This window comes from Bos mutus, chromosome 25 (genome assembly GCF_027580195.1).
Source record: "Bos mutus isolate GX-2022 chromosome 25, NWIPB_WYAK_1.1, whole genome shotgun sequence".
Taxonomy (NCBI): domain Eukaryota; kingdom Metazoa; phylum Chordata; class Mammalia; order Artiodactyla; family Bovidae; genus Bos; species Bos mutus.
The window spans coordinates 6,243,390-6,383,462 of NC_091641.1; the positions used below are offsets into that span (position 1 = coordinate 6,243,390).

Below are 140,073 nucleotides of genomic sequence, written 5' to 3' on the forward strand. Positions count from 1 at the left end.
GCCCTGGCGTGGGGGCTCTGCAGACTGACACCTCGCTCCCAGGGCTCTGTCACCATCCGACGCGGGCCCACAGCCCTGCGCCACTGTCTGCCCGCCATGTGGGCATCCCAGCAAATGTGCCTGTCCTGGATGGGTGCGTCCAGAGGGCAGGACAAGGGTCTGTCTGGGCTCTGGGCTGGCGCTGGCGTCACCAGAGAGGGACCCCGTGGAGCCTTGGTCTGGTCTGGGACGGGCCGGCCAGGAACGACTAGCTCCCGCCCCGCGCCCTTTGCTCCCGGGGTTGGGGGCGGACTGGGGGGGCACAGTCTCTCCCACTCACAGCCCCTCTGCACCTGTCTTATCTCTCAGGCCTCTGGTTTCAGTCTGTTTGTCCTGACATTAGGTGTGTTTATCTCCTGCTCTTCTTGCGTCAATAAAGCTGGGACGCTGCGGGGACGCCTCCCTGAGGTCTGGCCTCTGGGGCATGGCTCAGGGGGTCACGGCGCCCTGCACGGAGCGGAGGACCCTCTTTCTTCAGAGCCCCCAGCGGGTCTGAGGAGCCTGTGGGGCTGCTGCTCTGTGTAAGTGCTCAGGTGTCTGACGCGGAGCGGGAGCCTCCTCCTCAGGGCTTCTGCAGCAGCAGCAGGATGAAGTCCCTGCTCGCCCCGGTGACATGGCCAGCCCTGGGGGTCAGGGCCCTCCAGGAGAGCTGGGACTCGTCCACAGGCCTGGTTTATATGGTACTTGCTGCCTGGGCGTTGGACTGCAAAGTTGTTTTTTTCCCCCCAAAAAAGAATGTTCTGGAAAGAGCTTCTGCACTTTTCCTCCTGGGTGAGCCCCTGAATGAGTGCAGTGAGGCTGGGGAGAGCGGACGAGTCCACAGTGCAGACCGAGGGGATACCCACCCTCATCCCCGCCAGTCTGGGGCCTGCACCGACCTCCACCCCAGGCCCACTTGGGGGCCCTGTCTCCAAAACTGGCGCTGCCGCATATGGGGGCCTGGAGCCCCGCCTGTCAGCTGCCCAGGCCACGAGGAGGGTGCACTCCCAGACCAGTGAGGCGGGGGCCGCCACCCACGGCCAGGAGCGCAGAGGGCCAGAAACCGGCAGGTGTCGTCGGAAGTCTGATTAGACTCTGTGTGGAGCTGGAAACGCAAACACTGATAGAGCCAGCGGACTTAGGTGCCCTCTGCCCTGAGGCGTGATGTCACCTCCAGCACCTGTTTCTGGACGGAGCTCCGTGGACATGGGTGTGTCCACACTGGCATTGCGGAGAGACGCAGGTGTGCTCACAGGGCCTGGGGGCGGGGACGAGCACAGAGCCCGGCCCGGGGGTGTGCAGGGCTGGGTCCCGGCTGCAGGGACTTGCCAAGCCCAGCTGGCCCGGCCGGCGGACACAGGGCCAAACAAGGCAGCTCTGGGCCTCCCGGAACTTATCTTGAGTCAATAGGAGGCCGGGTAGTTCTGGAGGCTATTGACGAGTCTGGAGACAAGGGCGGCATTCAGGCCACAGGCTGTTTCCAATGAGCTCAGCTGCTCCACAGCTGGGGCCAGGGACGGGCTCGCCCCCGACTGCCAGGCCTGTTTCTCCCACTGGTCAAGGCTGGCTGGGCCAGGGAGCCAGGTGCCAGGGGCGCCCTTAGCGAGAAGCACCGAGAGCAAGTGCTGGGGGGAGCAGGCCGGAGAGCTGCCCGTCATGGCTGCAGGTGACCCAGGCTTCCCCGTCGGCAACAGGTTTCTAGGATGAAACTCTTACTGATCAGGGAGGGTGAGTGTGAGCAGTGGGGAGCCAGACAGCAGCCCTCGGTGTCCCTGGAGCCTGAGGGCCGGTGCACTGTGGCCTCACTCCCGCAGGGATCCATGGGAGGAAGCAGAGTGGTCCTGACAGTTTTCACGGCCTCGCTCTGCCGCTGTGGGCTGCTCGGGAGCACTGAGACATGCAGGACAGGCTGTCCTCTGGCCTGGCCACCGGGCCAGCACCGCGCAGACTTCGACGTGCCTGGGGTCTATGCCGTAAACGCAGCCTCCCTCTGCTTAGGGAGGTGGGTGGACCGGGGATCCTTTCTCCCTATGAGCTTCTGGATGCAGAGTAGGCAGGCTGATGAAGACCAAGGTGAGGATCACTTCCAGAGACATGGGCTCTATGTTAGGGGTGTTTGCTCACCTGCGAGGCGGCCAGGATGCTGGGAGACACCACTGTGAGGGGCTGAGGCAGGAGGAATGGCTGGGAAGGGGCTGGGCAGGCAGCGAGCAGCAGCCCCGAGGCTGGAGGGTGTGGTGCCCTGGGCTGCCCGCGGGCAGCAGGTGTCCTAGACCTCAGGGCCCTGTTCTCTTCGCTGTGGCCTGTGAGGCCTCTTAGTGTGATGCAGCGATGCCCCCAGCACTGCCACTTGAGACCCTGCCTGGACTGGACAGCGTCTGCCTGGACTGGACAGCGTCCGCCTGGCACTCAGGGTACGACTGTCTCGGTCCGCCTATGACGGGACACTGCCGGCTGGGCTGTTACCAACAGGACGCGTGTTTCTCATTCTGGAAGCTGGACCTCCCGCAAGGTGCCAGCAGTGTCCACCCTGCTGAGGTCCTGCATCCTGGGTCGTGGATGGCGTCTCCTTGCCATATCCTCACATGGAGGAAGGCCAGAGGGGCTCTCTGGGGCCTCCTCGTATGAGGGCACTAATCTCATCCTGAGGGCCCCGCACTCATGACCTCATCGCAGCAGAGCAGCTCCCCAGCACTGTCACAGTGGGTGTCTGGAGTTAACACGTGAATGGCGGGGACACAAACATTCAGTCTACAGCCGTGACCTTCAGAAACGGGGTCTTTGCACATGGATGTGGCTGTGGACCTCAGGGCGAAGTCCTCCTGGGTGCGGAGTTGGCCCTGCATCACATGCCGGGTGTCCTTCTCGGAAGAGGGACTTGGGCAGGAGCTACACGATGAAGGAGCAGAGATCCCCGTAATGTGCGTGCCGGGGAGCCGGGGGCCCTGAGATGCCACAGTCGCCAGGACAGGAGCCAGGCCTGGACCAGAGGCTGCCTGCAGCCTCGTGGGAGCCGGCCCCGCCTGCACCGTGGCCTCCAGCTTCTGAGTGAACATCTGCTGCTTAGGGCGCCCACTGTGCCGCCAGCCCGGGAGCCTGTGGCCTCCAGAGAACCCCTAACCTGGGGTCTCTTGGGGCGCACCTGGTCCTCAGGCCTGGAGCAGGCTGCTTTATTGCCTTCATTTAGCTCACTTGCCAGGTACAGGGGTGTAGACAGGAAGGCAGTGCAGACAAGTATGCGGTGCAGACAGATATGAGGAAGAGATAGGTATGGGGGCACAGGCAGGTATGGGGGTACAGACAGGTATGGGGGTGCAGGAAGGTATAGGGATGCAGGAAGGTATGGGGGTACAGACAGGTATGGGGTGCAGCCAGTATAGGGGTGCCAGCAGGTATCGGGGTTCAGGCAGGTATGGGGTACAGACAGGTATAGGGGTGCAGGCAGTTATCGGGAGCTGGGAAGAAGGTGCCCTTTGTCAACGGTGGTTTGTTGCTTTAACAAATGTTGCTGAGGTCATACCACACAGCCCCATGTCTCACCTTTAAGGTTGCCTACATGCACCTCACAACCTCATGCACCAGCCCCCACCAACACCTGTGCTCCGAGGTCTCTTCATCCCCGAGCTTGTCCCTCAGAGCACCCATGGGTGCTGGTGACCCTGCGGGGCAGCCTCCAGGCAGTGCCAGGCGGGGTCCAGGATGACCGTCTCAAGATTCTGTCCCCCCGCGGATGTGGACGGACTGAGGGCTGGACAGCAGCTCTTGGGGTCACCCACGCCCTCTGACTGTCCTCCCTTCTGCTCCCCAAGACGCTTCCCGAAGCCCCTGGGAGCGTGGACCAAAGCAAGCCCAGGGCGAGACCCATGCGGTGGGCGGTGCCCCTGTGCTGGGGAAGGGCTTCCTGCACCCCCCGGGGCTCTGAGCCTCAGTTTCCTTGTCTGTGATGGGAATCAGTGATCTCCAGGAACTGGGCCACCCCGCCGGTCGCCTCAGGAGGGGGCCGTCTCCTGCTGAGGACGTGCTGCCTGGACATCTCGATGGGAGCAGGCTCTGGGGGCGCAGGCCCTGGGTCTCCTGGCCTCGCGGGTCTGCCTGGCATCCGGCCGGGCTCGGGGACTTCTCTGGTGATGCTCAGAGGACTCATGCCCGCACGGCCTGCCCAGGTGGGACCAGTGCCCCCAGCCATCCGGCCATTCCGGGCACCCAGGAGCACCGTGTCTGTCAGCCCAGCTGCCAGCCTGAGCCTAATTACTTAATTTGCACTAATTCTCATGGCATTAATACACGCTGCCTAAAATAACATTGCCTAGAAAACGAACTTGTCTACGGCACTATTTTTATCGTATTTTGAGGGAAAAAAAGGGAGTCACGTTGTCAGCCTTTCCAGCTGTTTTCCATTTCTTCCCCTCTACTTGCTGTTTGGAGCTAAACTTGGAGACGGGATTCTGGGAGAGCATTAAAGGCACACCAGCCCCGGTTTTCGCGTCAGACTGGACGCCGTGTCCCCTCCTACAAAACCTCGTTGGTGGACGAGTGTCAGCCCCCGGGGTGCCTGTGTCAAGTCCCACTGCGTGCCAAGCTCCTGACACAGGCAGCGTCCACCCACAATCAGCGCCCTGCATGGAGCTCTGTCCTGGGGGCTGCTGAGCGGTGAGGCCGGGACCCCAGCAGGGCTGGCCGTCAGCACAGGTGACGTGACCCTCGGCCAGCGAGGAAAGGGAGCCCAGAGCTGACCACAAACACAGACGGTCCTGCAGCCGCCTCCCCCGCCCCTGGGGGCCCGCACGGCCACCAGCAGGTCCGGGGCTGGAGCCGTGGTCTCCAAACGCCTCCACCCATTCTCAGCCCTCCCGTGAGTGCGGGTGTGGAGGGGAGTCACGGGCCACCTTCCCCAGCCTGCGGGTGTTTCGGGCCACCCCAGCCCGGCTCCCTGGGGGCGGCACGGGGCCCAGCCTCGGACTCTCCGTGGTGGCTGCCCTGAGCGTGTGTGCATGTCCTGTCGGAGGGCCCCCGCGTGCACACACGTGAGGATACGGTCTGCGTGCATCCTGCATGCAGGTGCCCTGGCGTGTGTTAGCTCCTGTGGGCAGGCGGACTCCCATGTTCACACGCGTGTCTGCACGCATGTGTGACGGGGGGTGGCGCGGGCCCAGGGTGCTCCTGGAGACCCACACGTGTCCCACTGCCAAGCTGCCTCCATTGTCACGTCAACCAAGTGTTTCCAGCTCCACGCCCAGGAGCACCCTGTCTCCTCGCTGCTCAGAAACCCCAGCCAGACTTCTAAACCGCTAGGCAGATTTCGAGGCCCTTTTTTTAGCTGCCGAATGAAAAAAATAAGCAAACACAAATCTGCTGACCCCAAGCCTCCTCCTCTTCTGGAGAATTTAATTTCTGAGCTTTGATCTGATACCAGGACCCAGAGGACTTGTTATTTCTAAATAATGAGCTGAATGTTTGTGCTCCGAGCCTGAACTTTTCTGGTTTGGGGAAAAATATGACTTTCCATAGAAGCCCTTTGATGCGGCCAGTGGTGCTGTCCACACAGGAATGAAAAGGCCTTTCAGAGGCCTGGTGGTGGTGAGGGGGCCGCCAGGCCGAGGCCACGGGGCGGCCCTCAGGACAATGCCCCACCGGCCCGCCGCGTGGGAGGCGTGGGTGGCAGGATCCCCGGCCTCTGCTCCCTCCCCAGGGCCTTGCTCGCTCTAGCTACACCCCCGAGAGTTGGGACCTGCTAGGGGAGAACCCCCTGAGGCAAGGACTGCTGTCAGCTGGGGCCCCGTGGGAGCAAATCCTCCTGTTCAGACCCAGGCTGGAGCAGGACCCCTGCTCTCAAGGAGGGGCTGGAGCCAGGGCAGGCTGCCAGGGCACCCCTGCTGGGGGCCACACCATGGGCAGACACTGGTCCGCAGGGGCACCACTGGCTTGTCCATCGCTGCAGACGCATGGCCCAGCCTCCGGGGCGGCAGGCTGCCCCTCGGGGCTCCACGGGGGTCCAGGCTTGGGGTTGGACTCGGGGCCCATGCAGAGCCCAGCGTCCTCCCTAGGAGGCAGGCTGCTTTTTCCTGTCCCTGGAGCCACCAGCACCCACAGGAGTGCCCTGCTCTTTTCCCTGGGAGATGATCATTCCAGGGCAGGGCTGGTGAGCCTGGGGCCCCCTCCCCACCCAGCCCAGGTGACTTTGCACCCGTGAATGGCTGACTTCACACTTTATGATGTTTTCCCTGGAGAGTCCCCGTGAGCAGCAGCAGGCCTGCACCCAGAGGTCAAGAGGCAAATACCGCCAGTCACCTGGCCACAAAGCGCGCTCGGGCAGCCTGGTAAAAACACCTGGCTGTTCCTGGGGCTCCAGCCCTAACCTTGTCCCCACCTCATCTGCTGGAAGGACCAAAGTCAGGCCAGCTGAGCTGAGCCGCCTTGGAGCCGCGGCTCAGACAAGCCCCAAAGCAGAGTGCCCCTGCCCCTCCACGCCCTGTGTGGAAGGAAGCCGTGACACCAGAGCTCACACCTGCGGCTGCCTGACCTGGCCAGAGTGGGGTTGGGACATGCCTAAAAAAGAAATTAAATAATTGAATTAACAGGTGATACAGTGACTGGTCCCACACTCCAGGCAGGTTTGGCAACAGCAAGGAGCCCGTCAGGAAAACTGATGAAATCAGAAAACAGCTTGGGGCATCGGCTCATTGTTTGTGGCAGAAACACTCTCGGGCGTTCGTACAAGGGAGACCATGCTGGGTGTTCAGGAGCTCTCTGCACTGTCTTGAGAATTTTTCTGTAAATCTAAAAACATGCTAAAATAAAAGGTTAATTTGCAGAGGAGTTGGCTGGGGGTTGCCACGTGGGGCTGGTGTCTGGGTCTGGCTCTGGCTCCGGCTGGGTCTCCGGGGAGGCCGAGGTGCTGTGCTAACCCAGGGAGGAGCAGGCCCAGCTGTGGCCAGTGGGGATCAGTGGTCAGACCCCGAGCCTCCCGAAGGTGAAGCTGGAGGGGTGCGGCCGTGCCTTGTAGGAGGACCGAGCTGGACTGATGGGGCAAGAGGTGGGGCCGTGCGAGAGGAATGGGGCTTGGGCCCAGGTGTGTCCTGACTCTGTCTGCAGGACAAACGAGTCAGGGTTGGGGAGATGTCCTGGGGCCGTGGGTGCACTGTGGCACCTGCTCCAGCTCTGCCCCCAGCACCACGGACCAGCGGTGCCCCCAGAGCGAGGGCCCTGCTGCAGGCAGCCCTGGACACCAGGCGGAGCCTCGCTGAGGAGGAGGTCCCCACCCCCAACTTCTGTGCCCGCCTTGTCCCAGCCACCAAGGCAGCTCTGACATCTTCTGACAGATAATGTCCTCCAACCTGAGAAGGTTGATCAAACCCAAGCCTAGACTCTTCATTCCTTTTAAAAATCGTATTTCATTTTATGGGCCTATAATTATTATTTAACAATTCCCTATTGTTATTGAAAAGCCTATTTCCTAATGGGCTTTTAGGTCATTATAAATAACGATGCGGTGAATAACGGTGCAGACATCTGTGTGCAGCCACAGATGGTAGCCCAGCCTTTGGGCCGAGAGGCGATCCCCGGGAAAGGTGTCGCAGAGCAAGAAGGGGCGGGCGCAGAGGAGCCGCTGCTGGGGGCGGGGCCTGGGGCCCACGGCACCGCGCCGGTCCAGAGAGGCGCGCCTGGCGGAGCGAGACCGCTCGTGACTCAGCCACAGACAAACACCTCGTGTCAAGCTCACCGCACACAGATAAACGGCGAGAATTCCAGAGGCCGCCCGGACTAGCCAATCAGATAACTCGGCTGCCCTGAGTTACCGTGTTGGGAAACGGCTTAATAGCATCTCGCTTGTTACTGATTAATTTTGTTTGATGTGGGAGGCTGCACAGATTTTTAGTAAGCACCACTTGTGACTGAAGACCAACCGAAGCTTCCAGAACCATGAAGTGCATCTCAGGGTATTTCACGAGTGCCTGCCCAGCACTCCTGGGCTGGGGACAAGACGGCTGTGGGAGGAAAGCTCCTGTGAACTCACGACATGGGATCGGGGAACCGCTGGGGGCTCTGCTGCTCGGTAAACCTCCAGCCGGAGTCTCCTTTGTCTCCTGCCAATAGGTGGAGGTTTTAGCTTGTAGGCTCTAGAGGACTCAGAAAGGAGAAAACTGCAAAGGCTCCAAAGCCAGGGGAGGCCCTCGGGCCCCTGCCATCTGTGCCAGTCCAGCCTGTCCTCTACAAAGGGGCCGTGAGGCAGCCAGGCAGCTGCACTGATGCTGGGCCCTGGGGCCATGAGAGCATTTCCCACCTGCACAGGAATGAGCGCGAGCCTCTGGACTGCACCTGGACCAAGCCCTGTTTCTGGTCAGTGACCACTTCTGGGGCTCTTTGGAGGCTTGGCCATATGCGTCACTAGCTGGTGGGCAGAGAGTGGCTGGCCAAACTGATTGTACAAACCACACCAGACAGCCACCCAATGCCTGAGGCACCCAGAAAAGCAGGTACAGCTGGAGCTGCAGCCGAGGGGAAGTATGTCAGTTAGGACACACTGGGCTGCAAGTAACAGAAAAATCAGCTTGGACTGCCTTAACTGAGAGGGTAGGCTGGCTCTTGGTACTGGAGGTCTCCGCAGGCCAGCTTTCAGGGGCCTCCAGTGGTCAATAAGGCGGTCAGTGTCCCGATTTCTTTCCATCTCTGCCTTCTGCATAGTCAACCTCATTCCAAATCCAGTTCAGCCTCATGAGCACAAAGTAGCTGCTCCAGTTCCAGACTTCACATCCAAACACCACCCTGCCCAGAAGGAGAGGGAATGTGGCAGGAATCCACACAAGGAATCACCCTGACTGGACCCCTTGGGTTACATGTCCATCCTTCAACAGGTGCAAGCGGCAGGAATGTGTGATGGGTACAAAAGAACCATGGCCCCACTTGGAAGAGGAGGGTATGGGCAGCTTGGCTCCAAGGACATGGGCTGTGGGCACTGGGGGTGGGGAGGGTGGATGGATGCTGGGTGGGCAACTTGGAACGCTCAGGAAGGTGCGGGTGGAGCTGTGTCTACACCATCACACCAGACGAGGGGAGCGTGCATTCTGTGCAAGGGATTTGGGTTTTACTTCCGAGAAACCTGAGAACCAGAAATGCCTTGGGGGCAGGAGGGAGGCCCATGCAGGCCAGTGTCCCTGAGCCCACCCAGGGGGTGGCTCCTGCTGGAGCTGAGACCCCAGAGGCCAGGCGTGGTGTGTGTGGAGGAGGTGGGGGCACAGGAAGAGGGCTGGGGGGCATTCCTCTACTAACCAGATGCCCGGCCGGCTCTGGCCCGGCCTCCCCGTGTGCTGTGTTCTGTCCCCGCAGCCCGCTGGCAGCGGGGTGTATCTGCCACTCTCATTTTACAGACGCAGAGACTCAGGTCTGGAACAGGCGGTTTGAGGTCACGCCGCCAGTACATGGCTCTCAGGACTCAAACCTGGGTCTGCCAGACTCTGCAACCTGGCAGTCCAGGTAGGCAGCCTCTCCCCGGGAGAAGGGTTGAAGACCAGGCTGAGGCTCCTCATGGAGGTGAGGGGGTGGACCGCGGCTGGGGACGGAGGCCCTGGGCCGGCCGTGGGCTGGCCCGGCTTCTAGCCTTTGCTCCTGAGGCAGTGGGGGGAAGCCTGTGGCTTGGCCCACGTGGGAGCCTTTCTGAAAGGCGGGGAAGGGCCCCGGCTGGGTTATCTCTGCCTCCTGTGTGAGCTCTTCCACAGAAAACTGACAGTCATGCAGGCGACTGCTGCCCATAGAAATCAAGTTAATTGTGTCTGGCGGAATGCCACTGCTGATGGCCCTGGGGTGGACTTGCCTCATCACTCCTGAATTCTCTCAGTATTCCTTATTTCCCGTATAATGCCGAGTTTTGAATTCTGAGAGCTGGTTCTAACACGTTACTGGTTTCCTCGTTAATTAGTGCATTCAGTAAAACCTCTGATACATTTTCCACTTGTATAATAGTCATGGTTTCACCTTTTAAAAATGATCCTGTAATGCCCTCTGGTCATCTGAGGTGGGGTCCAGAGCTCAGGAGCGGGGAGGGCTCCGGGACAGACAGATGAGATGCTGAGTTGGGGAGTCTGTCTGCGTGTCCCTCCTGACACAGGGCCCTCCCCTCAGCTCGGGGCTCATGCGTCACTGCTGGGACAGCCATGCGCCTGCGCCCTGCAGCCGCAGGGGTCCTGCAGACTGCCGGCCGGGTCACTCTCACTCACTCTTACTACAGTGTGAATGGCTGGCGACTTTCCGTGGACTCTAACATTTATGGGCGCACCTCTAAAAGCAGAGGACACCAGAACTGTGCTGGAATCTGGGGCCACAACTTCCAATAGTTCCACCCAGGTTCAAATTTTCTTCCACATTCCTGTTTTTTAAATAGGATTTCATGGAAATTCTGCGTTCTGTGCCAGAGGGCATCTATGTTTGTTTTTGTACAAAACACCAGTGGGACAGGTGAGAGTTGGGCCAACTTCCAAACTCCATGACTCCCTCCAAGGAGCCTCTGGGTACCACCTTCCAAGCGGGCCCCTCCTCCCCACAGCTGAGAGCCCTGGCCTGAGGTCTAGAGCAAAAGCCCCCTCAGACAGAACGAGAGTGGTCGGGCTTCAGGTTCACGCAGAGGCCCTGAAAGAGCATCCACGGACGGCCGAGGGGAGCGGCAGGGGGGCAGACGGGCTGGACGCCTGGACGTCAGGCTGCTTCTCCGGGTCGGTCCCCTGGGTGTCACATGAGCAGCTGCCCGATAGGACCCCCTCCCCGCCCGGTCAGATCAGGGGGTGCGGGGGTGTCCTGGGAGGAAGGGGAGGGTCTCCCCGGCCTGGATCAGACCACCCACCCTCTGCTTGCGCCCCAGCCGTCCCGGTGAGACGGTTCTCTGCGCCCGGAGAACAAGAGCGTCAGGCTCTCAGGAAGGCCCGCTGGACTGCAGAGCCCACCAGCCGCCCCCGACGCTGGGCGTCATCACCGCCTGACTGGTCTCTTTTCAGGAGCTGCTCCTGGAAGACCACGGACTCCAATCCCCGGCACCTTCCAGCGGGGAGGGCGGGGCGGGCCGGGGCCACGGGGCGGGGTCTGGACCTGGGGGAGCCCCACCCCGCGTCCAGCCCAGACCCGCCCCCCGGCTCCACGGGCCGGCCCATCCCTGGCCCTCCGCTGCCACCTGGTGGCGAGGCGCGGGCGTCCCCCTCAGGGCATGATCTGGGAGACGGGCGCCTTTCACGTGGGATGCGGATGTCCAGTTTTCAGGCACACTGAGGCCGATTCGCAGGATGTCGGTGTGGAGAGGGTTCGCCCTCCCCACAAAGTCTAGCCAGGCTCAGCTTCCGATCCTGGGGCGGAGCGGGGGGTGGGGGTGGGGGGTGGTCCCTGCCAGGTGCATCGCTCCCTGCGCGGCAGGCTCACCTGTGCTGCACCTGGAGGGCTGAGGGGGGCTGGGCACCCGCTGGCCACCCTTCTTTGGACGGCTGGGGAGACGGGCCATGTGCTCCCCTGGGCTCCTGCTAAGAGCCGGGGTCGCTGTCCTGGAGTCTGGGGGGCATGGCGGGGGGAGGGGGCTGCTCCGTGGGCGGAGCCTGTATTCTGTTGGAGATTCTGACGAAGCCAACAGCTGTAAGGTAATGAATACAGCACATCACAGAGCTTGCCGGGAGTGCAGAGAGAAGATAGCACTGGGCAGCTGCTAGCTTGGGCGCGGCCAGGAGGGCCACTGGACAGGACGCTGACTGGAGACAGGGTGGGACGAGAAGTGGGGCTCGTCCCAGGCCTGGGGATGAGCGGCCGAAGGCCCTGGGCAGGAGCGGCTGAGAGGCCTGTGGCCAGAGCGCGGAGGGTCGGGCGGGGAGAGGGGCTGGCCTGGCCCCAAGGAGCTGAGGGCTGGGCCTGAGCTTTGCTCCGGGCTCAGGAGAGCCGGGCGGGGCCGGGGGGGGGGGAGGCTGGGAAAGGGGGGCCTGGTGTGATTTCGGGGTCTCACTCTGGCTGCGGGCTGGATGGTGGCTGGATTGGGCAGGCGGCTGGGGTGCGCTTGGCACCTCTGCGGGAGCAGGGCGGGCAGAAGGAGAGCGCCAGGGAAGGCCGCCTGGAGGAGCCAGGGTGGGCTCAAAGGCTGGCAGCGCTGCTGCGGGCCGTGGCAGGTCGGCTCAAGGCCGCCTCCCAGGTGTGAGGCCCGAGTCGCTGCAGGTGTGCCGGGCACGGGGCCAGGTGGCGCGTTCTGCACGCCCCGCGGGCCGGGGCTCACGTCAGCTCTCATGCATTATCTCATCCGTTTACACAAGGACCAGGCGCTCCATGCCTTATCACACTGGGTTGGCACAACAACCCTGTGAGTCAGGATTATGACCCCGGTCTCAGGTACAAGGAAGCTAGCGCTCAGCCAGGGACACGCTCGCGGTTTCTGTGGCCTGGGGTGCTGAGTGGAGATCTCATCCAGCTCAGGGTGTGTGTGTGCAATTCTAAAATTAAGATATAATCCACATGACAAAAAAGAATCAGTGTTTTAAAGGGTACAGTTCAGTGGTTTTTAGCACATTCCCAATATTGAACAAACATCAGCACGATCTGACTCCAGAACATTTTCATCACCTTGAAAAGAAAGCGTCACCCCCACACTCCCCTCCTTCCTTCCGCGGCAACCACCAGTTTGCTCTCTTTGGCTGTGGATCTGCCTGTTCTGGAATCATACGAGACACGGCCTGTGGCTTCTTTCTCCTGGTGTGTGTTCACGCGTGTTGGGCATCGCTTTCCGTGACCGAATAACGTTCCATTGTATGGATGAAGCAGTGTGCTCGTCCAGCTCGTGCACTGTGGCGGTGCGGCTGCTTTCCACTCTGGGTGGCGTGAGTCGAGCTGCGGTGGCCTGTGCACAGGTATCTGTCTGAGACCTTGTTTTCTACCCTCTGAGTTTGTTCCCAGGAGTCGAGCATGCTTTCATTAGCTTCTTGGCCATTCATAGATCTCCTTTGGAAAAATGTCCAGATCATTGGTCTGGTTTTTAATTGAGTTATTTGTGTTTTTATTGTAAAATCTCAGGTCAGATTTTAAATCCCACTGCCTCTGCCGTCTGGCTGAACTTAGCTGGGCTCATCCAATTACGGGGTGCTGGGCATACAGTGGTCTCCAGCAGAGAGCAGCAGTCTGGCCGGTGAGGCTGCTGGAGTCCCTGAGGGGCAGCCGTGGGGGCAGGGGTTCCCCCTCCCGCAGCTCTCAGTGCGGGCCGGCTGCCCACCCTACCGCACCTGCGTCATCTCCCAGGGCTCCCCGACCTTTGTCACTCGGGCCCCTGAGGCATCAGCCTTCTCCCCGAAGGGCTCCCTGCTCAGATGTCCTGGAGGCAGGAGGGCGTCAGCCCCTGGCACGTAATGCAGGCAGGAGAGGGCGTTGCCCCAGGCCCTGTGACCTTCACACGCCTCCTGGCCTGTGCGCCCTCCCAGGGGCAGGGCTCCCCAAGAGCAGGCACGGAGCAGGACTGGGACAGAGTGAGAACCCGGACGGAGGGACCTGCGGTCACAAAGCCCTCGGACTCTGCAGGAGGCCGTGCCACACTGCCTGGCGAATGTGGGTGCCCTGAGCTTGGCTGACACTGACCATGGCTCCCTGGAGTGCTCACGGCAGGACCCAATTTGTTCAGCAAAAGTTAAGTCGCTCAGTCGTGTCCAACTCTTTGAGACCCCATGGAGTATAGCCCACCAGGCTCCTCTGTCCATGGGATTCTCCAGGCAAGAGTACTGGAGTGGGTTGCCATTCCCTTCTCAGGGAATCTTCCTGACCCAGGGATTGAACCCAGGTCTCCAGCATTGCAGGCAGACGCATCACTGAGCCACCGGGGAAGCCCAGCAAAGGTGGGGTAGAATTACCCACCTGGGTCTACAGAGAAACGAGTGCGTGGCGGGTCCAGGATGTGGCTCAGGGCAGTGACCTTGGGAATTTGGGATTGCCGGAAGAGACAGAGGTGAGTCAGTTGTCCAGGAACGCCTGCCCGCCTCTTCCATGGGGCGGGCCCTTCCTGGCCCTGTCTTGGGGCTCAGCCCTGTGACTTGCTGTGGACGCGGGTTGTCTGTAGACCTGGTGCCCGCAGAGGACTGGTGGTCGGCCTGCCCTCGTGTACCCTGGTGGCCTTCACATCACAGAAGGAGCTTCCGGCCGGGGGGTCTGAGCGCAGAAACAGCAGAAACAGGTCGTTTTGGCATATAATCCTTGGCCTTAATCAGTTATAGTGGGAAGTGACTGGGGTTGCTTTGGGCTTCTCCTCAGTGCTGAGAGCTGAAGGATGTCCCACCTCCAGGTGGGGTGCCTGCTGCCTCCAGGTGAGAAGTCACACCTGGAAACAGAGTGCTGGCACCTGTCTGCTGTCTCTAAGTAGATGGATCGGGAAAATGGAATGATGTCAGGAATGAGAGAGTTGGCGTCACTGCAGAGTCTATGATTATTAAGAGGATACTAAGGGGGATATTCGGAGAAGGCAATGGCACCCCACTCCAGTACTTTTGCCTAGAAAAGCCCATGGACAGAGGAGCCTGGTGGGCTGCAGTCCATGGGGTCGCTAAGAGTCGGACACAACTGAGCGACTTCACTTTCACTTTTCACTTTCATGCATTGGAGAAGGAAATGGCACCCCACTCCAGTGTTCTTGCCTGGAGAATCCCAGGGACGGGGCATCCTGGTGGGCTGCCGTCTATGGGGTCGCACAGAGTCAGACACGACTGAAGCGACTTAGCAGCAGCAGCAGCAGCAAGCGGGATATTAAGGGCTTCCTAGGTGGCGCCAGAGGTAAACAACCCGCCTGCCAATGCAGGAGACTAAGAGGCGTGGTCTCCATCCCTGGGTCGGGAAGATCCCTGGAGGAGGACTCGGCAACCCATCCCAGTATTCTTGCGTGGAGAATCCCATGGACAGAGAAGCCTGGCGGGCTGCAGTCCACGGGGTCACGCAGAGTCAGACACGACTCACGCAACATCGCACGCACACGCTGGGTTTACACATCACAGTGGAAGATGGAATTCTTTCCCCTCAGGATCAGAACAAGGCACGGACACCCACTCTTTCCATTTCTATTCAATGTTGCATAGAGCTTCTAGCCAGTGCAAAAAAGCAAGAAAATAAATAAAGGGTTGGGAATTAGGAGATAAAACTCAGAATTTATTCACTGAGGACACAGTCGTCTATGTAGAAAATCTGACGGAAACTACAAAACGTGAATAAGTGAGTAAGGTTTTGGAATACAAGACCCACATACAAAATTAATTGTGTAAACTTCCCACAAACAATGATATAAAATTAAAAAATACAGTTCATAGGGGTATCAGAAACATGAGCTACATGTGAAGATGTCAGTTTTCCCCCAACTGATCTATGCTTCAACACACTCCCAACCCATCCCAACAGGTTTCTCATGGAAATTCACAAGCCAATTCTAACATTTATTTGGCATTTCAAAGGCTCTAGAATATCCCACCCAACTTTGAAAAAGAAAAGCAAATTTATGTGGCTAACACTCCCCACTTCCCACATATTGTGAGGCTAACGCTGTAGATACGGTGCAGTTGTTCAGTCGCAAAGTCACGTCTGAGTCTTTGAGACTGAAACACGCTAGGCTCCACTGGCCTCCAGTAGCTCCTGGAGTTTGCTCAGATTCGTGTCCATTGAGTCAGCAATGCTCTCTAACCGTCTCATCCTCTGCTGCCTCCTTCTCCTTTCATCCTCACTCTTTCCCAGCATCAGGGTCTTTTTCCAATGAGTTGGCTGTTTGTGCCAAATAGACGAGTAAATCAGTGGACACAATGAGAGCTTACAAACACACCTACACACTCACAACAGGTTCTGGACAAAGACATTAGCACAGTCCCATGGGGAGAGGGAGTTAGTGGTGCCAAGACAACCGTATGGAGAAAACAAACGACAACACGTTCCTGGTGCTGTGCCCAGAGCTTCATTCAAGGTGGAGCCTATAACTCAATGCAAAGTGTAAAACTGTGAGCTTCCAGACCAAAGTGTAACATAAGACGTTTGTAACCCAGGGGTTACAGGAAAGGCAGTCGGAGAAGGCTTCCTGGAGGAGGCAGCCTGAGCACTGCGTCTCAGAGTACAAGCATGAGTTAGCAGGGCCAAGAGGGGAAGGTGCCCAAGTGGGGCCCTGCTGTTTGGTTCTGTACAGACAGCAGAAAGCCAGGCAGGCAGGCATGCTCAGCTCCGAAAGCTGGTGACCCCCAGTCTGGGTGGGGAGCAGGACGTGGTCAGGGTCTCTGGAGGGAGAGACAGGGAAGAGGCCCTTTTTTTCTGCAGTTGTAGATATGCTAAGAAATGAAGAATATCTGGCCAAACAGGGCTGTGATTTCTAAGAGTAGTTTTAATGCTTACGTTTAACAATGTTTGACACAGACTGAGAGCCTCGTCTCTTTCGGAGATGAGGTAGATGGTGTGCCTGCCTGCCATCCTCTGCAGGTGTGAGGGCTGGAGGCCCAGCAGCCCAGCGCTCGGGGCCTGGGCCTGATCCTGGCTCTTAGAGGCTGCCCGGTGGCCCGGGGGAGGGTCTTCGCCCTGACTGGAGTGCCCTGCTTGAGGCTGGCAGCCACAGGCGGACAGGAGGCACCGAGGCCTGGGCAGGGCAGGGCAGGAAGAGGTGCCTGGAGGTCTTGGGGAGGACGGTGCCTGCTGAGCGTTCTGTCTGGCTCCTCAGAGGTGCTCCAGGGTGCGTGTGCTCTAGGGGCCGTTTGGAACATTCCCATGGCCTGACCCTGTGCCTGCGCCACGTCCTGGGCATCCTCAGCATCCGTGGATGCGGGGCCTGAGTGCTGGACACACATTCCCACCTGGGAGGCCACAGAGGCTTGGATCTGCAGCGAGGCACCAGCAATCTGGAGGTGATTATGGATATAATTTCTCTGGGCCTCCATGAGCAAGTGCCCGACACGCGGCCCCACCCCAAGTTACCTCTCGATCGGTGTTAGAAGGCATTTGACATTTGCCTTTGATTTATGTCCTAACCTCACATCCAGCGGCTCTGGTCCCATTCATCAGCTGCAGTCACCGTGTCCTGCTGAGCAGCTCCTGGAGGTGTGTCTCACCAGAGACCCCGCGGGACGCCCACCAGCCACTCCGCAGATGAGCTGTTCAGCGGACCTGGGGGCTCCCAGGCACCTTTGCTTTTACACAGATTTCTTGGCATAAAAAGGATTGGAAACGATGTGTTGCTTCGTGACACACTCTCACACGTGTACACTGGTGTGTGCACACCCTCTCGTGGTGCACACCTTTCCGAGCACACATACTCACAGGTGTATGCTTGGCTTACCCTCGTGCACACGCAGTGTACACTCATTCACACCGTGCATGCACACTCAGCAGGGCTCACAGATGCGCACCAGGCAGACAGGCACCCCTGGCCGGTGCATGCCCAGCGTTCAGACACATGCAGAGCACCCCCGCATGGGGAACCCTCTCTGCTCCTGATGCTCAGGGCCCAGGGCAGACAGGACTTCCCATGGCGCCTGGTGGGCGCAGCAGCCCCAGCGGCAGTGCCCTCTGCCTGGACCTGTGTCGAGGGGGGTGACAGGCCTCGCCGCAGCCCCCCAGGCGCACCAGGTCTCCCTCCTGAGTCGCTCCTCTGGCTGAGAGGCGTATGGGTGGAGTGCGGGCCCTGCGCCCCAGAGCCAGTGGGGTGCCCTCTCGGGGGGAGCGGGCCCTCCTGTCCTGGTCACCCGAGTGAGGCACGGCTGTCCAGGGTGCCCGCACACAGAGCGGTGAGAGCAGGCACGTCAGCCTCGGCAGCCGGCCTTTCGGGCGCTGGGGCTCGCTGCTCCCACCGCGTCTCCCACACCGCGAGGCCCCAGGACGCGTGGTCCGTGGCTCCCCACCTCCGTGTGGATGGACGGGGACCGTATGAGGTGATGGAGGGCACCAGTGCACATGGAGCCCCTCAGCAGCTGGAGGCCCCGTGAGCGTCTGCAGAGAGGGCGGTTCTGGATCCTCTTCAGGGCTGAGCAGCGTGGTCGCTGGGCTTGGCGGGCAGTGGGGACCCGCTGGTTGCCCCAGAGACACCAGGCTCCTGGGCAGGCGGTGTGGACTGGAACCGCCCCCCGACGGGTGAGTGTGTGGGCCCAGCAGGACCCCCAGGAGGGACCTCCCGTCCCTGCCCCCGAGCCCAGCACGGACCAGAGCAAAGCCATGTGGGTGCCCAGTGCTCCCACCTGGTTTCTGCTTGTTAAAAAAGGCACAGCCTTGCGACCTCCCTCAGCCTATTATAAATCTAATCCCGTGAGTTTCAGCTGAGTGAGCTTACATCTTGTTTGGACTCTAGGCCTGAAGTTGCCTAAAGCTGGGGACGCGTAATTTACGCACGAGGACAGTTAATTTGTCCTCAGCGTCAGCCTGACAGCTGTGCCTTGGGTTCTGGGGAACCGGTTTCTCCAGAACAGCGAGGTCCACTTACATCAGACAAACATGGGGTTTTTAACGGGATGAAAATGAGCAATTTTGCCAATGTTTATGGATTGTTATTAATTTGGCCGAATACAATTACTAGTAACGGACTGTGTCCTTCCTGAGCTCCTCTTGAAGTGATGCTGGGGACCGCACCCCAGGCTGAGCCCCGGGGAGGCAGTGCTGACCCTCCTGATTTGGGGGCAGGAGGCCGGGCTGCCGGGGGTTGGGGTGGGTGCGGAGAGGTCAGGTCCTGCCCCGAGGGCTCGCATGCTAGTGTATGCCCGGAGCGGGCGAGGGGCCGGGAGTGTGATGCCTCCATCCTCCCGGCCAGAGGGCGCCATCCCCCCGGACGGGCAGCCTGGGCCCCCGCAGTGGGGAGGGTGGGACTGGGCCCTGCCTTGCCGAGCCTTTTTCCTCATCTGTTCCTGCTTCACGGAGCCGGGTGTCTGTTTGTCTGTTCACTGGGCTGCTGGAGCCGCAGGACGAGGCCATTCGTGTGCGCGTGTGGGCTTGGCCACTGGGGCCCTGGAGAGAAGGGGGCTGCTGTCCAGCGCCCGCTGTCGTCTCAGGGGCGCCCTCCCTCCCCTTGGGTGTCGTGCCCTGTCGGGCCTCGCCCTGTAGCGCCAGCGCTGGTGGAGGCCCCCCACCTGGCAGCTGCTCTGAGCAGCAACACCCATGGCCTGCGAGCTGGTGCCGCAACCCAGGAGCGCGCTCTGCATGACGGTGGCTCATTCACGGCTCCCACGCACAGCCCCGGCTCCGGCTAATGGAAACTCGGTGATCCGTGGCACGTGTGGCAGACATCTGCTCGGGGTAATGTGCTGGTGATGTATGTATCGGTGATCAATCAGTGGATTTGCAAGGGAGGCATAAAGTATTTAATTATAATTGCGTTGGGCAGGTGTGCGTGGTGGAGGCGACATTTGAATAGGTCAGACCAGCCCTCGCCCTGCTCTGTTGTTGGGGATTAAATGCCATTCACTGTGAGGGCTGGGAGCCTTTCTGAAGTCGAAGGGTGTCACATGCTTGCAAATTGAAAATGTCCCATTGCTTCGAAAAACATGATTGATATCCTTTGCAAAGCAAATGCTGCCATACCCAGATCGTGAAGCCTGCTGCCGCCCCTCGGCTCTGGCCGCTTGATCACTGGAATGAAACTCAGAAAGAGAAGTTGAAAGATGAAATGAAACTTTATTTGCTCAGTTGGAAGCAGAAAAATATACCCTCAGATAGTCTGTATGTCGTATACTTGTGTGTGGAACCAGCTGTGTCCGGTGACCATCTGAATTATATCTGGTATAATTTAAAATGATGTCAGCATGACTGATGACGGCGTGTAAGTAACAGGGATGAGACAGACACAACACATGCACACACTCGCGTGTGACCACGGCATGGAGGAAGCCTGACCCCAGAGTCACAGCCTGTGTCCCAGTCCTGGGCCCCCTGTGCCGCGGGTCTCTGACCTGTATGGAGCGAGGGGAACAGGGCTGGGGTGCTGGCCCTCGGGGAGGCTCAGCACCGTGCCTGGCCGACCCGAGAGCCCAGCAATACTGGCTGCTTCCCCAGGAGAGAGTTCTGTCTGTGGGTGTTTGCGAGGGCGCAGTGACCTCCGTGTTACACACCTCAGTTCTCTCTGGTTGACCTGTTGGTGGCCTGGGCTGGCCGAGAGGGCATGGGAAACGTGAGTGGGCATCACTTCCAGTGCTCATCTCTGGAGTCAGGGCCAGACACATCTTCTCAAAACCATGAAAGGACTCCACGGGGTTTCTATTCACAGGGCGGATAAAATCGGGATACTGTGATTTAATGAAACTCCGAACCTTCTGAACCAGAGTGCAACCGTGTCTCCTGACCAATTCAGTCTTGTGTGCCTGCCTCCTTCATCTACCCCAGCCCCAGTTTCTCCAAGTCCGATAAAGCAAGATGGTAATTCTGAGTCCAGACAGCGAGCCTCCTTGGGTGTGTTTTTGCCGTTTACAAAATTAGCCAATCATCGTCACCTAGTGAATCAGATTAGGTGTAATCCATACTAATGTTCAAATTAAGTCACGGAAAGCAATTAACTCTGCGAAAAATGGGCTGGTGAAAAATGGTAAGGTTGGTCAAATAGTTTCACTGTGCATAATTGTGTTTTTTAAATGCCCGTCTCTACCCAGTAATTATATCATTTACATTTCAAATGGATGCACCCACCTCCAATGCTTGTCATTGTGCACTTCCTAACCGTGTACCTCACAGTGTAGCAGAAATTTGTCAGCCGTCTGCTCCGGAATGTCTGCTTTCTCGGGAAAGCAGCTGGATGGAACGTGCCAGAGTAGGGCTTTCTCGCTGCTCAGGAGAATCAGGAAAAGTGCATTTTGCCCCAACGCTGTCCCAAATCTGGGCCTCCCCTCTTTCCCCCTCTCTCCTTCCTCCCTCCCTTCCTTCTTTCCTGTATAAAAAGAGCGCACAGAAATTTTTAAACACCGTCAAATATTCAGCCCACAACACGGGACGCGCTTGTCACTTCCAGTCACATCATCCGTGACAGGGACACGTCCACGGGATCAATCAATAGCTGACTCAGCCTTCTGTACTTTGCTTTTATTGTTTTCAGTGAGAGAAAACGCCCACCAACTCCACACAACACTCAGCTCGCCCCGCAGCAGTCTAGGAAGTGACCTTGACTCTAAGTGAACGTGACCCTGACCGTGAGCGCTTAGCCCTCAGGCAGGATCCCAGGGTGAGTCAAGAGCAAACCCTTAAGTTCTCAGGCTCTGAAGGGGTAATGGGGCAACAGGGAAGTGAGCGCCTTTCAGCCCATCACGTCTTTCCCTCCAACCCAGGCTGGTTTCAGCGTTGAGCCTGAGTCTGTGAACTTTGTGGAGCATGGCAGAACCGCACTTCTTTGCTTCAGGTGGACTGAAATCACCGAGAACACTCCAGACTGACCGGTGCCAGCCCTGGACGCGGAGCACCTCAGCCCCTCTCACACGGTCCAAAGCTGGAGGTTCACCTGGCGGGCCTGCAGCGAGGGGTGCACGTGGGGTGACCTGCCCCGGGGAAAGGGGTCAGGGGCGGAGAGGATGTAGTCAATGCTGAACTTGATGTCCCTGTGCGCGTCCCTCCTCAGGACGGCAGGGCTGGCTGGGGTCGGGGGCTCGCTGCGGGGGACTGGGGGCTCAGGGGGCCCCGGGGGCGCCCCCGCATCTCTCCCGCGCGCCCCCCTCGCCTCCTCGCCCTTGGGGCCACGCCGGCGCCGCCGCCGGCGGAAGTTGCCGTTCTCGAAAAGGTCCAGCAGCGACTCGCAGCCGCCGGCGAAGGTCCAGTAGTTGCCCTTGCCCTTCTCGTGGCCGTCGGTCCGCGGCACCTGTGCGGACGAGGGGCTCAGCGCGCGGCGGGCTCCCGGGGCGCCCCGCCCACCGCGCTCTCTTGGGGAGCCCCTGGCGGCCCCGGAAGGATGCCCCGCCCTGGGGGTGGGCGCGTCGCTGGGGAGCTGGCGAAGGCTACGCGTGAACTTTGCAGCGCACGCCGCTGCAAAATGCACCCCCACAGCCCAATCAGGGGTGCCTTGGTCCAGGGGTCCACAGGCCTGGGACATTCAGGGGCCGCACGGGGGTGGGGGCCTCACCTTGACGAAGCAGCTGTTGAGGGACAGGTTGTGGCGGATGGAGTTCTGCCAGGCGCGCTGGTTGGCGCGGTAGTACGGGAACCGGCGCATGATGAAGTCGTAGATGCCGGACAGGGTCACCCTGCCCGTCGGGCTCTGCTGAATGGCCATGGCGATCAGTGCGATGTAGCTGCAAACAGCGGCGCTCAGGCCAGGCCGGGGCAGGGGAGGGACCCCGGAGCGCGTCTGCGTCTGGAGTCTCCGGGCCGCCCGGGGACCACTCCGCTCTCCCTTCCCCGGGGCACCGGGGAGCTGGGGGCGGGGGTGGTTGTTGGAGTCGGGCCCCCCTGGAGCTCCCAGCGCAACTCTGCGCAGACCAGGGAAGCTCACCTTCACACTTGGGGCTTCCCCGGGGAGGCTGGAGAACCTTCTCGGCTACCTCCCAACGTGCGGATGAGAAGTGAGCCCTCCCGCGCCCGAGCTGGTCTTGGCCTCCTCTCGGAGGAGGGCCCCCGCGACCCCTGTGGCCCCGGCACGGCCCTGCGGTCACCTGTACGCTGGCCGCGTGAGCCGCTTCTCCTCGTCCGAGCTGCCCGCCGGGTAGTCGTCGGCGTCGTAATTGAAACAATTGTAGGGATACTGCGAGCTGTCAAACATCGCGGTGCGCCTGCCGCCTGCGGGTCGCCAATGCTGCCGCCTCCTCCGCGCCGCCCGCCGGCGCGCTCCAGGACTGCGCGGAGGTTCTCCCCTGTGCGGACCAGCGGCGTCTGCGCTGCCGGCTGCTCTCCGCCTGAGCGGGGAACCTGGGCTCCCCGGGTCCCCCCGCCCGCCCCCACCCGTCCTCTCGCATCCAATCCCGGAGCGGGGGAGGCCCCTGTTGCCGGTAAAGCGGCCGAGGGGAGCGGAGAGCAGGCTCGCGGTGACCCCCTGACCGGCGCGGGGGAGGAAGGAGCCACGCGCTGGGTGGTCCGACGGGTGGGGTGGGGTGGGGGGGCCACCCCCTCCCGCTCCCGCCGACTGTGCCTCGTGCTCTTTGCGCTGTCCCAGACTTAAGGGCGGAGCTCCCTGGGTCCCCCAAGCCTGCGAGCACCCCAAGACTCAGAGGTCCTTCCCTGGCTTCTGGCTCCTCAGAGCGCACTTCGGAGCTGCCAGGAGCCCGACCACAGAGAGGGCGGGGGCGTAGCCCCTTCCCCACCAGGCTCTGCCCCTCTACCTTCAGCCCCGGTGCAATGGTGGCCAGGGTGTGTGCCGCCGGGACCCTGGATCAGAGCTGGACACAGGGTCCAACCCACCCTGGCAGGCTCTGTCCCTGCTGTGCTGTCTCCCTCGTATCCTCCTTGGGGGGCCCTTTGTGGAGCTCTGAGCCCAGTGGCCCCCTGCTCTGTAACTTCCTCATTAGCCAAGCCTCTGCTTCACTGGTCCTTCTGGGGGTCACCGGTGGGCGCCTGGGGAAGAAAAGACAGGGGGAGGACGTTTTAGCAAGAAGTCAGGTGGGATCTTAAGGAGGGCCCTTTGTTTCAAGGTGGCCGTACCAGCAAAAAGCATGTCCACGAACAGTCTGCAAAATTCTGGCCATGAGACCTGTCAGTGCGACTGCCCAAGGCCAGGACACCTGAATAGTCTTCTTCCAGAAGATTCTACCTTTGAAGATGCACCTGCAGCTCTGAAATGATCTGTGCTCCATCCAGCCTGTTGCCCCAGCAGGGGATGGTGGCCGGCCTGCTGATGTGGGCGCCCAGGACCCAGGGGCACCGTGCCAGCTCCCTCCTGGCTCCAACTCCTGCAGTGGGATCTGAGGTGCACTCGGGCTCAGACACAGTCAGGGGCTCCGCAGCATCCTCTCTACCAGGTGTCAAAATGAGAAATGCTGGGATATGGGAACATTAGACGGTGCAGCCCCTCAGGAAAACATTTTGGTTGTTTCTTTAAAAACTAAACGTGCAGCTACCACGTGACCCAGCAGCTGCACTCATGGGTGTTTATCCCAAGTGAAGACAGAACTTTATGCAAGCACTTGTGACGTGTTCAGAATGATTTCATTCCTCTTTTCCCCAAATTGGAATCAGCCTGGATGTCCGTCAGCAGGGAGGCATCGGGCAAGCTGTGGTCCAGCCACACGCCAGGCACCACCACGGCGCCGAGGTCCGGTGGCTGGTCCGGAAGCCCCCCGACAGAGTGAAATGAGCAGAACCCTCCCCCTCACAGCGAGAAAACCAGCGATCTGCACAGTCATGACTTTTCTTGAATCTGTCAGAGAGCTGAGGCTTCAGGGCAACAACTGTAACCCAGGGGAGCAGGTCCGTCAGAGGAGAGCAGTCCTGAAAGCCCGCGCCTGCTGTAGGCGGGCCGGGCGGGGCGTTGCTGAAGCCGCAGGAGCGCGGCCGGCTCCCCGTGGGCCTCGCTGCACCTGGGAGGGGAGGAGAGGACGCAGGGACCAGTCTAGGGGCGCGGACGTGCCCAGTGCCCCCCGGGGCCCCTCAGCGTCGGCCCGGGGAGGGCCAGCCAGCCAGGGCCTCGTCCCTGGGCTGTGGCCAGTCCAGAGACAGGTCTCGGGATGAGCTTCTGCTGCATAAGAGAGTGGACGGTGGGAGAGGCACTTCAACCTGGTCACTTGTTTGATTGAATCAAACATGAAGGCTGATTGGTTAGAAAACCTTCCCAACGTGTTTTGGTTCCTTAGGTGTCTGAGCCTTGCTTGGCTTCCTTCTGAAAATGACATATTATTTGGGTCATTATTTGGGGCCTGACAGTGGGAAGAACGGCTTCTCCGCTCTGTCAGCCGGAAACGTCCTCAAGACACCGCTGAGAACAACAACCCCATGAGCCAGGCCGACCGTGCAGTCCCCTCCACGGGCCGGGAGGGTGACCAGCTCACCTGAGTCAGGTCACCCGTGTGGGACCTAGGCCCTTCAGGGGAGGATGCGGCTGCAGTTCCAGGGTCAGGGGCGGCCTGTGGGCGCTCACATGCCTGGGCACAGGGGGCCTGTGTGAAGACGGGGCACCAGCTGGGCGGGAGGGCAGCCCCGAGCCCCAGCAGCCCTCAACCAGCACTTCCGACACAGACGTGGCACAGACGACCCCAGAGAACAGGACGAAGATGGGACTTCGTGTGACCTCTGCCCTTACACACTTTTGTATTTTGTAATTAAAAGTTGTGTTACAGAAGGTTCATAAAGGACAAAAAGGTTGAAATAGAAAATCTCAGAGACAGAAGCCGTCCCCCTCTGCAAAGGTGGAGAGAGGACCCGCCGTGCCCTGTCGCTCCGCTGTGGCGGTGACCGTCTGCCCCTCCAGGGTCCTCTCAGCCTCACCAATCTGGACTCCTCTCGGGAGGGGGCTCGCCAGGCCTGAATCCCAGGAAGCGAGACCACTGGGGGCCATGAACAGGGGAGTGGGAACCCTTGAGCCCGGCCATGGGGTATGCGTGGGCTCGGGCTCGGGTCGGAAAGGCCTGGGCTCGGGGCTGGGGGGCAGGCGCCCCGTGGAAGCGGGAGTTCAGGGTCGGGGGTGGCTGGGCCGCTGAGTGGGGGCTGAGCAGGCGGAGCTGCTGGAGCGCTGGGCCGCACCCCCTAGTCCTCACACGGCCCCGTCTGGTGGGAAGTGGACCCGACCTCAGCTCTGTGGTCGGAGGGGGCGTGGGAGAGCATGCTGAAGTCACCCAGGCTGGAGGCCAGGAGACCTTCCAGGATGAGGCATTTGGGCAGCACCTGAGGTCAGAACGAAATAAGGGTGGGGTGGAAGGCGGGGCTACAGCCCAGGGCTGCCCAAGACGGTACTTCTAGAAGCTCCAGGAAGGCCAGGGCCCTTCAACCCTCAATGTAAATTCCGTCCTCTCCTTCTTCGGTGCTGAAATATTTACCAGTGCACAGAACTCCTGTTCAGCACTCGCTGAAGAATGACCCGTTGACCCCAAGGGTGTTTTTGGGCCTGGGCGCTGCACTGGCTCCTGGACAAAAGGGTGGCAAGGCCACCTCCCCAGGCTCCGGGCCTGCCCTGGGGGCTGGCGGGGCCCCGGGCCCTGGTCACTGAACGGGCAGCCGGCCCGCTCCGGGCCCTGTGGGGGGCAGGGCTTGCTGACAGCTCACCAGGCCGACGGGCCCATCGGGCCAGAACTGCAGGTCGCTGCTTCTGAGGCCTTGGATTCTGATCGTGAATGCAGGAGTCGTCGGGGCGGGTGCTTCCCAGGCCGGACTGGTCGCCTCTGCCCTAGGAGGCTGCTCTTGCTTTTCTCAGGGTCTCCTCTAGATGGTGCAAGGGAGCCAGGCACAGCGTGTCCGCCACAGCCTCCCAGGCTCCCCCAGGACGACAGTGACCACAGGGCACGTCTGACTGAGTGTAGCTGGGGGGTTGCAACCTGGAGCAGGGACGGGACAGAGCTCAGGCCTCAGGCGGGGGGGGGGCGCGGCCAATCCGAGCCCCCGCAGCCCAGTGGGGCTGCTCTGGACCTGGGCGGCCCACTGTGGCCCCACAGGCCCCCTGCTGCCGTAGGCACCCTCTGATCCCATTTAAGCTGCAGGCTGGGAGCCACCCCCCGGAGGGTGAACATGGTTCCCAGCCCCTGCCCGGCCCGCAAACGCCTGCTCCTGAACGCCAGCTCCAAGCAGAGTAAGAAAGACCCAGGTGTCCAGAACAACATGTGGACCCCGGGCTGGAGAGGGAGGGGGGAGGGAGAGACAGGAGGGGAAGGTGGGGTGGGAAGAGTCAGGAGACAGATCGACACACAGGACGACCCCATGTGAAGCAGACAGCTGGGGGAGGCTGCCGTACGCGGGGGCCCAGCTCGGTGCTCCGCGGCGCTCCGTGCGGTGTGGGTGGGGGGAGGTGCAGGAGGGGATCCTTGCCTGGAAAATTCCACCGACAGAGGAGCGGGCTTTGGTCCATGGAGTCGCAGCCGGACATCTGTGAGCACACTCACATAGCTGATGCTGTCGTACGGCAGAAACTAACGCGTTACAAAGCGACTAACCCCAATTTAAAGAAGGTAAGAAAGAGCCCCCTGTGCACGTGGGCCCCCAACACGGGCTCTCCTGACCAAGGCGGGCTGCGTCCAAGCCCCTCCTGCCCCAGGCTTCTGGGCGCCTCTGCTTCTGTTCCATCTGGGTGAGGGCTGGGGCAGTGGGTTGAGGGAGAGTTTCTGGGGGAACTGGGCAGGACCCTGGGAGGGTAGCCTGGGGCCCCTGAATCCAGGAACCTGCACCTCTGGGCATGGCCTTTGGGGGGCTGGTCCCAAGAATTGCACACTTGACTTGCTCCCCCGTGGGGAGGCAGGGCCGGGGCCTCCCTGTCCTCTGTCTCAGGCTTGCGGGCGGGGCCAGGAGAGACGCTGAGCCCCCAACCTGCATCTCTGCAGCCTCCCGGACACACTGCAGCCCTCAGACCCAGGGGGCAGGGGCCGCACATGCCTCCCCACCCAGATACTGGCTGACTTGTCCACTCAACGAACTTAATTCAAGAAGTGCTCTCTGCCCTCAGACGGCCGCTGCCTCCTGCCCCCTGATCCTACGTAACCAGCTCTCAGGCTGCCTGAGGAGGGCTTTTGTTTGGATTTCCCCCATTTGTTTTTTCAATCATGCTTGAATTCTTGCCACTTTCTCCATGGCCCTGTGGCAGGTGCTGTCCTATAATGCTTGTGGACCCAGCACGCCACCCAAATCTCATGGGAAAGCCGGCTCCCAGAGAGGGATTTAACTGAAAGCCTCTCCTGGCCTGTTCACAATGTCCTCTGCCTCCCTGACCCCCTCGGCAACCCCCCCCCCCAATCCCCCACTGCAGCAGTCTGAGTCCCAGGGACCAGGCACTCCCACGATAATTTGGGAAAGTCCCTTCACCCGGCTGGGCATTGGTTCAGATGGTGAACTGGCACATCGGAATTCAGATTTCCTGCACAGCTGCGCTGAGATGCGCACAGGACCGGGCAGGGGGCCCTCGCCCAGCTCACGGCTCAGCCCTGCCCCCTCCCTCCTCCCGTCCAGCAGCTTTATCTGCTGTTTGAACCTGTATCAAAGTAATAGATGGACTGTGGCTTAGATCATGAACTCCTTATTGCCAAATTCAGACTTAAATTGAAGAAAGTAGGGAAAATCACTAGACCATTCAGGTATGACCTAAATCTAATCCCTTACAATTATACAGTGGAAGTGACAAATAGATTTGAGGGATTAGATCTGATAGACAGAGTGCCTGATGAACTATGGACAGAGGTTCATAACATTGTACAGGAAGTGGTGATCAAGACCATCCCCAAGAAAAAGAAATGCAAAAAGGCAAAATGATTGTCTGAGGAGGCCTTACAAATAGCTGAGAAAAGAAGAGAAGTGAAAGGCAAAGGAGAAAACTAAAAATATGTCCATTTGAATGCAGAGTTCCAAAGAATAGCAAGAAGAGATAAGAAAGCCTTCCTCAGTGATCAGTGCAAAGAAATAGAGGAAAACAAAGATGGGCCCAATAAAGGACAGAAATGATATGGACCCAACAGAAGCAGATGATATTAAGAAGTGGTAGCAAGAATACTCATAAGAATTGTACAAAAAAATCTTAATGACCTGGATAACCATGATGGTATGATCACTCACCTAGAGCCAGACATCCTGGAATGCAGTCAGGTGGGCCTTAGGCATCACTACGAACAAAGCTATTGGAGGTGATGGAATTCCAGTTGAGCTATTTCAAATCCTGAAAGATGATGCTGTGAAAGTGCTGCACTCAATATGCCAACAAATTTGGAAAACTCAGCAGTGGCCACAGGACTGGAAAAGATCAGTTTTTATTCCAATTCCAAAGAAAGGCAATGCCAAGGAATGTTCAAACTACTGCACAATTGCACTCACCTCACACGCTAGCAAAGTAATGCTCAACATTCTCCAAGCCAGGCTTCAACAGTACATGAACTGTGAACTTCCAGATGTTCAAGCTGGTTTTAGAAAAGGCAGAGGAACCAGAGATCAAATTACCAACATCCCCTGAATCATAGAAAAAGCAAGAGAATTTCAGAAAAACATCTACTACTGCTTCATTTACTATGCTAAAATCTTTGACTGTGTGGATCACAATCTGTGGAAAGTTTTTAAAGAGATGGGAATACCAGACCACCTGATCTGCCTCTTGAGAAATCTGTATGCAAGTCAAGAAGCCACAGTTAGAACCAGACATGGAACAATGGACTGGTTCCAAATTGGGAAAGGAGTATATTGGTCAAGGCTATATATTGTCACCCTGCTTATTTAACTTATATGCACAGTACATCCTGTGAAATGCCAGGCTGGATGAAGCACAAGCTGGAATCAAGATTGCTGGCAGGAGTATCATAACCTCAGATACAGAGATGACATCACCCTTATGGCAGAAAGCGAAGAGAAACTAAAGAGCCTCTTGATGAAAGTGAAAAAGGAGAGTGAAAGAGCTGGCTTAAAACTCAACATTCAAAAACTAAGATCATGGCATCATCACTTCATGGCAAATAGATGGGGAAAGAACGGAAACGGTGAGACTTTATTTTTTTTGAGCTCCAAGATCACTGCAGATGGTGACTGTAGCTGAAATTAAAAGACACTTGCTCCTGGAAGGAAAGCTATGACCAACCTAGACAGCATATTAAAAAGCAGAGACGTTACTTTGCCAACAAACGTCCATCTAGTGAAAGCTATGGTTTTTCCAGTAGTCATGTGTGGATGTGAGAGTTGGATCATAAAGAAAGCTGAGCGCCGAAGAACTGATGCTTTTGAACTGTGGTGTTGGAGAAGACTCTTGAGAGTCCCTTGGACTGCAAGGAGATCAAACCAGTCCGTCCTAAAGGAAATCATTGGAATATTCATTGGAAGACTGATGCTGAAGCTGAAATTCCAACACTTTGGCCACCTGATATGAACAACTGACTCATTACAAAAGCCCCCGAAGCTGGGAAAGATTGAAGGTGGGAGGAGAAGGGGGTGACAGAGGATGAGATGGCTGGATGGCATCACCAAGTCAATGGACATGAGTTTGAGTGAGCTCCGGGAGTTGGTGATGGACAGGGAGGCCTGGCGTGCTGCATCCAAGGGGTCGCGAAGACTCGGACACGACTGAAGGACCGAACTGACTGACTGAATAGACGGACCCAGTTTCAAAAGTCAAACAACATTACCGATCAGATCAGGGAGGAGAGCGGACCCCTGCCCACCTCACCCCTGTTCCTGAAACCAAGGTCCAGAGAGGTCGCTCTGTGTCCGCCTTCCTGGGTTAGGGTTAGGGTTAGGGTTGGGTTAGGGTCAGGGTCAGGGTCAGGGTTAGGCTGGGCTCTCCTGCCTTGTTTGCATGCTATCTCCATGTTTCTAAATGGCAAACGTTTTATTTTGTAAGTTTTATAACTCCCCCCCTCTTTTTTTTTCTTTTTTTAACCTCCCATCTTCCTGAGAGAGGCCTTGGGTCTCCCCACTGCCTTTCAGTTCAGCTGTATCACATTCTCCTTTGGAGGGAAACAGCGCTGAGTGCTGCTGTGGCCATGGCTGGGAAGCTCAGCACGGCCGAGCGGACTGTCACCCAGACGTCACCTGTCCCTAGGCCTGTCCTCACCGTGACGAGGGCTCCTCCGTCCTGGTCTTCCTGGGTCTGAGCCCGCTCTGTGCCTTTCGCCGTCACACTGGGGCCTGGCCGCCTGCCGTTGCCCATTGCCCTGACTTCCTGCCCGTCCCCAGCCCACCAAGCAGCGTCTGCGGGCCCTCGGTGTGTGTGCAGTCAGGTTGCTGCATGTCCATCTGTCCGGCCTCACCTCCCGGCTTCCGGGAGGCCTCAGGGATCTGCCCCAGCTCTGAGCCTCTGAGCGCTGCCTCCTGCGGTGAGGGGATGAGACTGTGCTACCGGATGGGTGTCCGTCAGACTCTTCAGGAGCCTCTTGCAGCGAGGCTCCTCTGCAGTCTGACTGTGCATCACCCAGTCTTCACAAGAATCCTGTTAACTCAGGTGGACGGGAGACCCCCAGCCAGCCGTCACCGGGAACTCCACCCACCCCTTGGCCGGCCCCACCTGCGGCCGCACTGGGCTCCCAGCTAGTCCTGGACTGAGGCCCTTTGTCCCCACTGCACTGAGGCCGAGCAAAGCTGTCTCCAGGGCTCACCTGCTGCCCAGCTCTGGGCCCCTGGGCAGCTCCGAGGAGCTCAGGGCCTCCTTGGTGAGGCTGCGTGCCCTCTGGGGGGTAGGCGATGTCCCCCAGGTGTGCCCCTTTGGCGTGGCCATCACTTTGAAGAACGGAGGGGACATTGCCCTTTGGGGAGGGATGTTCCATGGCTGAGGGAATCTTTCTCTGCAAGTGTCCCTCTCCGCCCAAAGCAGGGGTGACTCTGGATCCAGAGAGACTCTTACTGGGGAGAGCATGAACTTAAACGCATGTAACCACCACAGCCTTGGCCCTGCTCCCCCTGGTCATGGCCAGAGCAGGCTTCCCCTGCTCCCTTCTCCTTCTGTCTTCAGCTCAGGGAGTTCTGACGGACGGGGAAGCTCTGGGTCGGGGCTCAAAGGCTGCTGTACTGGAACACTACAGACGGGGCGGCTGAGACGCAGGCTCTTCTCTGTGTTCTGGGAGCTGGAAGCCCAGGCCAAGTTTCTGGCGGGTCCTCTCTCCCACGTTGCAGACGGCCGTCTCCTCCGCTAGTCCCCACGTGGCCCCCATCTGTGTGCCCGGGACACTTGCAGGGACAGGTGAGGGAAGCCTAGTAAAGGAACAGGGGCTCTGATTTCTCTGCTCGAAGAACAGGAGGTTCAGGTGAGCCCTCGGCCAGCAGGCTCCTCCAGGGCCCGGCCTGCCTGCAGGAGGCACTCTGACCCCCTGCGTCCGTCAGTGGGGCCCTGGGGGGCTGGGTCTCTCCGGCCACCCCTGGCTCAGCCCCAGTGCGTGCCAGTTCCTGCAGGTGAACACGGAGCCCATGTGATGCCAGCCCTGGAGAGACTCGGGGAGCTGCACTCAGTTCCCTGGAAGCAACCACACCAGGCATGGGACAGGCACGCCCTCCTTCCAGGCCGGACACTGGCCATGCCCAAGGGTGGACAGGCTGCTGGGCAGCAGGAAGTGAGGGACCCAGATGCCAGTGAGGCCCGAGCACATACTTGCTTCATCTTTATTGCACTTTTACCACATTGCAAACTATTCCATGAAAATGCCTCGAAGGTAGCCAGCTGCAAGATTGGTCACGTGTGCACTGGCTCCAGACGGTGTGAGGACTGCGCGGTACCTGGGGGGCGGCTGGCCCTTGACTTTGCCTGAAACCCATGCGGTGTTCATCCCTCGACGCGAGTCCATGAGGGCCTCGGGAGCCTCCTGTGGCCCCGGGAAGGGAGGAGAGTTTCTACTGCAAGCTCGGTCCAGAGTGGGAGCCCTTCTCAGGACCGTCTGGACCGGCCGGGTGGCCCCCAGTGTGGCCTGCGGGTGGTCGGGGTCTGTACAGATAACGTCTCTGTGCACGTACATTTACATCATGTATAAATACAAAATCGTAAGTAAAGGCTTCTTTTCCGTACAAAAGGGTGCTGGCCCGCCACCAGGCCGCCTCTGTCCGTGGGCACAGCGCGCGCCCCCGGCTGCCCGGGTCTGAAGCGAGGCGCCTGCCCCGGCAGCCTGTCTGCCCCGTGTGGGCCTGGGTCCCGGGCGGCTGGCCTGGCCGCGGCCCGCGTTCACTACCTCCCAGCCGCGGCTCTGTGCTCGGGGCCCAGGTCGTCCTCCACGACACTGTGCAGCCCGTCCTTCTCCACGCAGTCCCCGACCGCCCGCAGCACGATGCGCAGCCGCCGGTCCAGCGCCTCCAGGTGTGGCTGCAGCAGCACGGGGGCCACGCGGTCCGCGCGCAGGGCCTCGGCCATCAGCAGGCTCAGCCGGTGCTCCTCCTGCGCCAGGAGCTGCAACCGCAGGTACGTGGAGCGCCGGATCCTGCCGGAGATGGAGGTCAGGCCGGCGCCCAGGGAGGAGCCTGCCTGAGCCTCCTCCCTGCGCTGGCCGGCTTCGGGTGTGCCGGGGAGGGTCCCACCTGCAGGGGGGTCCAGCAGGCCCCGTCCTTTCTGGCGGGAGTGGGGCGGGAGGCAGCCGTGGCTTGGCTCCGTCTCTGGGCCAGGGGCATGTGGAGCAGGAGGCTGGGCCCTACGGCCTGTCTCCCCGGTTGTTAAAGAGAGGGGCTGGGTTCGGGAGTCACATGTGGGGAGCGTGGGGGCCGGGGGCCTCGGCGTCTTCCTTTGCATGGTGGGTGGGCTGCTGTGGGGACGGGGAGCCGGGTCCCGGGAGGCACTCCCCCCGGTGGGGTGGGAAGGCTGTCTGGCCTGTGGCTGCGGGAGGGCTGGGCTGGGGCGTCTGCGGGGCAGGGCCGTACCTGCAGCACTGCTGTAGAGGCACCAGGATGGACAGCTCGTCGTGAGAGTGCTTCCCAAACCTGAGGGAAGAAGGGCAGAGCTGGGGGGTGGGCGGGGCACATGGGCAGAGCTGCCAGGCCGCCCCTGGGGCTGGGCGGGGGCCTGCTTCCTGCCGTCCCCAGCCCAGACGCAGGGCCTGGGATGAGGCAGGTGAGCGCAACCCGTCGGACCCTCGGCCGCTGTACTGAGCAGAAGCTCGCCAGTGAGAGGCCCTGGCCGGGCTGGGTGGACAAGGCCCAAGGGCAAGGGGCCTCGGATCCAGCTGCAGGGGTGTCTTTTACAGCTGAGAGTGAGGGCCCCACACGCTGCCCAGGTGCCCAGAGCTGATCCTCCGAGGCGTCCAGGCACTTGCAGCCCTGACAGCCAGAGGGGCCTGAGCCCTGCATACATGCCCGCACTGGGGCCCCGTCCCCCAGCTCACAGGAGCCCAGGCCAGGGCCCTGCGTCACCCCAAGAGGCCTTTGGGGGCCGGGCCATCCCTCCCACAAAGCGCCTGCCCCCCGGGTGTGTCTGGGCCGAGGGACAGCTGACCCCTCGCGGTGGCTGGAAGGACTCACCCTCTCCCGTTGTCCAAGTGGATGATAAACGTCTCGTTCCCAAACTTCTCGAAGGTCTCATAGTGGTGCCGGTCCATGTTTCCTGTGGGGACAAGCTTGCTGGGAGCCTGCGTGCGGCTCGGAGGCGAGCCCTCCTTGCCCGTCTGGCGTCCGCGCGGGGAGCATGGAGTGTGAGCGCGGCGCTGGGCCTGCGCGGGGCACTCGCGGGGTGGGCCGGGGGCCCTGGACGTACCCATGAGGAAGTCGAAGATGGTCATGTCCATGACGTCCAGGAGGCGGTGGCTGCTGTCGTAGGGGGGTGTCTGCCTCACCTCCTCGCAGTAGTCAGGGTCCACTTCCCACCTGCAGGGGGCCCGGCATCAGAATGGCGGCTCCTCTAAGACAAGGAGGCCCAAACCACCCCTGGGGCTGCCCGGCTCAGGACAGCGGACCCACGGGGCAGCCGGGGGGACCGAGTGAGAGCAGGTGTCACCGCAGAGCACAGGGTCTGCCTGCAGGTGATAGCGGCCTGCGTGGGCCGAGGCTGCAGCAGCAGCAGGACTGCAGGGCCAGGAGGTGACTGGACTACGCCACCCGGAGGCCACGTGTGTGGACAGCCCAGGATGGCACTCTGGCAAGGACATCTCCACGGCTGGAGGGTCAGCGTCTCTCTCAAGGGGGGAAGGGACCTGAAGCCTCGTCCAGTCGTGGAGAGACCCGGGGGGCAGTCGGCGCCCAGCCCGTGTGAGGGGCCCTTTCTGATTGTCTCGGCCTCAGGCATAGCCCTGTTGCTCCTCACACCATCTGCTGTGGACGAGACCCTGGGGCTTGTTCTCTGCAGCAGGTCAGGCAGGAGCCAGCCCTCCCGAGACCCCAGGGAGGCAGGATTCCAGAGTCCCCGGCCCAGCGCGCCCCCAACGCACTCTGCCTTCTTGCGCTTGTGGTACGAGCGTCGCCAGGGGTTCCGCCAGGTCTTCCTTTTGGCCAGGGACAGGTCGGGCAGGAAGGCGGCCAGCGAGCCCTCGATCTGGTCCGGCTTCCCGCACAGGGCGTGCTCCGTGGAGCAGTAGTACGAGCACTCCCCGTAGAAGCAGATGTTGTTGGCTGCGGGTGGAGGGGGCGGTCAGCAGGGGCCCGCGGGCGGGGTCTGCGTGTTGGCACCACGTCTGACTCGTCCCTTCCCGGGCGGGGCCTGCCCACGGTCTCACCCTGGACTTCAGCCACCTGCCCGAGCCCTGCGTCGCAGACCACGGGACCACACAGCTTGGGACGCAGAGCTCGGATCGGAGTCTGGGTTCTTCCTCATTACCCTCCAAACTAAGTCTGGGGTCTGCGGAGGTTCTGTTCAGTGGTTTGCAAAAGGCCCTCATTCCAAAGTGAGGCAGTGTGGGGGACATGCTTGCAATCATGACCGAATAAGCACCTAGTACTCGCACAAGAACCCTTCCATCTCAGTAATAAAAAGATAAATAACCCAATCTGTAAATGGGCAAAGGAGTTCAAGCATCCTTCTCCAAAGAAAATACAGAAATGACCAACAAGCTCAGGGAAAGATGCTGGGCACCGTGAGTCATCGGGAAAATGCAAATCAAATCCACGATTTCTCACCCACAAGAACAGATAATAAACAGTGTGGTTAAAGGTGTGGAGACGTTGGCTGCACCCTGGTGCAGCCGTGGTGGGAATGTCGAACGGCGCAGCTGCTGCATTGGACACAGAACCGGTGATCTGGCTACCCCACTCCCAGGCACACACCCGAGAGAAGGGAAGACACACGTCCACGCAGACCCTTGACAGACATGTTCCCAGCAGACCATCCCCAGAGTCAGCGTGGTTTGCCCGTAACAGGGAATAGCATTTAGCCACAAAAGGAATGAAGTGGAGCACCGCGTGGATGAACCATGAACATTATGGACAAAGCCAGACACTGTGCATGAAACCCTGGGAACAGACGGACCTGAACGGGAGCTGGCGGCTCTCAGAGCAGAGAGGAGGGGAGAGTGGGGTGACTGAACAGTGACGGCTTCTTTCGGGGTGAGCAAATATCCTGGAATCAGCGGGGACTGTTGCACAACACGGAGAATGCACTAAAAACCACTGAACTGCACACTTCAAACACTAGACTTAAGACATGTGGGTCATATCCCCACAGGAGGAGAGTCGAGCAGCGCGTCTGGGCTGGGCGGCAGGCGTGTCTGTGCCTGTGTTTACCTGTGGAACCACGGTCTCCCGCCCCATCACTGCCTTTGTTTGTGGGGTAAACAAGCCCCAAGCCCGTGGCCCCTCCGCACCGGCCCCCGCCCTGCCAACAGCAAGGCCTGCCCGCCCTCGCCCTGCACCTCAGGATCCTGCAGCCACTGCTGCAGACCAGGCTCAGCCTGAGGTCTCTTGTGTCGACAGGATTCAATCTCGGCCCGTTTTCAGGAGGAAAATCCTCTCCGAGCCCTGGAATTCCTGTCTGTAACCTCTAAGCCTAAGCTGGCTTTAGTTGGAGTCATGTGAAGAGAGAGGCATTTCCTGGGCCCGCAGCCTTTTCCTTGTCAGGAACCCAAACCGGGCCTGTACGGGGGCGTCAGGGTGGGGCTCCTCCAGCCTGCGGCCTCTCACTTCTCCGCTCTGTAGCCCCATGTGGGGCTGGGGCCTTCACTCCTCCAAGCCTCGGTCCCTGAACAGGGGGCTGTGCCATTCCTGACCCAGGGAACAGAGAGGACAGGTGTGGAGAGGCTGGGCTTGGGGATGCAGTGCCCGTTCCCCTTGACAGTGATGCCCAGGGCAGCAGGCCAGATGGCGGGGAGGACCCGAGGACTCCAACGGGACAGGCTCCCTGGGGAGGGCCCTGGTCTCCGTGAGGATCAAGGGGTCCCAGCCTGCCAGCCTGAGGGTCCTGGAGAATCCAGGCTGGTTCCTCTGAATGTTTTGGGGCTTTGCTGGCAGGAGGGGTGAGTCCTTGCCCATCTCAGATTCCCCAAGGGTGTGTGGGGGGTGTCACAAGGGGCAGGGCTGCTGGGGAGGGGTCTGTCTGCTCTGGGAACCTGTATGGCCCCCGGTGGGAGTCTGGACACTGACCACAGAGTAACAGAGGCCCAGGGACCACCCGGCCACCCCCTAGTGTGGGGAAGAGCTGATGTAAAGGTGGCTGAGTGGCGGGGAGGGGCAGGAGAGGCTGGGGGGGGCGGTGCACGACGCGCCCTCTCCCCATCTGCCGCGCACCCGCCCCTCGCAGCCGAGACCTGCACAGGATGCGAGCTGATCTTGGGATAAGAGACGCGGTGACAGTCACCAGGAAAGCAGGAGAAAGGTGTCACACGGCAGACGCGGGCTTGGCCGCTGGCCCCCACTCAGTCCCGTGGTGATGGGGACTCAGCTGCCCCCGCCTGACGCTGCCCCCAGCTGGCTGGCCACCCCACCTCTTAGCCCACCGGGCTCCCCAGCCTCTGCAGGCTGCACACGTCTCCCCCATTTTGACGGACCCCGGAGCAGGGCTACTCAGGGCCCTGAGGCTGGAGGCAGCGGCGTGGATCGGCAGCTCCAGCAGAGTTCGGCCTCTGCAGCCTTCCTGGTGCTTCTACCCCCGCGACGGCGCGGAAACGCCAGCAAAGCAGAAACGCCCCAAACGAATCTGAGCAGACCTCGTTTTCTACAGTGTGCTCAAAGCTGCTTCCTGCCTGCTGCTTAGGAGAAAACCAAACGCTTCCCAAGGGTGTGGGGGAGAAATCTGGCTGACGGAGCAGAGGCGGTGGGAACAGAAACAGTCTGGGCGGAGAGGGCGGGTGTCAGCGGCAGCAGGTGGAGCTGAGCCCAGAGCCTGCGGCTCCAGGATAGGGAGCAGGAGCGCATCCAGGCAGGGCCAGACGCCAAGCTGGGGGCCCAGGACCAGGAGAGGGGCCAGGAGCCGGGACCCCCACGGGTCCCGCCTCTGGGACTGACCAGGCTGAGCAACGGTGCGGCTTGGGGCCGCGAGGGCGGATGTCAGCGCCCGCCGATGATGACGACGAGGGAGACCCGGTCCAGGTGTGAATGGGTACGAGGGCGGGGTGGGACGCCTGCCTCTCAGATCACCCGCCTAGACTAACAATTGACTGTCTGCTGACCGTGGAAAGGAGCCCTTGCTCCTTTACAAACCTCCGTAAGACCACCGAGCTCAAGGAACACAGCAGCGGCACAGCTAGGAGGCCCCTGGGCCCCAGCGGGAGGGAGATCCAGTGGAGAGACTGCTTGACTCGTGTCCGTTTCCTGAGATTTCGGACTTCAGTCCCTCCGCTTCCTTGAGACAAGCTACTTTGTCCCTTCTGCTCGGGCTCATCAACCGGTTCAGAAATGGAAGGGACAACACGGGACGGGCCGCAGAACCGGTGACTCAGGGTAACGCCGAGGTGGGAGAGACAGCTGCCCAGAGCCTCCCCCCAGTGAGGGACTGGCGGAAGCAGCCCCGTCCAGACAGAAGGCAGGCGCAGGGCTGGGAGGGGACCCTGGGGATGGACCAGTCACCTTCGCTGTGAGGATGCTTCCAGGTGTAGCGAAACTGCTCAGACTCCAAGTGGCAACTAAACCATTTAAAGCCGGGTTGTGGGGACGGGGGGCCCCAGGTGGCTGGGTGAGCCTGTGTCCCCTGGAAGTGACTGAGGTGGGCACGTGCCCCCACAGGCCTGCAGGGCTCGGGCAGGGTGGCCAGGAGGACCTCAGAGACCCTCCCAACAAGGCTCTCGCTCGGGCCCTTGGTTTCGTCACGTGGGCCAGACACTTGTTCAAAGGGGATGGAGCCCTCTCGCCTCGGGGGTCCCGTCCTGCTCTCCTCTCTGTGGGCTCGGGTGACAGAGACGGCCCCTAATGAGACGAGGGCCGTGGGCCTCAGTTCTGACCAGTTCATCACGCGGCTGAGAAGCATGCTGACCTACAAGGAAGGAGCTTCTGGGCCAGTGGATCTTTGGACTTGGCGAGTGGATTCTGTCTGTGTGAACTGGCTGGGCGAGTGCCTGGCACAGCTGAGGCATCCCTGCAGGGTCGGGGCCAGGGCCATGCTCTGTGGGGTCTTGGTGGCCCAGATGGGTCACTCCACTCTGCTGTGCCAGCATCACTGGAACAACGCAAAACGTTCCAAGACGAAATACAAGCAACAAAAGCCCCAGGATGTAGGAGGGGTTCCTCGGGGTCCAGTCTCAGGAGGGGTCGCCTGGCCCAAAGCGGGTGGTGAGGAAGGGAGCCCAAGGATCAGGTCTGACGCAAGTGGGCAGACGACCCCACTGAGCCTGGCCCTCCTTCGTGCGTGCGCTGAAGGGTGACACCACGCAGTCGGGACCTAATGCGCCTGGAGTGGGCAGGGGCCCGAGGGCGGGGCAGTGCCACCCCCCAGGGGCCAGGGGAAGCCCCTCTCCGTGTCCAGCGCTGCACAGAGGAGAGGGCAGCTGCAGGGCCCTGAGCCACGTGAGGGTCTTTCCGGGGTGTCCAGAGAACGGAGGTCCGCTCTGGCTGCACCACCTGGAGAAGACTTCTCAGGAGGGTGGGAGTTTGCCTCAGCCTTTGGTAGCAGCAACATCTCCCGCAGCCCAGGGGCAGAGTCAGGAATGATGAAGACCACCTGGCAGCTCTGAGACGGCAACGCAGACACAGCGCTGAAGCCAGGCTGCTCATGGCGCAGGGGCAGTCCCGGTCACCCGGGGAGGGGGTCACCCAGGAAGGGGGTCATCTGGGGAGGGGGGTCACCCGGGAGCAGGGTCACCTGGGGAGTGGGGTCCTCCGGGGAAGAAAGTCACCCGGGGAGGGGTCACCTGGGGAAGGAGGTCACCAGGGAAGGGAGTCACCTGGGAGAGAGGTCACACGGGGAGGGGGCTCACTGGGGAGGGCTCACCTGGGGAGATGAAGAAGGTCCTCCACAGCTTCTTGTCCCTCGTGACGTCCCGGATCTCCTTGGTCATGTTGACTAGCCTGCCGGCCACGGGAGGAACCCGGCGGAAATCCAGGATCCTGGTGGAAGGACAGGGAGCGGCGTCCTCACTCGTGCCTCTGGGCGCTCCACCGATCTGAATGGACTTGCTCTCCCCTGTCAGGCCCCAACCTCCACTCCTCCCCAGAAGCCAGGGGCCCCGCAGAGCCCCAAAGCAGTCTATCCTCTTCCGCAGAGCTGCACCAGACCCAGGGCCACCAAGGGAAGGGCCGTTTTGCGGGACTCGCGACCTTGGGTCTCGTCAGAGAAGCTGACGCCCCAAGTCTCCTGGCCCCGATTCCTGACAGCCAGCTCACAGCAGCCCATGCCTGCGGTGGCAATGACGCGGGGCGCCTGCGGGGGGACGACGATGATGCGGGGCGCCCGCAGGGGACTCACCTGTCCAGGTGGAAGGCGGCGATCTCCGCATTATGCCTCTCATAGTCGGAGAAGTAAAAGAAGTCGGGAGGCGTCTCCTGCTCCCTTGTTTGCCTGGAAAGAACAGGACAAGGCTGAAGCAGTTTTCAGGGAGAAATCCTCCCAGTGGAAGGTGCACGGCTCGTGCCAGCTCCGAGGAGCTGATTGTCAGGCTCTCAGGAACCCTGGGAGTGAGTGTTAAACGTAGTCATGGGGAGGGCCCTGCTCCGAGGTGTCCGCTCTGCTGTCCCACCTTCCTGGAGTCTCCCCAAGCTCAGTCAGCCTCCTGTCCCCACCAGCCTGCAGCTCCCAGCATAAAAGGAGTCTTCAGAAATTCAGTCCTCAGTCAAAGGAATTCGGCGTTTGGGTAAAAGTCCTACAGAGCACACGTGAGCACCCTGAGAGCTCTGACAAGGCCTGCAGCCCGGCCCACGGGGCACGTGAGCACCCTGAGAACTGACAAGGCCTGCAGCCTGGCCCATGGGGCACGTGAGCACCCTGAGAGCTCTGGCAAGGCCTGCAGCCCGGCCCACGGGGCACGTGAGCACCCTGAGAGCTGACAAGGCCTGCAGCCCGGCCCACGGGGCACGTGAGCACCCTGAGAGCTCTGACAAGGCCTGCAGCCCGGCCCACGGGGCACGTGAGCACCCTGAGAGCTGACAAGGCCTGCAGCCCGGCCCATGGGGGTCACAGCGGACACCGTGTCATGCGCGTGTGAGACCTGCCGGCTGAGCTCTCACTGCAATCTGTTGCCTCTTCCTCGGAGGTGGCTCCTTTCCCAAGCCTCCCCTGAACCACAGCGAGCATGGCCACCCCCATCCCTCACATCCCCCATCCCCCAGGCCCCTGGGAAGCCCCGCTGGGCCGGCCGCCCAGTCTCCATGGGCGCATGTGGTGAGGGGAGCAGAGCCTGGCCCTGCCTGGGCCCCACGTCCCCCCGAGACGGGAGGACTGAGGAGCTCCAGGAGCCCATGGCTCTGATGTCCTGGGCACCCCCGTGAGCAGCAGACAGCCCCCCACCCAGCCATGTGCAGGAGACCACATGCAGGACAGCGTTGAAGGGCAGACGTCACCCTGCGAACGTCAGTCATCCTGCAAACACAGTGATGGCTGGTGCTTGACCTCACATGTGGAGCACATGTCTGAGGCCGAGCAGGAGCACGCACCCTCCCTGGATGAGATCCAGGTCTGCTCCGGGCCCGCTTCCACCACCAGGACCCTCTCTCCAGGAAGCACCACCCAGGAGGAAGCGCAGCCCTCAAACTCAAGAATCTGCAAAGGTCGCGACCTTTCCCCGAGCTGGGAACACAGATCCAGGAGAACTCGGGCCTCCTGTGGCCTGGCGCACAGCACACCTCCCCTCAGGGCGGAGGCCGAGGTGGGGCTGGAATGCGCCAGCCCAGGAGACGCAGCGCATTTTCCAGGTGACGCTTCCCAGCCTGCTCCCCTGTCCGAGGCCTTCCTCCCCAGTACGCAGCAGGGCTCAGCCAGAGCCCCTGGAGCGTCCGACGCCCGTGCCGGCCGACAGCACTGCCAGCCACACGCGCGCAGGTGCTGGGACCACACGGCCACCCTCAGGATGTGAGGCTCAGGCCGGCAGGGCGCAAGCCCACTGGTGGCCCCTTGCTCCCTGTGCTCTCAGAGCGCCTGGCAGGACACACCCCTTCCTCCTCGCTTCCCTGAATGTCACCTGAATCAGCCTTTCCAGGAACCAGCCTGTGACTGGCAACAGACCACTGCCCACAGTTCCGGCAGGGGGACACTGGCCAGGACAGGACTCTGGCTGGGGCGGCCTGGCCTTGCCCCGGGCCCCTTGTGAGCCGCACAGGGCACCCCCGGGATGGCTGCTGATGGCCCAGGCGCAGGCCTCCTCGTCCCCAGGCGCGGCTTTCTCCGTCACAGACCCTGGAGGGGGCTGGCACGCGGGGCGCAGGCTGCAGGGCGCCCAGCGGAAGGGAGGGCCACACTAGCGAAGATCCTGAGACTTCATGGAGACTGAGTCCGCGTTTCTTGGTGGAATATCCTGATTTTAAATGCTGGCAAGCCAGTTTTTTTCAGAAGATGCTGTGGTTCAAACCAAATAAGCACGGCTCCCTTACTGGAAGCCGCCCACGGCCCTGTGTCTGCAGCTGCTGGCGGGCTGGGCATTTCTGAGGCTGACAGTGGTGGCTGACTCAAGTCCCTGGTTGAGCCGAGCATTGTCTACACAGCACTGGTTCTCCAGAGTTTAACTGGAAACGGGGTGGTGCAGATTATACCAGGTTTCTTTTCTGCAGACCCTCTGTGTGCCTGGAGCATGCAGACCCCAGGACGGCCCCCTCCGAGAGGCGGCGTCTTCCAGTCGCCTGCAAACCCCACCCCACACGTCCCTGGCCTTTTATTTTTTCAGTCTGTTGTGGAATTAAGAATTATTTTTGTTGGAAAGTACGTCAGAACTCACTGCCAGCCTGTGGCGCAGAGCCCTCCAAACAGAGCCCTTTACAAACATGGGCTGCAGTGGGCCCTCAGACCCCGCCCCGGGGCCCCCCACCCCGCTCCAGGGCTGCGGCCACCAACTCGGCTGAGAGCGGCCTGCACTGCCCTCCCCAGCCCGCTCCAGGGCTGCGGTCACGAACTCTGCTGAGAGCGGCCTGCACTGCCCTCCGCAGCCCGGCGCGGTTCAGCAGGGCATCCGACCTCAGTCGCCACCACCACCACCGCTTTAGCCTTTGTCCCCTCTCCTTGACCTTGGCTCACCCCAGTGAGGTCACCTGCAACGCAGGTGGCTCTGAGCCTGCGGCTCTGGGAGAAGACCAGACACTTCCTGGAGGCTCTGTGACCAGGTTCCAGAACAGTTCCTTGTTCCTTCCCATCTCCCACCTCGGGGTTTTCCGGTGACCTCCGTCCCTGGGCCATCCACAGGAAGGCAGCTCTGCTTACCCACTGTTGGATGCCCGTTCCAGCAGCCCAAGCCTGAGAGGACATCGCAGGGTTCAGGGCTGTGCGTGTGTGTGGAGGGTGGGTGGTGGATGCTGGCGTGTCCAGGGCCCCGCTGCTGAGCCGGGCACGACCTGGGAGTGTCCGTGGGAAGCCGGGCCCAGGGCACTGGCCCCTCTGGGGAGAATAGGACTTCTTTCCTCGCCTGTCTGCCCACTCTTCTGCCACTTCCTGGGTTGCGCTGGGGAGCAGCAGGTGCTTTGGAAAAGTACTGAGCCCAGTGCACTGGGCGGGAGAGTGAACTCAGCTGAACCAGGTCGCCTGGCAGCTTCTCCTTCCTTCAGGTGTGGGAGGGGGTCGTGGGGCGAGGCCCATCACAGGCCTTTTCCTCGGAAGGGGGGCATGCGGATGTGAACAGGAGGTGCTGTCGGAGTGGGGGCTGGCTGGGCACCCGGGCCTCACCCTGAGTGGGGGGTGGAGATCAGCGTTCCCTGGAGTTCAGGTGTGCGGTCCTCCTCTGCTAAGGGACCTGGGACCAGGGGCCAGAGGAGCCTCCCGGGGCCCACCCCCACGGACAGCAGTCAGCACCTGGAGTCCCCACACTACCTCGGAGGTCAGCCTGGCACCCTGGCCTGGGGCCTGCGCAGCAGAGAAATGAAAAGCTTTAAGGCTGACTTCTTGGTCAGCAACTGGGGAATAAGGCAAACCATGGGCTTAGGTGGCCGCTGGAGTGAAAGAGGGCCTTGGCAGTGGTGACTGGGGTGAGAAGGGGCAGACAGGCAGAAGCTGGTGGAAATGAGGAGGCCTTAGAATGTCACATGCCTCCTGGCTCAGAAGCCCCAAGGCCACCAGACAGCAGACTCTGCAGGGCACCCCGATACCTTCAAACCCCAGGCCTGTGAAACCCAGCCAGTGTTCTGGGGGCCGCATGCGTGCCCCTCTCTCCTGCCTCTGCAGAGGACCACAGCCAAGCCCCTTCCTTTAGAGGGACTTCCCTGAGCTCAGAAGAAAGCACAATAATACCCGATTGTGGTTGTTCAGACTAAAGTGAGACTGACTACTATGCTGACCTCCCCCAGGAAATCTGTGATTGAAATCCCTAGAACCTATGAATATACTACCTTAAATGGAAAGAGGAACTCTGCATATGTGATCTAGTTAAGGATCTTGAGATGCAGAGATTATCCTAGATTATCTCCATGGACCCAACATCATCAAAAGTGTCCTTAAAAGAGGGAGGCGCAGGGAGACTTGAAGGCAGGAGAGGCAACACCGACGGCTTTGAAGACAGAGGCTCTGGGAGGGGATCTGTTGCCTTCTCCAGCATCCCTCAGCAGAAAGCCAACTCCCTCCAGAGTCTCTGGAAGCCCACAGATCCATTTCACATTCAGACCTCCAGAACCATAAGAGACTAGGGCTGTGTGGCGTTCAGATCAGATCAGTCGCTCAGTCATGTCCGACTCTGCGACCCCATGAATAGCAGCACACTAGGCCTCCCTGTCCATCACCAACTCCTGGAGTTCACTCAGACTCATGTCCATCGAGTCAGCAATGCCATCCAGCCATCTCATCCTCTGTCGTCCCCTTCTCCTCCTGCCCCCAATCCCTCCCAGCATCAGAGTCTTTTCCAATGAGTCAACTCTTTGCATGAGGTGGCCAAAGTACTGGAGTTTCAGCTTTAGCATCAGTCCTTCCAAAGAACACCCAGGGCTGATCTCCTTCAGAATGGACTGGTTGGATCTCCTTGCAGTCCAAGGGACTCTCGAGTCTTCTCCAACACCACAGTTCAAAAGCATCAATTCTTCGGTGCTCAGCCTTCTTCACAGTCCAACTCTCACATCCATACATGACCACGGGAAAAACCACAGCCTTGACTAGACGAACCTTTGTTGGCAAAGTAATGTCTCTGCTTTGGAATATGCTATCTAGGTTGGTGATAACTTTCCTTCCAAGGAGTAAGCATCTTTTCATTTCATGGCTGCAGTCACCATCTGCAGTGATTTGGGAGCCCCCCAAAATAAAGTCTGACACTGTTTCCATTGTTTCCCCATCTATTTCCCATGAAGTGGTGGGACCGGATGCCATGATCTTCGTTTTCTGAATGTTGAGCTTTAAGCCAACTTTTTCACTCTCCACTTTCACTTTCATCAAGAGGCTTTTGAGTTCCTCTTCACTTTCTGCCATAAGGGTGGTGTCATCTGCATATCTGAGGTTATTGATATTTCTCCCGGCAATCTTGATTCCAGCTTGTGTTTCTTCCAGTCCAGCATTTCTCATGATGTACTCTGCGTAGAAGTTAAATAAGCAGGGTGACAATATACAGCCTTGATGTACTCCTTTTCCTATTTGGAACCAGTCTGTTGGTCTATGTCCAGTTCTAACTGTTGCTTCCTGACCTGCATACAAATTTCTCAAGAGGTAGATCAGGTGGTCTGGTATTCCCATCTCTTTCAGAATTTTCCACAGTTGATTGTGATCCACACAGTGAAAGGCTTTGGCATAGTCAATAAAGCAGAAATAGATGTTTTTCTGGAACTCTCTTGCTTTTTCCATGATCCAGCGGATGTTGGCAATTTGATCTCTGGTTCCTCTGCCTTTTCTAAAACCAGCTTGAACATCAGGAAGTTCACGGTTCACGTATTGCTGAAGCCTGGCTTGGAGAATTTTGAGCATTACTTTACTAGCGTGTGAGATGAGTGCAATTGTGTGGTAGTTTGAGCATTCTTTGGCATTGCCTTTCTTTGGGATTAGAATGAAAACTGACCTTTTCCAGTCCTGTGGCCACTGCTGAGTTTTCCAAATTTGCTGGCATATTGAGTGCAGCACTTTCACAGCATCATCTTTCAGCATTTGGAATAGCTCAACTGGAATTCCATCACCTCCACTAGCTTTGTTCGTAGTGATGCTTTCTAAGGCCCACTTGACTTCACATTCCAGGATGTCTGGCTCTAGGTCAGTGATCACACCATCGTGATTATCTGGGTCATGAAGATCTTTTTTGTACAGTTCTTCTGTGTATTCTTGCCATCTCTTCTTAATATCTTCTGCTTCTGTTAGGTCCATACCATTTCTGTCCTTTATCGAGCCCATCTTTGCATGAAATGTTCCTTTGGTATCTCTGATTTTCTTGAAGAGATCCCTAGTCTTTCCCATTCTGTTGTTTTCCTCTATTTCTTTGCATTGATCGCTGAAAAAGGCTTTCTTATCTCTCTTTGCTATTCTTTGGAACTCTGCATTCAGATGCTTATATCTTTCCTTTTCTTCTTTGCTTTTCTCTTCTCTTCTTTTCACAGCTATTTGTAAGGCCTCCCCAGACAGCCATTTTGCTTTTTTGCATTTCTTTTCCATGGGGATGGTCTTGATCCCTGTCTCCTGTACAATGTCATGAACCTCAGTCCATAGTTCATCAGGCACTCTATCTATCAGATCTAGGCCCTTAAATCTATTTCTCACTTCCACTGTATAATCATAAGGGATTTGATTTAGGTCATACCTGAATGGTCTAGTGGTTTTCCCTACTTTCTTCAATTTCAGTCTGAATCTGGCCCTATATCGCTTTCTACAGCAGCACCAGGAAGCGAATGCAGAATCTCTGGCAACACCACAGCAGCACAAAGGGCACCGGGGTTTAGCAACCTTGGAAAGGTTGTGCAATCCAGTCTGTCTCCTCCAGAACTGGTCATGCTGAAACCACCACACTTTTAAGAAATGACGCAGAAGGTTCTGAGAGAAGGCGCCTCTGTTTCCACAGAAGCCTCGCGGGCCCTCCTTGGGCTGCACGATTCATCCTGGGGCAGCCTCGCAAGGCTCTGATCCTTGTCCCTGTTTTCTGGTCGTTTTTGATTTGGGGCTGAGAGGCAGATGGGATCTTAGTTCCCCAAGCAGGGATCGAACCCCCTTCCCTGGGAGCATGGAGTCCTAACCACTCAACTGCCAGGGACATCCCCTGTCCTTGTTTTAATGACACAGGTCGTCTGCAGAAACACACAGCTGGAAATGGCAGGCCCTGGCCAGGAACTGCGTGTCTGACCCAGTCAGAGGCTTTCTTTTGGGCTCCCAAAGTCAGACACGGCTCTAGTTGTGGGGCCTGAAAATCAGAATCTACCAGGATCAGAACCACCTCCCGGCACAGTGAGGCTCGAGGGTGCTGGCCTCCAGCCACTTGGTCAGGTGTCTGCTCACAGAGGAGAAGGGGCCACAGCCCCAGAGGGTTGGCAGCAAAAACCGTCCCCATGTCCCCAAGAAAGGTCCTGGCTCCCAGGGGAGGACGTGCCTCCCAGGAGGTGCATCTAGTCTCTGCGAGGTGCTGCCCCAGCCCCCACAGGGCTTCACTGTGGTGCCCCCCCAGAGCTGCTGCCGGACCACCGTCCCCTCTGCAGAGGAGCAGCCCCCTGACTATTCCCACTGTTACCGTCAGCATCTCAGCCTTCCTCAACTTGTGGGAAAACAGAGAACTTTTGCTTTGGTTAAAAATAGAGTAAATTGGCAGCTTATGACCAAAATCTGTGAAGGAACAAAAGCCAACATCTAACTGGCTCTTCCTCCGAGCAGAGTGCCCTGCTGAGCGCTTTCTGTGTGCACACTCCCTGGGTTGTGACGTGAAGTGTCCCCCACCCTGTAGACAAGGACACAGTGAGGGGGTCCAGCTCGCGAACAGAGGGGCCCCAGTGCAGGGCCCAGCGCTGGGTCCGAGGCCCTGCTTCAGCCCACGGGGCCCCGGCCTAAGACGGAGGCTGGGGCTGCACTGGGCGGAGGGGGCCCCTCTGCACTGGACATCTGGGAGGAACACTGGCCGGGAAGCTCTGCCCACCCAGGCCCACCCTGGCTGCCGCCCCCACCAGGCTGCCGGAGCGGATGCGCCCCTGATGCCCTCTGAAGTGTGGCAGGTGCGATGGCTCAGGGGGGATGCCTGCAGGGGGAGCAAAGCCCCACGGCCCCCGGCCCCACCCCGCCAGCCCGTGCAGAGTGGGACGGGGCCACGCACTCCCACGCGGTGAGCAGGAGAGAAGGCAGCTAATCGTCAGGTCAAACTCTGGAAAAAGAGCACTGTGCAACCGCTCAGGGCACACACAGCTGTCACACGGCCTTCCTATGTCCCGTCTGCGCTGAGGGCCCCGAGTGCCTGAACTCAGGCCGGAAGCTGAGGCCCAGGCAGAGGGGTCTGCAGTCTGCAGTCGGGAGGGGACACGGCATCCCAGGGCAGGGAGCCGCCCCTGCAGGGCCCACTCGCCCGGGGCACAGACAGCACGGGGCTCCCGCGGGCCTCCCCCGCCCCCGAGTCCCTTCTGTGGTTGTTGAGCAAACGACAGCTCCGCCTCCGCAGAACTCTCCAGTGCCCGGCGCTGCTGCCAGGGCTGTGCCCACAGGCTCGCACGGTCAGGGCTCACGGGCAGGCAGTCTGACTGGATCCCCTTCCGGGTGAGGTGGCAGGGTGGGGGGAGGCCACAGACCGCAGAGCCCAGCAGCTCCTGTCTCCCCACCGCCTCTGGGGAGGCCCCCTCTTCCTTTCAGGCGCTGGGGCCACGGGGAGGGGGGTCCGTGTCCTGCAGTTCTGGGGACCAGGACCCAAAACCAGGGCCTGGGTAGGTCACAGCCCACCATGGACTGCGGTGCGGATCACTCCAGCCCCGTTCCACTTTGGGAGCGTGGACCGCTCTGCCCCGTCCAAGACTTCTAGCTTTCTCGGGGGTGGGGACCGCCCCAGCCCCATCTAGGTTTCTTGGGGGCGGAGACTGACCCTGCCCCATCTAGGTTTCTCGGGGGCGCGGACCGCCCTGGCCCCGCCTGGCTCTCTCGGGGACGCGGACCGCTCCGGCCCCGCCTGGCTCTCTCGGGGTTGCGGAGCGCCCTGGCCCCGTCTGGCTCTCTCGGGGGTGCGGACCGCCCAGGCCCCGTCTAGGTTTCTCGGGGGCGCGGACCACCCCTGCCCCATCTAGGTTTCTCGGGGGCGCGGACCGCCCTGGCCCCGCCTGGCTCTCTCGGGGGTGTGGAGCGCTCCGGCCCGCCCGGCCCCATCTAGGTGTCTCCGGGGGCGCGGACCACCCTGGCCCTGTCTGGCTCTCTCGGGGGCGCGGACCGCTCCGGCCTCGTCTAGGTTTCTCGGGGGCGCAGACCGCCCTGGCCCCACCTGGCTCTCTCGGGGGTGTGGAGCGCTCCGGCCCGCCCGGCCCCACCTAGGTGTCTCCGGGGTGGAACCGCTCCGGGCCGCCCGGCTTTCTTGGGTCCCAGGTCGGCCTCCGTCACCACATCCCTCCTCTGGTTTCTCGTCTCCAAAGGACACACACAACTGCACGGCAAGTCTGCTCAGGAGTCCAGGTGACCGCCTCGACCTCGGGCCCTGACCCCGCCACTTCCGTGAAGACCCTGCTGCTGACCAGGTGGTGCCCTGGGGCAGAGGCCGCCTCGGGGACGAGGCTCCGCCTCCCGATGGGGGCAAAGCCCATGGGGAGACCTTGCTTCTTGCCAGACGCACCAGGTGGGCGAGGGAGCAGAAACCAGCCTTCCTGTCCCGAGCCTCCCTGCCACTCACACAGCAGAAGGCAGCCACCTTGTCATTAAGGAGATATATTAAGCTGTTTAATATCAGGTTTTCAGTGGCAGATGCTTGGGGCGGGCGGGCAGGTCGCTCCCTCAGAAGCTCCTGCTAATTCTGGCCCCTGTGGGGGTGGGGGTCTGTTTGGGAGAACGCACTTGTCTTACTCAGAACCTCGGGCATCCGCGCTCCACTCCTACCATCCTATCTCCCTGTCGGGAGGATTTTCCTGGAGGCCGCGGGCCTCAGGATGACCAACCCGAGGACGGGAGTCAGGCACAGAGCAGCTGGCCCCCCGCAGGCCACGCGGCCGGAGTGTCAGGGACCAGCGCTGACTGGCCGCCCTCAGGGGTCCCAAGGGGCTTTCACCCCCGCCAATCCCCGCTCCCCTCCCAGGGTCTCCAACAGATAGCTCTTCAAAGTGGGACACGGGACAAGACGCTCACTCGTGGTTGGGTAAAATAATTAACTCATAAGACACTCAAGTGTCTTAAGGTGGATTTCATGCAAACCAATCTGAAAACAGTTCAAAGGTCTGTAACTGTAAAGCGTGCCTGACATCGCTTCCATTAAAAGGAGCTGTAGTGACACTCACTTTCCAAAGCAAAGGGGTGGGGATGGGGGGTAGGTTTGCTTGGAAGTGGAAGCTCTACTCTGCTCTAAATACTGTTCTGCCAGCTCGTCTGGGGTTTGAGGATGTGACTAAGGAACAGAATTAGAGTGGAAATGAGTGCTATCCCCGGCAACCGTGCACACAGGCCCCCAGTTCTTTGCTTTCTGTATTTAAGCCCCTGTTCCTCATCTTTTTATTCAAGGTAAGAAAAGATGCCCCTAATCTACTACACTGTGGAGTAAGTATTTAGCACCAAGGTGACTGCTGTGATGTTGTTCTTCCTCCCCAGCATAGGGAATAGATTCTGGCTCATTCTTAAGGCTTTTTAAGAGCTCGGGTCTGCAATATTTCCTTTTGGGGCATAAAAAACAACTAGCTGATCAAACGACTCTTGAGACCCCCAATGTGGCCTCTTTCCCAGCACGAGGGAACTGTGACCGGAGTTTCTTTTCTCCTTTTCATCTTCTGCCCCTTTCACAACAGCACAGCGACGACCCCCAGGGAGCAGAGCCGAGACCCGAACACCAGAGAGAAGCACAAAGAGACTCTCTCCTGCTGTGCAGGAGGGTGTTTTCGGAAAGAATGACTTGACGCTTTGATTTGAACAAAGGGGATAATCTTTTCCAGAAGCTCCCAAGGAAACGTGTCATGGCCCATGAGGGCGGGCGTCCTGAAGGAGCTGGGGGCCTGGGAGACAGCACGGCCCCCACCTGCTCGACGGGGGCGACGCGGGGCTGGGCCAGAACCACACTCTCGGCAGGCTGTGGTAAGCTTTTTCTGTGTAGCTACTTCCCTGCCAACCTCCCTGCAACGGTTACAGATTTAATAATCACTCCAAATTCCCAGTGGGAGCAGGAGAAGACAGTGGACCCCTGTCGTCACCTGAGTTACGCAGTCTGGGCCCACAGCGAGCCAGCAGGCGTGAGTGGAGCTGGAGTGATGTCGCCCCGGGCCCTCGAGCCCGTGGATGGCAGCGCCCAGCACAAGGGCTGGACCAGCCACTAGGACCCGTGGGGCGGCCCGGGGCGGGCCCTCCGCTTGGACTCAGCTTCCCGGGGACACTGGACAGGTCACATAGCAGCCCCACAGCACCGCACCCAGGGCTCAATGGGGGTCAACTGAGGCTGCGGATAAACCGCAGGGCTCCGGGCAGCCTGGCATTCAGGGCAGGGGCTGGGCCTCCCCGGGGTAAATGCAGGAAGGGGACCCGGGTGCCAGCGGCCTGCTGAGGCAGGGCGGCCAGGCCGGCAGAGCACAGCGCGGCCTGGGGGCGGGGAGGCTGAGCTCCAACGAGAGGCGGCCTCCCGCCTGCACTGCTTCTGCGGCTGCCTGTGTGTGCCCCTCGGGCCTCCTGACAGCTGCTCAGGGCCGGATTCTCTGGGAGGGGCTCGCACGCGCATGCTCTCGAGCGCACACACCCTCTCCTTCGTAACAGGAGCCTGCACACCTAGAGTCTCCTCATGCGTGGCGCCTGAGGAGCGGGCGGTATGGGCGCCCCCCACCCCCAGCAGAGACCCCGGGTCCAGGCTCCCTGCCAAGCTGTGCCCCACAGGCAGGGACCTGACGTCTCAGACCCTCGGGCCCCAGCAAGGCCTGGCCGGCCGCCCACTCCCGATTCACATTTAGACCTTGGAGCCTCAATTTCCTCCTCCTTGAAGGAGAGCTGGTGATAAAAATAAAACCACCTGATGTATCAGTGACAGGGTCCCTGCCTCTGCCGGCCGGAGTGGAGGCTGTAGAACCCTGACGAGCTCGAGACGGGGAGGGCGTGGGCCCTGGAGCGGGAAACCCTGGCCCAGCGCAGCAGCCTCACAGAGACCAAGCTGCAGCATGAACAAGGAGCGCGCGGCGGGCAGCGGCGGGCGTGTGTCCCTGCAGGGCCTGCAGCAACATGCCTCCCCTGCCAGGCTCCACAGGGCTTCTTCCAGACCAAGGCACCCAGGGCAGGACAGAGGGGAGCTGCTGCCCGCAAACGCAGGGAGTGAGCTCCACGGGCCAGACTCGGGTTAGGCCTGGCCTGGTCCAGGCGGGCAAGTCGTTCACCGCCTGTGAGCAGTCCAGGCTCTGCGTGTACCACCATCACGGGCACTGGCATCCAGCCTGGGCACTGGGGGAGGCATTTCACGGACCCACCGGCAGCAAGGGAGGGGGGCAAGGCAGTGAGGATTCCCGTGTCAGGAACGGGAAGGCAGGGGTCACCCTGGGAGGCGGAAACTGCAGGAGTCACAGGAGCCCGGGGGCTGCCTGTTGTTCCTGATCTGGGCACCTGGGCACCTGGTTACTTGCCTGTGCTGCAAAGATCTGCTTACCATCTGCATTTCTGTATGAACGCTCCAGTCAATGCAAATCTATATTTTGAGAAGTTGGGACAGTGGGGAACTCGAAGCGTTGGTAAAGCTAAAGCTGTGGTGCGTTTTACGAGCACTGACGACATTCGCCCTTGATCTAATCACCCCGCTGTCCAACATACAGAGGAAACCAATGCGGGCAGCAGTGTGAGCACAGAGCTCGGCTCACCTGTGTGTGGGAGAGGGCTGCGCCGTCTTCTCAAGTCCCAACCCAGCCTGTAACTGTGGCCTTGCTCGGAAATAGGGACGTGGCAGACGGGATTCACTAGGAAAAGATCCCGTGGATCGGGCTGGTCCTGAATCCAGTGCCCGACGTCCTCATAAGAAGAGGGTGGTCTGGACTGGGATGCACGGGACAGGCCGCGTGAATGGAGGTGGAAACACGGGTGATGTGGCCACGGCACAGAGCCGAGACTCGACGCCACACTCAGGAGGGAAAAGGCAGGAGGGACCCTCTGGAGCTTTTGGGGAGGCGGCACCGTGGTCTCCGACTCTGGAGCGAGAAAAGCTTCCCGATGCCTTGAGCGGCCCGGGCGGTAACAGCTCCCTATGGCAGCCCCGATGCCCACATGGCCCGGGCGGTAACGGCTCCCCACGACAGCCCCGATGCCCACATGGTGTGGACAGGTGGGGTTACAATCGAACTGTACTACACTTAAGGAGCCAGGAAGGAACCTACATGTTAGTGACGTCAAAGATCACAGTGGCCACTGCTTTGAGATCTGAATAGGGACCATGCAGTGGCCACTCCATCACACTGGCTTTCCTGGTGGCTCAGCTGGTAAAGAATCCACCTGCAATGCAGGAGACCTGGGTTCGATCCCTGGGTTGGGAAGATCCCCTGGAGAAGGGAATGGCCGCCTACTCTAGTATTCTGCCCTGGAAAATCCCATGGACTGTATAGTCCACGGGGCCCTAAAGAGTTGGACACGACTGAGTGACGCTCACTCTCAGTGGTCTTTCCAGCTCCACCTCCTGCTGGCTGGTGCCCTCGGGCATGTCCCCGGCCACTCTGAGTTTCAGCCTGCCTGTCTACAACCACGGCTACAGGCAACAGTGGCCTCTCTGTCTGGCCCATGAGGCCTGGCGTGGTGCCCTTTCCTGGACCTACGACCTCAGCCCCACCTGCCTCCAGGCCAGGTTGGGGCCTTCCTTGGGGGCACCTCCCACTGTCCCCCCAGCTCCCGAGCCTTGGATGACAGGTGCTCGTTAAGCCAGACTTGAAATGACACATTTCAGATTCCCTGAGCCTGGCCCACGGGGCTTTTCTCTTTCTCTTCTGGTTTGCGAGCAAGGCTGGGTCTGCAGAGTTCCAGCAGCAGGCCCGTCTGTCCCGGGGGTGTCGCCTTGCTGTTGGAGTTATTCTTGCCTCAAAGCGACCTGGGGGACGTGTGCTTCCCTTCCCTCCCTGCATCTGAACATGCTTTGGATCCCAAACCACACGCAGCACAGAGGGCGTGGTAGCTCTGGGTTTCAAACTCTCAGGTGGTCACCCGGCTGTTTTGGTGGAGACAGGGATTTCAAAGCAGCCTCGCCAGGCTGCGGGGAGTGATGAGTCTCTGCTGGCCAGCGACCTGAGCAGAAGCACAGCTGCAGCTGGGTCTGCAGCCTGCGTCCAGCTGTGCACCCTAAACAGCTCACTCAATCGTTGTCATCCTTCTAATGCCTACAACTCAAAACTGAAAACCTCAGGACACCCAGACAGTCAGGAAGGATGGACCTGGGGAGGGGGCTGCAGTGGCTCCCAGACCCCCACCAGTACGAACCCACGGCCTCACTGGTTGAAGACAGATAAGTCCCAGAAGGGCCGGGACCCAAAGCTTCCTGTTGTCCAGCCTCAAGCAGCAGAAGGCGACTGCAGCCCAGAGATGGCATGGGGGCTGCAAGGTCTTACAGAAAGGATGCCCTCCGCGATGCAGCCCTGCCCCATGCTCCTGGCCCGCCTGGACACCCCTGACAGGGCCCCCTGGCCACTGTCCCCCAGGCCGGAAGCCTTCACTCTCTCGGCCCCAGCAAGTCTGTCCCTGGGCCCAGGGCATCTGCCTCCCCCTGCCCCGACGAGTCTCTAGGACCCAGGCTTGTCCCCGTCCTCACCCCACACCTCACCTCTTGTTCCCGGGGAGCCCTCCCGCCCTCCCAGCTCTGTCCCTGCACAGCACGGGAAGAGATCATATCCAGTCCAGATGCCCGCCAGGGCCTGGCCCCTGCCTCTCTCCAGCTGCCTGGCCTCATCTCCCCACAAGCTCTGTCCCAGGGAACTTTCTGTGACTCTGGGCATGTCCAACATGGCACCACCAGCCACGTGCAACCCCTGATGGCCCAGGTGTGGCGAAAGACTAGGCTGCAACTTCATCTCGTTTAAGTTAATCTCAGTTTAGAAAGCCACATGGTAGTCCTCCACACAGTGGCCCTGGTCCTCCAGCCTGCAGAGGCCACCCAGTCCTAGAATGTGTCACCCCCCTCCAGGCTGGACTCCTGGCCTGGGGTGATGCCCACTTGACGTTCACACGCGTGTTCAGCCCTCCTTCCCCAATCCGTCCTGCAGACCAGGCCTGAGCACCAGGCCCCGCACCCCATGGTCAAGGCCCTCAGAGGCAGGAGCACCAGGCCTGAGTCAAGCCTGCCCCTGAGCCTGGCAGGAGGCCGGGCTGGGCTCGGTGTGAGTGCGGTGGCTGAATATACATTTATGCCGGGAGGTGGTCACAGCCAGTGTCATGAGCAGGCCTGGAAGCTTCCTTTCTAAGAAGCATGGTGAAATCTGATGTACACTCTGGCTTATCTGTGTAGTCTCGCCCGGCCTCGCCAAACCACCAACCCTCCCGGCTTCCTTTCATAAACGTGGTGCCCTGTCTCCTAAAGCCAGTCCAATAGAGTTTAGACCTCAGTCCTTTGCCTACAATGCCCTTGTTGACATTTGGGTAAACTGAGTCCCTGGGAGGGAAGGAACTTACTGGAGGTCACACATGCATGGCCTTGCCAGGCCTCCTGTCTCTGCGGACACACCAGGGCTTCCATCTAGGCACACACGTCACCGGCACCACTGCGAGCTAGCATGGACTTCTTCTGACGTTAAAATTTAAATACCGCACCAGAGCACGAGCGGCAGCAACATGATAGTCGGATCCAACGTCCTCCAAACGAGAACCCTGTGCCTCAGAAGACTCCCGTGTGTGATGAGGGCCTTGAACCCAAATAAGAATTCTCGCAACTTACTAACGGAAAGACGACCAACTGAACAGAAAGCGGCAAAGACCTGAACAGACGCTTCTCCAAAGAAGATCCAAATGGCCAACAAGGACGTGAGATGATGCTCGCAGTCATCAGTCCGGAGAGAACTGTGAGTCACAACCGCAGAGAGACACGGCCCACCCCCCACCAGGATGGTGAGGATCAACAGGGACCATACAGACAAGGGCTGCGGAGCCTGCAGAGATCGCTGGGGAGGGTGGCCGCCGGGAGAGGCGGCTGCAGCTTCTCAGCAGCCGCACCGTTATTCTGGACCCGGCAGTGCCACTCCCAAGCTTCACCCAAAGAGGTGGAGGCCTGTACACAGATGCTCACACGACGCCGCCCATGCACTCGAGAAGCGGAGCTGAGGCAAATACCCGTTGACAGGCAAGAGTAAAGTAAAGCAACTAAGTCGAGTAAAACGCGGCCGCTCACACCAGGCAGCGTTGTCCAGTGTTCAGCCGCAGAAAGGAACTAAGTCGAGTAAAACGTGGCCGCTCACACCAGGCAGCGTTGTCCAGTGTTCAGCCACAGAAAGGAACTAAGTCGAGTAAAACGTGGCCACTCACACCAGGCAGCGTTGTCCAGTGTTCAGCCGCAAAAAGGAACTAAGTCGAGTAAAACGCGGCCGCTCACACCAGGCAGCGTTGTCCAGTGTTCAGCCGCAGAAAGGAACTAAGTCGAGTAAAACGCGGCCGCTCACACCAGGCAGCGTTGTCCAGTGTTCAGCCACAGAAAGGAAGGAGGCTCAGGTACGCGCCACGCCGTGGGCACCCTGAACACCCAGCGCTCTGCGAGAGAAGCAGATGCAGAGGCCAACAGTGACTGACGCTGTCCACGTGAAATCCCAGGATGGGCAAGTCCACGGAGACGGGAAGCAGACTAGTGGTGTCCAGGCCTGGAGGAAGGGCAGCTCTTCACAAGGTTTCTTTCCGGAGTAACGGATCAGTTCAACACTGTGGGGACGGCCGCACAGTTCTGTGAATGTGCTGAGAGCTACTGGGTGACAGACTCCAAGTGGCTGAATTGCGATCTATGCGAATTGTATGTGGATAAAGGTGTTAAAACATCTTACTCTAACACTAAAAGCAAGACTATCCAGCAACTGACAGACCAACGTGCTAGTTATCCATTTTTCAACGTCTATTAAAATATACCCATTAGACCATGAGTGGCCCCCTCACACCACGGGGACCGCAGCCTGCAGCCCTGCCAGGCTCCCCTCCCGCCCCAGGACCGCTCCTGTCTGGGTCCTCTCAGCACACGTCCTTCAGGATCTCAGAGAAAAACTACCACCTGATTAATTCAGAACATTCAGCTTGCAGAGCTATTACGAGCTCACAGAAGAAAGTTGGTTTTTTTTTTTTTAAGGGAATTATTAATCATATATTTATTTTCTTAATGCTATGGTCAGAAACCACAGCTGCTTTCCTGCTCAGAACACGGCCGCAGGGGCAGGAACGGTGTGCCCCAGGGTCATCGGGAGGGTGGCGGCTGCCAGTGACCAGACCTCAGCGGATGCCGGATTTGGGGTGGGTCAGAGCCCAGAGCCAGGGTCGGCTTGGGCCAGGCCAGCCAGGGTGGCAGGAGGGCTGGCCAGCGCATGAGGTCAGCAGCGTGAGCCTAGCAGAGCCTGCCCTGCGGCCAGGGCCAGCTGCCCGGGAGTGCAGCGTGCAGGGAGGCTGGCCGTGCGCACACCCGTCCTCCGGCCTCAGCCTCCCCGGCCCCCGGGGGGTTCCCCACCGTTTCCACGCTTCAGCCCGGCCTCAGCCTCAGCCCATGGGACACGGGCCACACCCTAGGCTGTCCCTCCGTGCGCAGCCTTCCGACAGGAACTTTGACGTCCTTCCCAGGACACACAGGCTGAGGGCAGAGAGTTCAGGGCAGGTGTGAACTCTGCAGCCTTTCCAAGCGGCCTCCGGAGCCTGGCTGCCCCCGCTGCCAGGGCACAGAGGCTGCCACTCACGCCTCCTGTGACCACAGAGGTGACGGTCACCTCGCGGTAGGGGGAGGCTGGGGAGGCCGAGAGGGGCTCAAGGCTGGGCGCCCTGGCCTTGGGAGGCTCCAGAGTCTGGGTCAGCCTTGGGTGGTCTGCACCGCCTTGCCAAGCCCTGGTTCCCGCATCTTTACGTGGCAGAACAATGACAACAGTGGCGTGTCCTCTAACCCACAGAGATGCTTGAGCACCAAACCACAGTGTGCAAGCCCTCAACACGGGCGTGGCCCCAAGGCACCTGCACGCACAGCACGGCTGGACGCCCAAGGTGAGGACTGACCCGGGACAGTCCCCCGAGAGCCCCTACCCCCACCCCAAGCCAAGGTGCGGAGCCCAGAGCCACCGCCCTGGTGGGCCGCCAGAGTCCCAGCAACACAAAGCCCCGAGCCCCGGGGCCCCTGCAGAGGCTGCCCTGCCCGCACCACTGGACTCCTGCCCTCCAGGGCCAGGCGTGCCCCCCCTCCCCACCCCGCGGCTCTGCGCACACCTGGGGTTGATCTGCTGGACTGTGTTTGATGCATCTTGGAGATGAGAGGCCTGTGCCCCAAAGTGCAGCTGAGGGGGTGACAAGGACGTGGTGGGTTTTGGTTCTTGTCCTGGATTCCTGTGACTGCCAGGGAGGGCCAGGCCCACTGGTCACTGGGCCAGCAGTGAGTGTAGGAGCCTGCCCCTGCCCAGAGCATCCTCCTCCCCAGCACATCGCCGAGGTATCAAGGGCCTGAAGGGGCCCCTCTACTCAAGCTCCAGCCTGAGAGGGCACGCAGGTGCCCGCGGTGCCAGGGAGTTCCGTCTCCTCCAGGGCCCGAGGGACCCACGTGAAGCCCACATCACCCTTCCTGAGCACGGGGCATGTGAGCCCAGGTGGTCGTCACAGTCATAGAGCAGCGGTCGGCCAGCGGTCTCCCCGAGTCCACAGGAAACGTGGACTCCTTTCCACACTGACAGAGTGGCCTCATGGGCCCCTGGGGGTGCAACCTGTGCTTTAAACACGATGAACCCTCTCGTCAGGACAGAAATGGCCCATGTGAAACTAACCGAACAGCCCACGGGAGACACCCAAGCCCCGGGACCGCCAGGGTGGACACCACAGGCCACAGATGCACGTGCTGAGTCTCTGGGGCTGTCTGCCTTCCAAACGTCCCTTCTCCACCGTCCCCACAATTTTCAGATGCCACTGAGTGCTTCCTTTTGATTTTGGGAGCACAGTTTCTATTTTATCTGGAATAGGGATCAGGGGTCAAATCAGCTGACGTGCTAGCTTCAGAAATAAAGCTTCACGGGCACAGCTGAGCCCATGCACATAGAGCCTGGCTGCCTTCTGGTGAGGAGACCAGGGCTGAGCGGCTGAGACGCAACCTCACGACCCTCGCCCCCTGCCCCGGCACTTACTTCATGGGTTTGAACAGCGCCTGCCCGTAGTTCTGGAAGGTCATGATGAGCTTGAGCTGTGTGCCGCCGGACTTCATGGCTGCAGTGGGAGGGAAGGAGCCTGGTCACCTGCTGCCCACGGAGGCCTGTGAGCGCAGACGCACTGGTGGGCAGGGGAGCCGGAGACCCGGGCGCGGCGGGTCAGGAACGGAGGCCTGAGACAGGCAGCGTGTTCAGGGTCAGGAAGGGCTGCCCGGGCTGGAGGAGCCATAGCAGGAGGGTGGCCAGGCCTGGGAAACGGGCGACAGTGGATGGATCGGAGGGATGGGAGGGCTGCAGACGGGAGCGGGGCGCTTGGCTCCCCACTCTCCCATAGCCGCCTCTCTCGAAGGGGGCTCCGCACCCTCGCCCAGCACCCCCATGGGGCTGGGGCAGGGCTGAGACCCACTCCCAGGAAAGGGAAACCACAGCACCCCCGCTGGAAAGCAGCTCCCGCCCGGGGCTCGGGAACCCACTCAGAGCGCCGTCCGCTGGAGCCCAGGGCCGCGGCCACCGTCAGCTCAGCGTGGACGGAGCGGGCGCTGGGTCAGCACCATGGGGACTCTGTGTTTCGCTTCGCCCGACAGCGGAGAGAACAGGGAAGGGATGCAGCTGTTCGCCGCCTCCCCCTGGAGCCCTGAGGCGCCTGGGTCCTCCCTCCGGGATGACGGAGGCCTTCTGGCCCCAGGCTGGGCATCCGGCTTACAGGGCACTCTTGATTCCCCGCCGCTGAGTCGGAAGAGCTCCGGGCACTAGGGCCCGAAGCAGTGGTGTCCCCGGGTGGGCCTGGGACTGTGGCCTTCCTGGAACAGGAGCTGCCCTCCTGAGGAGCCTGCTCGCTAGGCAGGGTGGCCTCACGGCCCCCAGACCCCTGGGGCAGCTGCCAGAGAAGGCCAGTGAGTGTCCGGGGAGTCCATCCAGTGGAGCCATCTCCTCTGCTCACCTCCACCCACAGCTCCGTCCTGACCTGGACAAACAACAGCAGGGCCTGCGCTTCAGGTCTGAGGCTGCCCGAATCCTCTCCTGCAACGTGACTTCTTTTTAAATGACTCAGAGCACAGAGTAGTCAATTGTGTCATTTACTCTGTATGCGTAATTGTCCACGATATCGATTAAATCGTCACCACCGTCACCAGCAAGCCCAGACCTCCACAGGCCTGGCTTCAAGCTGCACGGAGGCAGACAATATCTGAACTCTTTAAAGGCGGCCAAGGGCCATTACCACGCAGCCAGGAGCCAGCGGTAAAGAAATGTCTCTGGGGGTCTGGAAGGAGCCACTCTCTTTGCCACACCTTCTCTCACGTTCCAAGACTGAAGAGACCACTCAGGGCGGGACCGAGCCGGGAGCTGGGGGCGGGAATGAGCTGACCACGGGCAAGCCCGCCCTCTCGGAGGCCTGTTCGCTTATTTGCAGGATGGGACTTGGGAGACAGGCTGGATTTCTAGCTCTTTTTCCATTCTAAGCTCAAAAGGACGGCGGTGCTGAACCCTGACCCCAAGGGCGGTTCCAGGCTCCCCAAAGTGCTGCACCCCAGGCTCCCAGGGGCCTCTGAGGGCTGCTCCCACCCACAGGTCAGAGTAGTGCCAGGGCAGGGCCCCCAGCGGCAGACAGCTCTCATCCAGGGACCCCTGTCTCTAAATCCACCCTGTGGTTTTGTGAGGCCAAGGGCCCAGGCAGAAGCCACTGTCTCAGCACTGGGGTTTTTAATCCAAACGTCCAGCCAGATGGGAGAGCCAACCCCACCGCCCCCGCCCCAGGGAAAGCGTCCATTCTCCAGGGGAGCCCTGTGCCTGGCCAGACCAGCCGCACTCCCAGTGAGACGCTCTGCTTCTCCAGGAAGAGGGTCTCCTCCTGAGTGTGAGTTCCCAGGAGTGCCTCCAGGCCCAAGGCCGTGCAGAGTGGGGCTGAGCGTCCAGCTGAGGCCTTCACCAGGCTCCGGGTTGCCCAGCACTGCCACCCTGTGCAGAGGTGCCCCAGCCTCTGTTCCCACCTCTCAGCAGCCCTCAAGGTAGGCCTCAGACACACACCCTCTAGGGCATCCAGCCCAGAGGGCCTGCAGCTGGGGCGGGGCGGGGCGGGGCAGGGGCAGAGCCCGGGACTTAAACACACTGCCGTGTCCGCAGAGGAACATGAGAACGTTTACTCCAAGAGAGAAAAACTAAGATTCAGAAACAGCCTCTCATTTTAGGTTTTGCCTCCATGTCCGTTCATGTTGGGTCGGGTTTTGCTGTCAAATGGGTTATGATTTTGGATTTGCAAGCTGGAGATTACAGGGTCGAGGTTATGACCACCTCTATGATCCGCAGAGACTCCAGGAGGCCCACAGAGCTGGATTTGTCTGCCCAGAGCCACTCCGGCCCATGACTGGGGGAGCCGGGACACACTGAGCCTGCTGTTCACTGCGGGGGACGCCGCCCAGGACCATCACCAGTCTTCCCATGCTCATTGGGCGCCTGTGAGTGCCAGCCTGGGTTCTGACCGGCCCACAGATTAGGGCCAGCTGGCCAGGGTCGTCCAGCAGCGAGGGCAGCTCCAACAGCCCGCAGGACACAGCTGGGCAGGCCCTCAGTCCAGGCCCCACTGCTGGGCACAGAGCAGGCTGGGGCTTGGGGGTGGGCCACTGGGATGTCAGGCAGCCTGGGCACCAAGCCTGGGACGGGCAGACCCGACGGGGTGGCCCAAGGTCAGTCCCCAGGGCACGGACGAGGCCCATCCTCTTCCTCCAGGGCTCCCAGGCCCCTGGGCCCAGAGCAACGTCTGGTGAGAGCGATGCGGCCGGCCGTGCCCTGAGGACTGAGGGGAGCCTGGCCAGCCTGTGGGGTCCTCCCAGCCCTGCCTCTGTCCAAGGCCCTGCTCAGAGCCCGAGTCAGTGCAGCACACGCCTGGCGCATAGGCCAGCTTCCCAGACTAAGACGCAATGTGCCCAAGCCTACTGGACGGATGGGAGACCACGGTGGGCAGTGGCCTGCAAGCGTGAGTGCTTCGGTCCCCTAAACCCTAGTTTTCAAACGCTGGTGTAGTTTCTCCCCAAAGTCCTGTGTCCTCTGCTGGCTTCCACTGTGAAAGCCTTTGCCCCATCCAGGACCCAGTCCTGCGGGCTGGCGGTCCCCTCCTCCCTTATCGCCCTGGACTTTCTCTGCCCATCCTGTGTGCACTTCCGGGCCCCCAGGAACAAGCAAGTCAGGATGTTGCAGAAGCCTGCTGGGGTTGGGCTTACCCCAGCCGCCTGCCCAGACAGGGCCCTGAGACGCGGAAGGTGCTCAAGAGAGCCTGTTGAACAGACGATGAGCGGTCACCACACTGGGCGTTTCTCTAACAGCCTCGTCTGCTCAGGAGGGCAGGGGATGCGGCAGCTGCAGCTTCTCCCCAGCAGTCCCCCCCGGCCGCACAGACCGCCTTCCAGCACACGGGTGGGCTGGAGGCGCTTAGATTCCTCCTGGGTGGCGTCGAGGAGGGGAGACCACCACCTTGCCCCGGCCGGGAGGGTGTTCATCATGTTCTCAGGGTGAACAGCTAGGAAGAGGGCGGGTGCCAGAAATAACTCAGCGCCGGGCTGAGACACCCAGCGCGGCCTCTGAGGAGCTTTGGGAACCCCCAGCCGCCAGCCTCGCAGGCAACACCCAGCTCCCTGGCACCGGAGACAGACAGAACCCGGGTTAGCAGAACCTTTAAGACACAGCACAGTCCCGACGTCAGGAAGACGTTGCCTGGAGCCCCCTGCTCCCAGCACTATGCTCCCGAGTCCTCCTCCACCCTCTGGGCCTTCCAGGACTTCTCCTCCCACCCAGGGCCTCTGCCCGCCCCCTCTGCTCTGGGAGCCACTGGTGACTAACCGGGGACCTTCACAGACAATCTCCTACAGGCCCGAGAACAATGGCACCGAACCTCCACACTTAGAGACCACCGCCGACACATTTTCTTGAAATCAGTAACTGGATGCCCTGAATCCTCTGCTTCTGCAGATCCCAAAGTCCTCAGAGATGTCACCTCGGTGCATGGCGCTCTGCCCCGGGCAGAGTGGAGCCCCGGTCACTCCCCGTCCACCCCGAATCCAGGAGCAGATGTGAGCTCCAGGAGCCTCTGGCCTCTCTGCGGTGTCTCCCTGCGGCTGCCAGGGCTGACCCTTCCTCACCTGCAGGGTTGGCCCCCACCCCCCTGCCCGGCAGGACAACAGGGTGGGCTGGGCGGCATCTTGTCCTGCCTCGCTTGTTTTGGAGCAGAAAGCAGCCCTTCCCTCTCCCCCACATCCCCTCAATTACAGAGAGCACTGAAGGCCTGCGGGTGCCTCCTCCAGGAAGGCTGCTGGTATAACTCGCCCAGGAGGTGATGCTTCAGCAAGGAGCCGGCCGGGCACAAGGGCACCTACCCACACTGGTGATCTTCTGGGTGCCCAGGTCTTGGAGCAGGGCCCCCACTGCTGGGTTGTGTCTAGAGTACAGCTCATATCGGTTGATGCCGATGTGGAACTTGAGCCAGTTGGGATAGGAGTCCACGGCCGCCTCCCCGGTGGGCAGGAATTCATCCTCAGGACCTTCGTGTGGCCTGCACAAATGAAGGTGACCCAGGTCAGCAGGGAAAGGACAAACAGCAAGGCCTCAGGACGGACGGGGGAGTTGGCCCCGATGCCAAAGTTTTCACTGTGGATCCAAACAAACGTGGGTTTATTTAGAGGAGCCTCTGCTCAAACAGGACCCTGCGACGTCCGCACTTTTTCTGTGGCTGTTGTTCAACCGACTAATAACATATCTGAGGGCCCGTAATTCTCACTTACCCTCGAGAGACGCCGCAGACAGCTATAACTAAAGGAGACCAGACCCAGACTGTCAGGGCCTGGCCCCGCCGGGTCTGTCCTGGGGTCTCTGAAACAGCCTGACAAGCACGTTGCCAGCCTGGGGTATGAGGGGCTGCTGCCTTCCTGGGAGCAGATGAGCCCAGTCTGGCGGAAGCCTTCGCTGGGTATTCTGCTTCAGGGCAGCAATGATGCAAGAGGCTAAATTTGATTTTCAGGAAGCAGCCTTGGGTGGGGAGAGAGGAAAGTGGTGCTCACTCCAGCCCAGGCGCAAATCGAGGACCTGCTGCCCACGTGGCCCGTCCTTGTCTCTGGAGTCAAAGGGCCAGTCGGAGGGAGGACAGAGCCTGTTTGCTGCCGGAGGGAACAGTGGAACTTGTCGAAGTGCTAATTCACCTGCAAGTGAGGCTTTTTCAGCCAAATGCTGCCCCAAGACGGACATGACGGTCACAAGAAGCTGCCCAGGGGCCCCATCACTGACTGCTGGCTCCAGGCTCGCTCTCTCTCCTACAAAGAGGCTCAGGCCTGGCTCACGGCTCCGCCTCTCAAATTGCTGAGCATTTCGGTGAACCTGGCCAGCAGACAAAGCTCAGAGGCTACCAAACAGCTTGGTGTGTTTAGACTGAAAACCCTGGGCCTGATCCAAATGCAAAGGAGAAAGGCTTTTATGAGATGTTTTGGAAAGCTGGCCTTTCCCCTCAGCTGCTTGGGTAACCTTTCGCAGGTAGTTATTTATGTTGGCCTTGCTGCTGGTTAATATTTCATCACCTGGGCTGCAGCATCTGCTTATTTTGGTCTGTGTGGCCGAGGGCCTTGGGGGCAGGGGTTTAAAGCGGTTAAAGGGATGCCCCTGGGGGACGCCACTTGCCTTTTAGGGAGCCGCTGCTGTCTGCAGCTGGCAAGGTTGGCACCCTGGCTGGGAGAACCCCTCAGTAATGCCTCAGGGGGGTCAGCATGCCCTCACTAATTTTGTTCTCAGGGACTGGTTTACAAAGCTCCTTAGGCTGCTTCAGACCCTCCTGACGTGTCCACCAGAGCAGCGCTGCCAAGTCCCCGGAAGCCGGCAGCCAGTCGCTTCCCAAGGAAGCGCTTTCGCTCCCTGCCCGAGTCCCTTTGTGAGCCAGAGATCAGGCCCTGCAGGCCAGCACTGCTTTCCGGGAAGTGCAGAACCGACTCTTCCCGGCTCCCGCCTGCCCCGCCTGCCTTCCAGGCCAGTGGCCACAGGGAAGAGCTCCCAGCCGCCCAGCAGTCCTCCTCAGGGAGGCGGTCATTTTGGAGACAAAGGCAGTGCCTGGAGCCTGCCTACTGCGTGCCCCCAACTCCCCTTCCTGGGGCTCCTATTGCAGGGTCCACGCCCCGGGGAGTCCCTGACCCTGACGCTCTGTACACAGCACCTCGGATGTGCAAGGGCACCTCCCAGGAAGCAGCCCTGGGTGGGTCTTTATTCTCAAATGGCTCCTGGCTGCCTCGGGAGTCCAGCCTTCCAGCGCCCACCTCAATGACCACCGCCCCACTCACCAGTCTGGGTTCTCCGCCGTCGCTGCCTTGGGGTTGAACCTGATGTCACTGTTCACGTTGAAGAGGACATCGCCCTCCGTTAGAGGTGGAATGGGGACCTGGTACAGTGGGTGCTGGAACAGCCTGGTTAGGAGGGAGCCGTCCCCGCTCAGGCCAGGGGGCAGCACAGGTCCACGCGGGCCGGGGTCGCGGGGGAGCGGCCGGTGAGCCGGATCTGGGGGGCGCCGGACTCCAGGATCCTGCCCCGGCGGGGCGCCCTCGGCCGCTTCTGCTGCGGGGGGCAGTTTCTCAAGCGAGTGGGATGTGAGATTGGAGGAAGGGTCGGAGCTGAAGTCCTGCAGGATGCGCAGCGTGTGCTTGTTGGGCCAGCCCGCGTCGCCGGCGGCGGAGGCTGCGGCCGCCAGCTCCCCTCCAGGGTGTCCGCGCGCCTGGGCCCAGCCGGGGGCCGCCGCCTCCGCCGCGGGCTGCGCGCAGGAGCAGCCGGGCTCCCCCGAGGGCCGCGCGGCGCTCCGCTCCAGCTTGGGCAGCAGATCCAGCACGAGGTGCAGCGCGCAAGCCGCCAGGAAGGCCATCAGGATGAGCACGCGGAATCTGCGCACCAGAATCATTTTCATGGTCCCGGACGAGCGCGGCCTGGACCTCCGGGCGCCCCCGGAGCGCCGCCCGCCCGTGCCCCTCTAGCCTTGACTCGGCACGAACGCGGTGCCGCCGCGCGGGTCAAGGTCCATCTGGCGTCGGCCAGCTACCAGCCCTGGGGCTGTCCCATGCGGAGGGCGCCCGACGCCAAAGCGCCCGCTCGCCCGGCCATGTCCGGGCAGTTCCCTCTCTCCTCTCCGGAGCGGCGGCGCCCTCGGCCGGCCCGGCCCAGCGGTCCTGGTCCGCGGAGCTAGGGGCACAGCCTGGTGAGGCCCCGCACACGTAGCGGCCCGCTTGGGTCTCCGGGGCCGCGGCCGCGCTCATCAGGCGCTCAGGGGCCGGACACTTAGGCCCATCCCGGCCCAGGCGCGGCGGCCCGGAGGTGGCGGCGTCAACCGTGCGGCGCAATCCGATCCGAGGCTCGGAACAGTCTCCACGGCTTCGTGGGCCGCGCTGGGTGCCCGGCCGGCCAGGCGAAGGGGTGGCTCCCTGGGCAGGGGTCGGCGCTCTCTCGCGCGCGCGCGCCGCGGCCCGCAGGTGGGGACCTGGTAGGGAACCAGGGCGCGGGGCCGCTGGGACTGAGGAGAGGGCGGGAGCAGGGCCGGCGGGGGCAGGGCGCGCGGAGCGGCCGGCGTGGTCCCGGGCAGGTGCAGCGGCCGTCCCCGAGCGCGGCGCCCTCGCGGCCCAACCTCTCGGCGCCCGGCGCCCCGGCGGGCGGGCAGATATCCGAGCGCCGCGGAGCCGCCCCCCGCGTCAGCGCCCGCAGATTGGCGGAGCTGGCGTCCCGGGAGCCCGGGCCTACTCCGCTGTCTCCTTTCTCCTCCCCTCGGCCGCGCCCCGCGATGCTCTGCAGCGCTGGGCCCGCTACGGAGAGGGCGCCTCCTCCCCGCGGTGTGCCGAGGGAGCGCGGAGAGCCAGGCGGAGGGCGCGGGGACCGCGCTGAGCAGGCTCCGCCGAGAGGGGCCCTGCGCCCCGACCTCGGCCCGCTTCAGCCTCCCGGCTCTCCCGGAAGAGCCGAGGGCCGAAACCCGGGCCAAGTCCCTCCCTGAGGCCGCTGGGCGTCTGCGCCGCCGAACGAGCTCCCCCCGGGCGGCGACCTTGTGCCCCACGCCCCCGCCTCGGGCGGGTCCCGCGCCCCTGGCCGGGCGGACGGGGAGGCGGGGGTGTTGTGGCCGCCGCCCCTGGAGAAGATGAGGGGGGCGGGGTGTTTGGCCCAAACCCGGAGGGGAGGCCTGCGCAGCCTCGGGGCTACTGCGCGCAGGCCACTCCACCTCCAGGGGACCAGCCTGCTCCTTAACTCTGGCCCCGCCGGCGCCCGGGTTAGAATCCGCCTGGCACGGAGAGAGGGGCCTGGGTGTGCCGAACCTCCCTCGCTTTGGGCGGGACAGTGTGTGTTTGTGTGGACAGAGTGTGTGTGTGTGTGTGTGTGTGTGTGTGTGTGTGTGTGTATGCATTGACCTCCCCACATTAGCAGAATCGGCCACCTACAGCTAGAGGGGCGGTACCCCTCGGCCCACGCAGCTTCTGGACCCCCAGTAGGAAATATTAATGTGCATTTCTGCCTGAAATCATAGTTGGGACGGGAGGTGAACTTTGCCAAGGGAGACGTCACAAACACACCCACCACCAGTCTCCCTGCCCCCTGTCCTTAGGCCCTGCAAGTTTCCAGAGCAAATAGATGAGGCCTCTCTGGCAGGACTGAGGGGAGGCCGGTCTCTGGTGGGGGCCCTGGGTGGGACCCCTACTGTCCCACCAACTCACTGTATTGCTCTCTCAGGACCGATGTTTCCTCGAGTGTGAATTCAGGGTCCACTTTCCCTGAGACTCGGCACTGAATCTCAGTGCCTGACAGTCAGAAGGTGCCCATTAGATACTTGAGGTGAAGAAAGGGAGTCCCAGCCCAGCAAGTCAGTAAAAGAGATGTTTCTGAGGCCATGTGAAGCCGGTGAAGGCTGAGCCCTCCTGGAGCTGGTGTGGGTGATGTGTTGCGGCTAGCGCTGAGGGTGGGTGGGGAAAAAAGGCGGAGGTGGGCTTGACCGGAGATGGGGATTTGGGGGCATTCATCCCCCAGATGTGGAATCCCTTCCCCCCTCTCACACTGACAGTGCCATTTGCGCGCAGATAAGGCTCTGCACAGGGTTACTCAGAGACCAAGGAGGTGACGCAAACTGCGTCGGAGGTTGAGAAGCAGCCCCCCATCTGGGGAGGGGAACCAGGCAGGAAGGCGCTTAGGTCTGAGATCATCAGAGTGTCTCCCTTGGCCCTGGGGTTCTGTAGGCTCCAGCCCCACGGCCCAGGCCTCGCACACTCAGTGTCCTTTAGTGGCCATGGGGTGGGCAGACCCCAGAAAGCGTGGACGTCAGGGCTGGGGGCCTCTCTGGGGCTCTCTGTGACTTCGGTGACCTCTCTGCACAGTCGCCATGCTCTTGGGAGATACGATGGCTCCCACACACAGCTCTCGCTCTATTTCAACTAGCATCTGGCAAAAGCCTTGTCTCACTAGCCCCACCCACCTTCTTCTCGACCTGCCACTCAAATTATTTTCCCACTGACGCCATCATGATACCAAACCACCTTCTGTTCTCTTTTATGGTTTCTGTCCCTCAAAATACACATGCTCCACTGAGATCAGTGCCTTCTTCACACCCTTGCCCTGGGCAGGTGCAGGGCATGTGTCAAGGAAGGAACCACTAGCCACTATCCAACTTGGGGTCCAGTGTCAACAGGCAAAGAGGACAGAAGCCTTTCAAAACAGAGTGTTCACCGCAGGAGGTCAGGGGACGTCCTTTGTCGCTCAGTTGGTAAAGAGTTCGCCTGCAATGCAGGAGACCCGGTTTCGATCCCTGGCCACCCACTCCAGTACTCTTGCCCGGAGAATCCCATGGACAGAAGAGCATGGTGGGCTACAGTCCTTGGGGTTGCAAGAGTTGGACATGACTTAGCGACTAAACCACCACCACCACTGCAGGAGGTCAGAGAATGGAAACTCCTGGCCAAATCTTTCTGCCTGGTTCCTTCATATTTTGCTCTGAGAAGTAATTTGGTTTGGTTTAATGGACTCATCCTCGGAAATCACAAAAAGGAAACATATACATGCACAGACATGCACAGACACACACATACACACCCACACACAGAGAGGCACAGGCACAGACAGACGACACACACGCAGACACACAGACGGGTATGCACTGTGCTATTCAGTCACTCAGTCATGTCTGACTCTGCAACCCCACGGACGCAGCACACCAGGCCTCCGTGTCCATCACTGTCTCCCTGAATTTGTTCAAACTCATGTCCATTGAGTTAGTGATGTCATCGAACCATCTCACCCTCTGTCACCCGCTTCTCCTGCCCTCAACTTTGCTGAGCATCAGGGTCTTTCAGTGAGTGGACTCTTCTCATCAGGTGGCCAAAGTATTGGAGCTTCAGCTTCAGCATCAATCCTTCCAATGAATATTTAGGGTTGATTTCCTTTAGGATTGACTGGTATGATCTCCTTGCAGTCCAAGGGACTCTCAAGAGTCTTCTCCAACAACACAATTTGAAAACATCAGTTCTTCAGTGCTCAGCCTTCTTTATGGTCCAACTTTCACATCTGCACATGACTATTGGAAAACTATAACTTTGACTATATGGACTTTTATTGGTAAAATGATGTCTCTGATTTTTAATATGCTGTCTAGATTGTTCATAGCTTTCCCTCCAAGGAGCTGCTGCTGCTGCTGCTGCTAAGTCGCTTCAGTCATGTCCGACTCTGTGCGACCCCATAGACGGCAGCCCACCAGGCTTCTCCGTCCCTGGGATTCTCCAGGCAAGAACACTGGAGTGGGTTGCCATTTCCTTCTCCAAGGAGCAAGTATCTTTTAATTTCATGGCTGCAGTCACCATCCACAGTGATTAAATAAAGTCTGTCACTGTTTCCATTGTTTCCCCATCTATTTGCCATGAAGTGATGGGACCAGATGCCAGTGGTCTTAGTTTTTTGAATGTTGAGTTTTAAACCAGCTTTTTCACTTTCCTTTTCACCTTCCTCAAGAGACTCTTTAGTTCCTCTTTGCTTTCTACTATTAAGGTGGTGTCATCTGCATATCTGAGGTTATTGATATTTCTCCCAGCAATCTTGATTCCAGCTTGTGCTTCCTCCAGCTCAGTGTTTCTCATGATGTACTCTGCATAGAAGTTAAATAAACAGGGTGACAATATACAGCCTTGACGTACTCCTTTCCCAATTTGGAACCAGTCTGTTGTTCCATGTCCAGTTCTAACTGTTGCTTCTTTGCCTGCAGACAGATTTATCAGGAGGCAGTCAGGTGGTCTGGTATTCCCTTCTCTTTAAGAATGTTCCGCAGCTTGTTGTGACCCACACGGTCAAAGGCTGCAGCGCAGTCGGTAAAGCACATGTGCACACAGACGCGCGGGGCTGAAGCTCCCTCAGGCCTCCGCTGTGCTGTCCCGGGCAGAGACTGGGCCAGGCGAGCTGCTTCACGAAGGGCACAGGGAGGCTAAATGTCTTACTCCGAGACCAGGGGGCAGGTCTGGGGACGGCTTTCTTCCCAAGACTGGCGCTCCAGCGCATCAGTGTTAGCCAAGTCGAGCGGCCCCAGGAATTACATGGAAAGATCAAGCTGGTGCCCCAGAGAGGGAATAGCGCACGTTCTGGGTGCGGAGATGGCTGTTTAGCAGGTACAGCCCCTGAGAAAATGACATTTGTGTAGAAACCTGGCCTGGAGAGAACAGCAGCTTGGAGGCCTGGGGGGCTGGCGTCTGGGCAGGCCCAGCCCGGTCTTGTGTCTGTTGAGGATCCTGGTCTGGAGCCCCTTTCTCTGTTGGACAACCTCTCCCTGGGCTTCTTGAAGGCAATCTGCCCCGGGCCCCGTGGCTGCCCTGCAAGGACTGGAGGAGGTGCTGGCTGCAGGGCTGGGTGGGCCCCGGGAAGCAGGGGCTGGGCAGAGGACAAGGGGAGTCCCAACCAGGGGGAGTGTTTCAGGCGGAGAGAGGCGAGGTCCCGGGGATTGATCCAGGGGTGAGGCCCCTGCCTCGTACCCGTTTAGGACCCCTGGTTCCCCACTTGCCAGGTGCTCCTTGAGTCCTGCCTCGGTGAGACCGTCATCCTCAGGGAAGTGAACGTTTTGGTGTGCCAACCTCCCGGGGGTGCAGGGAGAGGCCAGCGGGCCTGGCAGGGGCACAGTTAGTCTTTTCAAGCAAGAAAGCTGGTGCCTGGACAGGGAAGGGCAGGGAAGTGGCGGCCTTTGTGCCGAAGAGGTGTTGTGAGCACCTCGTGGATGACGTGTGAGGCGGTGGGACCAGCCCTGGAACCTAATCCAGTGTCACCTGGGAAGGGGTGCCCAGGCGGCTGGGCCAGGCTGGGAGGAGCCCTGTGCCCTGACGTGGGCGTTGCGTGCCGGGTGGGCAGGACTGCTGGGTGCGGGGTGAACGTGGTCCTGCCTCAGTGCCCGGGGGACATTCCGGGGGGCCAGGACCATCCTTCCCGAGGCACAGAGGAGAGCAGCGTAGCCTGCCCGTTGGCTTGCCCCTCCCTGTGGCTCGCTCAGCCTGCCCGCCCCCGGCCCAGCCTGTGTCCAGCCTGCCGAGCAGGAAGGAGGCCTGCAGGGCCCTGCCCTCCGCCTTGGGCCGGCACCCACAGTCCTGTGTTTTCAGAGGATGACTCATCTGAGACCCACCGGGGAGGCTCCTGGGCTGTTTACCACAGGCCTGCCCTGGCCACAGGCTATTCCGGGAGCTGGGGGTGGGGGCAGCTGGCCTGGTGGGAACGCTGGCCTCCGGGTGGTGGGCGGGGTCCTGGTCTGCACAGGGTATCCGTTTGTGCCTGCCCAGGCGTCCCAGGCTTCGGGGCTTTAACCCTCGTCTAGGGGATGAAAGAGCATGGGGAGACCCCTGCCCTCCCCGCCTGCCTGGACCTGGGGCTGGTGGGAGTGATGGGCCTCCGCAGGGGGTTTACTCTGACCACTAGCAGGAGGGGGACAAGAAGACCAGAGCCGTCTGGGTTGGGGGAAGCGTCCTGTGGATGAACCCGGCCCCCTGACCTGGCGGGCGGCCCATCAGGCACCTCCTTCGGGGACTCTGGCCCATTCACTCCCCCGCGTGCAGCCAGAGCCTGAGGGCCCCTGGGAAACAGAGCCCCTTTGTGCTAACTAAAACACAACACATCAAAAGCCAGAAAAAAAGAGAAAGAGCGAATCAAACAATAAAAAGGCTTGACTTTATTTTGTACGTTTGATATCGCTCAAATACATAATTTATGTTGTTTTCTATCACATATAATATAGCCACCAAAAACTGACCATCTGACTATCAGGGAGATTGTCAAGAAATTTTAAAGGAAGGAAATTTATAGTCTATTCTCTGAGTGTGTGTGTGCATGTGTGTGTGTGCGCGCATACACATACATAAGCGTATATAATCTACGGTTGGTTCATGGAGTCTGGATTTACATATACCCACATACGTGTATACAGATACACTTGGCGTGTATCATCTACAGTCTGTTCACTGGACAGAATGCAGTTTCATTTAAAAAAAAAGGTAAGCTTTAAAAATATTTCTACCTGGAAATTAATACCACGAATGAAAATACTGCTATAAATAATTTGGGGGTTATGAAGGAAACGAAAAGGCAAATTAGACTATTTGAAAGTGAGCACTATGAGAATAGTCCCTATGAAAACCCATGCATGGCTGCCAGAGGGGCCTCAGAGGAAACCTGCAGTGAAAACTGCGTTTGCTGGGAAACGGCGATGACTGAGTGAACCGAACTTTCAGCTAAAGAAACTAGGAAAAGAACAATGAAACAAGCCCAAATAAAGAAGGGATGATTCCGGCAGAACAAACCGAGACCAAATGCCGTAGAAAGCAAACAGTGGGGACGGCAGATGTTGTAACACAAGAGGTATTTCTCTGAAAAGGCCAGTGGGAGAGGGAAAACGCTGTGGAATCTGCCGGAAAAGAGGAGAAAGCCGGGCCTCTGGGATGGGGGGGTGGGGGAAGGCGGGGTGCTCAGAACTGTGTGAGATCTCCGTGGCCCGGGGCGCGCCCCGAGGGTGGAGACCTGCAGGTGGAGGAGGAGGACTCGGGTCTGGCGGAGCGTCTGGGCGCCGGGGCAGAGACGCTCCCCCAGGAGCTCCAGGGCTGGTTTGTGGGTCTGGGGCTGGACGCTGCTTGCCGGGTCGGCCGGCTGCGGCACCAGCAACAGCACAGTGCTCCGTCCTGGGAACAACCAGGCACCACAGTGGAGGCGCCTTCAACCCAAGCCGAAAGGCACACTCGGGTACTGGGGCCCTGCGTCATCCAGGCCGTGGCCCCCAGTTTGGGAGATCCGGGCAGGAGGAGGGCCCGGTAACTAAAGACATTATTCACTGAGTCGTCCCTTTCCCTGCGACGGCCGAGGGACTTTACTGGTTGTCCACTGCTAATCTGAATGTCAAAAGCCAAAACTGAGAAGACGGACTAGATAATTTTGTCTCCAAGTTACCAGTGACGCTTTTCTGTGTTTTCCTGGGTGTAGGGGAATAATTTTAGAAGCAGGCATTTTGTAAAAAGGTGTTCAACAAACATCATTATTTTATGCATGAATGTAATTTACAGGCTTACTGATTAGAATGAAAATATCAGACAAATAAGATTTGATATTTAAAGGCAAATGCAAGATTCAAGTGAGAGAATAAATTACAGCAAAACTTCTTAATCAGAGCTGTCAACTTTCTGGCTCTAGAGCAGACACCTCCTGCTGACATGGTGGGGTGCCGGTCCTCCTGGGGTCCCCTGACGCCCCTCCAGCTTCAGGTCCACCCTGACGGCACCGTCCAACACACTGCTGGCTGCCTCAGCCATGCTTCCAGTGACGAGCCACGTTTGAGGACCCCACCCAGCTTGTGAAGATCCCATGACTCCTCTAGAGTCGGGGGGACCTGGCCAGAGGGGCCTCCCACAGCTCTCTCCAGGGGCAACCCCCTGAATTAGGGCCTTATGTCCAGACCAGACAAAACCTGTGTTCTCTTTGTTACCATGGAAACAGATACAGAACAGAGCCCGGAACCTCCTTCCTGGCACTCTGGAGACCGTGGAGGCCACGGGTGTTTCTGGCCCAGCCTGCCGGGGCGTCTGCGGGCAAATGGCTCAGGAGCACAGCCTTGCCACATGTCACCCAGAAGGACGGGGCCTGCATCCTGAGACGGCTTGCGGGACAGCGTTTGGTAGGGTCAGATGGCGAACATGGTAAAAGCCAGGGTGTAAAGTGGCTTAACCTAAAGAATCTGGAAACAGCTGCCCAGAATGGTCTTTACATTGGAAAGTATGCCGTGAGGTCATTATTTGGGATTTTATAGGCCGTTTCTTGGCTGAGCCCTAGGCTTGGCTTAGCAGAAAAGCGATGTCGTGCTTTACGACGGCAGATGGCTTTCATCACACCTCTGTGCCATCGCTGTGGTGACAGGCGGTGCGCTGCCTGGGACACGTGGGCAGAGCCTGCGGACCGAGCCTTGAGCGGCAGCCCAGGTGACGCCTGACCAGGTGTGCTCCCCGCTCCAGCTTCCCTGCCCGTCGAGCGGTTGCAGCAAGGAGAGCGCCCATGCCCTCCCGCCCCGCCTCTGGGCACGGCCTGGCCCAGACCAGCCTCACAGGGACGGCATTCACTCCGGGCCCCACGGAGGCCTCTGGCCTCTCTCCTCCCCCTTTGTTCTGCAGACACCTGCAGGAACCTCCTTGGCCAAATCCCGTTCTCTTTATGAGAAGACAAGGAAAGCAGCTCCTCCTCTTTGAGCCTCTCCAGCCCAGGCCCTCACCGAGGGGTGAAAGCCAAAGGCACCCCCCCTCCGCTTGCTCTGTCGGATGCAAGGTCGACAGACCCCCGCCGGCCCGGGGCTCCTGTGACTGAGGCCCGACCTGCCCCAGCCTCACCGGTGCTGCAGCAGAATCAGGACAGGGCTGAGTGCGCTCCAGGGAAATCACTGCGTTTGGCCAAAAGAGCCTGCGGCTTCAGCCTCTTCCCAAAGCTTCGGCTCCTCGTCTGCACTCTCTCCAAAGATGAACATGGGCCCGCCAGAGCTGGGCTGGCTCCTGGGAACCAGCTGAGCCACAGGAGGAGTGGTTGGAGAAAGGCTGGGCGTGGCACCCAGGGCAGGAGCAGCAGGGCGGGGCCCTCGGTGGGGACTGATCCCAGGTCGGGGCAGAGGGACTGAGGCCTGCCAAGACAGGAGGGGGTCCCAGTGGCCCAAGCCCATGTCACCAGCTCCAGGCGGGAGGAGAGCCAGGTGCCAAGCGGGCTCACTTCTCTCAAGCTCTTCTGTGACCTGAGTCAACACAGCAGGCGCCCCGAACCTCCCGGACCACCGTCCCCACCAGTCCCTCTGAACAGAGCCCTCCCTGGGGTGTGCCCCGCAGACAGGGTCTGACTGTGGTCCACACTGGGGCCGCCCAGAGCTGTCTTGATTTTCTCTGAGGAGCCAGGGGAGGCCTCTGAGAGGATGCGGGGGCAGCAAGTTCTCTTTGAAAAGTGCCCTGCCCCAGGCCTTGGGGGCCTGCAGGGGAGAGGACCCTTCCTGGGACACAGCCTTGGCAAAGGTCTCTTCTTCCCCTTCACATCTGACGTTCAGCCTGCCCTCTCACTTCAGAAGGCAGGTGCGAAGATCTGAATGGTTTTCAGAGGCCTCAGCACTTTGGAGTAAAAATAGGGTTAATGAGAAGTGAAGAGGCAGGAGTGGAAGGCTGGACAAACACTGGTACCCACCATGACACAGAGGAATGGGGACTCTCCAGAAACTCCGCCCTGTAGTCACGCGGCTTCCTGCCCCCGGGCTGGCGTCCCCTGCTGGACACACACCCTTTGTGCTGCAGGATGGGCGAGGGGAGACCCCAGGGTTTGGTTTCCCTCAGAGGCTCCCAAGGCCCTGCGTTGCCCGCAGGGGTGTGGCCTGCATAATTCACAGGAACCTGGAGTAGCTCCCTCGGATTCTGGGCACACGGCCAGCAGCGACGGGCAGCAGGGGCCGAGGCGCGACTGGGGGGCATTGCTCCATCTTGAATACCTGGGAAGGGCCCCTTGGACAAGGTCGCCAGGCTCCCACAAGGCTGAGGAGACCGCCAGGGTCTGCAGCCTCAGCTGTGACCCCAGTTCAGTGTCTTTGGACCAAGAACAAAGAATTTGGGGTGTGGCTGATGTTTTAAATACCTACGAGGCCAATCGAAAAACAAAACCATTCTCTGAAACCACTGGGCTTGGAAGCAGCAGAATATTCACCGCCCCCGCCGCCCCCTGTTCCAGTCCCGCCTCCGTCCTATGTCTGCAGTAGCGGGGTGCAGGGTGCCCGCGTCCACATCCCTTCAGCAGCAGCGGGGTGCAGGACGCCCGCGTCCAGGTCCCTTCAGCAGCAGCGGGGTGCAGGGCGCCCGTGTCCACGTCCCTTCAGCAGCGGCGGGGTGCAGGGCGCCCGCGTCCAGGTCCCTTCAGCAGCAGCGGGGTGCAGGGCGCCCGTGTCCACGTCCCTTCAGCAGCGGTGGGGTGCAGGGCGCCCACGTCCACGACCCTTCAGCAGCGGCGGGGTGCAGGGCGCCCGCGTCCACGTCCCTTCAGTTCCCGTGGTCCCCGTGGGTCTCTCAGGGCAGTCAGGGGACTTTAACAGAAATGCTGATTTCTCTGCTGGAGGCTGGATGTCTAGGTCTAGGCGTCTGGTGAGGTCTCCCTCCCTGGTCACCAGCTGGCTGCCTTCTCACTGAGTCCTCCTGGCCGAAGGGCAGAAGAGCTTCCTGGGGTCTCCTCTCACAAGGGCACTGATCCCGTTCACGAGGCTTGCACCGCATGGACCTCACCCGCCCCGCCAAAGCCATCTCCTGATACAGTCACTTCGGGTGTTAGGCCTCAATACCCAAATGTGTTGGGGAACCAAATGCTCAGTCTGCAGTAGAAATGGTGCAGAGACGCCTGGGTCTCGTCTCACCCCAGAGCCCCATCGGTGAGACAGAAGGAGACGGACCCCTGCTTGGACCAGCCACCATCCCGCCCGCCCACCTCGTCAGCAGCAGGGTGAGTAGGGAGTGAGTATCGCGTGCTCAGTTGTGTGCGACTCTTTTGACCCCACGGGCGGGAGACCACCAGGCTCCTCTGTCCATGGAGCTTTCCAGGCAAGAATACTGGGGTGGGTTGCCATGCCCTCCTGCAGGGGGTCTTCCTGACCCAGGTGTCTCCTGCATTGGCAGGTGGATTCTTTACCCCTGAGCCACCTGGGAAGCGTGAGCAGCGGAACAGTGTGGGAAGTGCCCAAAACTCAGACCAGCACCCGGTGGATGGCACGCGGCCCGGGAAGAGCGCTGGAAGGGGAAGGGGAGGCCAGAGAGCTCCTCTTCCAGCAGAGAGGCCCTGAGGGGCTTCCTTGGGGCCCCTGCCGGCCCAGCTGCCAACCCAGCCGCTGCTCCTCTGGGGCCTGATCACCCTCTGCCCCACACCACCTGCAGACCTGCCGTTTCTGTGTCTACTCGGGTGCAGGCAGGCGGGCCTGGCTGGCCTCCAGACGGCGCTCAAAGAAGTGGCTGCTTCAGCCACGATCCATCAGCCTCTGGGCAAGTTATTCCCAGTTCCTGAGATGCATCATTTCTCCTCTGCCTAGAAGAGCTGGGCCTCCGGGATGCCTGGGTCACCAGCCTCCTCGGCTCTCCCCAGCCCTTCATCAAGCCCAACGCAGGAGGAGGTCAGGGCTCTGGGATGACTTAGCCTCTGCCGGTGTCACTGGTGGGAGGCTGGGGCCCAACGAAACTTCACCATGGACACCGGAACTTCAATTTCATAAGATTCGCACATCAAGAGAGAGTCTTCTTTATATCTGTTCCCTCCACTTATATATACAAAAATCATTTCAGTTCGCTGCTAAGTGAAGATGGAAGCAGAACAGGATTCCAGAACTGCAGTATCCTGCCCCGGCCTCAGATGGCTCTTCTTAAAGAGACACTTTGGTTTGCATAATTTTATGTACCAGAATATTGTATAAAGTTTCTGTTTATGCACATTTTTTTTAAAGACGGCCGTGTTACTCGAGGAGCACGCCTGCTGCAGAATTTGGAGATTCCCTCCTAGACTTCTGGGCCTCAGGCCACCCGTCCCAGAGCCTTGGTGGGGGCAGCTCCTGAGACCACGCAGCCCCCAGCTCACACGTATCAGACCACACGGGCCGGCCACCCCACCCACCCTCTGCAGCTCCTTCTGCCCAAAGGACCCCACGTGCTAAGGGGTGGCCACCAGCTGAGGGAGGCGAGTGGTGGCCCAGGCTCCATGTGAGGTCAGAGGCATCAGCTCTCTGGCTCCGCAGCGGCGGGGAGCTTGCTCTGGAGCTTGTACAGAGCTGTGCGTGCACTTCAGAGACTCGGGTCCTGGACTGGGGGCTGGCACACAGCCGTACGCAGGTGTGGGAACTGGAAAAGAGTCCCAGGCCTCTACCCGGGTCCTCCCACAGGTCCTCCTGACTCAGGAGCCCACTGGGGCCTCAGGAGCCCGCTGGGGCCCCCGGAGAGCCCAGAAGGGTCAGTGCGCCCCACATACCAGATCTCCAACCTGCTGCAAACAAGCCCAGGAGGCGAATAGCGGGCACGACGCCCTGGTCCCACTGGCGCGGGTGCAGGAGGGCCTGTCTTCTGATCCCTTGGCAGCGTTTACGTGCAGCTTGGCGGCAGGAGGTGGAGGCTGATTTCCTGCACATCCTCAGATGTCTGGGAGGGACACACTGGTCTTCAGCCAGTATAGGGGGTGTGAGGCTCCTGGGGGTCCTGGAATTGGGTCCCCACAGCAGGTCCAGGCAGAGGATGCCTCAGAAGACCGGATTCAGCAGTGAGGCCTGAGCACCGTTCCAGCTCCTGCCCCCACAAAGAAAAAAAGGCAGAACCTTTCTCTTTAAGCCAAGGATAAATTAGCTAAGGGCAGACACAGCACCATGATCATTTATCATCTCAAGCCAGAGAGGGGACTGGGAACCCTGTCCCGGCCTCAGGACTCAAGGTCAGAGCTTCTGCTTTCCCTCATTATTTCTATTTTTAACAATTGTGCTCAGGCCTCTTGCAAAAATAGCAAGAGGTGAGAACACTTCAAATGCTAACATGCTCCCCTTTGTCAGGAAACCGCAGGGATGCAGGAAAAACCGGCCAGGATCTGGGCAAGTGGCACTGTGTCGTCCCCTACCAGGGTTGGTGGCCCCTCAGCTCGCTGCACAAGTGGGTAAACCGAGGTGGGCACACCAGGGTTGGCCTGAGACGGAGGCCCTGGAGCCATGGGTACTGGTACCCCCGAAACACAGGCCCCAGTGGCCAGAAGGCCCAGGTCTTGGTCCTGATGGCAGGGGAGCCGCGCGAGCAGAGCTGCCACCCACAGGGCTCTGACACTGGGGAGGGCCTTCCCAAGCAGTGCCCGAGGGCTCAGACGCTGGGCACTCAGGCCCATCACAGGGAAATCAGGACGTGCCCCTTTGGGAGGAGCTGAAGGAAAAGGGACATACGTGTGCACACACAGATGTGGATGGGTGTGCACGTGTGTACACACATTCCTGTGTGGGGTGTGTGCACACATGTGTACTGATGCATGTACATGTGTGCTGGTGCATTGACATACGTGTGCACACATGTGGGTGTTGCTATGTGTACACATGTGCTGTGCTCAGTCGGTCAGTCGTGTCTGACTCTTTGCAACTCCATGGACTGTAGCCCGCCAGACACCTCTGTCCATGGGATTCTCCAGGCAAGAAAGCTGGAGCAGGCAGCCTATCCCTTCACCAGGGGATTGAACATTGCAGGCCGATTCTTTTTTTTTTTCCAATTGATTAATTTATTTTAATTGGAGGCTAATTACTTTACAATGTTGTAGTGGTTTTTAGGCAGGAGGATTCTTTACCAGCTGAGCTACCAAGCGTGTGCAGGGCCCTGTCCCGGGCCCAGAGGTCAGGAAGCCCCTGCTCCTCCCCATCCAGGAGGCTGGGTGTCGGCCGTATCCTAGAGCAGCTGCCTGGAGGCGAGTGACCCCCGGGGCCACGGGCCCTGCTGTACCGAGTGCTAGAATCACCCGAGAGGGTCCAAGTCCCTCGGACCCTGCTGGTCTGGAAGGGTCACCTCCACTGATGCCCCAGGGCCACAGCCCCCTCTCCGCTCTTGTCTCCCCCTGGGAGGCGGCATCTGCTCCAGCCTGGAGCCGTTCAGGAGCCCTGGGCAGCAAGCAGAGGCAGCAGGACGGCCGTCGGCCCCGTCCTCCTGCGGGTCCTGGGCGGCCCCGCCCGCCCACCTCCACCTGTGCTGCTGGCCATGGCTCCCTGGAAAGGGCCCCCTGGGGTTGAGGCCCTACACTTTCACACATCTTGATTAACCCTCTGGACCACTCACCTGTTTGTTGGCTGAGCGTACGTGGCACCGCGCCCACAGGGAGCCGGGCGCACTCAGCCCTTGAGCGTGGCTGCGTCCAGGACTGAGAGGCCCGGGACCCCCGGACGGCTGCCTGGGGCTCCGCTCACGGCCAGGCAAGCGGCGCCTCGCTCCTTCTCCAGGGTGAGCAGGGGCCCCAGAATCACTTTCTTGGAGGCTCCACGACAGCCTCTCAGGGCGGAGGCTGCTTCCTACAGCAGGGCCCCGTCCCGCAGACAGCCCTGGGCTAGCGTGGCCTTGCCCTGCGGTGGGCAGCTGCAAAGCTGGCTGGCCAGGGCAGACGTGTGGACCCCTGACGGGGGAAAGCACGGAAGTGTGAACTGGCCCACAGCGGGCGCGGCTGAGCCCAAGGCTCAGCGTCGTAATTCGACAGCGTGTGGCCTCTCATGCTTCCCGTGCTCAGGGCTCTGGTGGCCTGGTGAGTCTCCAGCCTTGAGGGCCGTCAAGGGGTGGGGTAGGTCCAGGTCACATGGGCCTCTCTGCCTCCTTCTGCTCACAGCAGAATCGAGAGAGAGAGAGGGAGGGGAAGAGAGAGGGAGGGAGGTGGGGGTGTCAGAACCGGATCACTGAGCTCTGAGGAGGCCTCTGCCCTGCACTGTCCCGCAGAACCTAGACCAGGGTCCTGGCCACGCACTCGGTGAGGGGCTGCAGGAGGGTGCCTCCTGTTGGGGATGATGACGCCGAGACGTGACACTTGCGGGGGACCCCAGAGCCGGGCCTGTCCTCTGTCCCAAGTGCCCGCCTCAGCTCCATCCTGAGGACCCACCCGGGTCCCCCCCAGAGGCAAGTGTCACAGCCCTGCAGTCTGTCAGTCAGCCTTTCTGAAAGTCAAGACTCTTAAAACTATTCATCCCATCGACCTCAGAAGGAAACTATTCAGTTGAAAAATAAAAACATAATAGCAACAACAAAAAGGCCTCCATTCCTAAAGATATTTGTGGTAATGGCTTCCCCAGTGGCTCAGCGGTAAAAAACTCGCCTGCAATGCAGGAGACAGGAGATCGATCGCTGGTTTGGGAAGATCCCCTGGAGGAGGCAATGGCTCCTGCTCCAGGACTCCTGCCTAGAGAAGTCCAGAGACAGAGGAGCCTGGTGGGCTACAGTCCACGGGGTCAAAAAGAGTCAGACACAACTTCACAACTAAACAAACGAACAAACAAACAAAATGTGTAAAACGCACACACGGAGGAAGAGGACCTTTCAGCGCTGGAGGGCGGGAGGCGAATCGCAGCGGAGGAAGCTATTGAATACGATGTAGTCACAACAGGCTCCAACGTGACTTGGGTCTTGAGAAACAGTGTCAAGTACGTTCTAGAACAATGGTATGTGTGCTGAGACAGAGGTCACGTGCAGTGTCCACATTAGTGCTGAAAATGTGGAAAAGGATTTGTTACAGTCACAGGATTACGGGTGGTGTTTCCTCAGATTTCTCTCCAACAGAGAGACCCAGGCTTTGCTAACAGAGGAGACAAGAGCTCAGGGCTGGGGGTCCTCACTGAGCCAGAAGGGCCTGGGGGCTCGGGGCGCAGGGGGGTCTGTGGGGGGAGGTCGGGAGAGCGTCTGAGTGAGGGAGCCCCAACTCTGGGGGCCTCCCATCCAGGCTCCTCATAACAAAAAAACGAAGATCAATGATGTTAACATTCTCCCAAAATGATAATGGAGGAACTAATTACAGGAAAAATTCAAGATAATGGGAAATGGGGTGTGTGCATATATGTTCATCCTTCAGTCAGAGGTGGTCACACAGGGCAGTGCCTGGAGCTGTTGTGACAAGAAGCTTCCCTCCCCCAACGTCCAGGCCCTCATTCAAGCTCAGGCTGGGACGTGAGAAGCAACTGCCCACCCGGCTCATTTCATGGCTCGTTAAGCAGGCGCAGCGGACACCCAGTCCTGCTTTGACCTTGAGGAGAGCTTGAACTTATGCACTGCTGAGGAGGCTGGACTTAGCCAAGGTCAGCGGGAACATTCAGGGAATCCTTATCCGCACAGAGTCGGGGGCCCATTTCCTCTGCCTGCAATCCTGTGGGTGCGACTAGGGCCAGGCTGGAGCCCACACAGCAAGGAAACTGCAGGGCAGCCTCATGCGTGGGGGCGGGGGCGGCTGGAGCCTCCGAGGGACAGACACACCCCCCTCCCGGGCATCAGGACAGGAGCAGCCTGACTTCATGAGCCTTTTTCAACCCACGTCACATTCAAAGATTTAATAGGAACCAGAGGAAGACAAATATCATACGATATTATTTATGTGTAGAATCAAAAAAAAAAAAAAAGGATACAAATGAACTTATTTACAAAACAGAAGCGGACTCACAGACTTAGGTAAGGAATTTACAGTTACTGGCGGGGAGAGCTGAGGCGGGGGGATAGTTAGGGAGTTTGGGACTGACACGCACACACTGCTGTATTCAACACAGATGACGAACAAGGCTCTACATGGAATGCTGCTCGATATTTTCTAATAACCTAAATGGGAGAAGAATTTGAGAAAGAATAGATACCTGTACATGCGAGAGTGCATCACTTTGCCGTATACCTGAAACTAGCACAGCCCTGTTAATCAACTCTGTGCTGTTCCAAGTCGCGTCAGTCGTGTCTGGCTCTTTGTGACCCTGTGGACTGCAGTCCGCCAGGACCTCTGTCCACGGGGACTGCCATGCCCTCTTCCAGGGACCTTCCCAGCCCAGGGATTGAACCAGCGTGTCTTACGTCTCCTGCATCGGCAGGCGGGTTCTTTTACCACTCTCCAGTATAAAGTAAAAATTTAAAAAAGTTAAAGTTCAACCCTGACAGATTGATCGGATGAATAGATAACCAAAAACATACGTAAATAAAAGTGGATAAAACATCAAAATGGAGTTGCTGAAGGAACTGCAATGGATGGGGACCCTGGAACCTCTCGACCCTGATTTTGGCGGGCCCAGGGACACCCCTACACCACTGCAGGGTCTGAGGGGCTCTGGGGAGACCCTGGGCCCTTTAGATTGGGAGCAGCCAGCCAGACCACACAGGGGTACCCAAGGCGGGGGCTCCCCGCAAGCAGACTCCAGTTTGGGAGGCTGGTTGGTCTGGACAGAAGCATGGTCTCCGTGACCAAGAGGACTGTGCTGCCTGAGAGACCACTGAACCATGGACATCACGTAACTGCCAGACAGCTGGGGTGGTGGATGAGCGACCCTCGCACGGAGTGGGTGGGCGACTGCCACGGCCATGGAGAGGCCCTCCAGGACCTGTTTCTCCTGCTGGTGCTGGCTCTGCTCCCCCATCGGAGGCCGAGCCTCCTCTGCCTGCCCTGCAGGCCAGAAGAAAGGCGCACAGGGATCCTGCGGACTGACCTCCCTGGCTCTGACCACTCGGGCAGCAGTGATCAGCCCACCGACGTCAGCAGCACAGCGGGGCCAGACGGCCGCCTCCACGGAGACGCTGTGCACCCCGCTCCACGCCCGTGTCCTCCGGAGGACACTAGCACCTCTGCTTTTAAGAACGCTGGGCACGCCGGTGCCGTTGCTGCAGCTGCGCGTTCGTGGGCTGCCTGACTTCCCTGCGCACGTTTCTGAGGCAGAGCAGGCCAGTGTGCCGGCCGGGTGTGAGGGCGGACCTGCAGGCCTGACCCAGCCGGGGTAGAAATGCTAAAGACAAAGCCCTGTGACGTGCATCTGCTCCGTGCGAGATCTGAGGAGCCCTGGCTGGTCCTCTGGAGCTGCTGTGGCCCCGGGTGTTCGCCTAAGCCCCGAGACCCACCCACACTCCTGGGTGGTTGTGAAGCGTTCCTCAGCCTTAGTTTCATTTTAACTTTACTAATCTGTAGTGTCCATAACTAGGCTTGTCCTTCATGAAGCTGGCCTGTCACCCCCTGACGCTGTGTACACCACGTCCTGCAGCTGGTATTTGCTCCACCTGCACTATCTTACAGCAAATCACCCCTCAGAGCTGTTTGCATTTGCAGAAAGAAGGCCCCAGGCCAATAACCCAGAGACGAGCGGACCCAGCTACCCGGCTGCCTGACCTCAGTGGTGACTTTTAAAACAACGCGAGGAGAAGAAGGGTGCAAACTTCACCTCTTTGATCCTAACCACTTACCCTGGACTATGAGTTCCACCTGGAAGGCTCCTTATGATCCCCTGGGAGGGGGCAGAGTTCTTGAGGTGCTAGCCTGCCGTGTTCTTCCTCCGGGAAAAGCAATAAGGCCACTCTGTTTCTTCCAAACTCTGTCTCCCTATTTCTGTTCAGCATCGGTGGGCTGGGAGCCGAGATTTTGGTAACAATTTCTTTGTCTTCTGGCAAACAGTGGCCAGGAGCTGTTGCTTCTACTTTGCAGATCAGAAGGCTACTTGGGGAGGTCTGCCCAGCACACCCAGCATGGTCTCCTGGTGCGTGTGGGGCGATGCCCACCCCCTGGTCCAGCAGGGCCTGGATGTCCACCTGTGGAGCCGGGAGAACTGGTAGGAGACGTGGGTGTGAGGCTAAGAGGACTGTCCTGCTTTTGCTCTGGTACCGTCTGCTTAGGTTCTGGGTCCTAGAAGTAGCCAGGGCCACGCAGACCCGTGAATGTGACACACGACATGACCACACCGAGCTGGACTGAGAGAGCCCTCGCCCTGACAGATGCAGGCTGTGTCCTTCACAGGCACAAACTCGCCAGCTCCTCCCTGTGTGAGGCCAGGGGTGGGCTTCGTCCGAAGCCTCAGATGAGCTCTGCTGCGGGAGCAGCCTGGGCTCTTCCTGGATCTGGTGCCATCTGGCAGGGCCTGGTGGGGCCTGGAGGGGCCTGGAGGGGCCTGGAGGGGCCTGCAGTGGCCTGGAGGGGCCTGGTGGGGCCTGGAGGGGCCTGGTGGGGCCTGGTGGGACCTTGTGGATCTGGTGGGACCTGGTGGGCAGGTACCTGGCTGAGGCTGGCCAGTCTGAGCCCCTGGTCCTTCCAGTGTGTGATGTGCCCTGGCTCAGCATAGCCCCAAGGCCTCAGAGACTGCCTCACAGGCTGATGTGAACTCACGTTTGGAACAGAGAGGAAAGGTCTGTTTCTCAAGATCACCAGCTCAAGAGAGGTAAGTCCAGAATAGGTCTTGCTGACATTTGTGGAGGAGCTTCTGGAGGGCGAGGCTGCACCCAGGGAGCAGTCCTGAAGACGAGGGATGGAGGGCTCAGAGGCTCTGTGGTGTCTAGGCCAATCTGTCTGCCAGAGTCCAGCTTCTGGAAATTTTCAATGATGTGAGCTAATAAAATTATGTTTACTTTGTATTTTGTCTGATTTAGTTTGGCTTTGACTTATCTTATTTCAAACCAGAAGAATCTTAGAGAGATGCTACTTCCTTCTGTAATAGAGAAGTGAGACTCACATGATACAGTGGGCTGAATGTTCAAGCCCCCAGATTCATATGGTGAAATCCTAACCCCTGTGGCATGGTGTCTGCGCTGGCCTTTGGGAGGCGACCAAGTCATGGGGGCAGAGCCCTCACAAATGGGGTGAGTGCCCTTCTAAGAAGACACTGGGTCCCCCGTGCGCTTCCGCCGAGTGAGGACAAGGCCAGGAGATGGCCGTCTCTGAACCAGGGGAGGGGGCCCTGCCCTGACCCTGCTGGTGCCCTGGTCTTGGACCCAGAACTGTGACCAGTAAAGACCAGTCTGTGGCATCTTTGGTCTGGCAGCCAGAAGCCCTGAACAGATGGGCAGGGAGGTGCCCAGGGTCATCTGGCTGGGAACAGGGGGAGCCTCTCTCAGCTCCCGTGGCTCCCATCACCAACAAATGCCTTTCCTTCTCAAGCTCCCATGAACGTGGGATTCACTGAGGAAGCTTGTTAAATGCAGACGGCAGGGTCTCTACCACAGATCTTACTCCACAGGCCCCAGGAATCTGCATGTTCATAAAGTCCCAGGTGATTCTGGCGCAGACCACAGCTTTGTTGTTCAGTCGCTCAGTCGTGTTCGACTCTTTGCGACCCCATGGACTGGAGCACTCTAGGCTTCCCTGTCTTTCACCATCTCTTGGAGCCTGCCGAAACTCATGTCCATCAAGTCAGTGATGCCATCCAACCATCTCATCCTCTGTCATTCCCTGTTCCTCCTGCCTTCAATCTTTCCCAGAATCAGGGTATTTTCTAGTGAGTCAGCTCTTTGCACGAGGTGGCAAAAGTAATGGAGCTTCAGCATCAGTCCTTCCAATGAATACTCAGGGTTGATTTCCTTCAGGATGGACAGATTTGATCTTGCAGTCCAAGGGACTCTCAAGAGTCTTCTCCAACACCACAGTTCAAAAGAATCAGTTCTCTGGTGCTTAGCTTTATGGTCCAAATCTCACATCCATACGTGACTACTGGAAAAGCCATAGCTTTGATTAGATGTAACTTTGTCAGCAAAGAAATGTCTCTACTTCTTAATACACTGTCTAGGCTTGTCATAGAGGTGTTCAGTGATCTGCTAAAGTGACAAACGCTTTATGTTTACTTCTTTATTATAGTAAAGACTTTATTACAGTAAAGGAAAACACTCCTTACGTTTATTATAGTAAACGGTGTGACCTAGATATGACTGCCTGACTTTTAGGTGGGCACATGGCCACCTGACTTATTTCTTTTTTTAAGTTTTTGAAAATTTATTTATTTGGCTACACCAGATCTTAGTTGTGGCATGCAGGGTCTTTAGTCTCAGCATGTGGGATTCAGTTCCTTGACCGGGGATCAAACCTGGGCTCCCTGCATTGGGAGTAGAATCTTAGCCACTGGACTGCCGGGGAAGTCCCAGTCACCTGAACCATAGTTGCATTTTCCAGACTCTGCTGCAGGTCAGCAGGTAAGTTGGAGATGAAGATGTGTAAGCAGGAGTAGTGTCTGAGAGCTTTTGGAAATCTTGAAGTTGGGGTGCGGTCAGATGCGAAGGCTGGAGCTCCAGCAGAGCTGGAGAGAGACGGGAAGTCATGAGAGCAAGGTAGAGGCATTCTTGGTCATTAGTGATCTTGGTATGAATTCATGTGACCTGGGAATGCCAGCCTCCATGCTTCCTGTACATGAAATAAAATACACTTCTGACTTATTTTAGCCACTGTTATTTTGGGTTTCTGTTTACACAGCTGAACCTAATCACGGGAATAGCAAACAAGACTGGCCACATCTGTGACTGCTCCGAGGCAGCTGCTGCTACCGGAACACACAGGGCCTCCATCAGCATTGCTGACACGGCTCAGTCCCTGGGGTGCTGAGAAGAGCTGACCACTTCGACCCTCCTCAGGAGGCAGCTTTTGCATGTTCCAGGAAACCCACCGCACCATCTCCAGTTCTGCCTCGATGTCCACCGCGCACCACAGGCCCTCCCCCACCAGTCAACGTAAAAACCCACCGCACCATCTCCAGTTCTGCCTCGATGTCCACCGCGCACCACAGGCCCTCCCCCACCAGTTAACGTTAAGTCTCACCTTTCTGGTCTCGTCACCAGGTAAGACCTCCTGGACCCAGGTCTTCTGCCCTGCAGACCACATCCTCGGTCACAGCTTCTGGGCTGAGACACGAGCAGAAACACAACAGGGAGGCAGAGGTCTCCAGAGGGGCCTGGGAGGGACACTTGGAGTAACCGCCTGCCCGCGGGCTGGCTCGAGGAGGCCTGTCACCTCCTCATTTGTACCTTGTGATGCTCTCTGCAGTGACACCCCAGCTCTGGGGATGGAAGGCAGGTGACCACCCAAGTTCACACAGCGGATGTGCTGAAGGTCCGTCCAAAACCAACGTGTTGTCTTGACATCTGCTCTGTGTGAACAGGCTGTGATGTAAACCGTGCACAGCCTGTGTCCGGGCGTCAGTTCCCCCACCTGGAACACCTGCCTGCTGAGGGAGTGTGTCCCCTGCCCAGGAGGCCTGAGTCCCACGTAGGAGCAGCTGAGCCAGCCTGGTCATCTGCAGTTGTTCCCAAAATGCAGCCACATTGCTGTTTGAGACACACAGGTCCTGTAGAGAATGCAGATTCCGGAGGCAGCAGAACTCCAGGGATGGGACAGGAAGAAACAAAGGCTCCTGAGAAAATTCATGTTCTCAGGCCGAGGTTGCTGGGAAAGGCCAGGCCCTCCTTCTAGACCTTTCGTGTCAGCAATGAAGCTGTGGTTTTATGATCCATTAAGCTGACTGTGCTCACTGATGGTGTTTTAGATTCCAGTGAAATTCGTAAGCTGATCCACCTTCGTAATAATCCAACAATGGGCCATCCGTCGTGGGTGCAGCTTCAGAAAGAGGGCAGCAAGGGTGTGTCCTGTAATGTTCCCATCAGCGTTTATTTTTATTTAATTATGTCTGGAGAGCAGCACTCTGTTTGGATGGTGGACAGTTAGGGAGGGCTTGTGAGGGGAACTGATGGGAGGCTACACTTGTGGCCTCTTTATTCCAAGGAAGATCCAACCCTGAGGTGAAAGCTGTGCTCCTCTTCCGTGTGGCCCGCACGCACGCAGCAGGCCGATGCCGAGAGGACGCTGGCACAGGCTGCGGCACGTGGCTGCTTGGTGCTCCCGCCACACGGCCACCCCTGTTTGACATCTCTGGGATGTCACTTAGACCCACTGTCACGGACACAGCCGTTGTGTCCTATGTGAGGGGGTTCTACTCAGAAGCAGCTTGGGTGAACAGTCCCGGGAAAAATCCTTCAGGTTCTCCAGCCCTGCTCCGGGGAGGTGGCCCGCCTAGCCCAGGCTAGCCACCCACCCACACTGTGTCCAGGCAGACACGAATCACCTGTCCCCAGGGTCAGCCTTCTGCGCCCTCAGGAGTGCCTACGAGCCTATGGTCCCCCAGCCCAAACAGCCCCAAATGTCTGTGGAAGCGCCAGACCCCTGAGGGCAGCTGCAGGGCCTGCTCGGCTCCCAAGCGAGGCCGGGTGTGGAGCAGAACAGGTCCAAGGCCGGGGCAGAGGGCTCAGCCACAGCGGCCGCCACAGCGCCCTGGAGAGCTCGGCCGCTGAGGGGGGATGGGTCACTGGCCACCAGTCTCTTAGAGGCTGCTGAGGAGAAGGAGGCTGTCTAGTGGCTCTTGGTTTTCCACGAGTACCTGGGAATGTGTGGTGACCCTCACAGGGTCCCACCTGGGTCTGACCTCCCAAGGACCAGGAAACAGCATCCTTGGCCATGATGTGCTCAGCATGGACCACGGGGCATTTGCAGAGTAAATGCACAGCTTGCCACAATTATAATGAGTCAAATAGAATAGCTGAAAATCACCAAAAATCTATGCAAAAATGGGTGCATCATGCAGCAAGTCGATCTCCTTGCATCTGGACTTTGCAGTCTAACAGCCAGATCTCAGAAACAAGAAAGTGCACACGCACACGTGTGCATAAGCCTATTGTACATTCTGGTAAAGAGTCTGGAAAACACAGTTTAAAAATAATTTAAAAAACACACAATACTCTTCATTGTAAGTTCCAGACAACCAGTTGACTCTCACAGAATACTTCTGTTGATTTTTGGAGAACTCTTATATCTATTGGTAACCTATACTTGTAGGTGACCAGCAAGGGTCCTTTCCACACGTTGGTGGATTTCCTCCTTATTATTATTTTTTTTTGCCTTAATGGATAAGACAAAAGTGAAGCCACAAAACTCAGTCTGATCTTTTCTTGCTTGTCAGTGATTTCTGTCCTGAATCGGATCTTAGTTTTCTAATACGAAAAGAGTATTTCCTCCATTTTCTTGTGCTGTTGGGTGTATTGGCTTCAACACAGTATTGAGCACAATCAGCACATTTTCTCTACCCTTTTACTGAGTCGAGACACTCCAGAAAGCAGTACAGCTGGGGTATAAACACTCCTGCTCGGGCCCTGTTCAAGCCACACCTCACAGGACTGACAGAGTGGGAGCGATGGTTGGCGGCCATTGTGGGTGGAACCAGGAAAGAGGAGACACAGGGGGTCTGAGGCACACACACAGCCCCTGACACCAAGGCCAGGGATTAACTATGGCTCTAGAACAACAGGCTCATGCATCAGGTTCACAAAGGGAGAGTGAGCGTCTGAGAGGAGCTGGGAGATGAACGCGGGAGGAAGAGGCAGAGACGTGGGCAGTGCTCGCGCTGCAGGACTCTAAACAGGCGGCGGGCGTCTGAGGCTGCTGCTGAGCTGCTGAGGCCTCTGCCTCTGGGAGGCCCGGGCGTGGGCTCCGCTGTCTGCTGCCCTGGGCTCACTTTGGCCTGGTTCCTGGGTGCTGCCTCTGGGCCCTGCGGGGTCTCCTCCTCTGTTAGTCTCCTCTCCACTCCTCTCGCTTGCTGAGCCTCTCTTACCAAAGAGAACTCTGAAATAGCTCTTTATTAAAATCCATTCATTCCAAAGTTCTTAGGCAGCATTATAAATACTAGTTTTAAACACTAGCCAGAGGATTATAGATAAAATAGAAACTATTTCCCAATGAAATTTCATCTAAAAATATACCAGCTCAGCTCTCACCTGTTTTAGTGAAGCGCATCAGAGGGCGTGCTGGACCTGTGTCCGGGTGAAGGGCACTTATGTCTCTTTCTGTTATTCCCAGGAATTACTCAAGAGTAGATGAAAACAAAACAAGGGAGTTGTCTATAAAAAAAAATGAGCACATAAACAGGGCTTCTCAGTCACGGAAAACACTTTTCTGCCTAAATTCGAATGGACCGGGACAAAAGGTGTGCGGGCCCGGAAGGGACTTGGACCTACCCACCAGGGTGGACATTACTGCTCACATCGCTGGAAAAACCTGTACTGCAGAGTCCTGGGAGCAGTTCCCTTTGTCTTTCATTCTTCCCTTGACCTCTGAAAGCCTTTCTCTCCCAGAATTTAGGTAGTGGTTCTGGAAGAAGCTGCAGAGGCAGCCTGGCTGACTGGGCTGCTTAACTCCATTCAAGTCAGTGAAAATGAACAGATCGCTTAGAGTCATGGGTACTTGATTTCATTCTCCATTTGCAACAGTGAAATTTGCTTGATAGCATGGTTAAATATCCCCCAATTATAATTAATTCTAATTAGCCAATAAAATCTTAGTGCACTAAAATCTTGATTAACCAGAACTGAAATAGCCAGAATTGCCATGCTGTATTCTATTTTTAAGAGAGCGACAGATCAAGTAGAAATACAATCTAAAACCAGATTGTGATACAAATTTCAGGCAACATTCTGGGATTGGTTTAGCACTGCTCTCACCTGGAATGCAAGCCACATTCAAATTTGCCCATGGGAACCATGCTTTGGCTGGCCAGTCCCTTCCTCTGTCCTGCCAGGCCCAAGTCCCCTGACCCCTTTGAAGCCGTTTGGTGTCGTTTCAGGGGGGCAACAAAGAGCGCTGGGACCATAGTTCTCTTTGTCTCAGAGTAGAAAAGAATTTAGTGAAACAAAGTGGTAGATAAGAAGTGATTTATTAGAACAGGATGTTTGTGAGGTTTGCAAATAGGTGGGTGAGAAATGCTGTGCCCCAGAACTTACTGGGCTACAGATTTTTTTAATTAATTAAGCTATGCATTCTTGTCTGTGCTGGGTCTTCCTTGCATGGGCTTTTCTCGAGTTGTGGCAAGCGGGGGCTACCGTCTAGCTGTAGTGTGCGGGCCTCTCATCGCAGCGGCTTCTCTTGTTGCAGAGGACAGGCTCTACGGCGTGTGGGCTCCAGTCACTGTGGCATATGGGCTCAGTAGAGCCCAGGCTCAATCGTTGTGGCACACGGGCTTAGTGGTTCCGCACAGTGAGATCTTCCTGGATCAGGGCTGGAACCTGCATCTCCTCCATCGGCAGGTGGATTCTTCCCCACTGAGCCACCAGAGATGGGCTACAGTTTTATAATCAAAGGAAAAGTGGGGAGAGGGAGAACTTGTCTTTCTTGAAAAGATGTCATACTTCCATCATCAGCTCCTCCTCTAGGCTGAGCAAGGACTTTGCTCGTTCCCACGTAGTCAAGCTAGGTCCACAAGTTGCTGTTTTCTGGGCAGAGATCATGTTTGAGGGAGCATTAACTTACTGAGCTCAATGGGCAGTATGTGGGTCCCATGCTGTCACTGCTCCTTGTTTGAGGGCATGTCTGATGCTTCCGCAGCATGGTTTTGTTGCTGAGCAAGCTTGCTTGGTGTTGTGGTTAAGCAAATCTGCTTTCTTGAGTAATCATTAACTTACAAGGGTCTCTCCTATTTTCTTCTACTTATAACCTCCAGCAGGATTAACTATTTAATCATCTACTTTGTCACTTCTGTCTCTATCACCTCCACACCCTGGGAGTGTCACGTCTTCCCCTCTCCTTCCTGGCGGGCCTCCTTCCAGCCTATATTTCTGCCTCAGTCAGTTCAGTTCAGTTGCTCAGTCATCTCCGACTCTCTGCAACCCAGATGTCCCATATTCCTGCCTGGACCCAGCCAATCCTGTTCATTTCAAACAATGGACTGAAGGCCAAGCTGGTATCCTTCCTTGACCTTTGTTTTCACTGTCTTTGATGAATACACCAGGTTTGCCTATGAGAGTTTAGGACAAGACACACCTTCCACCCCCCATCCCAATACTCTTGCACCTCACAGGCCACATGCCCCAATTCTCAAGAAACAACTCAGAGGGAGTGGGGAGAGCTGAGTGGGTGTGCTGTCTGGGCGCTAAGTGGCACCTCCCAGGTGGGCAAAGCCTGAATAGGTAAGGCCTGTGTAACTGCCCCTGGCTCACCTCCCACACAAAGGGGAAAGGAGGCATCACTCTGACCCGTAGCCCAGACTGCATGGAGCACGTTTGGAATGGCAGTCCTTCTCTCCCCATTACTGGGTAGGTTAACTTCACGTGGAAAGGAAGACACCACCCACCTGAAAGTGGAAATGACCCTGGAATCCCCTCTGGAGCGAATAACTGTCCCAGTCTGGGCCACCCATTCCTGGCCGTAAGGCTGGGGGGGGGCGGGGCATGTGTGTTTGTGTGTGTGTGCGTGTGTGTCTGTGTCCATTTCCCAAGATTTCCTTTCCCCAAACTCTTCCCTGGTATCCTGACTGCACACTCCCCTTGACCCCACCCCCCACCCCCGCACTCCCCTGCACTGTCCCTGGGAGGGACAAGCTTCGGAGTCCTGGCAACCAAGATCCCTACAGAGAAACGAGCAGGCCCACCTCCCAACAAAACAAAAAAGGTCTAACAAGGATGTGAAGACTTTAGTTGGCTGCAGGACTTTTGCAGCGAAATGGAGCTAAGATAAATAGTAGTATGGAGGCCACTGAAAGTGAAAGTCGCTCAGTCTTCTCCGACTCTGCCACCCATGGACTATACAATCCATGGAGTTCTCCAGGCCAGAATACTGGAGTGGGTGGCCTTTCCCTTCTCCAGGGGATCTTTCCAACCCAGGGATCGACCCCAGATCTCCCGCATTGCAGGTGGATTGTTCACCAGCTCAGCCACCAAGGAAGCCCAAGGCCACTCAGTTCAGTTCAGTTCAGTCACTCAGTCATGTCTGACTCTTTGCGACCATGGACCATGCGACCATGAAGCGCAGCACGCCAGGCCTCCCTGTCAATCACCAACTCCGGGAGTTCACTCAGACTCACGTCCATTGAGTCAGTGATGCCATCCAGCCATCTCATCCTCTGTCGTCCCCTTCTCCTCCTGCCCCCAATCCCTCCCAGCATCAGAGTCTTTTCCAATGAGTCAACTCTTCACATGAGGTGGCCAAAGTACTGGAGTTTCAGCTTAGCATCATTCCTTCCAAAGAACACCCAGGGCTGATCTCCTTCAGAAGGGACTGGTTGGATCTCCTTGCAGTCCAAGGGACTCTCAAGAGTCTTCTCCAAAAAAAAAAAAAAAGAGTCTTCAACACCACAGTTCAAAAGCATCAATTCTTCGGCACTCAGCTTTCTTCACAGTCCAACTCTCACATCCATACATGACCACTGGAAAAACCATAGCCTTGACTAGACGGACCTTTGTTGTCAAAGTAATGTCTCTGCTTTTCAATATGCTATCTAGGTTGGTCATAACTTTTCTTCCAAGGAGTAAGCGTCTTTTAATTTCATGGCTGCAGTCACCATCTGCAGTGATTTTGGAGCCCCCCAAAATAAAGTCTGCCACTGTTTCCACTGTTTCCCCGACATATTAAATGATGACGGTCCCTTCTTGGTTATTAGCATTCACTTAGCTAAAGCTGAAACTCCAGTGCTTTGGCCACCTCATGCGAAGAGTTGACTCAATGGAAAAGACACTGATGCTGGGAGGGATTGGGGGCAGGAGAAGGGGACGACAGAGGATGAGATGGCTGGATGGCATCGCTGACTCGATGGACATGAGTCTGAGTGAACTCCGGGAGTTGGTTATGGACAGGGAGGCCTGGCGTGCTGCGATTCATGGGGTCGCAGAGTCGGACACGACTGAGCGACTGAACTGAACTGAGAAACAGGGACTCGTTGGGAGTCCCTGTTAGAGAAAACCTTACGCTGAAGATGAAACACTGCAAGTATCTTGTATCCGTGTTGAAGATAACCTGCACAATGAAGCTTAGGCCCAAAGGCCGAGGGCAAGCGCAGAGCTAACTGCCGGCCAGGGACGAGGCCGAGGCCCCCGCGCATGCGCAGAGCTGACTCCCCGCCAGGGACGGTGCGGAGGCCCCCGCGCATGCGCAGAGCTGACTCCCCGCCAGGGACGACGCGGAGGGGTCCCACGCAGGCGCAGAGCTGAACGCTGGCGCACCGCCAGTCTCGGCTGACAGGAGAGGTGACTGGGTCGAGTAGGAGGGGTTGCGGCGGACACTCTGGGGAGAAGGCCCAAGATGATGGTCAGGAGAGCTGAGGGGCGGGCGCTGTGCCGGCTGGAAACCCAGGTAGAGCGTCTGCCTCCGAACTAGGCAGTCCTAGAAGGCCTCGACCGAAGCGGCCGGGAGCGCGCGCCGGCGGGGCGGCGGAGACTGCGCAGGCGCGGGAGGCGGCGGCCCAGGCGCGCGCGGGTTGCATGCTCGCGGGCTCTGGGCAGGTTGAGAGGCCTCCCCGCCTGCTGTCGCCTGCCCCGCTCTCCGCAGGGTCGTTTGTGGTCTGCAGCCGCTGCCAGCCAGGAGCCTCCGCTGGGAGCCGGCCCTGCCGTTCACGCGGAGCAGCTCGGGCGCGGCCTGCCTCCGGTGCGCTCTGTCCTCCCAGGCCGCGAGCGACGCTGACGCCATCGGAAGGCGACCGGAAGCGCCGCCGCTGACGCCATCGGAAGGCGACCGGAAGCGCCGGCGCCGCGTGGCCCTGTGCCCGGTCCCCGAACCCTCTCCGCGCGCTCTCTCCGTGTCCCGTCCTTGGTTCCCTTCTCTGATTGCAAAGTGGGTCTCTTTGACCTGTTTCTGAGCCCCGTGGGGAAGGATAAGAAGCGGAGTAGCAGGCGAGGGAGCAAGGAGTGAAGGAAGGGCCTCCTTGCAGACTGTATGCTATCAGGCCACGCTCCGGTTGGGACAGAGGCGTGGGTGAATTTGTCTCTTTCAAATAGACAAGTGTTTTAAGCTTTCACATTTACATTTAGTGTATCTTCCCCACTGTTGAGTGACCTCCCTGGCCAGCAAGGAAATCACCCAGGATGACCCACCTCCCGGGGGCTCGGCCCTAGGTGTCCTGTCGGAGAGCTGGGGTCCTGGAAAGAGGGTTTGGAGAGGGTGTGTACCTGGCGTCTGCCCTCTTCTCTCGCAGCCCCTCCTAGCTAAGGTCTTCCGTCTCAGACAGTACTGTGTAGATTCAGCCTCCGACTTCTTCCAGTTCTCCAGGCACCCGTGACCTCGTGCACCCAGAGGAAGGTGCATGGGCCATGGGACAGTGAGTGGGAGGAGTGGATAAGACTGGGCATTTGTGCAAAATAAACGTTGACATCTTGAGCCGCGTGTGTTTGCTTTATGTCTTTCTTTTAACCGTCATTTCAAGCCTATGGTTTTTGTAAGTCGTTTCAAGGATTGTAGTTTGTTCTAAATCAGAAGCACTCTGAAGTTAATAGATCAGCAGAGTCTCAAACTGGATGGGGAGGGAATGCAAGTAGAGTGCTTTTGAGAAGTTCTGATCTAAAAATACGCCCCAAACCACCATTTCTGGCCACCTCCCCAGGGTGGTGGTGGTTCAGTCGCGGGGTTGTGTCCAACTCTTTGCAGCCCTGTGGACTGCAGCATGCCAGGCTTCCCTGTCCTTGACTGTCTCCTAGAGTTTGCTCATACTCATATCCATTGAGTTGGTGGTGTCATCCAACCATCTCATCCTGCCATCCCCAGGGTAAATGATGCCTGTTGTGGGACAGTTGCTTTGAGGCTATGCAGCATCCTGTTTCTTTTCAACTTTTTGCCTAGTAAATAAATATTAGGAGACTGTTTCCCTAATGGTGATACTCTGTTTCCCCCATTCCTTGTTTATTTTTGGCAGCACCTGGTGGTATGTGGGATATGTAGGATCTCAGTTCCCCAACCAGGGATCAAGCTCATGCCCCCGTTCCTTGGAATACAGTCTTAACCGCTGGACTGCCAGGGAAGTCCCTCTTTCCTCATTTATTAATAAGACTTTTCTGTAGGAGAACACTGCTCCTTCCATATTTCTTTTTTTGAATGTTTTTATCAGTGTGGACCCAGACGGTATGATCTATGGGAGATTAGTCAGTACTGGCACACTCATTACAAGTAAAGATTATTTTTGCTTCAGATCATTCCGGCTTTGGCCATTAGGAGCTCTCTCAGACTCCTTGGTGTGTGTGTGGCGGGGGGTGGGGGTGGGGGTGACCTGTGACTCCGTGAAGTTCTCCAGGCTGACCTTTCCAGCAGCCTGTTTGCAGGTGAGGAAGTTGTGGGAGAAGCCGTGCAGACTGTCGGTCCTGGGAGAGGGGATTTACTACGTAAACGGCCAAGTCAAAGGATGAAGGTGGCGGTAATGGTAATAGTGGCCATCTGCTGGTGTGTTGGGTAGTGGGTGAAGCACTTGGGGCACAGTTTTTATTAAGCCCGCATCATAAACCTTCATTTTCCTGGTCACCCATGAGGAGACTGAGTCGGGGGGTTTGGGGCCTGAGCTGGGTTCTCTCTGCAGAAGCGGAGGACAGGCTCCAGGCACTCTGCCTTCCCTGTTTGCCAGGCATCTGCACTGGGAGGGCATCCCCACTGGGAGGGCAGTGCTGTGCTTACCTGTGTCCTTGGCGACGGTGCCATCCTTGTGGGGCGTCTGATAAAAAGGGCCCTTTCTGTGTGCACGTTGGCACACGCTACACCCATTCCCAGTGGAGATGGGAAACATATGTTTTCTGTTTTACTCAAAAAAGAGGAAATAGGCAGTGTTATTTCGTAACATTTTCTGTTTTGGAAAACCTGAATTTTTTCCACATGTATTTTTCAAATTCTTAGGAACAACCCTTGGAGGGAAAGACACGACGCAGACTTCACCAAGGGCTCTTCTGCTTTTCATCCACATCTTCAAGAAACAGCTCCAGGAGGAAGGGAAACCTTCCCCCAACACTCATGGCTAAGGGATGGACTTGGAAGCACCCTCCCAGATCAGCTCTCACGGGGCCCTGGGGCCTGCAGCCCCGGCCAGGGTCTTCGCATGGCCTTTTCTGTGTGTAAGGGGAGGTGTGCTCTCCCAGGGTCACTGGCTGCCTGCGAGAGAGCCAGGCCTCCGGGCTCAGCGTCGCACCACCCTCTGACCCCTCTTCCAAAGGAAGGGGTCGGGCTCTGTGCTGGGTCTTTGTCCCCTGAGGCTTGTTTGCCCCTGTGCCAGCCAGTGCCGCTGACCCGCTGTCCTGCTGGTTTCTCAGGCCGCCCAGCAACGGCAGGAGCTGACCAGGCTGAGGTGGTCACAGGCCGGTGTACCAGTGCAGCCCCATGCCCTTCCTTCTCACGGGGGCTCTGTGGAAAGTTAAGAAATACAGAGAGGACAAAGTAAATGAGACACAAGTCTCCCACAGGAAGCGGGGAATGTGGTGTGTAATCACCGAGACCACAGGGATATTTCCGCTGAGCCCAGGGCAGAAGTACTGTGGGCGAGTGTGGGTGCGGTTGGACGTGCAAGAGCGTCCTTCCCACCCAGACCCCTGCGTGTGCAGACGTGAGGGGAGACAGTGAGGGGCCGGGCGGGGGGCTGGAGTACATGGAGAGAACAAAGTGCACGTGTGGAGTGAGCGTGTTTCCTGTAGAAAGCCAGTGGTGACTTGAGTATGGAACAGGGACAGACAGAGCTGAACAGGACAGGCTCAGAGCAAGCTCACCCAGGAGGCAGAGGCTCCCCGTGAGACAACGGTCATGGAGGTTACAGAGCGGTGTGAGAGGGAGAGACAGCCGCTGACTCTGGGCTCTCTGGTCTGGATGCTGGGCAAGGACAGGAGAGCAGATGGGTTCTCTTGGGTTCTAAGGACTCAGGATGAGTCCAAGCGAAACGATATCTGAATATTTCTAAACCCACTGTGTGGTTAGACTCCCCCAAACCAGCTTCCTTGCTGTCTCTGGTCGTCCAGTCCCTGCCTTACCCACACTCACTTGCACTACTGACCTTCCCTCTCATCCAGGAGCCTAATTAGGGAAAACCTCCCTGCTTGCCCTCTGCTGCCCACCTAACAAGTGTTCTAATCTTAGATCCAAAAACAATGCAGTTGGTGGCTCCTTGGAAGAAAAGCTATCACAAACCTAGACAGTGTGTTAGAAAGCAGAGACATTACTTTGCCAACAAAGGTCTGGTCAAGGCTACGTTTTCTCCTGTGGTCATGTATGGATGTGAGAGTTGGATCATGGAAAAAGCAAGAGAGTTCCAGAAAAACATCTATTTCTGCTTTATTGACTATGCCAAAGCCTTTGACTATGTGGATCACAATAAACTGTGGAAAATTCTGAAAGAGATGGGAATACCAGACCACCTGACTTGCCTCTTGAGAAATCTGTATGCAGGTCAGAAAGCAACAGTTAGAACTGGACATGGAACAATAGACTGGTTCCAAATAGGAAAAGGAGTACATCAAGGCTGTATATTGTCACCCTGCTTATTTAACTTCTATGCAGAGTACATCATGAGAAACGCTGGACTGGAAGAAACAAGCTGGAATCAAGATTGCCGGGAGAAATATCAATAACCTCAGATATGCAGATGACACCACCCTTATGGCAGAAAGTGAAGAGGAACTCAAAAGCCTCTTGATGAAAGTGAAAGTGGAGAGTGAAAAGTTGGCTTAAAGCTCAACATTCAGAAAACAAAGATCATGGTATCCTGTCCCATCATTTCATGGGAAATAGATGGGGAAACAGTGTCAGACTTTATCTTTTTGGGCTCGAAAATCCCTGCAGGTGGGGACTGCAGCCATGAAATTAAAAGACGCTTACTCCTTGGAAGGAAAGTTATGACCAACCTAGATAGCATATTGAAAAGCAGAGACATTACTTTGACAACAAAGGTCCGTCTAGTCAAGGCTATGGTTTTTCCAGTGGTCATGTATGGATGTGAGAGTTGGACTGTGAAGAAAGCTGAGCGCCGAAGAATTGATGCTTTTGAACTGTGGTGTTGGAGAAGACTCTTGAGAGTCCCTTGGACTGCAAGGAGATCCAACCAGTCCATTCTGAAGGAGATCAGCCCTGGGATTTCTTTGGAAGGAATGATGCTAAAGCTGAAACTCCAGTACTTTGGCCATCTCATGTGAAGAGTTGACTCATTGGAAAAGACCCTGATGCTGGGAAATATTGAAAGCAGGAGGAGAAGGGGACGACAGAGGATGAGATGGCTGGATGGCATCACTGACTCGATGGACTTGAGTCTGAGTGAACTCCCGGAGTTGGTGATGGACAGGGAGGCCTGGTGTGCTGCGATTCATGGGGTCGCAAAGAGTTGGACACGACTGAGCGACTGAACTGAACTGAACTGAGTCAAACTATGGTTTTTCCAGTTGTTTTTCCAGTTGGATGTGAGAGATGGAGTATAAAGAAAGCTGAGTGCCAAAGAATTGATGCTTTTGAACTGTGGTGTTGGAGAAGATTCTTGAGAGTCCCTTGGACTGCAAGGAGATCCAATCAGTCCATCCTAAAGGAGATCAGTCCTGGGTGTTCACTGGAAGGACTGATGTTGAAGCTGAAGTTCCAATACTTTGGCCACCTGATGTGAAGAACTGACTCATTGGAAAAGACCCTGATGCTGGGAAAGGTTGAAGGTGGGAGGAGAAGGGGACAACAGAGGGGGAGATGGTTGGATGGCATCACTGACTTGATGGACGTGAGTTTTAGCAAGCTCCAGGAATTGGTGATGGACAGGGAAGCCTGGCCTGCAGCAGTCCATGGGGTCACAGAGAGTTGGACACGACTAAGCAACTGAACTGAACTTAATCTTTAGATCTGCACGTCTCCGCCTTGATAGCTTATCACAGGGATAGTTAGGGCTGTGCTCCTCCACTGATTCCCAGCGGATGAGCTAACCTGGCGTCAGGTCCCCCACAACTCCCCCTCCCTCCAGGGGGAGAACAGTCCTCACGTCCTGCCCTGCGGCAGTGGGCATCACTCCAGGACCCTGCTTCAGACCTCCAGGTCTGCCTCCGTGAAGTCCCTGATGTCTCTGCTGCTGGCTCTGGGCTCTCTCTGGTCTTGAAACTGGCCAAGGACAGGTCTTGCAGGCCTGCAGGGGGCAGCCCACCACCTACTAATATGATTCAGACGCTCATCTGGAAAGATAGGTGCAGAGGAAGAACTATGGCCCTTTTAAAATATTTACTTTTAACCTTTACTTGGCTATGCCTGGTCTTAGTTGCGGCATGCAGGATCTGCCACTAGTTCTCCGACCAGGGATCGAACTCAGGCTCCCTGGGTTGGGATTGTGGACCCTCAGCCACTGGACCCACAGGAAGGTCGCAGAACCACAGCGTTTTACCAGAAGAATGTCAACGACAGATACCCTTTATCAAGTATCACACCATCAAATGTGCCCAGCTGTGGGCATCCAAACAGGGATGAGCTGACTCCAGGGATCAGTGGCTCATGGTCCCGTGGGGGCTCCGGCATGGACTGCAGGGTGCTTGCTGAGGGTCAGCGGAGGAGCCCTGCTGCCTCCTGACCTGCTGACCTGGCTGTGTCCAGGTTTTCAGAGAAAGTGTGGGGCTGTGGAGCCTTCGGGCCAGCCACGTGCCTTCACGGCAGCTAGGACACTTCACTGTGCCCCGTGGGTTTGAGATTGTCACTCAACAGCCTTTGAAGTAAGACGGACTTTTTGGCCCAGCAGTTCTACTTTGGGAGTCTGTCCTGAGAAATAATGAGTGACGCCAGTGGAAAGACGGGTAATTCTGTGTAAAACGTTAGAAACAATGTAAGTTCCTACCAGTCAGGAGACACGTGGTGATGAAATCATTCCATGTTGAGTCGTGTTTGTGGAATGTGTCCGAGGTGTGATAATCACTGGAGTAAGTTTAAAGAACAGTACATACACAAAAATCATAGCTCAAGAAGATGCACGGAAAGGCCTGGAAGTCAGGGAGGTTTAGGAAAGCAGGCTGACTGTGTGTCAAAGGAGGTCGAGGGACGGAGGAGGGGTCCCAGCAAACCGGGGAGAAGCTGGTGGAAGACAGGACCCTCCCCGCCCTTTAGCCACTTCCTGACATTTCTGCCTGTGGCTTGGCCTTCCCTTCGGACACCAGCCCCAGGAATAGGTCAAGGTCAGGAGCCCAGTGGCCTTGGGATCCTGAAGCTGGCACAAGCCTGGCAGGTTCCAGGGTGTGAAAGGAGGTAGGCCTTCCTGGCTGTGGTCCCTACATCCCCAGGGTAGCTGGGCGCTCCGGGCAGTTCACCGGGCTGGACTGTGGCTCCTTGCCCACATAGCCCCTGGGAAAGGACAGTCACTCTCCCCAGGCCCCTCCATTGCCCTCGTATCCTCAGTGGGAGCCCTGTACCCTGTGGAAGCGAGGTCATGGCGGCCTCGGAGCAGGCCTGGCCCGTGGCCGCCGCGGGCTCCGTCTGGGAAGGAAGTCCATCCACAGGGAGGCCCGCTGTCAGCCCGGGCAGGGCTGAGGTGGTGGCACGGGCACGGGTCCCCGTGGCTGGCAGTGCCCACCCTGCGGGGGCCGTGGCACTAGCCCTGCTTGTCTGGGGCCCTGCCTGCACCTGCCTCTCGTCGGCTGGGAACTGGAGACGCAGAGGTTCTGTGATGAGCCAGCAGCCGTCACCTCCGTTGTGTCCTGGCCCCAGGGACTCTTGGCAAAGGTTGTAACTGAAGCCTGCTCCATGGACAGAGGAGCCTGGCGGGCTACTACTACGGGGTTGCAAAGAGTTGGACATGACTGAGCAAGTGACCCTACTTACCTGAGAGTCAGCCCATTCTGGGGGCTGTGGTGCTTCTGCTTGGGGTCTCTGGCCCCCGTCAGGGGGTGTCTCTACTGTGTGTGTGTGTGCGTGTGTGTGTGTGTGGTCTCTGCACCCTGTTGGGGTGGGCGTGTCTCTGGACTGTGTGTATGTGTGGAGGGGACCTGATGGTGACCCAGGGGTGTGTGTGTGTCTGTGTGGGTGGACTCTGGACCCTGTGTGTGTGTGTAGGGGTGTGTGTGTGTGTGAGGGGTGTCTCTGGACCTTGTGCATGTGTGTGTGTGTGTGTGTGTGTGTATGGGACCTGATGGTGACCCAGGGGTGTGTGTGTGTCTGTGTGGGTGGACTCTGGACCCTGTGTCTGTGTGTAGGGGGGGTGTCTGTGTGTGAGGGGTGTCTCTGGACCTTGTGCGTGTGTGTGTGTGTGTGGAGGGGACCTGATGGTGACCCAGGTGCAAGAGAAGGAGCCCCACACATGGGTCTGGCCGCAGCCGGCAGCACCCACGGGCCGGCGTGAGACCCTGCTGGTCACTCAGCCTCTCGGGGCCTCGGGCTCTCCGTCTCTGCAGTGGGTGTGGCAGCAGCACCGATGCTGAGGGCCTGTTAGGGGACATCAGCACCCAGCACGTGCAGGGACGCCTGGAGCAGAGTGTCAGCTTGCTGTGAGGACCAGCCTCCGTCCTGATGGCAGCAGCCGGTAGCGGGCTGCCCCTGGGGGCCTGGGGTCCCCTGCAGGGCTGGTGGAGGACTTGGGGCCAGAGCTGTGCTGTTGCCCACGAGTGACAGCTACTCTCGCTGGTCACTTTAAAGGACGGGCAGTGAGCAGGTCCGGGCTCAGCCCTGTGGATTCGGTCGGCATGACCTGCCCCATGCACCCAGTGCCCCTGTTGCTGTGTCTGTCACCCCGACCCCAGGAGAGGGGATCTGTGTGTCTGCAGCTGAGGGTGGGCTGGCCCATCCAGGACAGAAGTGGGGCCTAGCCCTCGACTGCTCACCTTGAAGCTGTTCCCTGAGCCCCATCTGGGAGCAAGGATGGCGGAACTTGGGTCCCCAGGATGCCTGAGCCCAGCAGTGGGGTCAGCATGTGTCTGACGGTGGATCTGCGTGGTCTCTGGGCTCTCACTGGAGCGCAGATCCGGGAGCCTCCAGACAGGAATTTCACAGGGGGCCACCTGCGTCTCCTGTAGCTGGACAGGGTGTGGGGCACCTGGAGCCCTCTCGTCCTGTGGGTGGAAAAGCTAGAGCTGTTCTGGGCAAGTGCTCAGCCATCTCCTTAGGCGAGTGCACACCCAGCCCAGGACCAGTGACTTCAGGAGTCGGGTGCCCCTTGAGAGCAGAGTGAGCACGCACACGCGGGGAGTGCACCTCCCAACTGTCAGTCCCGTGGCGGAAGAGGGCGCCCGCAGCATGACCGTGACAGGCAAGCAGGCCACGATGGTGGGAGTCGGGGCAGTGGCTACTCTTGGGATCTGTGACTGAAAGGTGCTTAGACTTCTCAGGTGCTGGAACTTTGTATGTCTTGGTCTGGGTGTGGACGGCACACGTTCTCAGTTTATAAAGCCGTGCTTTCAGCATATCTGTGCTTTGCTCTGTAAGTGTGACACTCGAGAAACCAAAGTGCCCTGACCGAGGGGCTGCGGTCCTGGCCCGCGTGAGATGCCTGCAGGCCTGGGCTGGCCCATCCCGCCTGGGCCTCAGTTTTCCCAGCTGGAGCAGGGGGACCCACACAGCTGGGGAGGCTTGAGCCCCGCCCACAGGCACGTGCACCCTGACTTTGACCACGCTGCTCCTGTGGCCCCCACGGCGGGGCTCAGTGTTGGGAAATCGCCGACTTGCTTCCCTCGGCTCATCCAGAGCCAGCTGGGGCCTGGCCGCACTTCTTCCACTTGGAGGGCACAGCGGGGGAAGGCCCTCCACGTGGTGGGTGGGGGTTGGGGGGAGGCCCTGTGGCTGCCCCGGCTGGTACTTAGGGGGGCCCTGGGGACACCGGCTCAGGGCCGTCTGAGTCCCTCTCAGACCCCTCCCTGCCGCAGGAAGGGCCCTCTGACCACCACTGAAACTTGTCATCACAGTGGTTCAGAAAATCTCAGTCATTTATTAACACTTGGCTCGAGAAAACAGCGACGGTTGAATGCCCTTTGTGTCAGACTGCTGAAGACAGCAGCCTTCAGACCCCTCCCCCACTGGGAGCCAGCCTAGGGTGGACAGCTGGCACACCTCCTTCCACGGGAGAGTAAACGAGGCCACTGGCTCAGGTTGCCCAATCCCGGTGCCACGGCAACCTCCAGCATCACGTGCCAGGCGCTGACGGATTCTTTCCCTTCCTCTCTTTTATTGTATTTGATGTTTCTTCATCCCTTTATTTGTTCATTCATTTTCAACAGCTTCATTGAGTTTTAATTCACAGATTACACCACGCACCCACTTAAAGGGTCACCTCGATGGTCTTGGTTGATCCGTGGACGAGAGCAGCCATGACCTGGTCCATTGTGGGGCATTTTCATCACCCCAGAGAGAAGCCTGTACCACTTACTGACGCTCTCCCCCGCCTGGCCATGGGCAGGTGTGCCTGTAAAGCTCAGCGTGGTGGTGATCTCTACCCAGGGCTCCCTCTGGCTCAGTGCGCTGACCTGCGGCCCAGGCCGTCCCCGCTGGTGGCTCCTGCCTGGCTCTGCTCTGCTGCGTGTCTGCCCGGCTCTGTCGCTGAAAGCCACTCAGGGGCAAGCGTGTGGGCAGGGCCTCCACGTGCCCAGATCTGCCCGTGCCTTAGAGTCTCCCTGGAGCCACTGAGAACATGAACACAAACTAGGAGAAAAGGGGGTGCCTCGTCTTCACCACTGGAAACTCACCAGGCCCCCAGGTCACAGCACAGTTTGCCCTGGAATCTCCCATGGTGAGCGCGATGCTCCACCCAGCCTGGGGCTCCAGGGACCACACCCCAGGGGAAATAGTTTCTGTGGCCCAATGTGAGTCCAGAAGAGGTCCTCAAATTTGCAGCATGTTGAGCTGGTGAAGGAGCAGTTATTCCCAAGCGTCTCCGTTTGTAGGTCTCTTGTCCACTGTGAAACCCAGGTCACTACTTCTGTGGGCCCATTGCAGCCGCGGGGGCCTCAGCCTCGGGGTGCCAGGCAGGTGTTTGCCCCAGCTGCTCCCCCCGCGCACCCCTCTCGGCTCAGATGGGCCTCAACCCTGCTCTCATTGCAGCGGTGTTATTTTGATTAAACATTTATTTTTCAAACTGGTAGAAATCACTGTCTTTGACCAAAACATACATGATTTGTGTTTTTTAAGTCAACTGTGCTCTACTCAAAACATATTTAAAAGACGGGCAAAGTCAGTCTGGACTGTTTAGGTGATACCATGGCGACTCCAGGAAGAAGCTCAGGGACCAAGAGCTGACCCAGGGCCTGGAGGGTCCTTTCCGAGCGGGTCACAGGCAGTGAGTAAGAGGGTCCAGCCGAGAAGCCTGTCCGCCGCGGCTGCTGCAGGCCTGGCCTCCTGGGAGACGCACGCAGGGTGGGGCAGGCTGCAGGACCCCGCCTTCTGGGGCATCGGGGTGGCCTCCTCAGACCTGTCTGCCTCCCCCTGGATCCCCACCTCCCTCAGTCACAGACCCTCCCTCACTGCCCTTCGCAAGGCTTGGTCGGCTGGGCCCGCCCTCATGCTTCCTGCTGACCTGGTGAGAATGGGCCAGATTTTCTGTTCATGAGAGTTTCCTTGGATCCCGGGTAATTCTAGGCAGAAATTTGGGGTCAGCCTTGGACTATTTCTCTCCAGCCACACTGAGTTCTGGATGACCCCCCATCTGCAGAGACAGCTGTTTGTGACAGCAGCTGTTCACAGCAGCACCTTCAGCTGCAAGAATCCGGATCCCTGCTCCCAACGCCCAGAGCACACCTCTCCATCCCTGAAGGTCAGAACTGTGCTCCTGGCCCTGTGGTCGTTTAGGGCCAGACCTTCTCTTCTTGATGACCATGTTCTGTGGGTCCCTGGGGTCTGGTGTGTACATATGTGTGTGTGTACTCACTTGGGTGTGTGGAAATGAACACACCCAAGTGTGAGCAGCCAACACACGTGACATTACACAGGTGGATAAATGGCCTCAGGCACCTCGCTCAAGGTCACAGTGAGGACGGGTGGGAGGCAGGGCCCTGCTCCAGCTCCGTGTGGCACCCAAGCCCGGGTGTGCGACCATGGCTGTCCTACCTCCCCACGGGCACAGGCCCCCAGCCCGTGTCCGGAGGATGAATGCCTGGGCGCCTACCTTGAGGAACTGTTTTGGGAAGAAGTGTTTTTTGTCAAAGAAACCACCGATCCCTAATTAAAGCGGGAGGAGCAGTGGTAAGTGTGTCAAAGGCGCTGTCTCTGCACGTCTGGTTCCCAGGCTCACGTGTTAAGTCCCAGCATCCAAGGTGACGCTGTTGGGGGTGGGGCTCAGCCTGGCAATTTTAGGGGTGGGGCTCAGCGTGGCACTGTTTGGGGTGGCTCAGCTGGCACTGTTTGGGGTGGGGCTCAGCTGGCACTGTTTGGGGTGGGGCTCAGGATGGCACTGTTGGGGTGGGGCTCAGTGTGGCACTGTTTGGGGTGGCTCAGCTGGTACTGTTGGGGGTGGGGCTGTCAAGGAGGATCTGGGCCCCTGATGAGGCCCCTCAGTGCTCCCTCCCTGCCTCCACCTGGTGGGTGCACAGTGGGAAGCAGCTGGCATGAAGCAGGCAGGCTCACCACCGTGCTGGTCGGGGCTCCCCGCCTGCAGACTGTGAGCAGTCCATGTGCACTGTCTGCCAGCCACCAGGTGCAGCATTTGGTTGTGGTGGCCAGAGCTAAGACAGGGAAGACCAGGAGCGGGAGGAGGGCCCCAGCTCATCCTGGGGCTGGAGAGCCTTTCTGGGGAGCGGACGTGGAGATGGGCCTTGAGCTGAAGGAGGGCCAGATGGATGGAGTGGCTGTAGGCAGAGGCAAAGGGGTGGGTGAGGCCTGGGGCAGCCTGTGAGTTACAGGAATGCAGAGACCTTGGTGTGACTCCACGAGGTGTTTGGGGCTGGAGGAAATAGGAAGACCCCCGAAGGTGCGCGGGGTGGAGGTGGGCGGGGCAGGTGGGCACAGTGGAAGTGGTTGGGTGTCCAGCAGACACTCCTCTGATTTACTGGGGAACTGTCACTGGAGAGTCCATTAGGGGCTGACCACAGGGGCTCTTTGAGGGCAGGGGCAGGGCCAGGGAGTAGCCATGGAGAAGGAGGGCTGGGCAAGTCAAGGAACTCCTGGGAGAGCCTCTTCACATGATGAAGGTTTGTGGGGAGAAAAGATTTGCTTCATTTTCCCTAAAGACCTGGAAAAAGGAGAGCAGACGGCTGGTGGAAAAGGCAGGTTGCTGTGCGGAAAGTGGGAGTCTGGAAACGGAGGTCTGAAATGCTTGCAGGAGGTGCCCTCTCTCCCTCCCTCCCTTCTCTCCTCTATGCAGGCCCAGTTCTCTGCTGGCAAACATCGGGGCTCTACAGCTTCCCCACTGCACTGCAGCTGTGCCTCTGTTAAGACAGTAGTCTATTTTTTCCAGTACCTTGCAGTGAAACCATCGTGACCTTTGACATAGATGAAATGTATGCTTTTTCCGAGTGTGACTCAAAGCATGTGACGTTTGTGACCAGGCAATTCTAAAAGTGGATGGGTAATTGCTGGTTCTCCTTCCTGTGAGGACTTTGTAAGATCACGTACATTCACCCCCTCACAGAAGACAACTAGAAAATCTGCACAAAATGCAAAAAGGAGCTGCTTGAAGGCATCAGCGGGTGAGCAGCCGCTGCAGACAGGTTCTGGACAAAGGTCTGTTTGAAGAGCGTTCTGTGGCTTCCAGTTTGGGGCGCGTGGACAGTGCTTCTGGGATAAATGGGTCTTCACCTAGAGAACGAGAAGATGGAATTAGGGGAGCAGTGGCCTCTGGAGAGCAAGGGGGATCCCAGACAAGGAGAACTTGATGGGAACTCTCAGATGGCCCACCGCCTTTCCTGCTGGCTGGACCACATGCACACAGCATTCTAGAGTAGCCCAACACACACAGACAGAGATCTGATCTGGGCGTGGAGCTGAAGCCAGACCCCAGCTGTGCTCACTGCCTGTTAACTGGAAGGGATGCCCGTCACTGAAGACCTGTTTTATGTGCAATAATTGGTTTCTCCAAATACTCATACCAGGGTGATCTGTTGGTGCCCAGGAGTGGGATTGCTGGTTCATGTGGCAACTCTCTTTTCAGTTTTTTGAGGAACCTCCATACTGCTTTCCGTAGTGGCCACATGACATTCTCACCAGCAGGGTAGGAGGCTTTCCTTTTGCTCACACGCCCTCTGGTGTTTGTCATTTGCCATTCTGACCACCATCAGGTGGGTTCTGATTGGCATTGCTCTGATAATTAGCAACGTGGAGCATTTTTTCATGGGCATACTGGCCATCTGTATGTCTTCTTTGGAGAAATGTCTATTTAGACCTTCTGCCCATTTTTTGATTTCTTTAAAAGTGGTATGAACTGTTTGTATATTTTGGATATTAGACCCTTGTTGGTCACATCATTTGCAAAGTTTTTTCTCCCCAAAGTTAGCATAGGTGCCCCATATGCAAAAGAATAAAGTTGGACCCTTGCTTCCCCCTGAATACAAAGTCAATTCAAAAGGGATCAGAGCCCTAGATGTAAGAACCAAAATTATAAAACTCCTAGAATAAAACATGAAAGTGAGTCCTCATGACCTTGGATTTGGCCATGATTTTTTGATCTGCTATCAAAAGCACAAGCAACAAAAGACCAAATAGATGAATTGGACTTCCTCAACAGGATAAACTGCTGTGCATAAAAGGAGCAAGGAAAAAAATAATCCACCATCCAAAATGGCACAATATGTTTGTAAATCATGTACCCGATGACGTCTGTAGCCCGCCCACCAAGCCCCCGCTGGCCCAGTGGGGTGCCTGTGGGGTCCCTCCCATCACAGGTGATAAGGGGGTTTCAGGCCCCGGCACCCATGGGGTGGACACTGGTCACCCTCAGCACCCTCAAGGAGTGAGTGCTGGATGGTTTTGAGTGCAGGTTCCTTCTCATCACTGCCCTCAAAGACTGGAGGCTTCAGCAGCCTCCAGAAGAACACAGAGTCTCTGGGAGTCTTTGAGAACCAAGAGAACATCCTTCATTTTCCTGAAGAGTACGTCTTACTTCACCTGCAGACAAGTGAAGTAAGTGGTGCTCTGTGCTGGTGAACTGTTGGGGAGGACACACTCCGTGAGTCTAGGGTTAGCTCTCAGTGTTTACTGAGTTTATGCTTTTGGACTGTGAACTTCACAAGTATTTCTTAGTTTCTTTAGTGCTGCTGGGAGTAGCCAGCTGTTGGCTGTGGTGAAGTGTAGTCCAGCGCACACATGGCTGCACGCGCCTTTTCACAACCTGGTCTGCAGGATCTCAGGGTGGCTCTTTTCATCCCTTAAGTGCTGTTCCGTACCCTTTATATAGTGACTGTGACCATTTACATGCCACCATCAACATAAAAGCTTCCCTTTCTCCATGCCTTTTTAACCAACTATTGTTTGTAGACTTTTTCATGATGACCTTTCACACTGGTGCAGAGTGACACCTTGTTCTGGTTTTGATTTGCATATCTGTAATAATTCTTTACAGAGTTTTGCCAAGAGAACACACTGGTCATAGCAAACACCCTGTTCCAACAACACAAGAGATGACTACACGCAGATGTCACCAGATGGTCAACACCAAAATCAGACTGATTATATTCTTTGCAGCCAAAGACGGAGAAGCTCTATACAGTCAGCAACAACAAGACCAGGAGCTGCCTGTGGCTCAGATCATGAACTCCTTATTGCCAAATTCAGACTTAAATTGAAAAAAGTAGAGAACATCACTAGACCATTCAGGTATGACCTAAATCAAATCCCTGATGATTATACAGTGGAAGTGACTAATAGATTCAAGGGACTAGATCTGATAGACAGAGTGCCTGAACAACTTTGCTCAGAGGTTCATGACATTGTACAGGAGGTGGTGATCAAAACCATCCCCAAGAAAAAGAAATGGAAAAAGGCAAAATGATTGCTGAGGAGGCCTTACAAATAGCTGAGAAAAGAAGAGTAGCGAAAGGCAAAGGGGAAAAGGAAAGATATATTCATCTGAATGCAGAGTTCCAAAGAATAGCAGGAAGAGATAAGAAAGCCTTCCTCAGTGATCAGTGCAAAGAAACAGAGGAACCAAGAACAGTAGAATGGGAAAGACTAGAGCGCTCTTCAAGAAGATTAGAGATATCAAGAGAACATTTCTTGCAAAGATGGGCACAGTAAAGGACAGAAACAGTATCAACCTAATAGAAGCAGAAGATATTAAGAAGAGGTGGAAAAACTATACAGAAGAACTGTGTAAAGAAGACCCAATGACCCAGATAACCACAATAGTGTGGTCACTTACCTAGAGCCAGACATCCTGGAATGCAAAGTCAAGTGGGTCTTAGGAAGCATCCCTACAAACAAAGCTAGTGGAACGAAGCAACTGGAGCTCAATTCCAGTTGAGCTATTTCAAATCCTAAAAGATGATGCTGTGAAAGTGCTGCAGTCAATATGCCAGCAAATTTGGAAAACTCAGCTGTGGCACAGGACTGGAAAAGGTTAGTTTTCATTCCAATCCCAAAGAAGTTAGTTCAGTTCAGTCGCTCAGTCATGTCTGACTCTGCGACTCCATGGACTGCAGCACGCCAGGCTTCCCTGTCCATCACCAGCTGCTGGAGCCTGTTCAAACTCATGTCCACTAAGTCAGAGATGCCATCCAACCATCTCGTCCTCTGTCGTCCCCTTCTCTGCCCACCTTCAATCTTTCCCAGCATCAGGGCCTTTTCCAAGGAGTCCATTCTTGATGCCAGGTGGCTACAGTATTGGGGCTTCAGCTTCAGCATCAGTCCTTCCAATGAATATTCAGGACTGATTTCCTTTAGAGGGACTCTCAAGAGTCTTCTCCAGCACCACAGTCCAAAAGCATCAGTTCTTCACTGCTCAGGCTTCTTTATGGTCCAACTGTCGCATCCATACACGACTACTGGAAAACCATAGTTTGACTAGACTGACCTTTGACAACAAACTGACGTCTCTGCTTTTTAATATGCTGTTTAGGTTTGTCATAATGTTTCTTCCAAGGAGCTAGCATCTTTTAATTTTGTGGTTGCAGTCACTATCTGCAGCGATTTTGGAGTCCAAGAAAATAATGTCTGTCACTGTTTCCCCATCTATTTGCCGTGAAGTGATGGGACTAGATGTCATGATGACTGTTTTATGAATGTTGAGTTTTAAGGCAACTTTTTCAGTCTCCTCTTTCACTTTCATCAAGAGGCTCTTTAGTTCTTCACTTTCTGCCATAAGGGCGGTGTCATCTGTATACCTGAGGTGATTGATATTTCTCCTGGCAATCTTGATTCCAGCTTGTGCTTCATCCAGTCTAGCATTTCTCATTATGTGCTCTGCATATAAGTTAAATAAGCAGAGCGACAATATACAGCCTGACATGTCCTGTTGAAGCCTAACTTGAAGGATTTTGAGCATTACCTTGCTAGCATGTGAAATGAGTGCAGTTGTACAGCACTTTGCACATTCTTTGGTGCTGGCTTTCTTTATGATATATTGGAAGAGCACGGGTTTGTGACGCAGGTTTTTAGGTGTCCAGGAACTTGACTCAGATATATGTAGATGTATGTCTACTCTTGCTCTGAAGAGTGTGTTCAGTGGGTTCTCTGTGCAACTCGGTGTGTCTTTTCTGATGACCTGTTGGGTACGTATCAGTGTGTCTGGGGCAATGCCAGTCTTAGCTCATCCTTCTTCTTTTTTTTGTAATCGTAAGTTGGTTTTCGAAGTTCCTAAGCCTGTTTCTGTTTTGTACAGTAATTCATTGGTATAAACTGATAGATTCCATGTGCGGGTGATACCTGATGAGACTTCTCTCTCTGTGTCTGATTGACTTCATTGCGCACGATCATGTCTTGGTCTGCCTCTGCTGCTGCATGACATTATTTATCTGATTACCCTGTTTTATATGTGAGGAGTATTCCAGGATCTAGCTGTCTCACTTAGTCTTCATTTTTCACTCTCTGGCCTTGTTGGTTGATTCTCTATCTCGGCTCTAGTAAATAGTGCTACTCTGAATATAGGGGTGCGCGAGGCATTTCAAATTATGATTTTTCCCCATGTCTGAGCCCAAGACTAGGACTGCTGGCTCACGTGGTGCCTGCGTGTTGGGTTTTCAGGGAACCTCCGTGTTGTTTCCCACAGTGCTGTGCCCATCTACACCCCACCGAGTGTGGGGAGACCCCCTTTGTCTCCGACCTCTGCAGCATTTAATCTTTGTGGCTCTTTCTGATGATGGCCATCCTGACCATGGTGAGATGATTCCTCAGTGTTGTTTCGATTTGCATTGATTTGATAATTAGACATGTGGAGTGTGTTTTCATGTGCTTTTTGATCTTATACAGTGTGAGTATAGTTTACCTGTTGAAATTGGCCTCTTGAACATAGACCCGGTTTTGAATTCTTTTTTTGGTGCTTTACCCTAAGGACGTTTCTTGAGGGCGTTTCTCCTTTCCAGCCCTGCATGCCTTGTGAATACTGAGATCATTAGCACCGGTTTTAAAGTTGTTGTTCTGGAAAATGGCCACAAGGCGGCAGCATTTCTTCCTGCCCAACTCTGGTTACTCAGGCAACCAGGGGCGGGGCGGGGCGGGGCGGGGCGGGGCAAGCCTTGCTCCCGGATTGTCGATTTCAGCGGCAAGCGGCCTGAGTAACAAAGAGCCAGGTCGTGTTGTGTCTCTCGATTTCTTCCCCCTTAACCTTTATTCCCCGGACACACGCTAATTCCTGCAACTCCACTCTGTGGAGGGTGATGTCGTCTGTAATGGGGTTAACCCCAAGGAAGGAGGCTGGAGTTGGGATCCCCACCACCAGGAGTCTTGGAGACCAGGGGACTTTTCAAAGCTCTCCCATCCCAGAAGTTCCAGCAGCCTTTGAGTGCAATAGGCTTGGCTTGGCTGCAGGAGGACCCCCGCCCCCCGTGCCCACACACACGCACACACTCCCTGAGCTGGAGATTCGCCAGGTCCTTGGGTAGAGGGCTCATTGCAGGCACTTCTTTCTAGACCACTCAGATGCAAGACACTCCAGCCTTGGAACCCAAGTCTGCTCAGCCTCCAGGGATGTGACACCAGCCTAGGCCACCATGTCTGAGGGGCCTGGAGCTAGCATTTCCATTTCTTCTTTTTTTATTGTATCATTTGAATTGGGGTGTGTAAGTGATTTACAATGTTGTGGATTTTTTTCCTGGTAGACAGCAACTCTGTTCACTTATTGGAGAAGGAAATGGCAACCCACTCCAGTATTCTTGCCTAGAGAATTCCATGGACAGAGGAGCCTGGCAGGCTGCAGTCCATGGGGTTGCAAAGAGCTGGACACGACTGAGCGACTTTCACTTACGTATAGACTGTGTGTTCCTTTCGTGTGCTTTTCCATATAGTTTATTGCAGAGTGTTGACTAGGGTTCCACATGCTATACAGTGGGTCTTTCTGGATTATTTCGTAATTAGGAGTGTGTATATGAACCAGCTAACTTCTCCCCACTCCCTTGCCTTCTTGGTAACCATGTTTCTTTTCTATGTCTGTGAGGCTGTTTCTCTTTGGAAAAGATGTCATTTTTATCCATTTTTAGAATCCACCTAGAAGTGATGCCATATAATCCTGGTCTTTTCCTGTCTTTCTGCTCCACTTAGCATGATCACCTTTATTTTCTCCTTTGTGACCAAACATGGCATTATTTCATCCTTCCTTACGGTTGAGTAATATTGCACTGAGTCCATGCACCCTGTCTCTTTACCGTTCATCTGTCCTTTCCCACCTGGGCTGCCCCGTGCCTTGGCTACCGTGCCCAGTGCGGCCGAGATTGCAGGGTGCAGCTGTCCTTAAACTCTGGGGTCCTCAGGACCCAGGACCGGGCATAGGATGGCTGGGTCCATGGACTTACACGTTGAGTTATTTAAAGAACCTTCACACTCTTCTCCCTAGTGGATGTCCTGATTTACATTTTCAACAACACTGTGGGCGAGCCCCCCTCTCTCCACACCCACTTTAGGACTCATTGTTGGAGATTGTTTGAGATGGCCATTCTGATCTCAGTGAGGCAGCAGGGATCAGTGGCATGAAGTGAGATCTTAATTCTCTGCCCAGGAATTGAGCCTGGGAAGCCTGGATGAGAACCAGGACTCCTAGCCACCAGGCCAGCAAGGGCTAGAGGCTAGAAGCTCTTTTTCCCTGGATCTTTGCCCCCAGTGAAAAATGCATCTGTCGCAGAGGCAGAAACTGTGAATGCAGGTACAAAGTTTATCCTTAGAGATATCGCACAACAACAAGTGGGAGAGCACCCAGAGAGACGTGTGTTTAGTCAAGACAGAAGCAAGGCGGAGTCGCAGCCCAGAAAGAAAGGCTGTGGGCACCCTCCCTGGTGAGGAGCGCAGTAGAGAGGCGGCCAAGGCGTTTACGTAGGGCAGTTCTTCCAGGACTTTGTCCTCCTTCAGGCCAATTATCTTGTTTCTTTGTCCACATCTGACCTAACCTGGGACCCTCCCCTGGGTGTGCACGCACCCCTCAGCCACGATGGGTCTTGAAGTGAAGGCTTCTGGGAGAAGCAACTCCTTGTGGCCTGGCATTATTCCTTGACCTTTGACCCACAAGGAGCCTTTCTGCACATGCATAGTGTCTCCCTTGTCCAAAAAGTGGGGGAAGGGAGATCCCTTAATCTTTTACTCACATGGGTTTCGACCCCTCTTTGTCCTTGCCTTGACTACTGCCATGACTACTACCTTAACGCGTTTACAGAAGACAAGCACCGGCTGTTCACCCTGTTTCTGTTGTTCCTTCCATTTCAGAGGGCAAACGAGGCTGATGTTAACGCCTTGACTGGAGCCCCCCGTCTCTTGTCTTAGGAAATGAGCCTGCAGCCCACTTCTTCCTGCCCCGTGGAATGTGAACAAGAGGCCAGCTGTAAAAGTCTAACCGGAGCCCATCTGTCTCCTAACTCATCCTGACTGGTGTGAGGTGATATCACTTTGGACTTGATCTGCTTTTCTCTTGTAATTAGTGATGCTAAGCATCTTGCAAGGAGATCAAACACGTCCATTCTAAAGGAAATCAGTCCTGAATATTCATTGGAAGGACTGATGCTGAAGCTGAACCTCCAATACTTTGGCCAACTGATGGCCAAAGAGCTGACTCATTTGAAAAGACCCTGATGCTGGGAAAGATTGAAGGCAAGAGGAGAAGGGGACGACAGGATGAGATGGTTGGATGGCATCACTGGCTCAATGGACATGAGTTTGAGCAAGCTCTGGGAGTTGGTGATGGACAGGGAAGCCGGGCATGCTACAGTCCATGGGGCTGCAGAGAGTCAGACACGACTGAGCGACTGAACTGAGCTGAGCATCTTTTCATGTTTTTATGGCCCTGTGTCTGCCTTATTCAGAGAAATGTCCACTGAGATCTTTAGTTCAATTTTTAAAAATAAATTATTTATGTGTGTGTTTTTTATATTGAGCTGCACAAGCTATTTATACATTTTGGAGTGAAATCCCATTTAGAAGCTTGTCTTTTTCTTTCTGTTAGGATTTCCTTTGCTGTGCAAATGCTGTTAAGGTTAACTAGGTCCCATTTTTTAATTTTTGTTTTATTTTTCACTAGCGTAAGTGGTGGATGAAGAACAACTTGCTGAGATTTATGTCAAAGCGTGTTCTGCCTGTATTTTCCTCAAGAGTCATATAGTACCTGTCCTTTTGTTCAGATCTGTTTGGAATTTATTTTTGTGTATGGTGTTAGGGAGTATTCTAATTTCATTGTCCTTTTCATTGTTTAAGGAAGCTCCATACTGTTCTTCAGAGTGGCTGTTCTCAATTTACATTGCCAGCATCAGGGTTGGAGGGTTCCCTTTTCTCCACACACTCTCCAGCACTTATCATGTCTAGAGTTTCACCAATGGCCATTCTTAGCGGTGTGTGGTGACCCCTCGGTGTAGTGTAGATTGTAGTTCTCTATATTTATCGATACAATTTTTCGTGTCATTTTCTGAATGGATTTGAGTAAAACATGCTTCTCAAGCATCTCCCCTTTTGAATCCTTTTTTGATGACCACACCTAGGACATTTCTTGAAGGCAAGAGTTTTTTACTGATAGCCCCACAGGCCTTGTGAACATTAAACAGTCCATGGAATTCTCCAGGCCAGCATACTGGAGTGGGTAGACTTTCCCTTCTCCAGGGCATCTTCCCAACCCAGGGATGGAACCCAGGTCTCCTGCATTGCAGGTGGATTCTTTACCAGCTGAGCCACCAGGGAAGCCCTAAATGCCCATCAGCACAGCTTTTAAGTTGTTGTCACAGAAAGTGGCCGCAAGGCTACAGCTTTCTTCATGCCCTACTTTTTTTTGTTGTATTTTTCATTTTTATTATATATTGTGGTAGCGTAGATTTCCAATGTTGTCTTTGTTTCAGGTATCTGGGAACTACTTCAGATATACATAGACATGCATCTATTCTTGCTCTGGGCTCTTTTTCCCGCATAGGTTATTACAGTGAGTTGAATAGGATTCCCTGTGCAGCTCAGTATACCTTTTCTGATTATCTTTCGGATATATGTTAATGTATATGTGTTAATGCAAGAGTCTTAATTTATCCCTCTTCCTGACTTTTTTTGATAAGCAGAAGAAACTCTGGTTTTCGGGGTTCGTGAGTCTTTCTGTTTTGTATAGTAGTTCCTTTGTACAGATTGATAGATTCTACCCGTAAGTGACACCTTATGATATGTTTTTCTCTCTGATTTACTTCACCGCATATGACAATGTCTTGGTCCATCTGTTCTTCTGCCAGTGGCGTTATTTTATTTTGGTTTGTGACTGAGTAGTCGTCCAGGGTCTTGGATCCCACTTAGTTTTCCTTTCTCAATCTCTGTACATGCTGGTTGATTGTCTGTCTTGGCTCCAGTAAATAGTGCTGCTCTGAGAATAGGGATGCCTAACTCATTTCAAATTTTTATTTTCTTCGGTTTTGACCTAGGAGTGGGCTTGTGGGGTCATGTGGTGCCTCGTGTTGGGTTTTTAGGGAACCTCCATGCTGCGCCCATCCACACCCCCACCAAGAGTGCAGGGAGACCCCCTTGGTCTCCGACCTCTGCAGCGTTTATTCCTCGTGGCTCTTTCTGATGATGGCCATCCTGACCATGATGAGATGATTCCTCAGTGTGGTTTTGATTTGCACTGATTTGATAATTAGTCATGTGGAGTATGTTTCCATGTGCTTTGTGATCTTATACAGTTGAGTACAGTTTACCTGTTGAAACTGGCTTCTTGAACATCAGCCCTGTTTTGAATTCTGTTTTTAATGGTTCACCCCTTGGGATTACTTGTGGTCAGGTGTTTTTTCCAGCTGCAGGCCTTGTGAATATTCAGAGGCCTTCATCCCAGGTTTTAAAGTTGATGTTCCGGGAAGTGGCCACAAGGCGGCAGCATTTCTTCCTGCCCAACTCCGGTTACCTAGGCAACCAGAGCCTGTGAGAAAGCCGTTCTCCTGGACTGTCACTTAGGGCAGAACGTTCCAGAAGAAACACCTTAGGCTTCTTGTGTTTCATGACATCTTCCGCCTTATCTTTTATCCCCTGGACATAGCTAATTCCTGCAACAACACTCTGCGGAAGGTGGTTTCAGCCGTAGGTAGGGCGACCCGTAAGGAAGGAGGCTGGAGGTGGGACTTCACCCCCAGGGACTTGGCGCCCAGGGGACTCGCTCAGATCCAGGACACTGCAGCCTTGGGACCCAAGCCTACTCAGGGCTCCAGGGGTGTCACCTCAGCACTGGTAACCACACCCAAGGGGAATAGAGTCAGCATTTCTTTTCCACTTTTTTAAAGATATAATTTAAAAATGTTGTGTTTTATTGAAGGATAATTGCAATATTGAGCTGGTTTCTGCCATACATCAACATGGATCAGTCAAAGGTATACATTGTCCCCTCCCTCATGAGCCTCCCTCCCACCTCCCACCCCATCCCACCCCTCCAGGTTGTCACAGAGCCCTGGTTTGAGTTCCTGAGTCATACAGCAAATTCCCACCATCTGTTTTACATATGTTAGTGTATATGTTTCCACGCTACTCTCTCCATCAGCCCCACCCTCTCCTTCCTACCTGCCACGTCCACAAGTCTGTTCTCTATGCCTTCTTCTCCATTGCTGCTCTGCAAATAGGGTCATCAGTACCATCTTTCTAGATCCCATATACATGCATTAATACACGATATTTATGTTTCTCTTTCTGACGTAATTCACTCTGCATAATAGGCTCTATTTCCATCCACATCCTTAGCACTGACTCAAATGCTTTCCTTTTTATGGCTGAGTAATATTCCATTGTGTATATGTGCCACAGCTTCTTTATCCATTCATCTGTCGATGGACATCTAGGTTGCTTCCATGTCTTAGCTATTGCAAATGGTGCTGCAGTGAACATTGGGGTACATGTGTCTTTTTCAATTGTGGTTTTCTCAGAGTATATGCCCAGTAGTGGGATTGCTGGGTCATATGGTAGTTTTATTCCTAGTTTTTAAGGGAATCTCCATACTGTCTTCTATAGTGGCTGTCTCAATTTACATTCCCACCAGCAGTGCAAGGGTGTTCCCTTTTCTCCATACCCTCTCCACCATTTATTGTTTGTAGATTTTTTTTGATGGCTATTCTGACTGGTGAGAGGTGATATCTCATGGTAGTTTTGATTCCATTTCTCTAATAATGAGCGGTGTTGAACATCTTTTCATATGTTTCTCAGCCATCTGTATGTCTTCTTTGGAGAAATGTCTCTTTAGGTCTTCTACCCACTTTTTGATTGCGTTATTTTTCTGACATTGAGTTGCATAAGCTGTTTGTATACTTTGGGAAGTAATCCCTTGTCAGTTATTTCATTTGCTATTATTTTCTCCCATTCCAAGGGTTGTCTTTTCTCCTTGTTTATAGTTTCCTTTGCTTTGTGAAAGTTTTTAAGTTTAATTAGGTCCCACTTGTTATTTTTTTTTTTTTTAATTTTCATTACTCTAGGAGGTGGGTCACAGAGGCTCTTGCTGTGGTTTATGTCAGAGTGTTCTGCCTATGTTTTCCTCTAAGAGTTTTATAGTTTCTGGTCTTACAATTAGATCGTTAATCCATTCTGAGTTTATCTTTGTGTATGGTGTTAGGAAGTGTTCTGATTTCATTCTTTTACATGTAGCTGTCCAGTTTTCCCATCATCACTTATTGAAGAGACTATCTTTGCCCCGTTGTATATTCTTGCCTCCTTTGTCAAGGATAAGGTGCCCACAGGTGTGTGGGCTAATCTCTAGGCTTTTGAGTTTGTTCTATTAGTCTATAGTTCTGTTTTTGTGCCAGTCTGGAGGGTTGATTCCTCCAGCTCCATTCTTCTTTCTCAAGATTGCTTGGCTATTTGGGGTCTATTGTGTTTTCATATTAATTGTGAAAATGTTTTTTCTAATTCTGTGATTGCACTGAATCTGTAGATTGCATTTGATAGTATACTAATTTTCACACTACTGATTCTTCCAACCCAGGAACATGGAACATCTCCCTGTCTGTTTATGTTGTCTTTGATTTCTAGTATCAGTGTCTTATAGTTTCTGTACACAGCATTGTTAAAAATATATAATTTGAATTGTAGTATATATGTAATTTGAGGGCATCCCTGGTGGCTCATTAGTAAAGAGTCCATCTGCAAAGCCAGGAGACGTGGGTTTGAACCCAGGGTAAGAAGGCTCCCTGAAGAAGGAAATGACCACCCACTCCAGTATTCTTTCCTGGGAAATCCCATGGACTGAAGAACCTGCTGGGCTACTTTCCATTGCAAGAGTCAGCAATAGCTTGGTGAGTGAACCACCGCCGCACGCAGGCGATTCAGTGTTTCGGGTTCCCCTGATATACAGGGGGAAACCCCTGTATATACACCCTGTATATACACCACCACACGCAGGCGATTCACAGTGTTGCGGGTCCCCCTGATATACAGCAACTGTGGGGCTTCCCAGGCGGTGCTGATGGTAAAGACCCCACCTGCCAACAGAGGAAACATAAGAGATGCAGGTTCGATCCCTGGGTTGGGAAGGTCCCCTGGAGGAGGGAATGCAGCCCGCTGCAGTGAACGTGTCGGAGAATCCCGCGGACAGAGAAGCCTGGTACGTTACAGTCCACAGGGTCGAAAAGCGTCGAACACGACTGAAGTGACTCAGCACGCACACACACGGTCTCCAGAGTGGCTCTACCCGACTGACGTCCCAGCATCAGTGCAGGAGGTCGCTCATTTCTCCCCACCCTCTCCAGCCTTGGTTCTTTGTAGAGTGTTTGACAATGGCCAGTCTGACTGGTGTGAGGTGATAACCTCATTGTAATATTGATTTGGATTTCTCTAATATTTATCAATGTTGACATCGTTTTCTGTGATTTTTTTTAAAGAATATGAGTAAAACATCTTGCAATTGACTCTTGAACGTCTGCCCTGTGTTTTGATAAACACTCCTAAAACATTCCATGAAGGCGGGTGTTCTTCACTCACAACCCCACGGGCCTTCTGAATATTGTGTCCATCAGCACAGCTTTTGACGTTGTTGTTACGGAAAACAGCCGCAAGGCGGCAGCATTTTTCATGCCCATTTCTTTTTTCATTTTCTTTCTGTGCAATTTCATTTTGATCTTATTGGAATAGAGTTGATTTTCAATGCTGTGTTTGTATAAGGTGTACAGGAACTTAATTCAGTCATGCATAAACACATATCTGTTCTTTTCCAGGTTCTTCTTCCCATATAACGAAGATCCTAAAAAGTACTGAGAAGCAAGAGTCGGAGGAGAACAAAAATGCAGCAAGAGGTGGTGCAAACAAATGCAAAATCCAAGAAATGTAATCCTGTAGAAGCAGGGCTCTACGAGTTTAAAGCCCGGAAACTGGATTCCGGAATTCTTTACAGTGGGCACGTTTCCCCTAAGAAACTGCCTGAGAAGCCACCCACCGGGTCCATCTGCTTTGATTTTGAAATGAAGAAAAGAATCAAACAGCGAAAAGCAGAGAGGGTATTGGAAGATAAACACTTTAAATTTATGTGAAGCCTTACCCTTCTTGTATCTTGTTAGGTGTTCCTGAAAAGAAAGAAACTCCACTCACTGACCCCAGGACGCCTGCCTTTACTGGGAAGAAGAGAACCCAACACCCACTCAAGAAGATGAAGAGGAGCAGCCAGTAGTGATAAAGAGCCCAACAATCGCCCCATGCTGGAGCACCTTTGAAGCCCAAAATCCCGGTGAGGAGAACCGTGGAAATGCGCCCTTTCTCTCTCTCTCTCTCTCTTCTTTGCCCTTTCTCTTATGATTAAAAAAAGTCCCTTACAGAAGGAGAAGAAAATAAAACAGCTGCAGAAAGGGGAGATGCCCAACTTCTAGGCACTTCCTTCACCTCATTTTACACCATTAACCTGCAGGAGAAGATGAAGAACAGGCTCAGGCTGAGCCTTCTGCGTGTTGCCTGGCAGAAGAGGCGCCTGAAGGCACACACTTGGCTTCTCTCCGCGCCCGGCGACAAGGGCTCCTCCTGGGGTGATGGGCAGAGCAGCTCTGTGTCCCGCCGGCGTCTGCAGCCGGGTCTGGGGGCGGAGTCGACTGGAGAACCCGGGTGGTACCCACCAGTGAAGGGCCTCACTCAAGGTAGTTTGTGCGGCTTCCCTCCTCCTCCTCCTCTGTTTTGTAAGTGTCAGAATATATCGTTGGTTTACTTTGTAATTTATTCACTTAAAGTGTAGTTTTTTTTTTTTTTTTACTGCTTTTATCCTTCATTTTTTATATTTAAATCTAAAGATACCTGATTTAGTTTACAGTTTATGTCTGATTCTTTTCTCTTCTCCAGCAAGATGAATTTGGAGTTAAGGAGCCCTTTGCTGTGAGAGGGGAGCCCCGTTAACCCCCCGATGAGGCGGACTTGATCGGTGCGTCCCTCACCGGGGCTGTCTGTCCGCTTCGGGCGGGGCTGCTGTTCAGCACCTCCTTCCCTTGTTGGTGCTGACGATGAAGGAACGCTGAGCAGGACACGTTGTAAGTCCCCCTGTGACCTGGGCTGGGATCAATATGTTTATCTTACTAACAATTAAAAAAAACAGACAGTTCCGTACTCCGCTCCTCAGTGACTCGGCGTGCGCACCGCATCGGCGCCGCGGGTGTTCTCTTTGCTCTGCCCCTTCCCCGCCGCTTCCCTTCGCAGGCTGCGGGCGCCGTTCACACAGCGGCAGTGTTCCCTCGCCGCGGCTTCCTTTGCGCGTCTCTGCGGTTCCTGGTGTGCAGCACTTTTCCATGGACTTTGATTTTAACTAGTGTGTGTGGAATTGACTGCGGAAGTTTTCTTCTTCGCACTCTGCCCAGTTTTTATTCACTTTCAGTTAGTTACCCAGGGACATTTTTAAAGTGCCGGTATCATTTAGAGCCTAGCAGTCCTTGTGAATATGAAGTGTTCATAAGTGTGGCAGTGAAATGAGAAAGTTTTCTTTTTCTCTTTTGACGTTTGAGTCCTTCTCTCCTTTAACTGTTCCTGATCTACAGTCTGCAATGATAACTAAGTTTCCTTCTTTTCAGAAGACCAACCTGTTATGTAAGCTCTGTCCTGCACCTGTGTGTGTGTGTGTGTGTGTGTGTGTGTGTTAGTCGCTCAGTCATGTCTGACTCTTTGTGATCCCATGGACTGTAGCTCGCCAGGCTCCTCTGTCCAGGACATTCTCCAGGTAAGAATACCGGAGTGGGTTGCCATGCTTTCTCCAGGGATATCCCGCACCTATTGCCATCTAACTCTGCATGAGCCATACTTTGCATCTATTATCTTTTAATTTCATGCTAGCCACATCCTTAAGTTAAGTGATGCTTTACCTTATTCTCTGCAGATCTTCCCTTGTCATTTGTTTGTCTCTCTTTTTGCATTATGTAAGGAAAGCCGCAGTGCAATCTGCAAAAGGCAACGGCCCCAACTCCTGGGGCTGCCTGCCGGACCCAAGCTACTGGGCTCCCTGATGCCAGCCTGTTGGCTGTTTTGAAACAAAGCGAAAAGAAAGAACCCAGGGTCCTTGCATGCTTGCTCTCCATCTCCAGCCTCTGACCCAACTGTGTGATCCCTTGATTCCCCATTGGGGGAGACACAGCTCTTGAGGCACGAGCCTAGCGTTTTCTCTCCTCTGCCAGCTTGGGGATTAAAGCCATTTCTATTTCCTCCAGAAAACATTTGTTTCCAGAAAAGTATAAGGTTCCTGTATTTTTGTTCCTTTTTGCCTTGTTTCAAAACAGTCAGTAGGTCCTTCTGAAAAGAAGGAAACTTAGTTATCAATGCAGACTGTAGATCAGGAACAGCTAAAGTAGAGAAGAACTCAAAAGGCCAAGGAGAAAAAAACTTTTTCTTATTTAACTGCAGCATAAGCAATAGCTTTAAAGTTTCTGTTGCAGGAAATGGCCACAAGGAGACAGGATTTCTTCATGCCCTGCTCCTGTTACCACAGTAACCAGAGCCTTAGGGTGACTCCTAGTCCGTGGTTTCTTCTGGCACATGCCAGAAGCCTGTGGCTCATTAATCCTTGTTTTTTTCTTTTTAAACTTCATTTTTACTTCTTTTGGAGGATAGCTGACTTACAATGCTGTGTTTGTAGGTGGAGAGATTCTTCATCAGTTATCGCCATACGTATACTGACTCATCTTTGTATTTTTCACATACATGTTATTATAGAGTGTGTAGTACACAACTCCTCACTGCTTCCCTGGTGGCTCAGAGGTTAAAGCGTCTGCCTGGAATGCGGGAGACCCAGGTTCGATCCCTGGGTCGGGAAGATCCCCTGGAGAAGGAAAATGGCAACCCACTCCAGTACTCTTGCCTGGAGAATCCCATGGAGGGAGGAACCTGGTAGGCTACAGTCCATGGGGTCACAGAGAGAGTCGGACATGCCTGAGTGACTTCACTTCACTTCACTCAGTACACCACCCTTTCTAAAGTAGGTCTGTGTCGATTCTATATTCTATATGTATTTGTGAGGATAAATGAATCCCAACCTCCTAATTTATCTCTTCCACCTGCAACTCCCCTTTGGCAACCATGCTTGTTTCCTGAGACAGTGTGTGTATTTTGCTTTTATAACATAGCTCTTTGGTGTCAGTTCCTCCTTCTGAAGTACTTTGCTCACTATGATTGTTCTAGATTATCCCCCAAAATGGCATTATTTCTTTTCATGGCTGACTCATGCTCCATTCTATGCATAAATGAAGTCTTAATTCATTCACCTGTGCACGCACGTTTTGGTTACTTCCAGGTCTCAGCTGTTTGAACGCTGCCGTGTGCACGCTTGTGTGCATTGTTGCTGTTGTTCAGTCGCTACCTGGGCAACTGATCGCAGGGCACACGATCAGGCAAAAAGCCAATGAGCAGCAGGTGAGGCTGCCGCTGTGAGGCTGCCGCTGTGATCTCCTTCCAGCAGACCGTCCAGCTCAGCAGACACCAGAGCTGCCCCTTGTCTTCCGGCCCAGAGTCCGGTGTGTTTTTGCAGCACCTCCACGGGACAACAAAAACCCAAGTCTGCCATCACCAAGGCAGTGTGTGCAACATTATTGTGACAGCTGTAAAAACAGGACCACACAGAACCAAAGGGAAAAGAGGAGGCCTTCTCTGGGACACGTGCGGGGGAAGGAGACCAACCTGACACATCTCTCTACCCAGCCAGGAGGTTACAGGAACTCACTCGTCTCCACCATAGGGGCCCAACCAGCAGAGACCTGGTGTCCTAACCAAGGGTCTTGCCACCCTGGGTGCAGGGTCTGGGGGGGGGGTTCACCCTGGAGACTGTGGACATATGACCCCAGGTACAGGATCTGGGAGGTGGGTCGCCCTGGAGACTGGACGTGTGAGCACGGGTGCAGGGTCTGGGGATGGTGTGGGTCTCACTGCAGGCACGTGGGTCTGGATCCTGTATGTAGAGACCCCACGTGTGCTCTTTACCTCAGTGTGTCTGGTCCGCTCTGAGATTTCCAACGTCTGAATTGAGGGTGTTGCCTGGTTAACCTGTGGTCCTTTTTCTTCTCTTCGTATTGGCCCATTCACATGAGGTCCAGCACCCTTGAGTGAGTTGCTGCTCTGTGTTCTGCTGGGTGAAAGAGCCTTTGGTGGTGTCACATTAATATCATAGCATATCATGTGTCTAATTCACAGGCTCACCGCTGTCTGGCTTCCTCTAGACTGAGTTCATGTAATGTAATTTGCAGTTCACTGTCATTTTATATTGGGAGTAGCATTGCTTTCTGATGTTTTGTTTGTTTTCGGTGTACCGAAACACCTGAAACGATGAATCAGCTGAACTTGACTCAGGTACATGGACGCGTATCTCTTCTTTTCTGCTTTTTCCTCATACAGGTTATTACCGTTTGTTCAGTAGAGTCTCCAGTTCTATTCAGTAGGTCCTTTTTCATTATCAACTTGATGTATATTCGTGTGTATATTTTCATCCCAAACTTAATTTGTCTGTCCGTTCTAGCTTTCCTTTGATAGTCATAATTTGATTTTCTCAGTCTGTGAGTCTGTTTCTATGTTGTAAATTAGTTCATTGTTATGAACTTACAGATTCCACTGTATATGATATCCTAGGATATGTGTCCTTTTCTCTCTGAAAAGCATTTATAGTATGATAATTCCTTGGTATATCCAAGCTGCGGCCTGTGCCATTCTTTCTGTTTTACGGCTGAGCAGCATTTCGGTGTAGATGTACCACACAGTCTTCATTTTTCTGTCAAGGACATTTTGGTGGATTCTGTGTCTTGACTGTTGTCAATAGTGCTGCCCTGAAAGTCAAGGTGCACGTGTCATTTTGAGTGGCGATTTTCTCTGCACCTAAACTGGGCGTGGGATTGCAGGATCGTACAATCCCCCTGTACTTCATGTTTCACGGAACCTCCATGCTGCTTTCCATCGTGGCTTCAGCGTTCACACACCGCCCAGATTGCGGGAGGACTTTATTTTCTGTACATTCTCTGCAGTGATTATTCTTTGTAGACCCTTTTTGATGAAGGCCATTGTCAGTGTGAGGTACCTCATAGTTTTTTGGCATCAATCTAAAAATTACTGATGTGGACTGTCTTTCCATGTGCTTTGATTATTATTTTACATCTTGTGAGAACAACTTACCTCTTCAATCTGGCTTCTTGAAAGTTGGCCCTGTTTGGAATTTTTTTTGATGATTTACCCCTGGACATTCTTGAGGGCAGGTGTCATTGACTGCCCTCTTGGACTTGTGGTGTTATGAGCCCTTTAGCATCTGTTTTAAGGTATATATATTGATCTGAACCAGCTACTTACTCCCTGTCCCTCCGCCTTTCTTTTTTGGTAACCATGAGTTTCTTTTCTAAGTCTGTGAGGCTGTTTCTCTTTTGTAAAGACGTTTATTTGCATCCATGCTTAGATTCCGCAGGAAGTGATACCCTAGATTTGTCCTTTGCTTTCACTTCACTTAGTATGATTATCTCTAGTTTCTTCCCAGTAACTGGAAGTGGCATTATTTCATCCTTGTACAGGTCTGAGTGACGTTGCATCATGTACACATACCCCATTTTCTGTCTTCATCCATCTGTCCTCGTACACGTAAGTTGCTTGGTTATTGCACCGAGTGCTTCCATGATCATTGGGCGTGGGTATCTTTTTAAACTTCTGTTTTCTCTGGATCTATGCCTAGGTATGGGATTGCGGTCACTGGGCACTTCTGTGTTTAGTTTTTAAGAACCTCCCATGATATTCTCCCTAGAGGGGGTACTGACTTACATTCCCACCAACAGTGTAGGAGGGTCCCCTCTACTCCACACCCTCTGGAGACTTTATTGTTGTAGCGTTTTCAGTGTGGCCATTCAGATCAACGTGAGGTGATAGCTCATTGTACATTTGATTTGCCTGTCTCCAAGAACTGGTGATTCTGAGCATCGTCTCATGTGCTTCATTGCCATCTCTATGACTTCTTTAGAGAAATGTGCGTTTAATCTTCGGCGAATTTTTTATTGGATTGTTTGTTTTTTGCTGTTGAGCTGTACTGGTGGTTTGTGTGCGTTGAGGAGAAACTCCCTATGCGTATCTTTGTTTGCAAGACTTTTTTTTCCATTCTGAGATTGTCTTTTTCTTTCGCTGATGGTTGCCTTTGCTGTGCAGACACTTTTAGTGTTTATTAGGTCCCGTTTGTTTATTTGTGTTTCATTTTCATGATTCTACGAGGTGGATCAAACAAGCACTTGCTACCTTTTATGTCAAGGCGTGTGCTCTTTTCCTCAAGACTTCCGTAGCACCTGCCCTTCTACTTAGCCCTTTGATGTATCTGGCGGTTGTTTCCGTGTGTGCTGTTCGGCAGCATTCTAGTTTCACTGCTGAGGAAGCTGCCCCGCGTCCCCCACGTGGCAGCCCCCGTTTCCGGTCCGCGTCTGCGTAGGCGGCGCCCTCTCCCCACGCGCTCTCCAGCAATTCCTGTTTGTATTCCGTCCACGGCCGTTCTGACCCGTGTGAGGTGACACTTCCCTGAACTTTTGATTTGCATTTCTCTCACCTTTAGCGCCGTTGACATCTTTACATGTGATTTTTTAAACAGTGTGAGTGGCTTCTTGAACGCCTGCTCTGTTTTTAATGTTTTCCTGCGGCCCTCCCCTCGGGCATTTCTTGAGGGCAGGTGTGTTTCACTTACGCCCGCAGGCCTGGTGCCGGTGAGCAAAGGGTTCAAAGCTGCGGTTGTGGGAATTGGCCGCAAGGCGGCAGCATGTGTTCACGCCCCTACGCTGGTTACGGGGGACCAGAGCCTTAGCGCGAGTCCTGCTCCTGGACTGCCGGTTCCAGTGGAACATGCCAGAAGAAACACCGAAGGCTCGTGTCCCATTCCGTCTTCCTCCCTTACCCCTATGCCCTGGACCCATCCCAGTTCCTGCAACACCACTCTGTGGAGGGTGCTGTCATCACAGGCGGGGCGATCCCGAGGAAGGGAGCTGGAGGCGGCACCCAGGGCCTTCCCGACGCGCTTCCCGCCGGGCCGCCACGTCCCTTGGGTGCAGCAGGTGTAGTTTCAGCGCACGAGGACCCGCCTGGATCTGGAGGCTGCCGGCCGGGGCAGAGGGCAGCAGGCCCCCAGGCCCACGTGGCAGGGCTCATTGGCTGGCACCACCTCCCACCCGCCTCAGCCCCAACAGTCCACCCAGGGACCCAGGCTGCTCAGGCTTCGGGCACGTGGCGGCAGCCCAGGTCACAAGGCCTGAGGGAGCGGTCAGCACTGTTCCTCTGTACTTGCTGTTCTGTATTGGTGCAGATGGGACCTGCAGTGCTGTAGAGGGTGTTTGCTGTTTTGTTCCAGGTGTACAGCAGCATGATGCACTCATGCACAGCCGTGGACGTGTTCTTTTCTGGGTTCTCTTCTCATACAGTTTACGATGCAGTGTTGAGTATGGGCCCTTGTCCTACAGTGCGTTCTTGTTGATTGTTTTATAAAGAGACGTGTGTGTGTGGGTTCCCCTGCGCCCTCTCACTCCCTTTGCCCACCACTTTCCCTTTGGGTAACCAGAAGGCGCTTTGCTATGTTGTGAGGCTGTTTATGTCTGGTAAAGAAGTTCATTTGTATCCACTTGGAGAATTCACCTCCAAGAGATATCATATGCTTGTCTTCCTCTGTCTTTTTTACGTCACTTTGTAGGATCGTCTCCACTTCCTTCCTTGTTGCTGGGCGTGGCGTGACGTCACCCTCTTTTCGGCTGAGCGATGTTGCTGTGTGTGCCCACACGTTTACCCCTCACCTGTCCTTGCCCACTCAGGCTTCTTCCGTGTCTTGGCTCTTGCACATGGTGCTGCCATGAACACTGCTGTGCACCTGTCTTTTAAAGTTACGGTTTTCTCTGGATCTGCGCCCAGGAATGGGATTGCTGGGTTCTAAGGTACCTCTCTGTTTAGTTTTTCGTGACCTTCTGCCCTGTTCTCCTTCGTGGATTGAATGACTTTCACTCCCACCAACAGGGAGGAGGGTTCTTTCCCTCCATTCCCTCTCCAGCACTTACTGTCGTAGAGTTTCTATGCTGACCGTTCTGGCCTCTGTGAGGTGATGTCGCTTCTGATTCACAGTTCTCTAATACTTACAGATGCTGAGCAGCTTTTCACGTGCTCCGTGGCCATCTCTATGTCTTCTTTGGAGAAAGGTCCACTTAAATCTTGTGCCCCTATTTGACTGGGTTGTTTCTTTGGTATTAAGGTGCCTAAGCTGTTTGTATATTTTGGAGAGAAATTCCTCATGGGTGTCTCTGTTTGCACATATTAGTTTCATTATGGGGTTTGTCTTTCTGTTATGTTTATGGTTTCCTCTGCTGTGCCAGTGCTTTTAAGGGGAGTTAGGTCCCATTTATTTTTATTTTTTTTCCATTTATTTAGTTTTGTTTTATTTTTCAGGATTCTAAGAGGTAGGTCAAAGAAAACCTTGCTACATTTTGTGTCAAAGTGTGTTCTGCTTTTTCCCTTTGGAGTTTCGTATTATCTGTCCTTTTATTTAGGTCTTTAATCTTTTGGAGTTTATTTTTGTGTATTCCGTTAGGCAGTATTCTAATTTCACTCTCTTGACCATTTCTTAAAAACCTGCACACTGTTCTTCATGGTGGCTGCTACGAACTCACCTTTTCACTAACAGTGTGGGAGGGCTCCCTTTTCCCCACACTTTCTCCAGCATTTATTGTCTGTCAGCGTTTGGACAGTGCTCATTGTGAATCATGTGAGGAAATACCTCATTGTAGTTTTGATTTGCATTGTCTCCAATATTTAGTGATGTGGGCCTCTTTTCATGTGAGTCTTTTAAAGGGTGTGAGTTAGACTTACCTCTTGAAGTTCACAACTTGAATGCCTGCCTTATTGTGAATTTTTTTTTCAGTGACACCTAGGAAATTTCTTGAAGGCAGGTGTCTTTAACCTTCACCCCTTGACCCTTGTGCATTAAATGCCCAGCAAATAGATTTAAGGTCCTAGATCTGATAGATAGAATTCCTGATGAACTATGGATGGAGGTTCATGACATTGTACAGGAGACAGGGATCAAGACCATCCCCATGGAAAAGAAATGCAAAAAAGCAAAATGGCTGTCTGGGGAGGCCTTACAAATAGCTGTGAAAAGAAGAGAAGAGAAAAGCAAAGGAGGAAAGGAAAGATATAAGCATCTGAATGCAGAGTTCCAAAGAATAGTAAGAAGAGATAAGAAAGCCTTCTTCAGCGATCAATGCAAAGAAATTGAGGAAAACAACAGAATGCGAAAGACTAGAGATCTCTTCAAGAAAATTACAGATACCAAGGGAACATTTCATGCAAAGATGGGCTCCATAAAGGACAGAAATGGTATGGACCTAACAGAAGCAGAAGATATTAAGAAGAGATGGCAAGAATACACAGAAGAACCGTACAAAAAAGATCTTCACGACCCAGATAATCACGATGGTGTGATCACTGACCTAGAGCCAGACATCCTGGAATGTGAAGTCAAGTGGGCCTTAGAAAGCATCACTACAAACAGAGCTAGTGGAGGTGATGGAATTCCAGTTGAGCTATTTCAAATGCTGAAAGATGATGCTGTGAAAGTGCTGCACTCAATATGCCAGCAAATTTGGAAAACTCAGCAGTGGCCACAGGACTGGAAAAGGTCAGTTTTCATTCCAATCCCAAAGAAAGGCAATGCCAAAGAATGCTCAAACGACCGCACAATTGCAGTCATCTCACACGCTAGTAAAGTAATGCTCAAAATTCTCCAAGCCAGGCTTCAGCAATATGTGAACCGTGAACTTCCTAATGTTCAAGCTGGTTTTAGAAAAGGCAGAGGAAGCAGAGATCAAATTGCCAACATCCGCTGGATCATGGAAAAAGCAAGAGAGTTCCAGAAAAACATCTATTTCTGCTTTATTGACTATGCCAAAGCCTTTGACTGTGTGGATCACAACAAACTGTGGAAAATTCTGGAAGAGATGGGAATACCAGACCACCTGATCTGCCTCTTGAGAAATCTATATGCAGGTCAGGAAGCAACAGTTAGAACTGGACATGGAACAACAGACTGGTTCCAAATAGGAAAAGGAGTACGTCAAGGCTGTATATTGTCACCCTGCTTATTTAACTTCTATGCAGAGTACATCATGAGAAACTCTGGACTGGAAGAAACACAAGCTGGAATTAAGATTGCCGGGAGAAATATCAATCACCTCAGATATGCAGATGACGCCACCCTTATGGCAGAAAGTGAAGAGGAACTCAAGAGCCTCTTGATGAAAGTGAAAGTGGAGAGTGAAAAAGTTGACTTAAAGCTCAACATTCAGAAAACGAAGATCATGGCATCCAGTCCCATCACTTCATGGGAAATAGATGGGGAAATAGTGGAAACAGTGTCAGACTTTATTTTTCTGGGCTCCAAAATCACTGCAGATGGTGACTGCAGCCATGAAAATAAAAGATGCTCTAAGACTCCTTGGAAGGAAAGTTCTGACCAACCTAGATAGCATATTGAAAAGCAGAGACATTACTTTGCCAACAAAGGTCCGTCTAGTCAAGGCTATGGTTTTTCCTGTGGTCATGTATGGATGTGAGAGTTGGACTGTGAAGAAGGCTGAGCACCGAAGAATTGATGCTTTTGAACTGTGGTGTTGGAGGACTCTTGAGAGTCCCTTGGACTGCAAGGAGATCCAACCAGTCCGTTCTGAAGATCAGCCCTGGGATTTCTTTGGAAGGAATGATGCTGAAGCTGAAACTCCAGTCCTTTGGCCACCTCATGCGAAGAGTTGACTCATTGGAAAAGACTCTGATGCTGGGAGGGATTGGGGGCAGGAGGAGAAGAGGACGACAGAGGATGAGATGGCTGGATGGCATCACTGACTCGATGGACGTGAGTCTGAGTGAACTCCGGGAGTTGGTGATGGACAGGGAGGCCTGGCGTGCTGCAATTCATGGGGTCGCAAAGAGTCGGGCACGACTGAGCGACTGAACTGAACTGAGCGCGGCTTTTCATGGTGTTAGTGAACGAAAAGGCCACGAGGGGGCAGCACGTCTCCATGTCCCACTCTTTTTTTCCCCCGTAATTTCCTTATTTTAAGTTGGAATGTTGTTGATTTCTGATGTGTGTGTTTCAGTGGTACAGATACACGATTCAGTTATGCTAGATGTTTATTTATTCTCTTTGGGCTCATTTTCACGTATAGGTGATTACAATGTGTTCCTATGCTATTCAGTAGTTATTTATTTGATATATATTTCTGTGTATACGTTAATTCCAAATCTTAATTCCCCCCACTTGTTTCTGAAGGCTGGGGGCTCTGCAGAGGGCAAGAGGCACTGTGGGTCCACTGTGGGGGCACACTGCCTGCCACGTGCTCCAAGCTCCCCCAGCCCCAGGACACTCCGGCCTTGGGACCCAAGCCAATCAGGTTCCAGGGATGGGACACCAGGCCAGGTCGCTGTGGCCTGAGGGGAATAGAATCAGCATTTCTTGTTTCATATTTTTCTGTTTTTACCCCATGGTTTGAAGCGTAGTGTATAGGTGAATTACAATCTCGTTGGATTTTTTTTTTTTTCCCTTTTCAATCTAATGCAACTTGATTTTCTTGGTGACCAGAAGTTTCTTTTCTAAATCTGTGAGGCTGTGTCCGTTTGGGAAAGAAATTCATTTGCATCTATTTTAGATGACAGCTACAAGTGATGCCATGTGATACATGTCTCTCCCTGTCCCCCTGCTTCACCGGGAGTGATCGTCTCTACTTTCTCTGCTGTGGCCGTACTTGCCACTATCTCCTGCGTCCTTATTGTTGAGAAATATCGCACTGCGTACATGTGCCTCGTTGTCTGTTTCCATTCATCTGTAATTTCTACATTTAGCTTGCTTTCGTTCCTTGTTGGGCTGAACAGGGGTTCCCCATGTCTTTTAAATTTTTTATTTTCTCTGGGTTTATGCCCAGGTTTGGGACTGCTGGGTCCTCAGGTACTTGTGTTGCAGTGAAAAGGGAAAAAATAGGAATTTGTTGCAGTAAAAAGAAGAAAAAAAAAAAGAAAAAGAGAGATAAATGAGTTTTTCTTTTTTCCCTTCCTGAGAACAAAGAAGATAACGAGAATAGTGAGCAGGCCTGAGTATTCCTTGTTTTTTTCACTTTAGCCACTCCTAGCTCTGATGTCTATAACTAAGTTTGCTTTCCTGCCCCCCTAACTCTGCAGAAGCTACACTTTACACCTATTTAAAGTCCCCTCTGTACTGGGAACAATTAAATCATTCTAAGCATAATCAGTCTAATAACACTAGAACACTGGGCTGGGTGCCCTATGGGCAATGCCAGTAGATGGTTTCCTTGAAAAATCAGGGTTGGCATGGAACAAGCTAGACCAGATGACTTAGGTATGTGCTGGGCTACACATAATGGGAGTTCTTGACTTAAGTTCTTACTGATGACCTTATTATTATTGCTAGCTGTATAGTTTTCTATATTGCCTGTTTCTAAAGTGTTGTCCCGAGCCTATTATACAGACTGAAGTAAGTCAGAAAGAGAAATACCGATACAGTATAGTAACACATATGCATGGAATTTAGAAAGGCGGTAACGATGACGCTATATGCAAGGCAGCGTAAGAGAACCAGATGTAAAAACAGACTTTTGGACTCTGGGAGAAGGCGAGGGTGGGATGGTTTGAGAGAATAGCACTGAAGCATGTGTATTATCATATGTGAAATAGGTCACCAGTGCAAGTTTGATGCATGAAGCAGGGCACTCAAAGCCAGTGCTCGGGGACAACCCAGAGGGATGGGATGGGGAGGGAGGTGGGAGGGGGTTCAGGGTGGGGGACACATGTGCACCCACGGCTGATTCATGTCCATGTTTGGCAAAACCCAGCACAGTATTGTAAAGTAATTATACTCCAATTGATAACTTTAAAAAGTTATAAAGTGTTGTCTCTTACATCATCAAGTGTGTGACACGATGGGTATGTAGCGCCCCCAAACGATGGTCAGATTCATGACCCTGAAGGGGCTCTGCCATCTACCTCTACAAAGATTGGATCATGGCCACTGAAGCCGCTGACCTTCAACACCCCTGAAAGGACTCCAGGGTGGAAATTGGGAGTGAGCACTCTGTGCTCCAAAAAAACTGCAGAAGAGGCCTTCAGATAGACATTCTTGGGAGATTTTAATGACCCCTGATTCTTGTATCTTCTCAAACCTAGAGAAACACTAACATCCTGACACTGACAGTCATTTTGGCTATTAAGAAAAAAAATTGCTATTAAAGTCAAAATAGAGTAGCTATGGAAACAACTAGGCGACACGACAGTGTGATTCCAGACAAGTCCTGGGATTGCTGAGAGCTTGAGTTTTCTGAGCGTCAGACTTAGGTTGCCATCAGCCCTTCTGAAAACCGAGTCTTCGAGCAGGTGACGGCAGCCTTACTTTTTAAAGGTCTCTTCTTGTAACTGTTGTATGTTTAGACAAGGAATTTGCTCTGGATCATATGCTGACAAGAAAAAAAAATGTGTAATGACCAACAGCCACATTAAAGGTTAAGACCTACGTAGATAAACCTAGACAACTGCCTATCCGGCTACAAGTTCCCTCAAAGTGTTAAGTCTACATTAGGATTCAGGCTCAATTTCAGGCTTAAGTTTTTCTAATTTGTCTAAGGTTCAGGTTGTCATTCCTCCAACTATTTCCGGGTCCGAATGGCTCCATCCCTTGGACAAGATGACCCAAGCACTGACCCTGTCTGAACCACAGTCAAAACCGTCAGTGGTGCACCCTGGTTCCTGCTCCTTCTCTGATCCCAGGTTACAGTAACTCTCTCACTGACCTATGGCCTCTGTTTTCTTAAATTACCTGTTAAGACTTGTCTCCTCCTGATGACAACAGAGTTACGTCAAGATAATAATGATGCAGAGAGAAAACCCACGCCCCCAAAGAGATGACAGCCACTCCTGCAAACAGATCCTGTGGGAATAACCACAAAAGTCACTCTGGGGCCCCTTAATAAAACAAGGCGCGAGCTCCGTGACCCTGATTAGATAGGGTCTGTGAGTCCCATTGAAGAGGGAATTCATAGGGCCTGGACTCCATCTTAGACCAGTTCATGCCGATCATGCTCGGCCACCTCTCCAGTGGACTCTGAACTCTATGTTTAGTGCCTATGGAAATGCCAACAGAAGGATAAGACCCCTTCTGGACAGGCCATAAATTTTCCCGTACCTATCAGAGAGTAACCTCGGGGTTATTGATTATTGGCCAATTGCTTAACTGTTTGAGCACATAACACGTGAGTGACGGGGTTATTGGGATTGTATTACTGTTCCTTTGTTTATGTAAGTCTCAAGGAATTTGGAGTGGTGGGTTCAGACACGTACACACGGGCTATAAAAGATTTTCACAAATGCTGGTCAGGGTCCTTGGCTAAGAGGAGACTCTGCCTTGGGCCTGCGTGGCTACACCATGTCAGCATTGAAGAAGTAACGAAAGATTGACCTCCTGTCCCTCATCACCCCAGTAAAGATTACTTGGGGTTCACGTCTCTCAAGGACAATTTGAAGCAGGAGATAGATGGGCCCCTGGGTGGAATAGCCAGTGATTGTCAAACAGCAAAACTGAGGTTTTGTCCTCAGCCAGACAGGAACAAGAATGACACCTATTTCCCTTTCTCCATTGATATGGAGGAAATAAAATGAAGGGGGAATTTGTTGCAGTGAAAAGGAAAAAAAAAAACAAGAGGAGTGAGTTTTTTCTTTTCTTTCCTGAGAACAAAGTGCTGTAGCCGCGCGTTCCGGGAAGCAAACTCACTCAGAAGGACAATGCAGATCGTGGAGTGCAGTTTATTGCACCGGCGGGCCCAAGGCAGTCTCCTCATAGCCAAGGACCCCGACCCGTTTTGGTGAAAACCTTATATACCCTAAGTGTATGTGCACAAACCCACCTCCCCAAATTCCCTGACAATCAAGCCCAGGTAGTTAACAGTGGACAATTATCAATAGGCCTGTGGTCAAACCCCAATAAGCACAATAGAATGTATGATTCTATTCAGTTACACAGAAAATTAGGGTATTCTTTTAGGCGGTGGAGAGCCCTGGGGCTTTTCCTTCTTGGGGCCTGGTTTTCCGGATGGTATGTTGTTTCCATAGATGCTGGGCATTTAGCTCCAAGTCCACAGTCCGGCCCGAGACGGAGTCCTGCTTTCAAGATAGAGCCTGTTCTGTTTCCTCCTTCATTTCTAGAGCCGTCCCAACCCTCTCCTTGAGGCCCCAGATGCTGTGACCCCAGTGCTGATGGCTGACTGCAGAGAAGCCTCTCAGGCTGACAGTCACTTCCTTGCCCCGCCTCTGATTCCACTTCTGGGGCTGCAGATTCTCTTCCAGTTCAGCTTCACTCCCTGCTCTGGGTTCCGTTCTGGTTAGGGTTCCCATTCGGCTCAGGGTCCCCTCAGGACCACCTCTGGAGACACAAGCCTCATTTTCAGGAAGGAAAGGCCCTGTTTTCAAACAGAACAGATCAGAAAGGAGATGTTGGACAGAGCACCCATCTCCGCCTACCCAACAGTTCCCCAGAGAAATTTGAAGTGAGTCTGTTTGAACCTGGGCTGCGGTTTCGTTGGTGGGCATGTAAGTAACCTCGAGGCAGGAGATGGAGTAAAGCAACTTGAGATTAACTCCACATGGACTAAAACTTCAAGATGAGAATAGCAGGACAATTAAGGGAGGAGGCTGGGCCCTGCCCAGACCACATCTTTCTCATTCTCAGGAGACCTCGCCGACCACACATGTGCAGAAAGGCTCCCAGGAAGTCAAAAGGGGAGAGATGTCAAGGGATGCTCTACCCACAGGCCTCGGCAGTAGAATCCGTCTTGGCTAAGAGAAGCGTGCGCACACACGGGAGGATCCTGAGATACACCAAGTATAGGCTGTGAACCAGGGAAATGATTGGCCAAAGGAAATCCAGAGACATCCCCCATAGAAGTAGTTCAAGTTGCCACAAGGGTAGAACTCAGCCCTCTTTCTGAGTCCATCCGTGTGTCTATCCACATGCAATGTACTGTTTTTCCTCCAAATAGACACGTTCCTTGCTTTACTACTTTCCATCTTCGTGGAGGTTCTTTCCTGCAAAGCAGAAGGGCCAGGGCTCTTGTCACTGCCCACTGATCTCGTGGTCAGAGCTTGGTGCTCTCACTGCTGTGGCCTGGCCTCAGTCTCTGGTTGGGAACCCAAGCCCCGCTTCAAGCCACTGCAGGCCGAGGCCACCCGAGATCAGCCTAACTCACCCCAAATTTGTCCCTGGTTCTCACCCTTTCAGGATACACTTAATACAAGACACACTTCTTCAAGGCAAATGAAATGAATGGTGTCCTGCACGGCTCACAGTGTACTGGGAGAATTTGGCTTGTTCACGGACACACACACACCCCTCACACCCAAGGCATAGCTATTTCGTGTGTTCTAAGTGGCGGCTTTTACCTTTGGGGAGCTAACCCGGAAGCATGCTTCTCAGGTAAGGCTTTGGGAAACCTGGTAGACTTCATCTAGTTATTAAAAAATTTAGTTTCTAATTTTTATTCTTTAACAATAGATATAACATTCTCCTTGTAAAAACTTAGAAGTAAATGCATAGAATGAATAGTGAAAAAAAAGAAAAGAACCCAAAACTCAACCCTAAAACTTCATTCTGTCTCATTCCTTTTCTACATAAATTTAAAAAGTGGGTGTTTATCATTACAAACTGTTTTCTTTGCATTTGCAGGCACATCAAAATATATGCAAGTATATCTTTCTCATAAATATTGCTGCACTATCTCAGTATGCAGAACACAGTTTTCACCAAATATGTCAAAGGATCTTAACGTCTGCATGTAGACTTCTGTATGTAGATTTATCTTATTCTTTTGAATTGCTCTGTATTTCATCCACCACCCCCCCCCCAAGTACTCTTGCCTGGAGAAGCCCATGGACAAAGGATCCTGGTGGGCTACAGTCCATGGGGTTGCAAAGAGTCAGACACGACTGAGTGACTAACATACACACACACATAATTTTCCAGTGTATGGCTGAAACATAAATTAATTAACCATAACCCTGCTGAAGCTGAAGCTCCAATACTTTGGCCACCTAATATGAAGAACCAATTCATTGGAAGAGACCCTGATGCTGGGAAAGATTGAAAGCAGGAGGAAAAGGGAGCAACAGAGGATGAGATGGTTGGATGCCATCACCGACTCGATAGACATGAATTTGAACAAACTCCAGGAGACGGTGAAGGACAGGGCAGCCCGGCACGTGCAGTCCATGGGGTCACAGAGAGGCAGACACGACTGAGCGACTGAGCGGCTGTTGACAGATGTGTAGGTTGTGTAGTGTTTTGCTGGTATAAGCCGTGCTGAGTGAATCAATGTCTTTACTTAGAACATCAGAACTGTATTTGTGAGATTTTTCTTAAGGACTTAGTATGCCAAAGGATAGCCTCATTAAAAATTTTAAAACTATTGAAAATTAAAATCGATAGAGGTTGTATCAATTTACACCCTCAAAAGTAGTGTATGGTGTTCTGTTTTGCCGCAGCCTATCTCAGAAGGCCATTAGAGTGATTCCTGCCATCGGTATCTTATTCTGACTTAATTCTTTTAACTTGTTGCTTAGACTAACCATATGTCTCTTTGGGTGAACTACAATCCTACATCTTTTTCTGGTTTCCATTTTTGGACATGTACAATATTCTTCTTGACTTTTTCCTGTGTGTTGAGTCATGAGGACTCCCTTGCCTAACCCCTTTATTCTGGTTGCTATGGTTTAAGTTTGTGATTGAATCAACTAATGCTTTTTTTTTTTTCCTTCTTAATGAATTCGGGACTTTGTGTCACAGTAGGCAGATATCTTTCTTTCTGAGATTATAATTATCTACATTTTTACACTTAAATATTGATCCATCTGGAAACTTATCTTAAAGTAATGTAAAGAGGTTAAGAATCAATGATATTGAATGCTTGCTTCAAATAAAAATTGTGCCCCCTTTCCATAATATGGAATTTAATTGAAACACGGCTGCCCAATCAAGGACTGCATCTTCTAACTCCTTTGACTTACGTGTGGCCGTGTGACCAGTACTCACTGCAAAATGTGCGAGGGGGTGGTGTGTGTCACCTGTAGGTC

At 55.8% G+C, this 140,073-nt stretch overlaps 2 protein-coding genes, 1 long non-coding RNA gene and 1 other non-coding gene across 4 annotated transcripts; 2 read left to right on the top strand and 2 right to left on the bottom strand.

Moving 5' to 3' along the window:
- Window positions 1-21,011: 21,011 nt before the first annotated feature.
- On the bottom strand, window positions 21,012-22,781 carry FOXL3 (forkhead box L3). The gene is made up of 3 exons (XM_070362443.1): window positions 22,569-22,781; window positions 22,040-22,208; window positions 21,012-21,778 (listed from the first exon to the last, which is right to left on the bottom strand). The coding sequence occupies exons 1-3, from the start codon at window positions 22,673-22,675 to the stop codon at window positions 21,398-21,400; spliced, it is 657 nt and encodes a 218-aa protein (XP_070218544.1). The 5' UTR covers window positions 22,676-22,781; the 3' UTR covers window positions 21,012-21,397.
- A 9,308-nt stretch (window positions 22,782-32,089) lies between these two features.
- FAM20C (FAM20C golgi associated secretory pathway kinase) lies at window positions 32,090-66,217 on the bottom strand. Its single transcript, XM_070362438.1, has 10 exons — window positions 65,604-66,217; window positions 63,663-63,838; window positions 59,278-59,356; window positions 40,238-40,330; window positions 39,764-39,879; window positions 34,842-35,022; window positions 34,172-34,281; window positions 33,940-34,021; window positions 33,343-33,402; window positions 32,090-32,909 (listed from the first exon to the last, which is right to left on the bottom strand). The coding sequence occupies exons 1-10, from the start codon at window positions 66,215-66,217 to the stop codon at window positions 32,660-32,662; spliced, it is 1,761 nt and encodes a 586-aa protein (XP_070218539.1). The 3' UTR covers window positions 32,090-32,659.
- Window positions 66,218-95,204: 28,987 nt separating this feature from the next.
- LOC106701590 (uncharacterized) lies at window positions 95,205-96,408 on the top strand. Its single transcript, XR_001351965.2, has 2 exons — window positions 95,205-95,388; window positions 95,584-96,408. It is a non-coding gene; the product is annotated as an uncharacterized lncRNA (long non-coding RNA).
- Window positions 96,409-124,666: 28,258 nt separating this feature from the next.
- Window positions 124,667-124,738, top strand: TRNAS-GGA (transfer RNA serine (anticodon GGA)). Its single transcript has one exon. It is a non-coding gene; the product is annotated as a tRNA-Ser (tRNA).
- The last annotated feature ends 15,335 nt before the right edge of the window (window positions 124,739-140,073 follow it).

Excerpts from the sequence above, each read along its gene's own strand:
- FOXL3 (XM_070362443.1), bottom strand. The coding sequence starts at position 22,675 with ATGTTTGACAGCTCGCAGTATCCCTACAATTGTTTCAATTACGACGCC. Across the intron at positions 22,209-22,568 it reads CTCACGCGGCCAGCGTACAG|CTACATCGCACTGATCGCCA; the intron begins GTGACCGCAGGG and ends CGCTGTTTGCAG. Across the intron at positions 21,779-22,039 it reads TCAACAGCTGCTTCGTCAAG|GTGCCGCGGACCGACGGCCA; the intron begins GTGAGGCCCCCA and ends TCGTCCGCACAG.
- FAM20C (XM_070362438.1), bottom strand. The coding sequence starts at position 66,217 with ATGAAAATGATTCTGGTGCGCAGATTCCGCGTGCTCATCCTGATGGCC. Across the intron at positions 63,839-65,603 it reads ACGGCGGAGAACCCAGACTG|GCCACACGAAGGTCCTGAGG; the intron begins GTGAGTGGGGCG and ends TCATTTGTGCAG. Across the intron at positions 59,357-63,662 it reads CCAGAAGATCACCAGTGTGG|CCATGAAGTCCGGCGGCACA; the intron begins GTAGGTGCCCTT and ends CTCCCACTGCAG.